Below are 144,179 nucleotides of genomic sequence, written 5' to 3'. Positions count from 1 at the left end.
TGGGTATCTTTTCATCATGTGAAATGTTGATGTTTGCGTAAAAAGGAGATGAGAAGTCATTAGTGAAGATGCCCAGCAGGTGGGTTTTTTTAAGTTAAAGGAGTTGGCTTTTGAAAAAAAATCTTTTAAAATATCAAAAAGGCAAAGCTTATGTCAGACTAAGAGCTTGCAGTTTCAGAGCTTGAAAAAGGTCATTGTTAAAAAAGCAAGACTTTTCTTAGCGAAAAAGTCATGGGAAAAAACACCCTCCCTTCCTGAGTCATTGACAAACTGTTTTTCATCACTTTTATGTTTAAAAAGTGGCAACCAATTCAAGTTATTTTTGGTAAGAAATTTTTTTAAAAATCTGGAACGAGAACTAATTCAGCAAAAACTTGGTCCAGAGGCACTCGTTGTGCTTTACAAATTGTCCGTCCCCCCCAAAATATAAGATGAACTAGGAATTTAAGACAAGGCCTCAGGTTTCAACGGGACCCCAATTATGATGTCTGAATGACAGAGCATTTGGCTTCCCGCCCACCCCGGAAATACTTTTTGTGTTAATTTAACGCACCTGAAAGATGCTAGAGTAACAGATGGCCTTAGAAAATGAAGGCCAAAGGTGGTGAGTGGGCCTATGGCTGGGGGATGCAAACTCCTAGCCCAGCCCCTTATGCCCAAGTTCCCACCCCTGCAGCATAGGACCCCATGGGAACCAAACACTCTCCACTGTAGGGGTAGGCCATCTCTCCCCCAGAGGGCGACACACAGCCTCAGCCTTCTTTTCCTAGCCCAGCAGTATGGGGGGGACCTGAGTGGCTCCAGCCTTCTTTTGCCCCATCACAGGAGTTCTACGGGGAAAAGTGGGTGGCTAGTGGCTCCAGTGTTTCTCAGCCCTGGTGGGAGTATGGGGGAGAGAGAGGGAGGGTGGTGCTCAGGTCCAGTCTTTGGCAGAGCATAGGAAGGGCAGGCCCCCAACTCCAGATGTGTGTGGCTCCCTTAGCCTGGGGGGGGAGGGGGACGCATGGCACTCAAGGGCACCATTTCAGGTGGAGAGGAGGAGGCAGCAGCTGTGCGCTCCAGGATGTGGCTTGATTTTCTAAGGAAGTGAGGGGAAAATGCTTGCATTCTGTGCATGCCTTTCACACCTGCTTGGTGAGCTCCCTTCACCAGCCAGGTGTGAGAGGCATGCATGGACTGTTAGCACTTTTCCCTCACTCCCTGAATGTCCAGAGAACAGAATGAAAAGGAAGCCATGTCCTGGAGTGCACGGCTGCTGCCCACTCCCTCCCGAAATGGCACCCTTGGTGGCATTCCTGACCAAGAAGCATGGGTGGCCTTGTGTCTGCCCTCCCCAGTCCCAGGAGGGCTGGGGGCATGACTCCAGCTGCTGTAGAGTTGAAGCCCAGAGAGCCCTGGGAGACTGTGGGAAACACACTGAAGAGGGGAAGGGAGTGGATAGGGCTGGGCTGGGCTGGGCTGGGCTGGCGGTTTAGGAAGGCATTGCTTTCCTCTGCTTCTTATACCTGCCACTCATGAGGAATGCCTCTGTTTATCCACAAAACAGAGAAGAAGCAGCAGCTGTGTAAGCTTCCTGAGACAGCCGTGGCCTAGTTGGAGGGAAAATTTCTAAGTATGAAGAGAGGGGCTATTGTGTTTTTTGCCTTCTATGCAGCAGTAATATGACAAAACCATGTGGGCATGGTAGGATCCAAAGAACCATATTTACTAAATACCAAAAATATACAAAACCTCACTAGATTGACATACTGAAGTTTTGGCTGGTGTATAAAACTTAAACTATTTATCCGGTACCATGGAACTATTTAAAGGAGTATTACCCAATTCTTATACATTACAATAATTCAGTCTTTGACCTGACTGGATTATTTACACTCATCCAGTCTTTGATTCGTCTATTGATAGTGAACTAAAGATGTCCTCCAGTATCAAAATGAGTTGTTTTCTTAGATGTTCACAGAGGAAATCCACTCAATTTACGCAACGACAACAACAACAACGAAAGAGAGAGAATTATTAAGGGAACTGCAACCGCTTACTTGGACTAGAGCTATTGTTGTCTATTGCTATCACTTAAAGTATAAATACAAGGTTAGATGCACCATCACACTCCAGATGCTTTGGCAACAGAAACCAACCACAAAGCCAGCCAATTATGTCAGGTGAGTTCTGCATTACATTACTGGAGAGCAAAAAAAAAGTCAGAATGTACTGGTGAATCTGGCCCACAGTTTTAGGTCCCAATTCATAAGCAAGAGAGTAATTCTATTGTCTCTGAGCCTAACCAGCTGAGTGTTGTATCACCAAACCAGCAGGAGTGCACTGGTAAATCTGGTTGTCAAGACAACTACTGCCATGTTCAAATAACCTGGTGATTCAGGCCAGAGTTCTCTCTTCATGCCTAATTCACAATTTCAATGGAAACTATCAGTAGCCAGAAGGTATTTTATTGCTCCACTGAAACCCTCTGGATACATTATAAAACATGAACACCACTTTTTGTGCAATTTTGTAAACAAGACTAAGACAAAATTAATGGGCATCACTGGAATTACTGTAGATTTTCAGCAACATATGCTTCAGGGGATATTGACATTTGCCAACTAGCAATTAATCACCCTGAAATATCTCATTTTGGACATATGGGAAGGTGATAGCAGCATGCGAGCTGCACAAACTGCTATAGAAATCTGTTATTATAGATGTCAGTCTGAATTATAGTGAGTTGGCAGTGAGGAGTTACCTAGAACCAGTTGCCACTAGGTTTTGTTAAATGGATCACATTTGCCACCCCACCTATATTGAAAGGGTCATTGAGACCTTCCCTTCACCAGCCTATTGTGTAATCAATAAACTTGTGTCTATTTTGGCTTCTCTGGACTATATTGCTGTAACTCTTGATGACTGACAGAACATTAAATGAATTTCCATAAATTCAAGGTGGCTGCATTCTGCCACTATTAGAAAACCTCAGCAAGCAGGAAAGGAAAAAAAAGAGAGATGAGCATATTTTAAATAAAACATAATAGCTGACATGAGAGGTAGGGTTAAATAATGGAATTTTTTTTGCTGGATTTCTAGCTCTCAAATCAGCTACAAGGGAATTTTTCTTTCTTTCTTTCTTTCTTTCTTTCTTTCTTTCTTTCTTTCTTTCTTTCTTTCTTTCTTTCTTTCTTTCTTTCTTTCTTTCTTTCTTTCTTCAGTATCATGGTATGTTGTTCACTTGTATTGAGCATATTATACCTCAGCACTTGTGATAGGTTTCCTTCCTTCTTCTAAAGACAATGAAGATTAAGTTTCTGTAGAACTAGGTCAACATTTTCAAATTTGGCTATGAATCCATAGATATGCATCTACATAAATCTGGCCTGGTTTCACAGCTTCTGAGTACCTACAGCTCCCATTTATTTCAGAGGGATATATGGGTTTTCAGCACTTCTGAAAAATCCACCTCTATGCAGGACAGCCCATAAGTACATGATTAACTTTAAATATGCACTTAAGCCTCATTGACTTGGATGGGACTTAAGCACATCTTTGACATGAAGCATGTGTTTAAGTGCTGCCCTGAACAGAGACAATTTCCAAAATAATTACCTATGAATGAATTTAGACACATAAGTTTGAATATCTAGACCATTTGAAGTCAACATTTCCTATTTGCCACCAAAGTCAGTGGAACTAATTATGTGCTCAGGGTTAAGCATGTTTGGGGGGTTTGATGGATCAAAGCCTTAGTAATATTCGTTCTGGTCAAACTTCATGATAGGTGAGATAATATGTTTTATTGGAGCAATTTCTGTTGGTGAGAGAGACATGCTTTTGAGCCACACGGGGCTCTTCTCAACCTGCAACACATCACAAAAACAAACTGTGTCATTTGCATAGTGCAATGCCAAATGGCTTATGCATGGCCAATAATGTTTTTTATTAAGTTTTTATGGTACCATTTGTTTTTTTTCCCTTTCAAAAGTAATCTGTCATTTGGAAGCATCATTGGAATAATAAAACAGGAGAGAGGTGAAAAACCTAAAAGCAAAGCCCAGTGCGTTGTAAAAGTTCCATTTCTCCCAAGGACTTTTGGATAAAAACGAATAGCAGGTCATTGCCGGTTTGAAAAGGAAAGAATCAGTTTTTTTTATAGTTTGCATAAAGAGGATAAGCTCATAATTTCAGAGGGATGGGTCTGGCAATATGTTATATGATATCAATTATCTAACACAAAGATTTTGGGCTGGAGTCACCACTCTGTAACATTAGTTTTATGCAGGTGTGATTCCATTGATTTTAGTGGGTGGATATTGTTCTAGGTTTAAGTCCTGATTCACTGCTCTATTACGGCAGCTTTATGCCAGAGTAACAGAGTTGTGAATCAGACCCTAAATCTGAAACATCTACTGTCACTTCATTTTATTGTACATCACATGGTGACTGAAAGCATAGTTGCTATTATATTGTACTTTGCAGGTGCTGGTAACTTAATTTCAGAAGATACAAATAATCCTGTACATGTTTGGTAATTACTATGTTAATAACAGAGTAATTGCCCCCTTATTTCTTGTTCACAAATTGCACTTGGAATTAGCATAAAAAGGAAAAACTTCTTCAGTAGATGCCAGTGAATGATTGCTTTATAATTACAATATAATCACTTGCTTATTGGTGTCTGGCAAGAGAAAGTATTGCATAAATTTTATATACTGTATTGTATTGTCACAATAGCCAAAAGTCCTAGGATGTCATTGTCTTGAACAATATCCCGGGAGATACCCCAGAAAATATTCTCATTAAAGGGTAAAAAAAATTGGATGTCTCTGGGAGGCGGCCCTGCTCATTGAACAAGCAATTTGAATTGACAATAAAATATTTTTCTGCTAAAACTAGCCTACTGTGATTGTAGGCGGACTATTCTGCCTCTTCTGTATTGAGGAGGAAGAGATGGATCAAGAGGAATAAATGAGTCTACCGTGGTGTGAGGATCCAAGAAAATCTCTCATATTAGAGGCTTCCAGCACTAAGTTCCCTGAGAAAGTCCCACCATGCTCCCCACCCACAATGATGTCTTCTTATTTAATGATGTAGCCTATGCACCTGTGCCATAATCTGTCTGGCAAGCAGTTGCACCTTAGTGGATCTTTACAAGTAATACTTGCCATGAGTTGCCAGGCTTCTGCCAGAAATCTGTGTCTTAGGCTACAGTGCTTATAGTAATAATCACAGATAGGGGGTTCAAAGTGCATTAAAAATTCGGAATCAGTTTATATCTTAGTGATGTCACCTGCTAGGGAACGTTAACATGTTGGGGTATGTCTACACTAGCTCGGTAGTTCGAGCAAGGTAGGCAAATGAGGGCAAATGGAGTTGCAAATGAAGCCCAGGATTTAAATATCCTGGGCTTCATTTGCATCTTCCCGGGTGTCGCCATTTTTAAATCCCCCTTAGTCTATACTCCGTGCCCGCAGCTACACGCGGCATGGAGTAGGTAGTTCGAATTAGGACCTCTAATTCGAACTACCTTTACTCCTTGTTGAACTACCGAGCTAGTGTAGACATACCCTTGGGGACATTCCTGTTGCTTATATGGCTGGGCAACAACATAAGTAACACTGGTTCCAATAATCATCAAGGTTTTAATAATCTGAGTTCTGCAGAATGCTGGACTAGGAACTTTAAAACAATGGATGGCATTTCTCAACTGGTCAGGACAGCACACTATGTATGCACTATGTATGCACATAATATATGCAAATACTTCCTATGATTCTTCATAGAAAAAGCAGGAGCATTGGAGGATTTCTGACTTTGTTTTGACTTTTAAAAGTCAAAACTTGTATGCTAGTTTGGCCTTTGCCCTACGGGTTATGCATATATAACGTCATTGTCAATAATGGTCTGATAGGGAAAAAAATGGCAAAAACATTTTCCACTGGTGTCATCCTGAATCTGATATTTCATACAGAGAGATGGTGGAATGATTGAATGTAACAGCAGCAGAAATGGTTAGATTCATAATGGAACTTAGGCATCAACATGCTTAAGTTGCCTGCCCTTGTAGAAAATCACTGGAGTTCGCAAAGCCTGAGGTTGGTGCTTAGACTGTTTACACAATGAATGGGAAGAGATTAGAGCTTCACAAGGGGATTTATGAAAGTGAACACCCTACATGAATCCTTACTTAAACTGGCCAATTGGGGATGCTAAGGTAAAGGGCATGTGATAAGCCACACCCCTCTTTTTGGAGCTAGATGGCTTTCTTTTGCCTGGGATTCTCAGCAGTAAATCCCACTAGGTTTTAGATAACTAGGCCCTTCCTTGAAACTTTCAGCCAAGTGGATAGGGTGCTTACCTGCAACATGGGGGACTGCCCCCCTTAATTCAAGTCCCCTCTCTGACTCTAACCATTATTGCCTCTTCTGGAGAGGGAGATGGAATTTAAACTGAGATCTACCACCTCTCAAGTCAGTGTTGTGAGATATTCTGATATCTGGAGCTTTCTCAATTTCTCCAGCTCAAGCTGGATCACTGTGAATTAATAATTTAAAAACAAAGAGTGGACTAGTCAGAGTCAGAACCAGAGCGAGTGAGCGAGCATGTGCACGTACGAGAATGACTGTATATCTTGGGGTCGGAGCACTCCCTGAGAGTTAGGAGACCTAGGATCCAGTCCTCCCCTTCCAATTTAATTTTGTAATTGTTTATTCACAATGGAACAGCTTCAACAGGAGAGATCGGGAGTGCCCCCAGCAGCGTATTCCACAGCCCAGAAGTTAAGGCACTGCCTGTGTAACAAAGCCCTGTTCAAATTTTTTCTCCCCCTGAAGTGGAGCGGGGACTTGAACCTGGTCTCACATCTGAGCACATTAACTGCATGGCTAAAAGTTATGAGGTGGGTTGTTATCATTCCCTCCCAAGGCTATTTTGTATAAATTGGCCTGCTGTGGTAAACACAATCTGAGCATGTGTTCTGGATCAGGCCCTGCATGTGAGTTAAATGGAAGAACATCTATATCTTTCCTCAGCTTGTGAGTTGCAAAGGGGCTTCAAGTTCTGGATGCCTGGTGTTGGACTGCAATGGGCATGTTGAGATGAAGAAACATAGGTTGCTAGAGAACTTCTACTGCAAAAATGCAGGTGTTGAGTTTAGGTCCCTAGAGAGTCCAAAGGCAGCAGAACAGGGTTTTGTGAATCCCAGTGAGGCTTGATTCTAGGTGAAAATTGGAAGAGAGATAGCTAGTATGGAAATCTAAGGGATATTGAAGGCAAATATATACTTTTTCATAAAGTCTTTCTAGATGTCCGCTTTGCTCCCTTTCCTCTCAAGAACAGTGTATGTCTTGTTCTTTCTCTTTCCTGGTTCTCTGAACTTCAGCTGGAAAAGTTGAGATTCATGCAGAATCAGGAGAAAGGATATAAATGCTAGTATCACCATAGCCTGCTTTTCTTTTCACCCACTGCTTTTGAATTCAGTTTGTTTCAAACTAATTTTGAAGAGCTGCCAAAGCACGCAGTAGCCTAAAAGTAATAGATTTCTCTGTGCTTAATTAATAATGCATTTTGTTTGAGATAAGTACTTTAAAAATGTTTTAGTGAATATGACAGATGGGTTCTTTTTATTTCCTAGTACTTCTGTCTTTCCTTAGAATATTGCAGTTTATTTTTTTAACCTACTTGTTGTGGTGGAGAACAAACTGTAGTCCGCTTCAAAGTATTGCAAATGATTCAAAGGGAAATAGAGCATTTGGATGGAATACCATTTACTAAAACATATTTGCTAGCTAGCAGACAGAAACAGAGGCACAACTACTGCCTTGTGTGGCTGCTATGGCCGTGCTTTTCAAATTTTTTCATGATCCAGTGTAAGAAAATGGTTGATGCCTGTGACTCAACATAATTATATCTTTTGATTAAAGTGTGGGGTGGGGCTGGGAATGAAGGGGTTGGATGAAGGAGGAGGGCTCAGGACTGGGACAGGAAATTGGGGGACCAGATTGGGCATGGGTTTACCTCCAGCGACTCACATTCAGCAGAGCAGCGGCGATTGTAAGGCCGGCTTCCCATCTGTCCTGGGACCTCAGACAACATTGTGCCCTGGAAGCAGCCAGTAGCTTGTCTGAGTCCTAGGCAGAGGTCTGCAAGTGGCTCCGAGTGCTGCTGTCACACACAGACACCATTCTCCCCAGCCCCCATTGGCCAGGAATGGTGCTCAGGAAGAGGGCAGTGTATGGAGCCCTGTGGCCCCCCATTTAGGATCTGGACTTGCTGCTGACCACTTCTGGGATGCGTTGTGGTCCATGGTGTCAGGATAGGCAGGAAGCCTGTCTTTAGCAACCCGACCTATAGCAAAGCGACCCAGTGCCTGCCATTCCACAACCCACTAATGGGTCACAACCCCCACTTTGAAAACAGCTGATCTACAGCATGATGAAGAGTGGAACAAATCCACTTTGGAAGCTAGAAATAAAGAACTTCTACAAAAATTATAATAGGATTTGAATATTGAAGTAAACTGGACTTTTGCAAAATATTCTTAGAAGGCAACATCAGTGCGGTAAAACAATAGTTTCTTCATGATCCTTAGGATTTCCTGCATGATTTCAATGAAATGTGTCCAGGCTAATTGTAGTTATGCCAAACTGGAAGTTTGCAGTAACATTTCTCTTTCAATTTTTTTGAAAAATCCTTTTTTCATCTTATGTTCCACCCAGTTGCTAAGCTAAGATAAATTCCCTTTTGAGATTATAAAATGTTTGAAGGGTTAACTGGAATCTTTGACTGTAGTAGCACAAAGAGGACAGTTACCAACTTTAGATTTAGATCACTAGTTGAAGGATGAATGTTCTAATGGACCAGGTTCTTGTAATGAACCACTTCTTCACCTTCAAGGCTTCTTGCTGAAGTGGCAATTTTCTATCAAGAGCATCCAAGCGGCGGGGTGTTACATGGAATAGCAAGATGCAGCTATTGAGCTGGAAAAAGGCTTGTTTCAACTTGATGCACTTTTACTAAAAAATCAAGTAAACCCTTTGTCCTACATGGTTCTGATCCATGCTCCATTACTTGAATAGTTTAACTTAAAGAAGTTTCACAGGTCAAAGAAAACACAAGATTTGAGATGCTGGTGGATAAACCAAGGAAAGGTGACTTTGTGGTTGAGGCAATGGGATGGGACTCTAGGTCTTTATTCTGCTCCGTAAAATAGGAATAATATTGTTTCATTTCTCCCACCCATTTTTTGTCTCTTCTCTGAGTGTAAGATCTTTGGAAAAGGATTATCTACTATCTCTATAAACGTCACTCAGCACGATGGGATCCTGATTTTGATTGGGGCCTCTGAATGCTACATATCTTACTATATATTTTAGAAATGGGCATCTGTTTGTCTGTCCATCTATGAGTCTGTTTGTTCAAGAACACCTCCTAAGCAATATGAGCTAGGACCACTAAATTTAGTATGCAGCTTCTGCTTATCATAACTTAAAGCAAGGTCAGAGTTTGGCTGTGACAGGATAATGGGATGTGCCTGGAATATTATTGTTTCTCATGAAATGGAAAGGGAGGAGTCTGGCAGGAGAGTGTTATATTGCAGAATGACCACAAGGGGCAGCAAGGGATGAGAGATGGGAACTGGGACCACTGTTATACCATTAGGCCAGTAGGTAGAGAAAGGGTAGAGAAAGGGACAGCTATCTACTATACATTTCAGAGAGTTTGCTTGTTTGTCCATCTATCACCCAGCCAGGGAACATGCATCTCTCCCCTGGCTGTGCCCACTGGAGCTGCAGAAGCCATGAACAGGTACATCTCACCTTGACCCAACCTGCTGCAGTGAGAGAAGACTGCAGGTGTACTCTTCCCGTGGTGCAGCGCCACCCAGAACAATGATTTAAATGAAAACAACAACAACAAAAAAATCTAAAACTTATGTGAGTTAGGACCCAAGCAGCTCTGGATAAATCTAGTAAATAATACATAAGGGATGCTTTTTATGGATCTTTCATATCATGCCCTGAATTCATGATAGAAATTGGTGACCCAATCTAAATGGAATCAGGAATCTAATGTTTGAATCCCTCCTTTCTACAGAACTTTGTAGATATAAAACAGCTAATGAGGCTAATTTTTAGTATGTTATTAAAAGACTCCTTTTAGATTAGACTTTTTTTTTAAATTTGGTCCCCTTGTAGTTTTCTGTATAACTGCAAACGTAGGATAGGACCAACATCATTATGCACAGAGGGCCTGATCCTCCACAGTCTTGCTTCTTATGTAGTGACTGCAGGGGAGCTGACAGCCTTGCCAGGCCCCTGGACAAGGTGAGTAGGGACCCCGACTCTGCACTCCTGGAAGGGGTGGGATTTCAGGTGAAAGGGTTGGGGCCAGAGGCAGCCAGCCCACAGCACTGCCTGGATGACAGAATGTCCTGTCCAGACCTCAGCAATGCTTGGAGCATGCTGTGCAGTGCTCCAGCAGTAATATAAAAGACTTGGGGATCTGGGTGTGGCTTCTGATGCAGTAGTGGCAGCCAGGAGCCCAGTCCCTTTTAAATCACAGGACCTTACGGCACTTGCCACTTTTGTCCCCCTTCCCAAATATTGGGCTGAGTTACTGGCATCCCATGCAGAGGGAACGTAAAACATTCTGGTGTGATTTGTTTGCACCTTAGCTCATTTGTAAGTAGAGCTCGTTAGGAATTTAGCAACAAAACATTTATCAAAATATGCTGCTCTGTTAAAACTTCTCATGGGAAAAGGTTGACTCCAGTGAATTTCTTTAAAACTTTTTTGGGAAAAAAGTTTTGAGATTGTTAAAATGTCTTATGATGATATTTTCTAAATGAAAACTCCAGTTTCCCATATGAAATAGCATTTTTTTGTTTTGAAATGTAAGCTAGCTGCAATTTACAAAAAATAAAGCAAACATTTTGATTAACCAATTTTCATTTTTGACTTTCCATGCATGAACATTTTAGAACCTGATATTTAATCCCAAGCTGAGATAGGAACTTCTTTTTTAAACCTTGAAAACTTTTTCTGGAGAAAATTGTTTCTCATCTAGCTCTATTTGGCTGTGGCAGTAAAAAATATCAACTATCAGTACATCCGTTCAGTCTCCTATTGTTATGTGAGTCTCTTCTGACTACTGATTTTGGACCCTCTGTCACGACGGCTGTGTCTAGACTACACCTCTCTGTCGACAGAGAGATGTAGATTAGGCACATCAAAATTACTAATGAAGCAGGAATTTAAATATCCCGTGCTTCATTAGCATAAACATGGCCACCACGTTTTTCGAACCGGAGGTTTTTTTTGAAAAAAATGGCAGTCTAGATGTGGATCTGGTGAAAATAAACCCTTTTTTGGCAGATCCTGTATTCCTCAAAAAATTAGGTTTACAGGATCTGTCAAAAAGGGTTTATTTTCGACAGATCCGCATCTAGACTGCCTTTTTTTTTTTCAAAAAAGCTCTGTTTCGGAAAAAAAGTGGTGGCCATGTTTATGCTAATGAAGCACAGGATATTTAAATCCCTACTTAATTAGCAATTTTGATGTGCCTAATCTACCTCTCTCTGTTGACAGAGAGGTGTAGTCTAGACATAGCCTTACAGTGATTTTACCTTGGGGTAGCACCACTGATTTCAGTGGAGTTACTCCTTATTTACCCCTGTGCGAGAGATGAGTCAGGCTCCTGGAAAACAGAGATCCAGAGACTTGAAAGATTTCCAGACTTATCTCATTTGAATTCTGGGGTAATATTTAAGTATTTTGGACTTTTTTAAGGGAGATCTCTTTACCCTGTGGATTTGATTCACAACTATTCATGATTTTCATTTTATAGCAATAGAATGAGTCATAAGTGTGGAGTTTAGTGAAGCTAATGTTTATAATGACACACATGGAGGCTTTTGTTTTGCTGGTCTGGAAAAATGTTTTCTTAGTCAAAAAAGTTCACCCAACTCTAAAGAAAGGTACATATAGAAGAGCAACATATGTAAAATAAATAATAACAGATACAAGCTGCATATATCACAACTCTTAGGTTAGTACTCATTTGAAAATAATAAGAATTCCTTGTAAATCACATTGTACCATCCAATCAGTGCATGTGTATTACAATAATTATTCATTCGTATTATTATTTTGTAGAATATGTACAGAACAAGGAGATTTAGTACAGGTCCATGCCATAATAAAAAAATGACATTATATAATGCAAGGACAGATGACACTGGACAATGAGGAAGAAGAAAAAAGCAAAGTCTACACAAAATAAGGGTGCTTGTATATGGGTTGCATTCATGGATGCCAGGGGTTTTGTGCAAAGGACTGAAGGTTGAGAGTGGAACTGGAGATTAGACATTTTCTAATGGAACATTTTTACATTGGAAAATGAAGACTTGTTGAAAGGGAAATGTATTGAGCAAATACATTACCTTCCCTGAAAATCCATTTTGAAAGAAAAATTAAAAACACGTGAGGTTGAAATATTCCAGTTTGACCAGAAAAGAACAGTTCAATATTCCATTTCAAAATTATTTTTAATTTCAAACCATGGCTCTCTCTACACTGGGCAGGTTTAGTGACAAAATGCTGTGGACATACTAAAGTTGCCAAAAGTAAAAACAGGTCAAACCAGTTTTTCTGCCTCCTATTGTTAGCATTTTATGGCCAGGTTGCTAGCTCTCTGTCCACAGATAGAGAAAAACAATGTGGCTTCATCTACACTGCCAGTTTTGCAGGCAGTGCGTATGCAAATGAGGTGTGGATAATTGCATAATTTATGCACACCATTTTTGCTCAAAGGGTTTTTGCAGAAAAAAGAAGTGTAAATGGGTTTTTTTGCACAAAACCCCCGTTTTCTGCAAGAGCCTTATGCCTCTTGTGGAAAATGGGGGTTTTGCACAAAACATCCACACTACTTTTTTTTCTGCACAAAACCTGTGTGCAAAAATAGTGTGCATAAATTAAGCAAATGAGGCATGATGATATGCTAATCCATGCCTCATTTGCATACTAATTGCTGGCAAAACCAGCAGTGTAGACAAAGCCTGTTGGTAAGCATTAAAGGCTGTGTCTAGACTACATCCCTCTTTTGACAGGGATGTAAATTAGACACTTGGAAATTGCAAATGAAATGGGGATTTAAATATCCTGCACTTCAGTTGCATAATCGCGTCATGGCGCTTTTTCAAAAAAGGGCCATTTCGAAAGTAAAACCGCGGTCTAGATGCAGTTCTTTTGAAAATGGCAGGCTTTTTCAAAAGATCCTGAAAACCTCATTTTTTGAGGAGTACAGGATCTTTCAAAAAAGCCTGCTATTTTAGACAGAACTGCGTCTAGACCATGGTTTTACTTTAGAAATGGCACTTTTTCAAAAGAGCGCCATGACATGATTATGCACATGAAGCATGGGATGTTTAAATCCCCACTTCATTTGCAATTTCGAAGTGTCTAATTTACATCCCTCTATCAAAACACAGCCAAACAGTGCAGTGTTGTTGTGGGAAGGCAGAGTTGATCTCTGTGCTTCTTGGGATTGCCTTGCAGCTCTGTGAGATCTCTGTGCTAAGTAATGTCAAAGCACTACACCAACCTCTCCAGCTCTCCCACTGCAGCAGCGGTCTGCCTGCTGCTGTGTTCCTAGCAGGGCAGAACAGGAAGGAGCATGCCAATGATTTCCTCTTTATTCCCCAAATGGAGCGGTGCCCTCAGATGTCAGACACTTCCCAGTGCTTTGAGAGGGGAGGGGGTGAATGCCCGCAGGGTGGCAGAGATCACAAAACACTGAGCACAGTCATCAGGGCAGGCAGTGTGGGATGGGGTGGAAGCCAGTTCTCTCAACAAAACAAACAACAAAAAATCCACACTGGCTCTTTGTCGACAATAAAGGGAGGGAAAAGACAAAGTCTATTATGGGTTGGAAGTGTTTTGTTGCCAAAACAGGGTGTTTTCCCCAACAAAAGTCACATTGTAGTGTAAACACTCTCACTGTTTTGTCACCAAAAGGCTGGTTTTAGCAATAAAATACACCAGTGTAGACAAGGCCTTACATTTTATACCATATTATATGAAAGAAAAACAAATCAAAGTCAGAACAAAATGTATCAACTGTTTTGAAGTGAATATTTGGAGTAATCCAAAGGATTTTTTATTTTATTTTATTTTATTTTATTTTATTTTATTTTATTTTATTTTTTTACTTTTGATTTATAGGGAACTTTGAAATGTTTAAGGTTTTATTATATACTAGAATGGAAGGCATTTTGTGAAAAACCCCCACAGTTCCTCATAGTTCTGTTGGAATGGAGGAGTGGAACAACAGGAGAGAAACAGAACACTGGTATGGATAAGCCTACAAAGGGCTAGAGAATTAGCATATTACACTGGTCTACAATTTTTTAGAAGTCGTCTGCTTCAGAGATAAAATGTGCTATTTATTATGTATTTTGATGTGCTGAATTTAAATATGACAATTAAAACAACTGATTGGCTACTGTTTCCAAGATATTTAAGTTTTTACATTTTACGTCTATGTATATTGTGTAGATAGCAGAGTTTTAATCATAAATTGTAAACCTAGGTCTTTTCATGTGTTTATGGTTGCTTTACATGATAATATTTCACCTGTCCTGTTTATGTAACACTTTAAAAATCAGCATAAGGGTTATATAAATAAAATGTATTATGAAACAAAAGGCAAAAAACTATTATGTACATAGTTTAGTCCTATTCAGTGTCTACTCGGCGCTTCTTGGCTTGTCTCTTGTCTTCATTAAATGGAGCATCTCTTGTCACTGTCCAGCATTAGTCTGCAAGCATTGATGGGCTTCATTTGCCCTGATAGCATTTCTCCATTGTTGCAATGTCCTGTGAAATTGCTCATCATGCTCGTTGCTCACTGCTCCGCAGTTCGGTGGAAAAAAATATAGATGAGAGTGCAAAAAATGTATCTTTAGTGACATGTTGCAACCAAGGCTTTGGTATGCCTTGAGGAGGTTTTCCACCAACAACTTGTAGTTGTCTGCCTTGTTGTTTCCGAGAAAATTTATTGCCACTAACTGGAAGGCTTTCCATGCCGTCTTTTCCTTGCCACGCAGTGCATGGTCAAATGCATCATCTCGAAGAAGTTCACGAATCTGAGGACCAACAACTTCCTTTATCTTAGCTTCACTTAACCTTGGAAATTTTCCACGGAGGTACTTGAAAGCTGCTTGTGTTTTATCCATGGCCTTCACAAAGTTCTTCATCAGACCCAGCTTGATGTGTAAGGGTGGTAACAAAATCTTCCTTGATTCAACAAGTGGTAGATGATGAACACTTTTCCTCACAGGCTCCAATGACTGTCAGAGTGGCCAATCTATCTTGATGTAGTGGGAATCTCTTGCACGACTATCCCATTTGCAGAGAAAACAGCAGTACTTTGTGTATCCAGTCTGCAGACCAAGCAAGAGAGCAACAACCTTCAAATCGCCACAAAGCTGCCACTGATGTTGGTCATAGTTTATGCACCTCAAAAGTTGTTTCATGTTGTCATAGGTTTTCTTCATATGGACTGCATGACCAAACTCGAATTGATGGCAAAACATTGCCATTATGCAGCAAAACAGCTTTAAAACTCGTCTTCGATGAATCAATGAACAGTTTCCACTCATCTGGATCATGAATGATGTTGAGGGCTGCCATCACACCATCGATGTTGTTGCAGGCTACAAGATCACCTTCCATGAAGAAGAATGGGACAAGACCCTTTTGACGGTCACGGAACATGGAAACCCTAACATCACCTGCCAGGAGAGTCCACTGCTGTAGTCTGGAGCCCAACAGCTCTGCCTTACTCTTGGGTAGTTCCAAATCCCTGACAAGGTCATTCAGTTCACCTTGTGTTATGAGGTGTGGTTCAGAGGAGGAGGATGGGAGAAAATGTGGGTCCTGTGACATTGATGGTTCAGGACCAGAAGTTTCATCCTCTTCCTCTTTCTCGTCTCACTCAAGTGAGAATGATTCTGGTGCATCAGGAACCGGCAGTCCTTCTCCGTGGGGTACTGGGCGTATAGCTGATGGAATGTTTGGATAATGCACAGTCCACTTTTTCTTCTTTGACACACCTTTCCCAACTGGAGGCACCATGCAGAAGTAACAATTGCTGGTATAATCTGTTGGCTCTCTCCAAATCATTGGCACTGCAAAAGGCATAGTTTTCCTTTTCCTGTTCAACCACTGGCAAAGATTTGTTGCACAAGTGTTGCAGCATATGTGTGGGGCCCACCTCTTGTCTTGATCTCCAATTTTTCAGCCAAAATAAAGGCTTTCTTAACAATAGTGGTTATACTTCGCTTTTGTGAGGCAAAAGTCACTTCACCACAAACATAGCAGAAGTTATCTGCACTGTTCACACAAGTATGAGGCATCTCTGCTCACTTTGGCTAAACAGAAATGTGTCCCTTTGCAAAATCAAACACTGACAAATAAGAGAGCACGACACTGTATGATTTCTAGAGCTGATATAGGGCAATTTGTTCAGCAGAGTGATGTAAGCTTCGTTATGATTGCATCATCCATGACTTCTAGGAATAACATGATGCAATTCATATCATATATGATGCAATACCAGCTTCAGATTGCATCATTCATTGTTTTGCCTAAAAAGCAAGTACTGTCCAAACCCAGCCATAGATTTATTCATAGATCCAATCAAAGATGTATTTTAGTCATTTCTGGTTTAAATTGAGATCCCTTCCCTTTATAACTCACTTATCCTCCGCCATTTGCAAGTCACAGGTCGTATATACTGACCCAATAGCATATCTTGAAAACTAGAGCCAATCAACAATTTTAAGCATCATTTTCATTCTCAGTGACCCAGAATTAGTAAAGTTTGACTACATTTATTTCAGAAGCATTTTGGCTATAGAGCAGTGTTATCAGATGTGAGTGGACATGAAAAAGGGGGAAATTTGGAAGTGAGAATGTGGAGTTTTAATTCGGTGGAGTTTCAGGGAAGAGATAATAGAAGGAAATACACTAGCAACAATTTACTTTTAGTGTAATGCATGTTCTACTTGGGCTTTTATAGAATGAAACTACATTGAATGAATGTAGAAAAACTAGTTGATAAATTGCACAGTGCCCTGTTGGCTTGTCTACATGCAGTAAACTCACTGGATAGTGTTTGGTGATGTTGTGCATTAAGGACACAATAGTAAAAATGATATATTGCACATATGAATTCTGCAGTAAATACAAAATTGCAAACTACTCTGCAACATGCCTAGCAAAGAGGACTGCATTATACAGATAAAATAACTTGGGGGCAGACAACACTGCTTTTATTTTATTTTAATGTGATACTATATTGTGCTAGAACATATTATGTTAAAAGTTAATATTTATTTTTGAATAGGTGGACCTAGGTAGGCATAAGAAAAATCTGGTCTTCGCTAGCAAATCACTTTTATATTAGCCAAAGCACAACCTTCACCATGAATGTATGTAAATCACTGACTTTCAGTGCACCAAAGGGAATGTACTTCACACTATAACTTAAATACTAATGAAATCAACTGAAAATGATAGTCATTAGTCAGCTGGACCTTGATAGGGTTCCCTGTGGACTGATATAAATTCACCATTAGAAATATATTCCCTTATCGTCCATAGTGAGCATTTAATCCTTCAGCAAAGAAGATTTACATTTGATATTTAATGTGTGGTTTTATAATTTCAGGTCTCTTATTTTTCCATATTTGGAGCTTGTTTTTAATTTTTTTAAAGTTACCCTAGTTTTTTATCTGCATTCCTTCCATTTTATGTGCACATTATTGGCCTGTGCTAGACATATAGCCATGAGTATTAATGTCAGTGACAGTGAACTAATTAGCAAATATTCAGAATAATGACTCCTCTAGCAAGTCAAATGACCCACTTTGAAAGCTTTCAATTCATGAAAGGGACATATTTGGAGATACAGATTTGTGTGTGGTGCTTAACGTTTAAAGTCAAGAGGGCAGCAGCGTTAATTCCTCACTATATATGGAACACTAACGAATGGCTCTAACTATTTTTCAGTGTCTGAGTTTGACAGATTATGGGCTAGTAAATCATTGGCTACTCACCTCTGTAATATATGTAACCTTTGGAACCCCGAGTCAGGTCATGTGACTGGACCAGAAAATAAAAGTCAGACTCTTGCTGGCATTCTGTGTGTCAGATCCATGTTTGCTGTGTTAGGAATAAGCTTAACTTTTCCTAAATATGGATCGGCTCATGGCTACTGAATCCTTCAGTATGGAAAGAAATCTGTGTCAGAGCCTTAATTACAAATATCACTCTGGAATGCAACCAAACCCTGAAATTCTTACTTAGTTGTAACACAATCTTCATTCAGGCAAAGCTCCCACTGAAATTAATTCTTTTCCATTCAGGAATAACCCAAATAAAGGAATGTAAACCTCATGGAACTGTTCTGTAAACTTCAGGTGGTGGGGGGTTTGCACAATCCCCTGGAGTGTCAGACAATTGCCAAAAAGGGAAGAAGATGGAGCATGATGACAGTTTTCTGAATATTATCTGCTTTGGTCTGAAGAGCAATGAAAATGTGGTCAAGGTGTCCATAAATTCTGTGCTGAGCTCCGCGGTCAAATTCAGCTCATATCTTCTTAATAATCTCTAAGAGCAGATTTCTTTCACAGTTTTATAGAAATTATGTCAAGAAAAGATCATTAGTCATCTAGTCTGCCATCCTGTACCAGTGTCACAGTTACTGTGACCGAAGATCTGGGTTAGACGATAGTATTTTAGTCCAAGTCTGGTAACTAACTATTGTGTGCCCCTGGCAGAGAACAGGTGAGACTTTGGTGCCATCAATATCCAAACTCCAAGAATGGTCCTCTTGGTCACTGGATGTTGTTGTGGATTTCCATTCACTATCATGGCTGTATAAGTGACATACAGCAACACAAAATTTGTTATCCACCCCATCCAAATTCAGGAGGACACAAACCTGTTTCTATCATCTACATAGGGGGAGCTGAAAGGATCACCGGGCCCCTAAGTAAGGTGGGGAGGGGTCCGAATCCACAGTTCTAGAAGGAGTGGGGCCTCGGTGATAGGGGTTTTGCTGGGGCACCCTGCACCCACCACTGGGTGGATGGCATGGTGCCCCTCCGCCAGCCCTCGGAGAGGCATGGAATGCATGGTGCGGTGCTCCGGTGGCAATTCTAAATTGTTCCCTTTGCCCTCCCCATCAGCAGGCCTGTATTTACATACCAGTTCCTATGGGGAGACTTTGTGCTGCCTTGCAACCCTTTGTTAATGCTCCAAACCCAATGAGTGCTGATGATGCTGGTCTTTGTCAAGTGTCACCATGTATCTGGCTAGCAAATGCTTCTCTTTGATTGACCTATCATTGTGATCAGATGGCTGCTAGAGGTGGCACTAATCCAGGCACACAGACTACATTAGATATTTCACACAAATCATATGAGTCTTGCTGAGTAGGGAAGTGTGCTAAAAGCAACTTTGCACATGGTGACAAGTGCCTTTTGCAAAACTTGGAGGGCTTTCGAATAGCATACGATTCTCTATAGATCAAGGATTCTGCAGATATCAAAAAGAACTGCTGGGGGCTCATTACTTTTTAAAATCAAGATCTTTAATTAGCACCATGTACTTAGTTGTAAACTGCCATAACTATTGACATCAGTGGAAATATATAGATGCATTTCAACTAAGATACTGGCTGTAGGTGTCTAAGACCTGATCTGCACAGGTTTTATACCAATATCAGACTTTATCTACACTTGCAACTGATGGTCAAAATTTTCTCATTCCCTCCTCTCTCCCCCCACCAAGGCTATGTCTAGACTGCAGGCTTCTTTCGAAAGAGGCTCTTTCGAAAGCATCTTTCGAAAGAGCCTCTTTCGAAAGATTGCGTCTAGACTGCAGGCGGATCTTTCAAAAGAGCAATCCGCTTTTTCGAAAGAGAGCACCCAGCGAGTCTGGATGCTCTCTTTCGAGGAAGCTCTATTTACATTGAAGAATGCCTTCTTTCAAAAGAGGAACTTTCTAAAGAAGGCGTTCTTCCTCGTGAAACGAGGTTTACCGCCATCGAAAGAAAAGCCGCGTTCTTTCGAAATTATTTCGAAAGAACGCGGCTTGAGTCTGGACGCAGGGGAAGTTTTTTCGGGAAAAGGCTACTTTTCCCGAAAAACCCCCTGAGTCTGGACACAGCCCAAATGACAAAAGTTTTGCCATAGCAAGTGCAAGTGTGAATGGGCTCCTGATGACAAAACAAAAGCCACTAATTGGGGCTGGAAGTATTTTGTCAGCAAAAGTGCTCACAAACAGCATTCACACACACCAACTTTTAATGACAGACACAGCCTTGTCACTAAAAGCTGTGTAGCATAAACATTGTCTAACTGTTTGATCGGGGTTGTAGGGTTTTTAAATTAAATATTTATAACAGTACGATCCAAGTATAGTGTATGTATCACAATATCCCTATCATGGATGCAGTAATTTTAGTATAAAAGTGTTTATTCCTTCATGCTCAACTTTATAACTACTATAGCCGTATCCACATTAAAGGGATTGTAGCACTTTAACTGTACCAGTACACCAATATAGTCAAAGCTGTGCAGGCAGCAACAAAAGGAAGTTTTTCTTCACACAGCGCACAGTCAACCAATGGAACTCCTTGCCAACGGATGTTGTGAACACTGGGGCTATGTCTACACTTGGCAGATTCTTGCGCAAGCAAATGTCCACACTGGCCAGAACTGCATCATGAGAACGCTGAGCTCTTGCGCAAGAAAGTGTCCACACTGCCAGGAAGCTCTTGCACAAGGACGTGTCTCTGGAAGAAATTCGGCCATGTCAAGAGGTCACCAGCAGTGTCTGTGGGCATGCGCCGGACCCCCACTGGGAAATGTACTTAAAGGGACTCCTGGATGGCCGTTTCCCTGTGGCTGCATGTTCAGGCACCCTTTTTGAGAGACCAAGAGCCACAACAGCGCCTGTCACCTCTGTTCCTGGCAAGTGCCCCAGGCACCCTCGTAGCCACCTTCACAGACATGGAGCCAGAAGAGGACCCCAGCCACAAACGTCCCCTCATGGCCATTATAGAGGCTGTGGAGCTCCTCCACCAGAGAGCCACATTGCTCCAGCAGGAGCTGAAGACTGGGCAGCATGTACAGGAGCTCGCCACGGCTGCAGCTGGGCTCAGGCACCCGCACCCCATCACTGACAGGCGCCTCTGGAGCTATGACACCAGTGGGGACTGGTGGGAGCGCCTGGTGCTGGGACAATGGGGCGACCAACAATGGGTGCAGAACATCTGGATGCGCAGGGGGACATTCCATGAGCTCTGCATCTGGCTCACCCCTGCGCTCCGAAGGCAGGACACCCGCCTGTGCCCCGCCATCCCCGTGGAGAAGAGGGTCGCAATTGCCGTATGCAAACTGGCCACCCCAGACAGCTACTGCTCCATGGGGAACCAGTTCGGGGTGGGCAGGTCCACCGATGGTGCAGTCGTCTGGCAGGTAAGGCCCTCTGTGGACCACGGGCTTGTCCTGGGGGAGGGAAGGGACCAGACCGGGCAGGGGAAGGCTGTAGGGGCAGGGGGAAGCCCTGCACCCAGGGGGTCATGCTGTCCTTCCTGCACACAGCCCCACTGGTGGGAGGGCAGGAAATCTCGGGGGACCGAGGGCCCTGGCCTGCGGAGGGGAAGGGGCCATCAAAGGAAGGGTGAGCACACCCCAGGGGCCCATGTATGCACTGTGTCTCATTCCATGCATCCCCTGTGTTTCCACGTGCCCCTCTGCAGGTCGTCCATGCCATCAATGAAGTGCTGCTCCAGAGGGTGATCCGCCTCCGTGACGTGAACACCACCATTGCCGGTTTCGCCAGCCTCGGGTTCCTGAACTCTGGGGGAGCCGTAGGCGGGACCCACATCCCCATCCAGGCGCCAGAGCACCGAGCAGCCCGGTTCATAAACCAGAAGGGCTACTGCTCCGTGGTGCTCCAGGCGCTAGTTGGACACCAGAGCCAGTTCCAACATTCATCTAATAAATCATCTTGCTAGTCTTTAAAGTGCTATATAGTCCTGTATTTTGTTTCAGCTACACCAGACTAACACGGCTACATTTCTATTACTGTTCTAACATTAGTCATTCATATTTGAGAATCTTGGCTTCAGATCTGTGTAAAAAGTACAAACTTCTCACCAGTTGAAATTGCTACCCAAAATAGTAGTTCCCACAATTGGATCCACAATTCAGGTGTGAGAGAGAGAGATGGATGAAGAGAAAAGCAATTATTCTTATGAAAAACAAAACCTTATAGGAATAGGTTTGCACAAGGCCAAGAAAGAGGCTGCTGAAAGGGCAGTTTTCCCTCCTACTCTAACATATGTCCCTCTTGTCCAGTTGTGGCGTCTATTATCTCATTTCCCTAGGGGTCCATCTCCATTGTGCTTGCTTTCTAATCATACTTTCTGTTAGCTAGCTGGCCTCTGCCCTGAGAAGCGCTGTAAGCTGAGAAAGCCACGAGTAAAGTCAGAAATGCAGTTACAGCAAAGAGCGCCACAGCAATGAGATCAATGTGCCACTTCTGTTCAATTTAGAAATAAGTAATGTTGATGCTGAGAATGTTTTTTTTTTCTGACACTTTTTATTTTCCACAGACTTGATGAAGGGTCAAGTAAATCAATGACAAATGCTTTAAAAAAACTTGTGATTGTTACCCTCTGTAATGGATTTGGTACTCTTCAGTAATAATTTATTACCACTGTGTGTTGTATGAATACTGAGTGCCAGCCTGGTTATTGTGATTGTTGTATGACTCCACTTGTCGGACTCAACAGACCTCTGTCTGGGGAAGTAGTCAGGATGGATAGACTGGCTCAAGGCTGGCCACCCTGAGTAAATACTTCACAGAATTATTATGAGCCATCACTCTGAAGACTCTGATCTCCTGCTGAGCCTACAGAACTGGTCTGGACACCAGAAAGGTAAAAAACCTAGGAACACAGAAGAAGAAAAGGACTTTGGGAGCACTGAAAGGGACCCTCTCTAAGGAGAAAACCAGGAGTAATTTGTAGGAAGCAGAATAAGACACAGTGCCCCTGAGGATGCCTGAAGAGGTTAGGCCTGACTAGATTAGGGCATGAGAGGACTAAGTCAGAGGGATGAGTATATCTTGTTTTAAAATCTTTTTTCCCCGATATGCTTCATTCCTACTGGTAAAATAAACAATACGTTAGATTTAAGAAGGCTGACTGGGTATTATATACGTCACTGATCACAGACTCCTAAGGGAAGAACTGCTGGTGCCTGAACTCACTTGGGCCTGCAAGGTAAGGAAGGTCAATACACAGAACGCAATAGCCCTGAGTCCTGCCTAGCAGTGAAAAATTTATGGAATCTGCCTTCCTGAGGCTGATGCCTGAGGGAGTGCTCTCTGAGACCAGAACAGGGACAGAGGTATGGGGGGTGGCCATAATTGTGATACTCTCTGTGGGCACATTCAATTTTTGGCCCAAACTTTCACTGAGCTTAATGGGTGTAACAATAGTTCATTAACCATTTCAGAAATCTAATTCTGATTGGCTTTAAAATAACAGACACATGTCTTCTGGCAGCGTGTAACAGTCAGAGTAGATCAAATGTCCTATCAGCTGGCTGGCTTATTTGCATTTGAAGTATGATCAGAGTCATAACAGGGATTGTGGCAATGACATCCTTTACTAATTATCTCAGTTGGGACATACTCTTTTTAACAACCAGGTTCATTGTAGTGTCTGGAACATAAAGCTGGCTTCTTTGTGCTTTATGCACCAATAATCAAGAGGCCCAATAAAGAGGAGAATTGGAAGGAAGCAGAGGAGATACAGAAGGGTGAATATCGGTTCCCAAGATTGTTTTTTTTTTCATTTCCTACACCTCAGGGAAACATCTGTATAGGTACTTTGGGGATGTAGAGATGATGAGTTTGGGAGTGATGGGTCAGAGCTGAGAATCAGCCATTCTCTACAGTCTGTTCCAGGGCAAAGAGGCACAACCCCAGAGACTGAATCTCCATAGTGACTCTTATGTACTGACATACTTCTCCTATGTGACCAACCCTAAAGGGATCTCTCTTGGGCCAGCAATTGTTATTGGAGCCCAAGCAACCTGATATCTTGGGGTATGTCTAGACTACATGGCTCCGTCGACAGAGCCATGTAAAATAGTTTACTCCGCATAGTCAAAGAAGCGGGGATTTAAATAATCGCGCCAGTCTAGATGCTTTTTTTCCGGCTTTTCCCCAAGCCAGAAAAAAAGCGGCGGACATGTTTATTTAAATCCACGGGGGATATTTAAATCCCCCACGGATTTCCCTATCCTGACTTACCTGATTTGCATCTCTTTTCCGGAAATTGTGGCCAGTGTAGACATAGCCTTGGTGTCTGCAGGAGCTGTGCTGCAGGAAATTATGGAGGCTAGGGGTCTCCACGTAGATGTCTCCTGCCTCTAGTAGATCTGCTAAAATAAAACCAGATGGCAGGCAACCAAGGAGATGAATCGTTGGCATTTTTCATGGCTTGGCCAATCCCAACTCCTGCTCTGATGCAATAATAATGAGAGAAACAGTGCAAGCTAAAACTTTTAGGACTATTCTGCAGAGGAAAGTGTATCTCTCCAAAGAGCGAAATTAAAATGTGTGGTCATTTTGTTGATGATTCAAGAGGCAGAATAATATGCAACCTGCTCTTCAACCAATGTAATGACTTGGCAGCAATGACAGTGGCGAAAACATGCATTTAGAATGATGCTTTCTCCATGTCTAGCAATCTAGACAATTGCAGAGCGCTTCACAAAAATTAATGCCTACAGTTCTGCCAGGTTGTTAGGTATTATTAAGCCTGATCTACTAAACAGAAAGACTCCTACAGACTTCAGAGGGCTCTATGGAGCTCCCCTCTGATTTTTTTTTTCTGATGGGGAAACTGTAGCACAGTGCTGTTAAGTGACTCACACAAGGTCACACTTGAAGTTTGTCACAGCCAACAATGGAGACCAGAAATCCTCATTCCCACACCCCCGCTTTAGTCATGTTTCCTCTGCATACTGAGGAGATATTTCTCAGAAGACTCGCGAACCAGATGATTTTGCCTAAACTGCCTCTTCTCTGACAATAACAACATTTTAATATTGAGATTATTTTAACAGCACAGATGCAGGTGTGGGAGCCACTTGATTTCCCCTTGCTTCTGTTATATTTATTTGAGACATTTTTCAGTGTGCTTTAGTTTTAAATTTTATTTTAAGTACAGCTGCTGGTATCCTTCTCAGCAGCACAGCAGCTGTTAATTCTGGCTGCCCTGTTTTTCTGTTTTCTTTTTCCTTTAACAATTTTTTTTCATTGGCTTTCATCAGCACAGCCAAGGCCTGTGAACCTGGCAAGTTTAAAAGAAATGTGTGGGGCTTGCTCATTAGGCATGTTTTACCTAAATAGGGTGCAAATGCTCTGATGTGAAGCCAGGAAATTCAGTGCAAGGGAGCAACATCGCTACCAAGGAAGAGAGAGAGACTGGGGGTTTGTCAGGTTCTATCTGTACTATCTACACACATGCATATGCTGTTTAACTGCATTACTTACACAAGGGATGAGACTGAAACATTTAAGCCCCATCATGTTAACTTGTGCTATACATAGCTAACATTAAAACAGGGAACATTTAGTTAGGACTTCACCTGAGCTCAATACTTTGATGTTCATAAATTGACAATCTGCTTTTCACTGTGTAATTTTCTTATGTAATTTAAATCATAAGAAAGCATGTTGGTTTAGCCATATGTGTGTGTATATAGATGTGTATTGTGCATGTAAGTGTACATAAATATGCTCCTATACAATATGTATACACAAATATCCATACTATCTAGGAGCTTCAGGGGACAGCTGAGTTAGCCTGTTACAAAAAAAAAAAAAAGTCTGGTAGCACTTTATAGACTAACAAAACATGTAGATGGTATCATGAGCTTTGTGGGCACAGCCCACTTCTTCAGATGACCCGAGTTATGAGTAGGGGATATGAAAACTTGAAATAAATATGAGAGGAGAAGCGGGGTGGGGGGGGGAGGGGAGGGCAGGGAGAAAAAAAGGAAAAAGGAAGGGGGCTATAAAACAGGGCATCATTAAGTATCTGGAGATTAGGTACTTAAACCTAAACAAATCAATGTAAATAGATAGATGCTAAGACAGGAAGGATAACACTTACGGAGCTGTTAGCACCTTCAGTGGTTATGAAGTAGGTAGTATTCAGCCAGCCCATATCTCGATTGAGTCCATTAGCATCTGAATTGAATTGAATTTGTGGATGAAGTGAGATTCCAGTCCTTCCCTATGTATTTGGCTTGTGAAGATGGTCTATCTAGACTGTTCTTCTGTAACAAATTGCACTGAAATACAAGGGGCTTGCACATCACATTTTTTTTATTAAGGAAGAGGGAAGAAAAGATAAATATGGTATATTTCTTTCTTTGTGCCATGAAAAGCATGGTTGCTACCACTGATGAAGTATTCTGCACAAATTTACTCTCTAATAAAGCATCTCATTAGGTTACCCCATCCTACTTTCCTCCTTCACCTAATTGTTTGCTTCAACTGCTGTTATATCTTGAGTTTTAGACTGTAAGCTCTTTGGTGTACAGACTGTCATTTACTTTCTGTCTCAACAATGGTTAGGATAGTGGATCTGTGACCCAGACAAAATCTCTGGGTGCTATTGTAATATACTACAATAATTCATTTTGCTGTTTTGTTTTTAAAAGTTGATAACTACAGATTTTGTTCACATTGCAAAATTTCCATAAATATTGGGGAAAGGAATATTAAACCTATGTGCTTGGATCAATTACACTTAAAATTCTCTTAATTGCTTCTCTTTTTACATTAGATCTGCTTAAAATTCTATTCAAACAATAATGTCATCATTAAGGGTCTTTCAGTGTGGCAGAAGTGACAATAGTTATTTCCAATATGTAATTAGGACATGTAAAAATCTTCACTATAAACAGAATTTTAATATCACAGACATCATCATAAGAGAGATTTTATTTTATGGATTGCTTTTATCCTATTTTGAGCCTCAAGCATGAGTTGGTAGCTTTGTTAATGTAAAATGAAGCAATGACACAATCACGTCTTGGCGTCAAAAGTTGTTTTATATCAGCCTTTTTCAGAGAGTTCTTCAGCATTAAGGAAGTTTAGGGGCAGATCTGATGCAATATACAATAAACTCATGTAAAGCAATATTCCATGCTTAGACAGACATGCTCAATAATTTTATTTCCATTAGCGCTGATTTAATTTTATCAATAAGATAATGATAGAGGAAACTTTAATATTTTTTGGAATGTTGGCATATTAGAAGTGGTTGTCCTGTCTGATTTAGATAGTCTTCATTTTCATTTGCATTGTGTGTATGTGAAAAATACACAATCTCTCTCCTCCTCATCCGCATGTTTGCTGTGCACACTAGAGCAGAGGGATGTCAAATACCATCAGGTACTAAATTAGCAAGGATATTTTCAGTGAAATCGATTTCTTGAGCCTTTGGAATCCTTGAAATCACTCAAAGTCCTTGTTGCTTTTCAGGTACCCCATTAATCTTTATAGGGTTCTATTGACATTGTTGGCTGCGGCTTTCCTTCTCTGCTTTCAGGGCAGTTGGGAACAGGCCACAAAGGGGCAGGGATTCAGTTCTAATTCAGCAGAATAGGTCTCTCAGCTGCACAGAAAATGATATTGAATGTATTTGTAAAGACAGGAGTGTAAATTACAACAAAGGTGTAACTACTCCCTGATAAAGAAGCTGCCAGCAACGATCTCATTGCTGAATTACCTTTGGTTGCCTGTAACTGTGGTTTGAAATCTAATAAAGATCTGGTTGAGAGCTGAGTTAACCAGTCTCATTGAAATTCTGCATCTTTTGATAATGAATAGTTGGGAAAAAAAGCAGTGAGTAAGGATTTTGGTTGGAGGGAAGGAAGGAGGTGGATTGAAATGGTAGGGCTCCATTTACAGGGAGACAAACAGCAATCAATGTAATAGCGGTATAAAGCAGTCAAAAAAGGACAAAGGCTACAGCTTGACATCTTTTATTCCTGAGCCCAGGTGGAGCTATAATTGGCAGTCCCCACTTGGAGATGAATACAGTGCAAAAGAGCTCTTCCCTGGGAATGGCAGACAAAGAAGTGCCTTGGGTGTCTAGAAGAACTAGCAAAGAATATCTATAATTCTTTAGAAAAAAAAACCAGCCAATGTAGTAGTCATGGGGAAAAAAGTTGGCATGTTATGAAACCTGTGACTAGAATTTGTGATGGCCATATTCTCTACTCTCCCATTTAGCTCCCTTCTCCCCAGTTCTTATAAAGCAAAAACATTGCCCAAAGTGTTGCTGGTCATAAATTCCAAATCGTGTGCCGTTATTCACAATTAGCAAGCATGACAGAAAATGTAGGAAGGTTCTGTTTGATCAGTGATATTTGAATGTAGCTGAAGATAGCGATAACTCTTTTGCTAAACAAGAAAGAGTAATTTACTATCAGTACTTTGCTTCCTCCTCTCCCCGCTTGCATTTTCAATCCTGAAAAAAGTTTTTGGATTAAGTTCTTTAAGAATCTCTAAGGTTCAGATCAAAAAGTATACCTAAATGCCCATAATAAGTATTTAGTTTCATTTCTGGAAACAAAAACAGAAGCTCTCAAAAAAACGATCTGAAAATACATAAAATAAACTAACAAGGAGGGATCAGTATTTACAACATTTTTGAATAATCTAATTTCTTAGGGAATAACTGCATTAAAATTAGGCAGACATCTACTCTTCCAATTATCCAACACAATATGCTCATTTTCTTCTCAGAAAGCATTTTCAAGTTTGATTAGCTATCACTTTCCTCTGGAGACCATAAGAACATAAAAATGATTTTACTGGTCCGACTGAAGATCCATCTAGCCCAGTATCATATCTTCCAACAGTGGCCAATGCCAGGTGTCCTAGAGGGAATTAATAGAACAGGCAATCATTAAGTGATCCATTCCTGTAGCCTATTCCCAGTTTCTGGCAAATAGGCATAAATAAGATAGACTGACATAGATAAGTAGATAATATGAATGAGTTGGCTTATCATGGTGTTATAATCAAGAATAAATCAGTAATATAGACTCTCATGATGCTAATGTGAATTATAACACGTGACCATAGACCTTACTTGCATTTCAATTTTCAGTTTGAAAAGTTTTGATGAAAAAGTTTAAAATCTCTAGAAACGGAAACTGTCAGTTACGATTTCCCACCAGAACATCTGTATAGATCTGACTCATGTACCGTACTCTTTGGCAATGGGCCCCCTTGTCAGTGTACGATGGTACAGGGATTTTCATTTTCAGCACTCCCTGCAGGCTGTCTCGGTGCACCAGTCAGTCCTCCAGCTGAGAAGCAGATAGTCCAAATTCCTCCCAGGTAGGGTGGAAAGTTACAAAGAATCAACGACTCTTCTGGATCTGGTGCTCAGTCCCTTTCTTGGGGTTCCACTTCTGCTCCCCAACTCTGGTATCAAGCACTCCTGGCTCCGCTGAAGTCTTCCTGGGGCTTCTAGAGTCTAAGAGACTCTGGCACGTCCACCCTTTACAGGACTAGCCTTCCTTGTTATTCCCTGTGGATTCTTCGTTGAGACTGAACTTTTATAGGCCTTAGGTGTTCATTCAATTATCACACAATGTCACCCCTATGGTTGCAAAGCAATTAATTAGGCACTTCTACTGCACCTATGTCATAACTATTAACCTATTTCCAGATCATGATGTATTTCACCCCATCACATCAACCAGAGGACCTCTTAGAAATCCCCTTTTGTTTGTGTATAAATTAAAATTCTCCAAAAAACTAAATGGCTTTGGAGCCCAAGATCCACCGACTTTCCAGCTTAGACTTGTTTCTCTTTGGAGGCATTATGGTTAAGGGACAGAGATTAAAAATATTTAGGAGCCTAAACACTCGTTAATTTCATTCTATTCTATTTTCACCTCTTTGTGTAAACCTAGAGAACCCATTTAGCTATTCCATGCCCCAGTCACTCTACGTAAAATTTGATGATGATGTTTAATACACAATGGCTTTATTAATTAAGTCCTGATTTGAAATACCTTAGCAGATGCACACGTCCACTACCTGAGATGCAGGTACAAAATCTGAACATGACATACAAACACAAAATATTATGATTCAGTAACAATCTTTCTTATTAGTTAATGAATATTGTGTTGAATCAATATATGGATTTAATTAATATTTGAAATGTTTATTGCATATGTATTAGTATTTACTTAGTATGTTAGGTAGGCACAGCATCTTGCAACCATGTAACAAGGCAAGGCATGACTTACAAACACAACAATGAAAAGATCAAGCGCGAAGTTCGGCATCTAGGCAAGTGAAAGCATATGCAGGAGAAACATAAATACTAACTTAGGCATGTTGTTAACTGTGACGTCTGCTTTTACGGGAGATTCTGGCTTTTTACATTGTTCCTTCACCTTCACAACTCACCTCCATATTGTTCATCAGTTTTTTTCAGTGCTTGTATGCTGTTTGTCACACAAGACTGTGACTCCTGGGGGGCAGGGACTGTTTTGTTTGTTACATGTCTATACAGTGCCCAGTATAATGGATCATTTATCAGGTTCTCTGGCTCTACCATAATGAAAATTAACAACAGCAACCGGGGTGTGTGGGAGTGTTTTTGGCTGTGTAAAAAAGGAGGAAGAAGTGAAATCACAGTGTAAATTAAAGCCCTAGTTATAGAGATAGTGGACAAGGTCATAGACCCAGAAGGATTATGGCACCCAAGGGGTTAATAGTGAAACTTCCTTTTGATTCGGAAGAGTGGATTGGCATCTGCCCATCTTGTTTAATTTATTCACACAGCTGGGATTAACCTTTGTACCTGTGAATCAGGACTCAGCTGGAACTAAACACAACTGACAAAACCCAGAAAACTATTTTATTTGTAATGTAATTTTACCAGAAGACAGCCTCTCACATTCAGCCTCTCTGTTTTATTTTCATTACTTTAAAATATATCTTGTGATTTTGCTGAGAGTTTCAAGAAATGAAGCCCACTCCTTTCCAGAGCACACATGACCAGGGTAACTGCCAGCCAATGATCTAACCTGTATCATTACCTCAAGGAGTATCAAACTGGAGGAGTAATAGGCTGACCTTGTCCTGTTTGCTGAGGAAGCCAAAATAGATTGCAGTTGTGGCCTGAGATAATGGTAATATGTTGTTTGTTTGTTTGTTTGTGAATGGGACACTTATCCAGTAAGTTATGGGTTTAGATGTCTCAATCATGGGAAGTTGTATATACCCCCAAACAGAAGAGTTGTGAGGAGTTTGTTGTTTTATTTTATTTATTTGCTAATTTTTAAAATACTCTTATCACAATTGTCTTTGTGGTCTCGATGTAATATGGAATAAGGAAGCAACTGGCAGCTAAAAAAGGCTCTGGTTATCATAAATACACCTTCCTTCAGCCAAAGCCTAGGTAAATAGATAAACTAGTCCATCCTTCAGGGTTAATGCATTCAGGCTCTACCAGAGAAAATTGGAAAGAGTTGAAGGCCCGCCACTGAAAAAGATCTGGTCTCAGTCCCCAGATGTTTCAACTACAAGGCTACGTCTACACTGGCATGATTTTGAACAAATACTTTTAACGCAAGAGTTTTTGCATTAAAGTATTTGCATAAGAGAGCATCTACACTGGCATGTGCCTTTGCGCAAGAGATGTGCTTTTGTGCAAAAGCATCCGTGCCAGTGTAGACGCTCTCTTGCGCAAGAAAGCTCCAATGGCCATTTTAGCCATCGGGCTTTCTTGCCCAAGAAATTAATGTTGCCTGTCTACACTGGCCTCTTGCGCAAGACTAGTTGCGCAAGAGGGCTTATCCTGAAAGGGAGTATCAGAGTATTTGTGCAAGAAGCACTGATTTCCTATATTAGAACGTCAGCATTCTTGCGCAAGTACTCACGGCCAGTGTAGACAGGTGGCAAGATTTTGCGCAAAAGTGGCTGCTTTTGTGCAAAATCTTGCCAATGTAGACACATCCCAACAGTTAGCAAGAACCTAGCTATCATATTACTGAATGGGGAGGAGGGGAGGGAGATTTGGCTTCTTGGATACACGGGATCCAGTTCACTAAGGGCTTTAAAGATCAGTCACATGAATCAAACGTGTAAACAGGATCCTGTTTTGGATCACTGGTATAACAAATTCCTGGTGGCTTATTCTGCTGATCAAGTTGACTAGTTCCTTGTTTTCTCTTGGAGTTGAAAATGACTCTGGTGGCCAGAAGTGCCTTTTTCATCTGTGATCTGTGATCAGGAGCGGCCCTAGACGAGCTGCCAGCAACTGGCGCCCTAGGCGAAATGCGCGATCGGCGCACTATCGGCGCCCCCACCTCCAAACCCCTCAACGGTCCTAGGCAACAGCCTAGTTCGTGCCTGTGGACAGTCTTCTGTAGACAGAAGACTTGCCTAGTGCAGAATGTGATCACAGACAGTGGTGTCTGTGATCACATTCTGCACAAGGCAAGACTTCTTTGTCAATGGTCAATTTAAGCAGAACAGATTATAATGGTCCATCCTATAGGTTAATGTAATAGATAACTGTGGCAAGGCCCATATCTGAGGAAACTCAATGCAGCTTTAATACTGATCACAGATGAAAAAGGCACTTCTGGCCACCAGAGTCACTTTCAAATCCAAATGTAACCAAGGATCTGGTTGTGTCCCTGTAATATTTGAGATGAGGTCTTATCAGTGCCTTCTATAATGGTAATAACAACTTTCTGTCTCTATTAGAAATATCTCACCTGATGCAGCGTAGGATTGCATTTGCCTTATTCATCGCTTCATTACATTGACTGTTAATAGTCATCCTGTGATTGACCATCATAACCTAAGTCTTTCTCCCCCTCTGTTGCTTCAAATTGGTATTTGATAGAAGAAAAGTCCCAAAGTGCACGAACTTACATTTAGTACTATTAAACTTCTTCCCGTTTCTACTGAGAACTTTAGTTTTTAAAGGAATACACATCTTCTACGACTGCCAAAATATTCCAGCTTTAAATCATCTGCATATTTAATTATTACACTTTCATTTTTTTTGCCAAGTTCATTAATGAGAATGTTAAATAAATTGGGCCCAAGACCAATCCCTGAGGAACTTTACTAGTAACCTACCTCCAGCTAGAAGTTCACTTTTCAGCATCACTCACTGTAGTCTCCCCTTTCCCCGGTTCGTTACCTACCTTCCAATTTTCATATTAACCTCCATCTTCCCCAATTTAACTAATAATTCCCAGTGTGGAATGGTATCAAATTGAGGTAGACATTTAGGACTTGTGGTTCATTATGAAGAGTATTTAAGAGACCAAGTAACTTGGCAAGTTATTGATTAAAAATCAATATTGGTATAGTATAGTAAAGAAAGTGTTAATATGAACCAATCTCTTGGGGAAACAGTTTGTCACAGTGCTGTTCTATTCACCTTACTCAGAAGTTGTGCTCCCACCAAACACTCCCCTGCCTGTTTATAAGTTTAAAACACTCACCCAAGATTGTGATTCACTGATCAATTATTTTTACCTTGTTTTTCTGGTAACAGGATATATTCCTTATCTCTTGTTTTTGAGCATAGCATTCCAAAACAGTTGGGCCATGAAGACCCTACCTTGTACCAGGGTAAAACTCACATATGTCTTGATTTTGACAGGATTTATATTTGCTAGTGCCAAGTGCTGCATTTAGCCTTGTAGGATATTATGATAGCCAAATAAGGTATTGTGGAATATCTATTTCCTAAAGAGTGAAATTAACACTATTTAGCATAGATTTGTGCTAACATTCATATATTATATAATGTCTATAACAATGTAACATATATAGTCATATAGCATCTAATACATACAGTCTGCGTCTAGACTGGCAAGTTTTTCTGCAAAAGCACCTGCTTTTGCGGAAAAACTTGCCAGCTGTCTACACGGCCGCTTGAATTTCCGCAAGAACACTGACGATCTTATGTAAGATTGTCAGTGTTCTTGCGGAAATACTATGCTGCTCCCGTTCGGGCAAAAGCCCTCTTGTGCAAATGATTTTGTGCAAGAGGGCCAGTGTAGACAACGCGGTATTGTTTTGCACAAAAAAGCCCCGATCGCGAAAATGGCGATCGAAGCTTTCTTGCACAAAACCGCATCTAGATTGGCATGGACGCTTTTCCGCAAATGCTTCTAACGGAAAAACTTTCCCATTAAAAGCATTTCTGGAAAATCATGCCAGTCTAGACGTAGCCACAATGTATATGTTGGCTAACAATAGTTTTGACAAGGAAGAAATGAATCTTAGTGGTTTTGACTGAGCTGTATTTTTTCAGGGTGGGTTCACAAAGGAAGTCCAAATTGTGGACACTCATACACATACTCAAAATGAAATCTGTTCACTTTGCTCTCTGCAAAATGAAATTGTGTTGTTTCACACAGTCCTAAAACAAGACATTGGATGGAAAAGATGTTTCCTGCTGGTGATCCAAAAGTGAGAGGTTGAATAGCTTAACATCAGGCTCCTGAGTCATCCATTTCCTACTTTGTCATTTCCAAATCATTGCATTACATTTCAAAGTGAAAATTTTAATAAGTCTTCTATGACTCTCTGCGACTGTTTCAGACAGCTTCTATGACTTTCCCACTTCACCCTGTAACATTCCTGAACTTGCTCTGTTGGTCCCAGCAGTAGATGTGTTGTGTATCATATGTTATCATCAGGGAATACAAATCCTGAGGCAACACAGCAAGGGGAAGTGGGAAGTCTTGTAAACAGGCATTCTGGATTGTATGAGTTTTTTCCCTGAGACATACTGTAGGGACTGGAGAACCTTCTGTGGATTGAAGTTTGGCAGACTTCACAAACTGCTTTGTATGGGGTCACAACATCAGTCTTAGCCCACAAACATTTTTTCTTGTAATTTAAGTCAATTTCTCCTTCAGGGTCATGATTCAACTAAATCAAAAGTATTTCTAGCTAATGGGAATTTTGTGCTATGTGAAGGCAGGCTATATATTTATTAACTATTTTTAATTGGTATTTTCTCTGCCCTCCTCTGTTTCTTATCTCTCTCTCACAGTTATTCACAGGTCTCAGCATTTGTTTTTCACTCTGCTCACTCTCTGATCTTTTTTTTTGTTTAGATAAAAATATCAAAAGTATCTAAGTCACTCAGGAACTTAAGATCATCACAAGCAAATGGGGTTGATGCTCCTAAACAATCAAGAGACTGAGATTTAGCCTTTTAAGTCACTTAGGTGGTTTTGAAAATTTTACTGCCTCTGCTCATGAGGAAGATGATTATGTTGATTTATTTGTATTGCGGTAGCATCTAGACGGAGGCCTCAGTCATGGAACAGGGCTCCATTGTGCTAGGAGTTAAACAAGCATATAGCCACATGCCAGACCATAACCCAAAGAGCTTCAGGTTTTCTCTGTTTACTCTCTGCTTCCTTCTTCACTCTCTCCTAACCCCATCACAAACCCAATAATGTTCAAGTTTAAGTCTATAATGTGTGAATGTATTCAGAAATAGGGAAAACTGAGTTCACCCATCTCTAAGCCATAGAAGTCTGCAAAAGCTGAAATCTATAAGCAAACTGAAACCATCCCAGCATATAAATAAATGAAAAATGTGGGACCCACTTAGCAAATGTTAGGATTTAAAAAACACAAATCTAAAGACAATATTGTCTGATCAATATTTAATATATAATACAGGTTGGACATCTCTTACCCGACACACTCGGGACATGACTGGCCCTGAACCAGGGAATTTGCTGGACTAGAGAAGGTTCCCTGCCACAGCCTCCAGTTGCTGACTCTGCCAGCTCCAGGTGGGGGAGAGGAGAAGTGGGAGGATTACCTCCAGCTCCTGCTGGGCTTCCTGATGGATTGCTGGCCCTACTGCCTCTGACCTGGCCAGATTGCCTGCTGTGCCCTAGTAGCCCGCACTGCCATAGGCTGTCTGTCAGAGGCCCTGCCCCACACTGGCCTGGGCTGCTGGGCCTGGCTCTGGCCCTATAGGGTTGCCAGGGGCTGCCGAAGTCCTGGGCTCCGGTCCTAGCCCAATGGTCACCTGCGGGCTCTGGCCTTGCTTCTTTGGGCTGTCCGGTGCGCTGGCCACATGTTGCTCTGGGCTGCCAAGGGCTTGGGCTCCTGCTCCATGGCAGCCTAGAGGCTCTGGCCTCACTTCTGTGGGCTGCCCAAGGCTCTGGCCTCAGCTAGTGCTGCCATGGGCTATCGCTGGCTCGATCCTGTGCTACTAGGGGCTGCCCTGACCTGGTCCCAGTGCCGTAGGCAGTTGGGGACTGGTAGGGGCTGATGTTGGCTCCAGCCCCTGTGCCCTCTCCCACTGCTTCAGCCTGGCCTCTCCTGGATTGGAGGCTATCAGGGCTCTTTGATCCAGGAACATCCGGGGACCTGCCAGGCCACAGATGTTGCTGGACTAGAGAATTCTGGTTTTGGGAAGTGCAACCTGTGTAGTTACTTGACAAATATGAGTTGATAGCAGTAGGATTTTCCAGGTGTCTATACTTTGTCTAAAATAGTTATTAGTATAGATTGTATATTTCTTGGGATGGAATGTGATCCAAAGATACAATGAATGTTGTTTGTGAGTCAAATACATCCAAGCTTCTTTGATTCCGAATCAATGGACTCGTTTCCATTTTTCTTTTAGTTAGTTCTCACAGAGGATTCCCCAGGCTTTTGCTTTTTACCTTTTGCTTTGAGCAAGGAGTAAAGGGAGAGGGTTTTCTTATGTGAGCATTTCTGAAAGCACTGTTCACTGGTTGAATTTACATTAACAACTCAATGCAAAACTAAACTATTTAGATTTCCCAGCTCCTGGTAAAATCATTCCGCTATTTCCCAATTAAATACCCTGCTGGATGATGCTAAAAGAGTCACAGAAAAGAATGGGAGTGATTTGTTTGTTGAGAAAGAAGAAATAGGAAAGATTTTTACTTTACTCTGTATTTCTCACCATCAGAAATGTCAAGTGATGGGATTACAATTTGTTCTTCAGGTTGTTCATAGAATCACAGAATTCTAGAACTGGAAGGGAGCTCTAGAGGTCATCGAGTCCAGTCCCCTTCCCTCAAGGCTGGACCAAGCACTGTCTAAATCATCCCTGACAGAGGCTAACCTGCTCTTAAATGTCTCTAGTTATGGACATTCCACAACCTCCCTGGGCAATTTATTCCAGAGTTCAACCACCCTGACAGTTAGGAACTTTTTCCTAATGTCCAACCTACATGTCCCTTGCTGCAGTTTAAGCCCATTGCTTCTTGTTTTATCCTCAGAGGCTAAGGAGAATAATTTTTCTCCCTCCTCCTTATAACACCCTTTTAGATACTTGAATACTGCTACCGTGTCTTCTCTCAGTCTTCTCTTTTCCAAACTAAACAAACCCATTGACAACTAAGTATTTCAGTCATTTTGATTCTGCTACAGTGCAAGGGCAATAAGACCTAACTATACATTCATTCATTATTAAAACATCCAGTCTGTGGGATAAAATGACGGGATAGATCCACAGCTTGTGTAAATCAGCATCACTACACTGCAGTCATACAGTTAAAGAGTTTGGGGTTTTAAGGCCTGAAGGGACCATGATATGATCCAGTCCTGGAACTGTGGGTATTTCACAACAGCTCAGGCTCTGTCACACAGCATTTTCATTTATTGTCCTGTTTTATTTACAGTACATACCATTACTATGTAAAAAGTGAATGTGTTTCAGATTTTGCTTGCTCTACTGAGATGTGTGCAGCAGTGGGCAGACGGTCAGAATCTTCTACTTTCCTTTGCACAGCCAGCATAAAATCCAGGAAGAATTTTAGTCCCTTATGGCAAAAAACATTTCTTTCATGTCCTTGTGCAGGGGCTTTCTTCCATATTTGCTCTTTTGTGTGTACAAAAATTCTATTAACCTCAGTGGGACTTTTGCATATGTGCGTAGGGCGCCTGTGAGTTAAAATCTGTGAGCCCTGGGGAAGGAGAAGAATGACCGTCTTTAAGCGTGACCCCCTTCCTGTGTTCGTAATAGAATCTCTACTTATGCTCTGCAAAAGAGGAGACAAGGAACATGTATGAATGGGCAGATGATGTCATCATGGCATTTTGTATCTGCAACCTGGATTCATTCCTTTGGGATGCTCCTTCTAAGTATGCTTCTGGGTAAGCAGGAAATCAGGTTTTCCTACCTCATTTTGCACCTTTTCCAACTGAATTCAGACATTTGTACTGAAATACAGATATTGTGATAGAGAGAGGTAGTACTTATTCTAAACCTCTTTTGGGGCTACTGCCTATCAATTCATCTGACTGTCCAGACAAACATAAATACAAAGCTTCAAGAGTCTGAGTCTAAGGCCCGAAGGCACCCTCTGGTAATCTTTTCTCACCTCCTGCATATCACCAGCATGCACCCACATCCATAGTGTAGTCACAGGTAAGCCTGAGTGGGCTGTGCCCCATCCACTTATTATCCAGGCCCACCCACCCCCATCTCAGCTTTGCCCTTGCTCCGCTCTGTCTACCTGGCACCCTTGCTAAAGTCTGAGGTCAGGGCATGGGGCCTTCCCCACTCTTCCCTTCCGGTGTTCCAACCATGGAGTCAAGTCGGGGACGTGTCTTGCTCCCCTTGTACAGCATGCTTGCTAGAGGGTGGCATTGGTGCATGGGACTTGTAAACCCCCAATTCTGTGCTCCTCAGCAGCAACACTGGGCAGGTAGAGTGGGACAAGCCACCACGGACCAACCCCATGCTCCGCAGCAGTGGCACTAGGCTGGCACAGTGGGGCAAACACCCGAACACCACTCCAGGGACTCCCTTCCATCCCACCGTCTCCAAAGCTAGTTGGTGGGAGGCCCTCCAGTCTCTTCTCTCTCCTACTCCTGCCTCCCATCATTATTCACCCATCTGAAGCTGGGGCCCACTCAAGTGTCCCCTTCTGACTATGCCACTGCCACACACTAAACCCAACAAACAAAATTAGACCAAAGCATTACAGCCCATAGGAGACTAAACTAGTATGTGCCACAAGCAAAGGACAGGATAGACTGTGGTGCTTGAGATTCCCACAGTGACAGGGAATTAATTGAGACATACCCAGATAATTCCAGAAAATGACCTACACTCCATGCTGCAAAAGTATGAGCGGGGACAAGTAAATGGAAATGCATCTAGAAACTATAATTTTTCCAACCTTTACCTTTATGACTTGGCATTTCCTTTTTTCTTTTTCTTTCCTTTTGATGTTTTGATGTACTGAAGTAATAACCCTCCTCCTCTTATGAAATCTGGGGTTTCAGCTTTTAAGTGGTAGAACTCAATCATATAGCCAGTAGTTTCTGTGAGACTTGCTTTCCCAAAGCACTCGTGGGCCATTTCTGGTACACAGCTCTGAGACAGATAATGCTGCTCGGGCTGAGCCAGGCACAGAGAAACCTTGTAATCAATATAAAACATTTGTATTTATGATTAATAAAAGTGTCCTGAAAATCAATGTGCACTGGAGACTGGAGGAGGTACTGATTTTACTCCCATTTTGAGACTTTCAAGACCAGCTTTAAAGACAGCTACCGATGTCATCTCCACACTGACACTTAAAGCAATTTCATTGGACAGGGATCAGTTAAATGCTTTAGGGTTAAAAATTAAAACATATTAAACAAGACTCTTTTTGCTGAAAACTCATAGACTCATAGACTTTAAGGTCAGAAGGGACCATTATGATCATCTAGTCTGACCCCCTGAACAGTACAGGCAACAGAATCTCACCCACCCCTCCTAGAATAATCCTCTCACCTATATCTCAGATATTGAAGCCTTCAAATACTTTTAAGACCACAAGATGCAGAGAATCCTCCAGCTGTGATCTGTACCCCATGCTACAGAGAAAGGCGAAAAACCTCCAGGGCCTCTGCCAATCTACCCTGGAGGAAAATTCCTTCCCGACCCCAAATATGGCGATCAGCTAAACCCTGAGCATGTGGGCAAGACTCACCAGCCAGGCACCCAGAAAGTTCTCTAGTAATTCCTATTATCCCTCCATTGACCTATTTCCCACTGATAATGAATGGTCAATTAGTTACCAACATCATGTTATTTCATCAAACCATCCCCATTGAACTCATTGAACTCCTGATGAAATGTCCCATCAGAAAGGCATATTCAAAACACTGCCCCTCCGCTCCACACACAATGGGCTTGATCAATGCAGCTCTGATCAATGCAGGAGAAGGAGAGGGATGGGATGGGCAGTAAGGATCCATTATAGCTCCCGGAGTCTGAGGGCCTGCCATGACCCTGTCAATGCTTAGAACCACTGTAGGACTGCTCTAAACTAGGCCACCCGCCGTTAGTGAATCTTTTCTGTTCTAGTTTTCCATGTGGATGACAGTGAGGCCTTGCAGAAAAGTCAGAGACACACACACAAAGAACTGCCACAGACTGGAACCTGTATTCCAGGTGAGGGCCCTAACCACAAACTATTAGCTATAGCTTGCTGTTGCTTTCTCTAGTTTTGAGCCTTTCTTGGTCTTTGTAAAAAGCCTTCCTCACAAATTTGCATTTTCTGACAAACATTTTAGCTGAAATATTCTCTATTCAATGCAGCTGGAAGTAACTGATGTAAGTGGGTTAGATAAATTCACATCTGTAAATATGCAGACATAACAAATTATAGGTGATCAAACATCATGTTGCAGGGCATCATGTGATTTTTCTGTAGGGATCAATAAGAAATCCCTGCTACTATACAACCATAAACAATTTGTTAGATGCAAATATGGGGTTTGGGTTGTTCTCCCCCCTAGCTCTCACGCACATTTTTTCACAATAGCTGGCACTAAATGGCATTCTTTATGACTGTCTCAGTACAGTTCCTGGGCTAAAGGAGCGAGAAGAGTGAATCAATTTTTCACGACTAGTGATGGTCACTCCAGATCAGAGTTGAGGAACATCAGTGAGGATTCCTGTAAAAAAAATAATATTTCTTCCATCTTCCTGGATTAAGTGAGTTACCTCTATACAGAAGGCCCAGCACAAATCCAAAGAACTATCAGTCTCAATTTAGCCTTCAGAGCTGATCTTAAATGGTGCACTAACTTAGTGTAATTTCTTCTTCTGTGAATAAACATAGAGTTTGGGATGGAATTTTCAAAAATTCGGACATTTTAGTCACTTATAAGACTTTGACTTTGATAGGAACAGAGTTAATTGAAAAATGAGTTATTCTAAAAAGCCCAGCCCTAGTTTCTAGATCATCATTCCAGCATTTGTGAAGAGGGGAAAGGATTTCAAATGCAGAAGGAAGAGGATATAAGAATAAACATCAACGAAAATCACTATATTCCAAAAGAGAGGCAGAGTTCAATCCTATAAATATTTCCATTACGCTAAAACTATTACTACCACTACTTTACATTAGTATTCCAGGTACTATCTGTGAATAACAAATGAATGGATTTACAAGCCACACTCAACTTTGGATGTATGTAAGCATGTAATGTAAGGGCAAAAAAAAAAAAATCTTAAGGATGTGGAATGGTTGCCATATGAGGAGAGATTAAGAAGACTGGCACTTTTCAGTTTAAAAAAGAAAAGATTAAGGGGGTTATGGTAGAGGTCTATAAAATCATGACTGGTGTAGAGAAAAATCATGTACTTGTTCCCATAACACAAGAACTCGGGGTCACTAGATGAAATTAATAGTTATCAGGTTTAAAACAAACAAAAGAAAGTATTTCTTCACATAGCACATAGACAACCTGTGGAACTCCTTGCTAGAGTATATCATGAAGACCAGGACTTTAACAGGGTTAAAAAAAGAGCTAGATAAATTCATGGAGGATAGGTCCCTCAACGACTATTAGCCAGGATGGCCAGGGATAGTGTCCCTAGCCTCTGTCAGAAGCTGGGAATGGTCAAAAGAGGGTGGATTGACTGTTCTGTTCATTCCTTCTGGGGTACCTGGTATTGGTCACTGTTGGAAGACACAAAACTGTGGTAGATAGACCTTTGGCCTAACCCAGTATGGCCACTTTTAAGTTCTTATGTTCTTACTATCCACATATTACAAATCAAAAAAATAAGGCAATGAACAGTGAAATGTCTTACTGAAAAATCATTCAGCAAGGCAGTGGGGGAATTGAACAGAGACCCCAGACATTCCTGGTATGTCTACACTGCATTCCTCTTTCGAGAGAGGAATGCAGATTCAGACGAGCAAAATTGCAAATGAAGAGCGGATATGAATTTTCCGTGCTTCATTTGCATAATCGCATCTGGCTGCTATTTCGAAATACCTTATTTTGAGATAAAAAACGCCGTGTAGATGCAGTTCTTTTGAAAGAAACCCCTTCTTTTGAAATAACCCTTACTCCTTAAAAAATGAGGTTGAATGGTTATTTCGAAAGAAGGGGTTTCTTTCAAAATAACTGCATCTACATGGCGTATTTTATCTCGAAATAGGGTATTTCGAAATAGTGGCCGGATGCAATTATGCAAATGAAGCGTGGAAAATTCTGTGCTTTTATCTACCTACATTTTAACATACTTTCATTTTTTTCTTAACAAAGACATTTGAAATACTAATGTTAACAGTTGAAGAACTTTCCTGACAATTTAATTTTTCCCCATTAGATCGTTTCACTGAGAGGTTTTGGTCACTTTAGCATTGTTAAAGTTTGGAAATTTATTCATTTTCTTAAAGAAGCTTCAGTTAGCATTTAAACTTTTTTACTGTATTTAAGTTTTCTGGCCAATTTAATGAATTATTAATGATGAATAAGAATAACAGCATAATAAATGTTAAGAAAGGATCTTTAATTTTTACAGGCCATCCCCCATTCCCAGCATCTGACAAGCCGAGGGTTAGGACACCATCCCTGACAAACCTGGCTACTAGCCATTGATGGACCTATCTTCCAGGAATTTATACTACTCAGTTTTGCTGGGTGCCTTGGGGAAAGAGCAAAAAGCAAAACAGCTTCCTAATTGATAGCAAAGAGAGCCTCTGAGTTGCTCAAAGATTTTAAAGGTGGATTAACCATAACAATTGTCCACAAACATAAGACAGCAGTAACTATATCTCAAGAGGTTGGTTGGATCTTTACTTTGTAAATGTTGTTTTTGTGCCCTACAGGTAGGATTAAGAAAAATCGGAATTTTGGCTTTTTACTGACTCCAAATCTTGATCTTGCTGAGAGAGAAAATAAATCCTGGGTCTGACGAAATACATATAACACACACAAAATTGCTTCAGATGGTCTTGTGTCATGAGAAAGCCATTTTACTATTTCCCCAGGCCTATTGGATCATTCCCACTAGCTAGGATAGCGTTGTATGTCATCTACTATTCTGTTCACATTGAAACTGGATTTTCTAAACTGACCTTCAATTTTCGCTCTCACGGTTTTACATTCACAATGGTTTGCATCCAGAAAAATGAGTGTTTGGTTTCATCTGAACTAAAAAGGTGACGGTAACCTTCAGTACGTCAGTACGTCAGATAAAGCGCCCAGCTGCAGCGGAATTGTGATCCCTTTCTCAAAGGATGGCAGGGGCAGTACCAGTCTCTTGCTGGTGGCAGGGGGCTGAGGAGGACTAGACAGAAAATTGGGGGACCTATTTCCCCCTCACCATAAAGTCCCACCTCTTTCTTCTCCTCAGGTTAATGGCAGTTCTGCCTCCTCGTCTCTCCCGTGAGGGTTCAATCCTGGCCAGGTCAGATGCCGGAAGACAGATCTGGACACTGAAGTGGCTGATGCCATGGTGCATGTGGCTGGAGTGCTCTCCAGTCTCCCACTCCTGCTGCTGCTGGTGCCCTGGGTCCCAGGCTGCAGCTGCTCCTCAGCTCCCTGGTGTTCTTTGACTGCTCACAATCACTAACAACTGCCTGGGTGAGTGAATCCAGCCAAGGAGCTGGTAGATCCCTTGGGGAGCCTGGTCTGGACTGGATCAGTCTGGGCCTCTGCTGGGAGCCCCGGATCCTTCACTTCCCTGGGTGTTGGGTGACCATGCATCCCTAATTGGACTGTACATTTCGAGTCCTGGTCACAAGTGGAATGACACCCTGTTCTGCCTCTGCCTGGGGCTCAGAGGTTTTAACAGTTTTTTTCACAATGGAGGGAGCTGAGGTGGCCTTTAGGCCTCCTTACCATGAGGCCTTGCCCACTGATCCTCCTCTTCCTCCCAAGGCCCTGCTCCTAGACCAAGCCAGAAGCTGCAGCTGGGCCATAACAAGAGCCAGCCAAAGAGCTCAGGCTACTGTGAGGATTCCTGGACACTGCACCTGCTCTGGATGGTGTGGCCCCCGCTGCGGGGCCAGTGGCTACTCTTGGGCATCCTGGCACCTAGTCTTGGGAGGTGGATGGTTGGGGTCTCCCCAGTGACTTGGGCTCCCTAGACAGTTTTGCCACTGCCTGGCTCTCCAGCTTGACCCAGGGACAGGACTTCAGGGGGAAGAGGGGCAGGAGGGTCTGGGGACATGGAAGGGAGTGGGGATTCTGTACATGTCCCATTTTTGCATGTTGAAAAGGTGGTAACCCTATCTGGGTGACATGCCCCAACAAGCAGGGCTATAGGCCAGGGAATTCTGCCAGACTCTGTGTCTCTCCACCAGGCTTCTGACTGTGCTGCTGGTGGTGGTCCACTGCCTTCAGAATAGGGCACCTGGCCAGCAGCCACCACATTCTTCACCCTGTCTTCAGAGCTGGGCAGCCAGAGAGTGGTGGCAGCTACCATGTGGCATTTAGAGAGAGGGGATAAGGCAAATTTATGGGGTAAGTCCTCACCTGTGCCATCTCTGAAGGATGGGCTTATTTGTCAAAACCAAAATTAACCAAAATCAAAATAGATAAACCAGATCCCATCAGCCAATTCCTGGTCTCAGACACATTATATCTGATGGAGCTAATTACAGCAGTCACAGGTGGGGGCTGACTCCACTTCCCTTGAAGGGCTATTCCACTCCAGTCCCTGTAGAACGACCACTATGATATAAACTACAAGGGACTTTAGGGCAGTATACATTTCTTTAAAAGTCCATGTGTTTTTTTTCAGGTCTATAGATAATTGATGCCTATAAAGCTTTGTGCGTAGTCTTCTCAGTGCATTATGTTTGCTAAGTAGCTTTCACTGTTGTGAAAATTTTAGGTACTCAGTACATTTAATTCATTGAGGATAATTTGAATTCTAAATGCACAAAGTATATCTGAAGTTAACTCTGAGCCCTTTATTTAGTTTCAGCCGTACAAATTAGCTTTGGGATTATAGTGCCACAGAAGTTTTCAGCCTGCGTGGGAGTTGTTATTTTTAAAATGAATTTTGAAATTGATTGGCTTAACGGCTTTTAATTGATAAGATTAAGCAGCTCATTTAAAACACTAAACTACAAAAGCTTGACTCTAAAGGAGCCTGTAAAATGTAGTGTAAAATAAACAGTTAAATAAACATGCAATAAATACATAAAACAGTTCCAGTGATATCATAATGAACCAGAAAAATCTTGGAATCTGATATAAGAGATAAAATCTACTTTTTTTTCTTTAGAATGTAGCGAAGAAAATAAAAAACATGAGTGATCAAAACAGAAATGCAATAAAACACACAACCCCAGCCTTGGCTCAAATGAGGTCTAAAACCTAAGGTCACCTCAGGCTTGTTTAACATGGACTAGATTGTGGAACATCCCCCTTTTAATGTGGAAGTACTAGCCATGGAAATTAAAGGGCCCAGCATGCCATTCTCTTTCTGTATCCAAATGGCTGATCAGTTTAGTGTTGGCGGTTGTGTTGGGAGTACCAGCTGTCTGGCAGTGATTAGAGGAGACATTGCTGTATTTGCAGCAGAACAGCATTATTTTAAGGATGCTGACAGCCACCAGACAGCACTGCAGGTGATTGGATATGCTGGGAGTTTATTGAAACGGGGAAAAATACTAGTTCCAGTTAAATTGGGAGCAGGGGGATCAGACTGTCTGTCCAAATGAGGACTATGTAGCAAATACGACTAACCAATCACTTGGATAACCCCCAGACCCAGCATTTAGGTAGTACAGATATTGTTGTGCTATAGCGGGGGGGGGGAGACACGACTGACAGCCCATGGGCTGGATCCAGTTTGTGGCTTCCTCTGATCCAGCTGGCAAGACTTGGGGCTCCACCCCTCCCCTGCAGGTGCATGAACTGGCACTAGTGCTCCAGCCTCATGGGGAGCACCATGGCTGGAGCACCAGTGGGTGGGGGGGGGGGGAAAGGAGGAGGGTCCCAAGCCTCACAGGCCCACTCCAGGCATGCCAAAGCCAGATTCTGCCTGCAGGCTCTGCCTGGCAGGGGGCAAGTAGATTTGCATGCTACACAGAAGCCCCCCCGTCTGATGTGACTGAGCTAAAGGGAACGACTGGTGTAGTGCCCTGCAGTGCACAGAGCCATGTGAAGCCACATGATCCCACCTGAGTTGCACCAGGTTGTCGCCCACACCCAGCCAGCTCCTGCACCCTCCCTCTCTTCTAGACCCCTCTCCTGCACCCTACATCCTGCTCGGACCTCAAATCCTCACTCTTCACCTGCTCCTGCAGCCTGCCTGCTGCCCAGCCCCACATCCACAGCCCACTCCACAGCAGCCACCTTCCCATACTCTGAACCCCTCTTTTTTGGCAGAATCTACTAGCGTGGTCCCCCTAAACTGTTGGGGTGGAGCTTGAGGGTAGTGAGGTGAATATCTTTTATTTTGCTTCTCACTTGCGTGTGGCCTCCAACTAGGGTGAGACAAATTTATCTCGCTTTTCCACCACAAGGGGAAATAGCCTTCCAAGGGAAGTAGTGGGGGCAAAAGACCTATCTGGCTTCAAGATAAAGCTAGATGGATTTATGAAGGGGATGGTTTGATGAGATAACATGATCTTCACAATTAATTGACCTTTCACTATCAGTGGTGTCATGGGTCAGGCCGCCCCTCAGGCTTACAGCCCTGTCATCATCGGGGCATGCCTGCCCGCCCCTTCCCTTCACCCGTGTCCTTTTACCCCAAATCCCCACTGTCCTGTGTCACTAAACAAGGTCCAGAGCTTGTTCAGGGGCTCCTATAGTCTCGGTCTCCCGGGACGCTGTGGAACGCCCGTAAGGAAGGAGGGGGACCTGGGCCCACCCTCACTCCAGGTCCCGACCCAGGCCCCTAAAGGCAGCGGCGCTCGGTCACTGCCCGGTTGGTGGGGACTCCCCCGTAACTCACCAACCGCCCAGGTAGGGTCGAGGCGCTGACGCCGCTTGCCGTCCCCGTCCTGGGTCACTTCCTCCTTCTCGCTGTCTGATCCGCCTTGGTGAAGGTCTCCCCTGGGCCAGCGGAACCCGCTCCTCACTCCCTCCGCATCTGGTTTCCCTCTCTCCCGGCTGGAGTGTCCTCCCCCCCATGTTTCCTCTCCCCAGGCATCTTTTAAAATGCCCGCCTCCGTTAGCTCCGCCCGCCTCGTCCAGGCGCGGAGTGATGACATCACCCGGGGAGGGGAATCTCCTCCGGGTGCCGACTGCGTCCCTGGCTATCCCCGTACAGACGGGGCACGTGAGCCGGGGTGCCATCCATGAGCGTCCGTGCTCGCAGTTTCCGGGGCGACCAGACGCCGCAGGTGGTGCTCCCGCAGCCTCGCCAGCCTCCCCTTTGCCCCCTGCGGGCTCAGGAGTGCGGGGTGCCGTCGGTTCCGGCACGGCTGGGATCGGCGCCCCATCACTAGTGGTAAATAGGCCAATGGTAGGAAGATAGGAGTTACTATAGAGAACTTTTTTCTGGGTGTCTGGTTGGTGAGTCTTGCTCACATGCTCAGGGTTCAGCTGATTGCCATATTTGGGGTCGGAAAAGAATTTTCCTCCAGGGTAGATTGGCAGAGGCCCTGGAGGTTTTTCACCTTCCTCTGTAGCATGGTGCACGGGTCACTTGCGGGAGGATTCTCTGCATCTTGGGGTCTTTCAACCATTGTTTGAGGACTTCAATATCTGAGATATAGGTGAGTAGTGAGTGGGTGAGATTCTGTGGCCAGCATTGTTCAGGGGTCAGACTAGATGATCATAATGGTCCCTTCTGACCTTAAAGTCTATGAGTCTATGAGTAAGTCTTACAGAGACACAGTTTCTTCTTAGAGCTCTTTTTGGGGCATTGTAGCTATGCACTATACAACAGTAAATGCTGAGCCTAAAGGCCCAATTTAGTCCTTAGTGTGAATTTCAGCCTTGTGCATAGCCAGCAAAAGGTCCCTACTTTGCTTAAATTAATAACATCTGCATTGCTTCATGGTAATATTTACATCTGCAAAATAAGGCTTAAATGGGACTTAAGTGGTGCATTGACCTTGTGGAGGAACAAATTTCACCCTTAAATCCTCTCTGTCTCATTTTCCTCGCCTATAAACTAAGGATAATGTAACATTTACTTACCTTGCACAGAGTTTGTAAGGACACATTTGTTAATGTTTCTATTACATTTTGGAAATGCAATTTGCATATCTTTTTCTGACTTTTCTTTGCAGTCTAGACACAGCCCTGGTGACCCCTAGTTCCCGTGTTAATCATATTTATTATCATGATCTCCCCATCCAGTTTGCATCCACAGACATTTGAGGTTCAGAAACAAACATGTTCAAAATTATGCACTTGTAAAGGTAGGCACGTGATTTTGATTGTATAAAATTAGAAGATGGAATACATCTATTTGAAAATATGACCTTCACATTTAGTATGAATATTTAGTATATTAAAAGTTCTTTGTTTTCCCCACCTCTTCTGTACCAATTGTGTTACAATTGTTTCTGTAGAAACAGCATGATATATCTTAGACATATAAATTCCCTAAACAGAAACACACAAATAAAAAATAAGCCGGATTGTGAGGGAAAAAGCTCTTCAAACAAGCACTACCATCTTTAATAAAAGCAGGGGGAATAAAGAACATTGCTACTCAAATAAATTGCTTTTTTATATAAATATGTTGTCGGTTTTTTTGTTCCAGTGCTTGGTTTTCAAAATTTGCTCAGGGTTCTTTTTTAAAGGAATGCTAAAGAATTTTTCTGGGGCTCTTTAGTTTTTATAGAATTCTCTTTGCTCGGTTTTTCTTCCTGTGGAAATTTTAAAGTCACAGAGAGAAGGGCACAACTATTTTGGCCATTCACCATTAATATCCTGTGACTGGGTTAATGCAGAACTATCATCAGGCATAGCTATTGAGAGGAATAATATACTTTTCACCCTCAACTTTGTTGACCCAATTCCACAGCTTTTATGCAGATACGATGCCTATCAAATGAACCCTAGAACAATCAGTAGAACTGGATGAACTGTTTAGAGCAAAAACAAACGAACAAAAAAATCATGATTTTTTCTTCTTTCTATGCATGTTGATTGTCCATGAACAGAGTCTGTTTGTTTATTTAATCTGTGCATTTTAAAATATTTGGAACACATGTTGCCTGCTCAAACTGCTCACATTAACTATTTATTACTATTCAATAATTATATTACGATGGCACTTAGAAGCCTCAGCCAGGATTGAGGCCCTTTGAACGAGGCATTACACAATCTCATATGTATGTGCCCCAAATAGCTACAATTTACTTCAGCTGGGTTGTGTGCAGATGCTGCTATTGGCCCATGTACTGTCAATAGCAGGACTGAAGCTTAGAGTCTAAGTGAAGGGAGAAAGATATAGCTAATTCATACCCATAAACATTTGCTATTTTTTGCTTTGTTACTCTATTTATAATGTGTACCAGAGTGCCCCATCTGTCCCTCAATTTAGTCATCATCAAACTAGTTGGTTTCTTATAGGCATCACAACAAAGGTATGTCTTCAAGAGAGCTTTAAAGAATTGAAGGGACAGTGCAGAAAAAGGTACAGAAAAGAAAAGTTGACAAGTAAGCATACACGGTAATATTCTTTCTAATCTTTTCCATCCATGTGCACTTTTTTCCATTGGGTGTGGAATAATTTGTATGTGCACCGAGGTATGTGCACATGTGCACCAATAGTAGAAACAAACAAAAAATCCCTAGCTGTCTGTGTTCTGCTAATCAGCTGGCTGGCATTTGAATCTGTCCTAAATGGCGACACAAGCACACAGGGGACTGCTTGCAATCTCATTTGAAACAAGAGTGAATACCTAGGGAGGACTAGACTTGTGAAGAACTTTCAAGTGGAGTTTGATACTGGAAAGAAAATATTATTGTGTGAACTAAAGATATTGGTTTGATAGTCTAAGGTCATGGGCATACAGGTTATCACTATATTCTTAATAGTTGCATCCATTAGGATATCAGAATATGAAATATTCTCCTGAGGAAGATGGTGGACATCCTAGTGTTTGAGTCATTTAAAATTAGAATAAACCAAAAACTTAAGACAACAATGTAGGGAATAATGCTAAAATTCCTAAAATGTGAATGTTGTATAAAAAAATGTAAGTTATATTTTATTAGAAATATTCAATTGACTCAGAAACAGCAGAAATCAATATGAAATTGGCTCCATTAATATATTAAGTTACAACCCATTTATATGGATTTTCTGTAACTTGGTCTTCAATTAAAGTTTTGAGGACTTCAGATAACTCAGTCACAGGTTATGGACCTCTTACAGGGGTGGGGAAATGAGGTTCTGTGGTCGGTGATGTGCAAGAGGTCAAACTAGATAAACTTTATGGCCCCTTGCAGCCCTTAAACCCTAGGGCTGTGTCTACACTGGCGCGATCTTGCGCCAAAGCAGCTGCTCTTGCACAAAAACTTGCTGCCTGTCTACACAGGGACTATGTCTACATTGACACCCTTTTCCGTAAAAGGGATGCTAATGAGACACTTCAGAATTGCAAATGCCGTGGGGGATTTAAATATCCCCTGTGGCATTTGCATGAACATGGCTGCCGCTTTTTTCCGGCTTGGGGTTTTGCCGGAGAAAAGCGCCAGTCTAGACGGGATCTTGCGGAAAATAAGCCCTTTTCCGGAAGATCCCTTGAAAGTAGGAATAAGGGATCTTCCGGAAAAGGGCTTATTTTCCGCAAGATCCCGTCTAGACTGGCGCTTTTCTCTGGCAAAACCCCGAGCCGGAAAAAAGCGGCAGCCATGTTCATGCAAATGCCGCGGGGGATATTTAAATCCCCCGTGGTATTTGCAATTCCGAAGTGTCTCATTAGCATTCCTTTTACGGAAAAGGGTGCCAGTGTAGACACAGCCTGGCCGTGTGTTCTTGTGCAAGTAAACTGATGTTCTACTGTATAAAATCAGGGCTTCTTGCGCAAGAACTATGATGCTCCTGCTCAGGAATAAGCCCTCTTGTGCAACTGTTCGTGCGCAAGAGGCCAGTGTAGACAGGCAACATGAATTTCTTGCACAAGAAAGCCCTATGGTTAAAATGTCCATCAGAGCTTTCTTGCACAAGAGAGCGTCTACACTGGCATGGATGCTCTTGCGCAAAAGCATATGCCAGTGTAGATGCTCTCTTCTGGAAGAGATTTTGCACAAGAACTCTTCCGCAAAAGAATTCTTGCGCAAGAAGCTGCCAGTGTAGACGTAGCCCTTAGGAGTCAATGTTGAGTAACCAAGGATTAGGTAAGCATGTATGTACAGGTCCTGGATTCTGGTAATATTTTCCTCTCTGCATTTGTAAGTTACATTTAAGACATCCATCTTTTAAAATCATTTTTTTTAAAAAGGAGACTGGCATTTCTCAGCCATACTTCCAGCACTTCTGAAGTTTCACTTCAAACACTTAATTAAAAAGAAAAACCCACCATTTACTGGACAGTCATTTCTTCATGGGAGCACAATAAATAACTGACCAAACTAGTCTCACTTTAGTGTGAAAATGGATTGCTAATACCTTTCCAGTTAACCTGATCTGTCTCACCTTCTACCCTACTGTATTAGTGATAGGGAAAGAATGCATTTGGGTACATTTCTAACTCACTTGAACAGAATAGGTTTGAAACCTAGTCTTACAATGGAGCTTTAGAAAAGGCTCCATGCTCTGTGAACATGGCTCCTTTCCAAAGCTTGTTTGTCATTTCTGTACACAAGCCCACCAAGAAAAAAAGAAAGAAAAAGAAATGGGTCTCTAAAATAGATCCTTCCACAGAACACCTTTGAAAATCACTGAAGCATACTTGTAGGGGGAGGGAATGAAGGAAATTACCAGCCCAAAGAGCCTACTCCAACTCTGTCTCATACAGCTACAATTAGGAGCATAAGGGAGTGGCTAGAGAGTGCACAGGCACACAGCACAGCCAAATAGACAACACAAGAGTTAGAATTCTATGGTTAATATTTGAACTGAGCAAATAGCTAGTAAAAAAATCTCTGTTTAATTACCCTTCCTTGTGTGAAACATTAGAAAATCGATTGCAAACCATCTGAATCTATTTGTGCATTAGCTCCAGGATCAGTATGTCTGTAGAAAACTTGGACAGAAACCCCAAATTATATGGGGAAGAAAATCCTCTGCTATTTCAGGTCTGTTTTAAAGAGATGTTATGAAACTAAAGCAACAAAATAAACCCAAACCTAATGGCTACGTCTACACTGGCCCCTTCTTTGGAAGGGGCATGCTAATTTTGAACTTGGGAATAGGGAAATCCGCGGGAGATTTAAATATCCCCCACGGGGTTTAAATAAACATGTCCGCCGCTTTTTTTCCGGATTAGGGAAAAGCCGGAAAAAAGCATCTAGAGTGGCATGATCCTCCGGAATAAAGCCCTTTTCCGGAGGATCTTTTATTCCTACTTTCAGGTAGGGTTTCCCTATTCCCAAGTTCAAAATTAGCATGCGTAGACATAGCTAATATGTGCTGGCCATGCTCTCTTCATTTCTTTCAAACAGTTATGCTTCAATCCTGAAAACACTAATTTCAGTCGAACTAGTGATAGGTAAATTTAACACACTCATATGGTGTTTTCAGGATAAAGGTCTTAAATACTAAGAAAGAAAGAAAGAAAGAAAGAAAGAAAGAAAGAAAGACAGAGCAGTATAAGACAGCAGCTTGTCTTCCTCTCCTGTGCTATAGTCCTCAATCTACCCCTTCCCCAAAAAATAATACTGCAGAGTCTTTTAAGGCTCTGAACACAACTGTGAGTTCTTCTGTGAGAGGACTATGAAAAGCTCTGATAGGATAAAAGTCAAAAGCCCAGGGCCATGTCTTAGTTTGTGAGGCATGTCATGGCTGCATCATCCATTCAGGGGATCCTGAAGAACCTCAGTGATCCAACACCTACTTTTATTGTTTAACTAATTTTGACCTGCCCTCTCGCAGGTCTGGACTACACTTAGGCTTAGTCTACACTGAAGAGCTTTTGCGCAAGAACCTCAAAGCGCATTGCAAAAGCGATGTGCTTTTGTGCAAGAGAGCGACCACACTGCATGGACATTCTTGCACAAGAAATCTCTGATTGCCCTTCACAGAATGGCCATCAGAACATCTGTGCTTTTGCCGATAGGGGTTTCTTGCTCAAAACCCTGTCCAGAGTGTCCATACCTGCCTTTTTGCACAAGAGCTGTAGCGCAAAAAGGAATTATTCCTCATGAGAGAGGAATAACTCTACCGGCAAAAGCCCTCTGTTCTGCCAATTTACTTACGCAAAAACACGCTTGAGGTGTGGACGCTCCACTGGTTTTTGCGCAAAAATGGCGGGTTTTGCACAAAAACCTTGTAGTGTAGACATAGCCTTAGGATATATCTACATCATGGGATAAGGCCAAATCGAGATACAAAACTTCAGCTACATTAGTTGCATAGCTGGAGTCTAAGTACCTTCACTCGACTTTTAGCGCTGTTGAAGGGAGAAAACAGTCCCTTTGACTTTTCTTACTCCTCATGGAAGTGGGACTACCTGTATCAACCAGAGTTCCCCTTTCTGTTTGAATTAGCATGTCTTCATTAGACCCGCAAATTTGAACCCTGGAAGATGGACGGCAGCAGCTTCAATCTTTTCTCTAGTGTAGACATACCCTTAGAAATATTGCAAGCATAGCTGTGCTGGTGAGGGATGTGTGTCAATGGTCCCTCTTAAGGGACATAGCATTGCAGAAAGACCTTATTCCCTCTGGGAGGGGGCGCGGCTAAGCTACACTGGCAAAAGAGTCCTGTAGCTTTTGCTAGTTTAATCATAATGCCTTTGTCGTGTAGACAAGATCTCAGACTCAATCTCCCCTCACCTGGTACTAGACATAATTTATACTTAAGTTAGCTACTTTTAGTGAACCTGGCCCATTTATCTAAAATGGAGCTTAATGCAATAGCCCGATATCAATTTCATCCTTTTGTCCTGTCTGTATTGATTTCTGAGTACTTCTGGAAAAGCAAGAATAGTGCCAATTACCTACAAGAACTTGTGAGACTCTGATTCATACTCTGTGAGTCAGGAGAGCATGTTTATGTTCATTTTCTTTGGGAGTGAAAATCAAGCAAAGACTGACACTGCCCCCCCCCCCTCACTTTTTAAAAAAAACTGAGACATAAGTATACCTCATACTTTACTATTTTTCATGTTAATAATAAAAAAACATGTTTCAAACCACAGTGTTTTTCCCACCTTGACAGGACCAGCTGTGTGAAAAAATTCATAACGAAACTCCAAATCAAATAAAATTTTCTGGTTTGTGGTTTTGTTACTACTTTCCAGTCCTGACTGTTTGGGACAGATTTATGAAATTGCATGAAAATATTCATGGTTTCTCCCCAGACTAATGGGGAGAAAGACAATGAGGATGAGAAAACATAAAACATATGGTCACAATGAGAACCAGGGCAGTCATTCATAGCTGTCAGAGCAAGGGTTGGACTGAGTCAGCTAACAAGAGGTTTGAGCCAGGACAGAAGTCAGTCTCAGGTTCAGACATCGGGAGGCAGGTAGGTTCAGGTTACTTAGGGTCTGAGACAGGACATAGGGCAAACCAAGAATCAGTCATCAGAAATCAGGCAGTGTTAGGTCACCAGGAGCCCAGGATCAGGCCCGGGTTACAGATAACAATCAAAGAACAAAATCAAGGACAAACCAATATTGGAAGCCAGAGTATAGGGTCTGTTATGAGTAGGGTCTGGCGCAAAGATGGACAGATAGTCTCTATTGTAACTTAGGCAGTTCCTTATCCCAGCTTTTATTTATGTACTAGTACTGGCCAATCAGCGGTCTGTGAGGGACTGCCACTCAGATCTTGCTGAGTAGTACTTCCTGAGGTGCTGGGTCACAGACCCTTCCCATGGGAGCTCCAGCATGTGCCTGCAGAGGCAATTTAGAGGTATTAGCAACCCAGAACTCCCATAGTTCCAGCCCTGCAAGTTCTTACACATACAATCAGAGCAATCAGGCTGAGAAAAGTCACATGTATTGCATGGGCTATATTTCCTGTGTGGTTGTTCTATTTATTATTTTTTTATGCATAAATTATCCCTGGGGATATGTCTACACCACAGAGCGTAACTCGAAATAAGATACGCAAATTGAGCTACCTCAATTGCGTAGCTTATTTCAAAATAGCTTATTTCGAAATAGGGAGCGTCTACACAGCACTTATTTTGAAATAGAGCACTCGTCCTCCAACTTCCCTTATTCCTTGCACAATTAGGGTTACAGGAGTTGGAGTAAGAAGTCCTCCAGCTTGACAGTATTTTAACACTATTTCAAAATAACTGCCTGCTGTGTAGATGCAGACTAAGTTATTTCAGAATAATGCTCGTTATTTCGAAATAGTGTTGCAGTGTAGACATACCTAGGTGAGCTCCTTAATTTGTGATTCCAAACTGGCTGCTTTCTTGCAGGCATTCTGTCACAAGTAGGACTTGAGGAGGGATTTGAATTATGAGAAGAAATAAAGAGTGGGCCTCACTAGTGTAAAATTTCCACACATCAACTCACCAGCAGTGCATTGGGAATATAATATAAATGTGATTCTTTCCGGTCTTTTATTCAAGATCACCAAATTCCAAACCTGAAAAAGGGCTTTGAATATAGGTAACTACTCCATGTCCTCCTCCCTCGCTCTTTGTTTCTCAGATACCTGTTGGAACTGAGTTAAGATATAAAAGACTTACAAGAACCTGTCCTATGGGGCAGGAGTTAAGGATAGTGATTTTCTGCTGCATCTATAGTCATTTGCCCCTGTACAAAGTGGGCGCAAACTGCTACCATGTCAGGAAGGTAACACTTTACACCCACACTCAACTCCTCTAAGGGTATGTCTACACTACAAAGTTAATTCGAACTAACGGATGTTAGTTCGAATTAACTTTGATAGGCGCTACACTAGCGCTCTGCTAGTTCGAACTTAATTCGAACTAGTGGAGCGCTTAGTTCGAACTAGGTAAACCTCATTCCACGAGGACTAAGCCTAGTTCGAACTTACTAGTTCGAATTAAGGGGTGTGTAGCCCCTTAATTCGAACTAGTGGGAGGCTAGCCCTCCCCAGCTTGCCATGGTGGCCACTCTGGCCAACAACAGGGAAACTCTATTGCCCCCCTCCCGGCCCCGGACCCCTTAAAGGGGCACGGGCTGGCTACGGTGCCCGTGCCAGGTGCAAGCCTGCCAGCACCCAGCTAGCAGACCCTGCACCTGGCACAGCATGAACCAGCCACCCGATGCCCCCCAGCCCTCCCCCTCTTCCTGGAACAAGGCTGGCGGCTCCCGGGAGCTTGTCCGGGACCGCAAGAGGCAGGCACCCGCCTGGGCTAGTGCAGACATCGTGGACCTCGTCCACGACCTCTGCACTAGGCACAGGAAAGCGGCCGTCTAGGGCAGGAGAGCTGCCAGCCTGGCCACCCAGGAGCAGGTGTGCATGAAAATCAAGGTGGTCCACTGAAACCCCAGACCCTGAGCCCTGAACTTACAATGGCCGTACTGGGTCAGACCAAAGGTCCATCTAGCCCAGTAGCCTGTCTGCCGACAGCGGCCAACCCTAGGGACCCTGGAGGGAATGGACCGAAGACAGTGACCAAGCATTGTCTCATGCCATCCCTCTCCAGCCTTCCACAAACTTTGGGCAGGGACACCACTCCTACCCCCTGGCTAATACCACTCCATCACTTTATCTCACTTCACTTTAAACTCTGTTCTAGTTCTAGCCTTCACAGCCTCCTGCAGCAAGGAGTTCCACAGGTTGACTCTTTGCTTTGTGAAGAACAACTTTCTGTTACTAGTTTGAAGCCTGCTACCCATTCCTTCCCTTTGGTGTCCTCTAGTCCTTCTATTATAGGAACTAATGAAGAACTTTTCGGTATGCACCCTCTCCACCCCACTCATGCTTTTATAGACCTCTATCATATCCCCCCTCAGTCTCCTCTTTTCTAAACTGAAAAGTCACAGTCTCTTTAGCCTCTCTTCATATGGGACCTGTTCCAAACCCCTCATCATGGTAGTTGCCCTCCCCTCTCCCACCCTCTCTCTTCCCCTCTCCCACCTCCTTTTCCCAGTCTCCCCCAGTTTTGTTCAATAAAGAGAGATTCTATTTTTGAACACAATTTTCCTTTATTTTGTACATCAGGAAGGGGGGCTAGGGAGGGGTAAGTGGAAGGAGGTGAGGGAGGAATGGGGTACGAGCCCCCGATGGAGAGGACTGGGCTGGCTCTATGGGCTTCTGGGGGTGGAAGCTCTCCTGCAGCCCCCCAATTGTCCCCTCTCCTCAAATGGCAGCCTGCAGCAAGTGCAGCCGGTCTGATGGCCGAGTGCTGTGATGTGCCCAGTGTGGGTACTCCGGGCAATCCAAGCCAGGACTGGTTTTCAAGCGGGGAATCCCTGAGAACTGTCTGTCCAGGGTTGGGGTCAGGTCCCTTTAAGCACAGCCCTCAGCTAGCCTGAGACAGAAGCTCCACACTCCAAGTCCTAATCTGATGCCCTGCCGGCACTGCTTCCGGCCACCCTTAACCCTGGTTCAGGGTCCACTCTGTGTGGACATGCTAGTTCGAAATAGCAAAACGCTAATTCGAACTAGTTTTTTAGTCTGGATGCGTTTGTTCGAATTAGCTTAGTACGAATTAACTAATTCGAACTAAGTTAGTTCGAATTAGTGATGTAGTGTAGACATACCCTAAGTGAATGCACAAGGTGAAAGACAGCAAAGAATCAGGACCATAATCTCTTTATCTAAGTCAATTTATGAAGTGCATTGGACAAATTGCCAAGCCACAACCCACTCCTGCTGTTCCTGAAGAGAACTGAGCCATATTGTGAATGGAACATATGGCCCTTCTAACAGCACTTACATTGTAATCAAGTCTCAGCATGACAGAAAGATGTGTCTTAGATGCATTATATATAGACATTCGTTCAATCGTTCCCATTTGTTACTTGCTCGGTTATATACCGGGAAGGATTTTCACTTTAATAAGGACGATGCAAATCCTATGAATTGTGATTTGAAAAATGTCACATATTTTACATTCATAGCTAAGCTCTGCAGACTTGAAAAACAAGTTTCAATGCATTAGATGCCTCTTCAATGTGCTGTAAACGCTGCTGTGCATAATAAGGGCCATGTAACAAGTTGCCTTGTCCCTGAAAGACCAGAGCCATGTGGTCAGCCAAGATGGCTTACTATGGCCAGGTCTACACTACACAAGAAATATGACTTAAAATACACAACTTCAGCTATGAGAAATGTGTAGCTGGAGTTGACGTACCTTGCACCAAATTTGTGGGGTGGCCCCACTGAGGGAGGTTGATGGAAAGAACGCTCCCGTCAACTTCCCTTACTCCTTGCAACTCTGAGGAATATCGGGGTCAATGGTGATACCCCGAGCAGTCAATCTAGCAGGTTCTGACTAGATCTGCTAAATCGAACCCGGAAGATTGACTTCAGGAGCATTGATATTCCCATAAGCATAGACATGGCCTAAGAAGAAGAGAGAGATCAGGTGCTTTCCCTGTTACTCATGGCAGCATTTGAGAGGAAGGGATTGGGTGATGCTAAGGGATCAGCGACTGCTAGTAGTGAGCAGGTGCCAGCCATGAGCTCTGGGAGTTGGGATTGAGAATCTTGACACTGGCCTTCCAAAACAGGAAAGGTCACCACAGGAAGGCCTGTGTGTGTGAAAAGGAACTTTTCTTTTCTGTGCCTTTTTCTTGGACCTGGAGTTAATTTTTATCTTAATAAACCCAGAACCAAGGAGGGATGTTTGTGGCCACACAATGGTGTATGGAGTTCCTCAAGCAATGCAATAGGGGCAACTGAGTTGAATGGCCATTAGTATTGCTACCCTGAGGCCACCAAGGAATGTGCAGAGGTGGCCACTCACTGGTAGGCCAGATTCTGTCAAATTTCTTGATGCTGATCCTTTCCCCTTTACATTGGCTCGAATTGGCAGAATGAGATAGACAGTAAGTTATTGTGACTATGCTCAGGGCCAGATTAAAGCAGGGGCTTTTGGCGCTGCAGCCTGGATAAGCCCTGCTGTACCGCCATGTGGGAGCCGTCTGTGGTAAGCATCTCCTGGCCTGAGCCTGCACCTCCTACACACCAACCTCTTGCCCCAAGTCAGAATCCCTTCCTGCAACAAACTCCCCCTCAGAACTTGCACTCCTAACCCTCTCCTGCACCCCATCATTCTTCCCTAGCCAGGAGCCCCCTCCTGCACCCAAACCCCCTCCCCTGAAAGAAACTAATATAACAGCTGTTCTAAGGTAAAAAATGGGCTATTCTGAATGGACTTAGCTATATTTTATGTATTTTAAGAAGGAAATGTAACAATAGAACAGTTTTATGTTTATTAAAAGGCAAGTTTAGTAAAACATTAATAGCCTCGATGCACTAATTTTGATCCTTTTGAATTAGAAAATTAGAAAAAAAAATACTTGTATACAGGGACCTCACAAAATCTAATAGCCCTGGACTTACAGGAGAGTTAATTAGGTCCTGTCCATGCTAAATAAAGAGACAACAAAGCAGCCTACAATTAGTGAGAGGGAGAAAAAGCTAAAAAGGCTGTCTGCAGATTATCAGAACTAGACTGTGATCCCTCCTACAATGATCACGTAGTGGAGAGGAGCCAGCTTCCTAGCATACCCAGCATCAGGATTGGCCAGATTTATAGCCTTGGCTCATGAAATGTTACTAAGATGGTCCTTCTCTGGGAGCAATTCACCTGAAAGGGATGGGATGGGCAGAGAGCCATTTGTTCCACCCAAGAGATGAATTGGCCATTGTACCTTGATCTCTGTAAAGGGAGTGACATATTGTACTTCTGAGCATGACAAGCTAGCTCAGGAAAATTCAGCCTCTCTGATCCAGGATGTCTCCAGTTTTCCTGGGCTAGTTCAGGTTTGTGTGGCCCCTTGAGCCACAATGTAGTTCCCCACTGACAACTTCCTTTTTTCTTACAATGCCTACAGTTGCATGCCAATTGTGATATGATTTGTACAGGCCAGTGTGGAATTAATTATCCAAGTAACTAGAGTCTTTTTCCAGGGTGCCCTTGACTGGAGGAGAGCATGGGTAGCTGAAAGATGAAACAATGCTCATCAAGAAATAATAATGATGGCAATAATGATAACATACTGTAGATAGGACTGTCAATTTGATCTAACAAGTTATTCAATATGAAACGTTTTTCTCTGGCAATCAATCTTTACAAGTCAATCCAAATGGGTAGCAAAATATTTGGCAGGTTGTTTGTGATAAAAATAAATGCGGCACAGGGAAAAAATCTGCAGGGCATAAAGAAAAACAACAGCAACAACGGAGACTTAAAGGACAATAAAACAGGGAGGCGGGAGAAGAGGGGGAGAGACGATGACATATTATCAGTGACCTGTGCACTATATCCCTTATACACAAACAGAACATTATGCTGCATACAATATAATTGAACTTCCAAATAGAATTTCATAACATGTTAAAATGAGGATACATTAGGCATGGCTGTCCCTGTAACATCATTATGATTCATCAAATTCAGCCGTGTGGTGAAAGTTTCAAAGGTACCTTGCAGATAGAATAAAATAAGTTAAATGAAGATCACACCAAATGTTTGCATTCCTTTGTCATAAACAAGAGCCAATAAATCCATCACTCGACTTTCCCTCTGGGATCTGGAATATTCATTCCTAAAAATACCATGAGAAAACACAATATTTAGTTATTATCTATAGGTTGTGATATGTTCAAAGTTCTGTGCAAATGTTGTTAAATAAATCCCCATGAACATTCTATTAGGAACACAAGTGTCATTATCTCTGCTTTATAGATTCAAGAGTGGTGAGATGACAACACAAGACTCTGCGTGAGTGTGGTGCCAGAACTTGGATTGGAGCTTTTGATTTCCTGACGCTCAATGAGGTGCTTTTCCCTCCATTCCATGCTGCCTCCCCATTTGTTTTGACAGATTTACAGTTTTCTATAGCTCTTATCTGAAGCCAATATCACTGGTGCATTTCATTGGTTTAGTTGTATGAGCTCTGATGCTGGATTTCATAATCCATTCACTGCTCTATTGCATATTACTGGACATGAATTAAGCAGCTCTCCCCATATTAAATACCATAGGAGGTTCTGCGAGTTTCATGAATTATAGATTTTAAGGCCAGAAGAGACTTTATGATTATCTATCCTCCTGCATGCCTACCATGTCATCAATTGATTTCTGCATCACGTTCGTAACTACTAGCTTAACTAGCTTAACTAGAGCAAATCATTTAGAAAGACATTGAATCTTGATTTAAAGACTAAGTGACAGAGAAATCTGCCACATCCTCAGGTACATTATTTCAAATGTTAATTATCCTCACTGTTAAACAATTTGTTCCACATTTCTTGTCTGAATGTGTCTGGTTTCTGCTTCCAGTGGTGGAATTAGTTACACCTTGCTCTGCAAGATTAAAAAAGCCCTTCACTATCAGAAATCTCCCTATGTAGATGTAGACTGTAATCAAATCACCTCTTAACAGTTTCTTAGATAAACTAAATAGATGGTGCATCTTTAGTTGGTCATAGTTAGAACAATAGTTAGAGTTTCCAGAGCAGAGCGAACAGGGGAGCAAAGCAGACAGGAGAGTTGAGCAGAGGGAGTGACTGATGGTGATGAAGACCCGAAGCGCTTGTGCCAGTACTTCTCCTGTCTCCTTCACCTGTGCCTGTATCCAGACAGAGAACCTGAGCATGGATGCCTCTACCCAGGTCCTGGTGTGGTGTTGCAGTATTTGTGGCTTGCTTCCCACTGACTGATATCCAGGCTGGGGGAGGCAACCATTGTGAAAGGTGCCTGCTGGTGGACTCTCTCAGGCAGTACGTGGGAGAGCTACAGGAGGAGGTGGCCAGGCTGAGGAGCATTCAAGGCCATAAGGAATTTCTGGACAGTATTCCTGTGGAGTCCACTGAGGTCACTGTCGTAGGATGTGGGACTGCTGACCCGCCACTTATGGAGGAGGAGGTGGTGCAGGGAGAGCACTGGCAGCTGGTTACTTCTGGCAGCAGGCAGTGTTCCACCCCTGCTCCTAACCCTCCCACTGTGTTGTTAAATAACCGTTACACTATACTTTCTGCAGGAGACAAGGAGTCACCCCCCACAGTGGAGGAGACCAGGCCTTGCACCACTAAGGTTGAGCAGTCTCCTGCCACCACTGCGAGAAAGAAACGTAGGGTAGTGGTGGTTGGAGACTCTCTTCTGAGGGGAATGGAGGCGCCCATCTGTCACCCTGACAGTTCATCTCGAGAGGTATGCTGTCTGCCAGGGGCCCGTATCCGAGATGTTACGGAGGCATTGTCGAGGATTATCCGGCCCTCTGACTACTACCCCATGCTACTCATCCATGTGGGCACAAATGATACTTCCAGGTGTGACACTGAGCGGATCAAGCGTGACTACAGGGCTTTGGGAGTAAAGGTGAGGGAGTTTGGGGCGCAGGTGGTATTCTCTTCGATCCTTCCTGTCAAAGGTAGGGGCCCGGGCAGAGAGAGGTGCATCCTGGAGGTGAATGCCTGGCTGCGAAGATGGTGTCGCCAGGAGGGCTTCGGCTTCCTTGACCACGGGGTGTCTTCCAGGAAGGACTGCTTGGCAGAGATGGAGTTCACCTTTCCAGGAGCGGGAAGGCCTTGTTTGGACACAGACTGGCTAACCTTGTGAGGAGGGCTTTAAACTAGGTTAGACGGGGACAGGTGAGCAAAGCCCACAGGTAAGTGCTGAATGTGCGGGACTGGGAGATGGGTTGGAAATGGGGGGGGAATACGGCCTATAATGGCAAGGAGAAAGGAGGGTCAGGGCACAACAGGGAGGCAAGATCAAATCAGTATCTTTAGGTATGTCTATACTACCCCGCTAGTTCGAACTAGCGGGGTAATGTAGGCATACCGTACTTGCAAATGAAGCCCAGGATTTGAATTTCCCGGGCTTCATTTGCATAAGTGGGGAGCCGCCATTTTTAAAACCCCGCTGGTTCAAACCCCGTGCAGCGCGGCTACACGGGGCACGAACTAGGTAGTTCGAACTAGGCTTCCTAGTGAAATGAGGAGTAACGGTAGTTCGAACTAGGAAGCCTAGTTCAAAATACCTAGTTCGTGCCCCGTGTAGCCGCGCTGCACGGGGTTTGAACCAGCGGGGTTTTAAAAATGGCGGCTCCCCGCTTATGCAAATGAAGCCTGGGAAATTCAAATCCTGGGCTTCATTTGCAAGTGCGGTATGCCTACATTACCCTCCTATTTCGAACTAGGGGGGTAGTGTAGACATACCCTTAGATGCCTATATACAAATGCGAGAAGTATGGGTAATAAGCAGGAAGAACTGCAATTGCTAACAAATAAATACAACTATGATATCATCGGTAATACAGAAACCTGGTGGGATGGGACGCATGATTGGAATGTTCGTATGGAAGGGTACAGCTTGCTCAGGAAGGACAGACAGGGAAAAAAGGGAGGAGGGGTTGCCTTGTATATTAAAAATGTACACACTTGGACTGAAGTGGATATGAACGTAGGAGATAGCTGTGTAGAGAGTCTCTGGGTTAAGCTAAAAGAGGTAAAAAATGAGGGTGATGTCATGCTAGGAGTCTACTACAGGCCACCTGGCTAGGTGGAAGAGGTGGATGAGGCCTTTTTTAAACAATTAACAGAACTATCCAAAGCCCAAGATTTGGTGGTGATGGGGGACTTCAACTATCCAGACATATGTTGGGAAACTAACACAGTGGGCACAGGCTATCCAATAAGTTTCTGGACTGCATTGGAGACAACTTTCTGTTTCAGAAGGTTGAAAAAGCTACCAGAGGAGAAGCTGTTCTGGATTTGATTTTAACAAATAGGGAGGAACTAGTTGAGAACTTGAAAGTGGAAGACAGTATGGGGGACAGTGATCATGAAATAATAGAGTTCATGATCTTAAGGAAAGGTAGAAGGGAGACCAGCACAATTGAGGTAATGGATTTCAGGAAGGCAGATTTTGATAAGCTCAGAGAACTTGTAGGTAAGGTCCCATGGGAAGCAAGACTGAAGGGAAAAACAACTGAGGAGAGTTGGAAGTATTTCAAAGGGACGTTGTGAAGGGCCCAAAAGCAAACAATTCTGCTGTGTAGGAAAAATAGAAAATATGGCAAAAGACCAGCTTGGCTTAACAAGGAGATCTTGCATGATCTCAAAATAAAAAAGGAATCATATAAAAAATGGAAACTAGGACAAATAACAAAGGATGAATATAGGCAAGCAACACGGGAATGCAGGGGCAAGATTAGAAAGGCAAAGGCACAAAATGAGATCAAACTAGCTACAGGAATAAAGGGAAACAAGAAGACCTTTTATAAATACATTAAAAGCAAGAGGAAGACCAAGGACAGGGTAGGCCCACTGCTCAGTGAGGAGGGAGAAGCAGTAACAGGAAACCTGGAAATGGCGGAGATGCTCAATAACTTCTTTCTTTCGGTCTTCACCGAGAAGTCTGGAGGTGTGCCTAACGTAGTGAATACAAGCAGAGAGAGGGTAAGTTTAGAAATAGAATACACAAAGAACAAGTTAAAAATCACTTAGGAAAGTTAGATGTCAGCAAGTCACCAGGTCCTGATGAAATGCATCCCAGGATACTCAAGGAGCTGATAGAGGAGGTATCTGAGCCTTTAGCTATGATCTTTGAAAAATCATGGAGGACAGGGGAGATTCCAGAAGACTGGAAAAGGGCAAATATTGTGCCCATCTATAAAAAGGAGAATAAGAACATCCCAGGAAACTACAGACCGGTCAGTTTAACGTCTGTCCCAGGGAAGATAATGGAGCAGGTAATTAAGGAAATCATATGCAAACACTTGGAAGGTAATAAAGTGATAGGGAATAGCCAGCATGGGTTTGTGAAGAACAAGTCATGCCAAACTAATCTGATAGCTTTCTTTGATAGGATAACGAGCCTTGTGGATAAGGGAGAAGCGGTGGATGTCATATACCTAGACTTTAGTAAGGCATTTGATACGGTCTCGCATGATATTCTTATTGATAAATGAGGCAAATATAACTTAGATAGGGCCACGATAAGGTGGGTGCATAATTGGCTGGATAACCGTAGTCAGAGAGTTGTTGTTAACAGTGCTAAATCCTGCTGGAAAGGGATAACAAGTGGAGTTCCTCAAGGGTCTGTTTTGGGACCCGTACTGTTCAATATCTTCATCAATGATGTAGATATTGGGATAGAGAGTACGCTTATTAAGTTTGCAGATGATACCAAACTGGGTGGGGTTGCAACTTCTTTGGAGGATATGGACATAATTCAAAATGACCTTAGCAATTTAGAGAAATGGTCAGAGGTAAACAGGATGAAGTTTAATAAAGAGAAATGAAAAGTGCTCCACTTAGGAAGGAACAATCAGTTCCATACATACAAGATGGGAAGCGACTGTCTAGGAAGGAGCATGGCGGAAAGGAATCTAGGGGTCATAGTGGACCACAAGTTGAATATGAGTCAACAGTGTGATGCTGTTGCAAAAAAAGCAAATATGATTCTAGGTTGTATCAACAGGTGTGTTGTAAGCAAAACTCGTGAAGTCATTCTGCCACTCTACTCTGCACTAGTTAGGCCTCAGCTGGAGTACTGTGTCCAGTTCTGGGCGCCACATTTCAAGAAAGATGTGGAGAAATTGGAAAGGGTACAGAGAAGAGCGACAAGAATGATTAAAGGTCTAGAGAACATGACCTATGAAGCCAGGCTTCATGAACTGGGCTTGTTTAGTTTGGAAAAAAGAAGATTAAGGGGGGACATGATAGCGGTTTTCAAATATCTAAAAGGGTGTCACAAGGAGGAAGGAGAAAATTTGTTCCACTTGGTTTCTGAGGACAGGACAAGGAGTAATGGGCTTAAAGTGCAGCAAGGGAGGTTTAGATTGGACATTAGGAAAAAATTCCTAACTGTTAGGGTGGTCAAATATTGGAATAAATTGCCAAGGGAGGTGGTGGAATCTCCCTCTCTGGAGATATTTAAGAACAGGTTAGATAGACATCTGTCAGGGATGGTGTAGACGGAGCTTGGTCCTGCCTTGAGGGCGGGGGGGCTGGACTCGATGACCTTTTGAGGCCCTTTCCAGTCCTATGATTGTGTGACTCTATGATTCTATGATTTGAAATTTAAGACAAAATAGAGGTGCCATGCTGCTGATGCTATAAATCTGATCATTCATTAAATTTCCTATCTGCATCAAATGGGTTATTGCTCAATAGCCATGAAGGTAAACTATCTAGGGCTACATCTACAGGCTACATCTACACTGGCAGCTTCTTGCGGAAGAACAGCCGTTCTTCCTCAAAAACTTGCCGGCTGTCTACACTGCACAAGCATCTTCCAGAAGTAAATTTACAGTACAGCATTGTAAAACAGGGCTTCTTCTGGAAGAGTTATTCCTCTCCCCACGAGGAATAAGCCCTCTTGAGCAAGAGCTCTTCCAGAAGAGGGCAGTGTATACAGGCAACATGAATTTTTTGTGCAAGAAGCCCCTATGGTTAAAATGGCCATCAGAGCTTTCTTGCGCAAGAGAGCGTCTACACTGCCATGGATGCTCTTGTGCAAAAGCACATCTCTTGCGCAAAAGCACATGGTAGTGTAGATGCTCTCTTGTGGAAGAGTGTTTGCACAAGAACTCTTCCACAAAAGAGTTTTTGCGCAAGAAGCTTCCAGCGTAGACATAGCCTATGAGTTTTCTTTTGAGCAAAACCCCCTTTTTCTGCAAGATCCTTATGCCTCAAGGTATACCAATTTTGTGGAAAAAGGGGTTTCGCACAAAAAGAAAACATTCACACTCCTTGTTTTTGCGTAAAAACTCCTAGAGGAAAAATGGATTGGCAGAAAATATGCAAATGAGATCATGACTCATGCAAATGAGACCCTCATTAGCATATTTTTTGCCAAGAAAACTCGTAGTGTAGACATATCCTAGAAGAGCATTCAATAACAAATAGCATACAAACAGATTCTGCTTTTAGGTTGTTCTGGCCTCAGGTTTGTATATGAAGCAGGATTGATGGGTAATTTATTTGTCTGGAAAAAAATTGTGAGTTTATTTTTAAAGTCCCCAATCCAAAATAGGACATAAATTATAACCTCAAAAATTTTCTTAAACCAAAAATCAAAATCAGTTGAGGCCGATGAAAATATTTCATTTTGATAATTTCAAAAAGTTTAGTTTAATATTTGACCTTTTTTTTTAAAAAAAAAAAAAGCCTGTACATTAATTTAAATTTTGAAATAGAAATGCTTTTTAAAACAAAAATTAAAATGTTGGGCTTCCAAAATGTTAAAATGGGACGTTTTGAAAATTTCAGAACTTTTATTTTTAAATCAGAAACTTGCCAAAGCTGACATTTTCTGACAAAAAATGTTCACGTCAATATCAAAAACAAAAAGTTACTGAAAAAATTCCCAAGCAGCTGTGCATGGTGCCTACAAATAGACAATAGGAACAATGGTCTTGATGTGTTAGTTTCCTTATTGATAGCCCCACAAACACTTTACAATTCTTTAAAGGTTAAAATCTGCCATGAAGTATACTTGCTTTTTCTCCAGAACTGGTCCTTGCTGTACCATCTGTAACTCAAGTTAAAAAATGCTTGCTTAGGAACATCAGCCTTTATGCATCATTTAAAAGCTGTCATTCCACATTGTCTGACAGCACCATCTGGTTCAGAATGTGATATTTTAGCTCTGGCCATTTCTGGAGATAGTAGTGGCTCCACCATATTTAACTCAAGTGCTTCTACTTCTGCTGCATCTGCTCAAAGTGTCATGCTGAAACTGCCTCTCCAAATGGTCCAAAAGCCAGATTGTTTAAATAGAAGCATTGAATAATTCAATGAGAGAAAGGAAAGAAAAGGAAATAGGCTAGATTCTTAGCCACACTAAGGCTGTGACTGCTGCAGCTGAAGAAAAAGGGAGGCACCCTTCATCAACTGGCCAAAGACTGAATGGTTTTTCTTTTTCACAGTAGCTGAAAATCACTGGGATTAAGGGGAGCCCTTTGGCCTGAGCCCTTCCCCAAAATTCCAACCCGTGACCCTGGAAAAGGGAAAGTGTACCTTGGGTTGGTTCTACACCATCAGAAGTACCTTCCATACAGGTGCCTGGAAATCAAATCCAGGGTTTTAGGGCAAAGCTGCAGATACAGACAAGATTGGTGCCCCTAGAAGCTAAACTCTTTATTTAGCAATGGATCTAGAATTATAATAGTAACTCTTCCTTTTTTGGAAGAGAATCTTTACGCAAGGAAAGATATGGATAGATTTATGAGTATGCTCAAGCTGTATTCCTCCGCTCTGGTGAGAAAAATCAGCTCTGATGCTGATTTAAGATCCTGGTTAAACTGGATTTATAGCCGCTTTGCATCACAGGGCTGGTGCAAGGCAATGTTTTTTTTTCTGGCTATCTGTCTGAAAAATTATTAAGTCTTATGGGTACCCTCAAAGGAAGAGACAAGAGGCTAGAAAAAGGGAGAAGGATGCACATCCATCTACTGATGTATGAACTAGGAGTCAGGTATTAGATCCCTATTCACTGGTTTGTTTTACCTTCATCCTGTCATAACACACAAGTACAAAATGGAACAATAAAACAAAACCAAAAGCTCAGAGAGATCTCAGGTTGCCAGGGAAAGTAAGAATACCAATTTAAAAAGTGACACAATTGGGTGAATAATTGTGTACACAATGGACTTGTGGTGGCACTAATGTTTCAGGAGTAGTTGAAGACAGTTGGTCATTTCCTCAGTCTTTGTACAGGCCTTTTGCACCACTGTGGGAGTGCCAAAAAACCGTCATAGAAAGACAGTGCTGAGAGGCCACTTAGTTTAGAACCATTTGGAGAGACAGCAGCTCTGTGCTGAGGTGGGACACGGTACACTTAGACAATTGCTAACAAGTATTTTTTCAATACACCCTTAGAAATATTCAATGATGGGGATTCTACAACCTCTCTTGGGAGCCTATTCCCATGCTTAATTATCCTTAGAAATTAGTTTAGAAATTAGGAAAAACTTCCAAACAAAATATCCCTTGTGCAGATACCTTTTACTTCTTTTCCCACCTTCAGGGTATATCTAGACTATGTTCTATTTTCGAAAGAAGATATCATTTCTCTGGCTCTCCTCAGGACTCTCTCCAGTTTGCCCACATACTTCTTTCAGAAATGGACAGAAAACTCCAGCTGGGGCCTGACTAGTTCTGAACAGTCAGGACAATTACCCGCCTTGTCTTACACTGGACACTTCTACTAATGCAAACTGTAATGATATTAATCTTTTTTGCAATTGAATCCCACAGTTAACTCATTTTCAACTTATGATCTATTATAACTCCTAGCTCCTTTGAACCAGTACTATCGTCTGAACAGTTATTCCCCATTTTGCATTTGCTTTTTTTCCTTCCTAAAAGGATTTTGCACGTCTCTTTCTTGAATTACATCTTGTTGATTTCTGAACAGTTCTGCACAGCAGGCAGTTATTTCAGAATAGTGTCAAAATACTGTCAAGCTGGAGGACTTCTTACTCCAACACCTGTAACCCTCATTGTGTGAGGAATAAGGGAAGTTGGAGGAAGAGTGCTCTATTTCAAAATAAGTACTGTGTATACACTTCCTATTTCAAAATAAGCTATTTTGAAATAAACTACGCAATTGAGGTAGATCAATTTGCGTAGCTTATTTCGAGTTAAGGCCTGCAGTATAGATGCACCCATGGTGAACTATACTCTTTGAGTATGGTCATACAATCAATTTTGCAAAGAGGTCACAAAGTTGACCTAACTAAGCAAAGGATTCACCCAACATAGGGGAATCACCATCTGGCAAAGTGCTGGTGTAGAGAGCTCTACACTACCTCCTACTGGCCACTGTGACACAGAGGTATGTTCAGGGGCAAGGGGCATGGTGGGATCACTGCTGTTTTCTAGTGATCCCCTCTCATAATAACCTCTTGGAGGCTGTCACTAGCCAACATAGATCAGAACATCTTAAGAACACTCTTACTTATGTGGTGGTTGAAGTTCTCTGGTCTTGCTGCCATTCCCTGGTAATGGCTCTGACATTCATTTTGTTTACAGGAGCAATAAGAACAAGCATGCATTACCACCCATCATAAAGCTAATATACAGTCCTTTAATACAGATATTTTAAAAAAACTATTAACATATAAACACAATACAGTATATGAAAAGGGACGATCAACTAGGTCTAGAGAGAAAGTCTAAGAGGATGATTAATTCCAGATATTAAGTCTTTACAGCACTCTGGACTCCTCAGTTTGAAATCTCCTGACTTCCTCCACTAGCCACAGAATAACACAATCATTCTGGAAGTTCACACTCACCTACAGGCAAGAACTTGCCCCATCAGAGCAGGACTAAAGCTAGCACAGCAGAACGGTCAGTACCAGGCAAGGCAATAGGAGTTTTCATCCGAAGAAAATGCTCTTACTTGAGAGTTTAAACTTGGACATGTTATCTTTATAAATGTCTTTCGCAAGCTGTTTCTGTGCCAGACTAGATGTATAATGAATATAATCAGTTCCAGCAAATGGTGTGGCTTATCTCAAGAGCACCTTCTCATAGTTACTGAAACTTTATAAGCATACCTGAGAATAAAGAAATGAAGCTGAACAGACTTTTCTCAACTTAACATTTAATTACTTAAATAGCTATCCCAACAAATATATCCTCTAAATGAACATACTGCATGACAGGAAAGAGATAATTACAGATGCAAGGAATCGTGACTCCCCACCTATGCCCCAAAAGAACCTCCCCCCCTTTGTTTTTCAAAGACAAGTGTACTAATCTACGTAAAGATACTTTAATGGGTCAGAGAATGAGTGACTACTATTAAATATATCAGCACCGTTAAACCTTTTGTTAAAACACCTTTATGTAATGAGAAACCATTGTCTACCTAGACCATAGTCACGAAAACAAATTTGTTGCCAGATTATATTTATGCTGTTGGCATCTAGCTGGCACATGAATTGGGCACTTCACAGTTTAGATATGTAGACAGACAGACAGACTGACAGATTTATGTTGGATGTTTGGGTTGGATAATTCTGAACCACTAGTGTAGTCAAGGGTAAAGAGAGGAATGGAGAAAATTGAGTTTACTTTAAGTTAATTTGTCCTTTTCTTTTTTTTCCTACCACAATAGCACTGCAGTGAAATATACGATTTTGTGTAGACTTCTCCTTATAAACTGCAATCTAATATACTATTTTGAACCCCATTTCTAACAAGAAGAGGAATAAAGCAAAGTGTGTTATAAAGAAATACAAGATACCTTTATGGTTTTTAAATTTAAGGAATATTAAGTATAAATTCTTTTGTGTCTATAACTTCAATGATTCAGTAATGGTCTTTGAGACAGGAGAGATGGATGAAAAGAATTGAGAATGGAGGAGAGATGGGAATGCAAGGAATCCACAGGTAGTCAGTGGAGGTGAGGGAGTGGAGCTAACATGGCGGTTGCAGTTTTAACCCAGGTACGTGTAGGTATGTTTGGGGGTGCCCAAAGCCCAATGGAATTTCTGGTGTATTATTAAATTATTCAAATGGTCATCAATACTCATGTCTAATATTTCCAGAAAAAATATTTTCAATTTATATTATTTGACTAATAGACAGTCAAGATCATTAGATATGCGCCTACAACAATTGAATCACTGATGCATCTCATGACATTCAGTTATTCCCTGCTTAACTTGTGAGACCAACTAAGAGCACAGCACAACTTGGTATAGTTGTAGTCTCATCTCTAACTATGTTAACTGGACAAAGTTGGATAATAGAATTGAACAAAAGAAATAGTTAAAGCTTAGAAAGGTTCATGTCTGTGACTAAGGGTCAGATTCTCAAATAGTTTAAAATGAAAATATTTTTTTCTGGACCTATTAGACATGAGTACTGATGGCTATTTGAATTATTTTCACTTGTTCTTCTACACGTTTTGAACATTCTCTTTAACTTCAATAGCATAACAAATATGTCACATAACACACTGCATATTTACTCTGTTAATTGTCAAGAGCTGTGTTACTTACCAGTATTTTATTTTAAAGATGACATTAAAATTCACAGCTGTTTCAAATGAAACATAAAATCCACCAAAAAGCCAGATTTGCAGAATTTTGTAGAACATTGCAAACATTCAGCTGTCATCATATCATCCATTATAATGAGTATAAATAACCTCCATTTAATATGTGAGGGTTTTTTTTTAAGATGTTTGCATTGAAAGAGAACTCCAGGTGCTTTTACAGTTATTTGGGACATTTTCCAGTCAACAATATGGAAATACTGTCACTTAAGCAAGGGAGCTTGTTGCTATGGGGACACAATAGCAGCAGCTTTTGATAACTTGGCAGTTGTTACACTGGCAAAGAGAGAAACTCAGCAACGGGGACTGCTGAATAATTTCAGGTGGATGTGCACTAGGGATAGATGAAGAGGTTCAGAAAATAAAAAGAAAAGAAAAAAGAAAAGAAAAATAGTATTTTTTCCAACTCAAATGCTCTTTTGCATATGGTCTATTTGATCCAATATACCTACTTAGAAGCATTAGCCCTTAAGAAACTTGTAGGAGAGACAGCCTAATCCATACATATAATAATAGATTCACAAATGCGTTTTAAGAGGGATATGCATTAGACAGAACATTATAGCTGATCTGGCAATGAGATATGGCACTGAAAAAGCCAATGTAAGCTTTGGTTGCTCCCTTTTTCCTCTTAACATATGCACAATGTATCTCAAGTAGCATGGGACCAGGATTCATCACTAAATTTGATCTGCTGGTAGACTTACTAGCTTTTCTGGCTCAGGCCAGGTACTGATGATCAGACATGAACCTCCTGTCCCACCCCCCATAGGTGTCTTATGATAAAGAAAGGAGGTAATAGTCTCTTTCTAAATGGCTCTGTTCATATTGTAACTCGAATATTATATCCACTGAATCACGCTAACATCTTTATGGCTGACTTAGAATGTTTCCTCAGATCCCGTCCCCTTTTACCCTTCTCTACTTATGCTACAGCGATGACACCTTTATGATCTGGACCCATGGCCAAGAAACAATGGATGCATTCCACAGAGACTTTAACAACCTATACCCCACCATCAATCGCAGCTTGGACCATTCTACACGAGAGATCCATTTTCTGGACACCACAGTACAAATCACCAATGGTAAATTAGATACCACTCTCTACAGAAAAACCACTGACTCATACAGTTACCTACATGCCTCCAGCTCCCATCCAGAACATACCATACGATCCATCGTCTATAGCCAAGACCTTCGATACTACTGCATCTGCTCTAATTTCACTGACAGAGACCAGAAACTTCAGGATCTCTATCAAGCATTTATAAACCTCAATTACCCACCCAGAGAAATAAAAGAACAAATTGAAAGGGCCAGATGAATACCCAGAAACCATCTACTTCAAGACAGACCCAAGAAAACCAACAATAGAACACCACTTGTCATCACCTATTGCCCCCAACTTAAACCCGTCCAACACATTATCAATAAACTACAACCTATATTGGAACAGGATACTAAACTCCGAGAGGCTCTGGAAGACAGACCCATAGTCTCCTATAGACAACCACCTAACCTCAGGATGATTCTTACCAACAACCACCGGACATACCACACTAATACCAACCCTGGAACTTTTCTTTGCAACAAACCCTGGTGCCAGCTTTGTCCACGTATTTACTCTGCTGACACCATCATTGCACCTAATCATTTCAGTTATAAGATCAAGAACACATATTCCTGTTCATCCAGAAATATAATTTATGCCGTCATGTGCTAACAGTGTCCGTCTGCTATGTATATTGGACGAACTTCTCAGATACTTCGCCGAAGAATCAATGCACACAAAACAGACATCAGACAGTTTCACAAAGAAAAAACAGTTTCTTGCCATTTCAGCCATCCTGGGCATTGTCTCAACGACCTGACTACCTACATCCTGCTTCCAAGAGATTTTAACACAAGACTTCAAAGAGAAGCCTCTGAACTGTCATTCATGCTTAAATTTTACACTTTACAAATGAGCCTTAACAAAGATGCTAATTATCTAACCCATTACAAATATAGCTTCCCCAATTATCACCTCCAATATCATTATCTCATAGACATTAACCTCCCCCCTCATCCCCTCTGTTCTAAAATCTGATTTGTCTATTTTATATGTGTTCTCTTTTTTTATTGTATCCCTATATAGGCATTCCAATTTTCTTCCACAATTTGATCTGCGGAAGTGGGTCTGGCCCACGAAAGCTCATCACCTAATAAACCATCTTGTTAGTCTTTAAAGTGCTGCATAGTCCTATCTTTTGTTTCAGCTATACCTAGAAAGTTAGGGATAAACTGTAGGGAATTCAAAGGAGAGTGATAAAGACCATCAACACCTGGAGGGATTGATTTATAATGAAAGATTAAAAACTAAATTGGAACACATTGTTTGAATGGTTACTAAAAAGAGGTATAACAACTGTCTAGAAATATTTGAAGAGTATGAACTTGAGAATTTGGAATGACATTTTAGGATAGTCAAAGGGATCCATAGGAGGAATTGGGATTAAAAGAAAGAAAGAAAAATGTAAGTTAAAAACATCTCTTATAATGAAACCTATTAGACTGTAGAATTCTCATTGTCATCTAAGGGGAAGGGTGAATGCCTCACTGAATCATTATAAATGGAACTGGACAATGCATAGTAAAAAATATCCTTTAGGAGATAATCATGCACTATCAGTAGATTAACACTAGATCATACAATAGGTCCTTGTATCTCTACTTGAAAGGACAAATCCTGTTGACCTTACTGGAGCAAAATTCCAAATAATGTTTCTAAGGACAGCCAGATTTGACTTATGATTTTAAGATTAAGCACAAAGCACCAGCACTCCCATGACAGTTCAATACTGGTAGTGCAGGGAACACTATGGAACAGTGATCTTGGATTTTGCTCTTTCTTCCAATGTTATGAATTTCATGTAAAGTAATTACATATCAAACCATTAGAAATATTTCCATTATGATCACCATAGTCTTAAAATTTTTTTTCCAACAAGTGAACTTTCCTGTTCTCTTTTCTGGTTTCTGCTTCCATGATGTACTCTTAAAATTATCCATTAGTTTGTAAAGTGCTTGAATTTGTTCTTCCTCTTAATGTCAACACATAATCAAATATATAATGCACACATGGCTAGATTTTCAGAGATCCTGTGAATTCATAAATCCACTGGAAGTCAAGGACAGCTGTAGCGCACGATATTTCTTAAAATCAGCCCATATGTAAATTAATACAGAAAAGCATATGGATGTTGTACATGGCATCCCATAGGAAAAATATCTTTAAAGATCTTGAACTAATGCAGCTACATGCTTTATGCTGCACTCCAACTTGCAAATCACTAGTCTATCTCACCACAGGGAACAAACAGGTATGGTGGATTATTGAACATTGCCAATTTTCATCGTTAAGTTATTTAGCACAGATATTTCCATAATTGTGACACACTGGGAAAGCCCACGTGCTCAATAGCCCTTAAACTCATGCTTCCATCTGTGCTCTGTGATGGTCCACAGTCCCTGCAACATGGTTGCATATAAAAAATACAGGAATACTGTTTGGCACAAGTTCTCCTGGAAGATTTTTCCTAATACCATCTGTGCTTTTTTATTTACTTGTATTCCTGTGTTTTTGTATTTATGTGTAACACAAATTATAAGCAGGCAATATAGATTTTATGTGCTGGTGAAAATAAGAGTGTATAAAGAACCATATAAAAGTTGGTAGTGGAATGACAACGCTCTCACCAAGGATAACAATTAATGGAGGGGGATTCAATAGTGGCCTCTCTAGCAGTTTTCCTATTGCATCATTGACTCAGTTTTGATCTGCAGTGGTAGTGTCTGAAAGTTGTTATATAGCCAAGCCAAAGATTATACCTGGACTAAAGTTGTAGGCTAAGGATTCAGTTGAGAATTTGATGAGAAACACTGGAGATGTTCTTGTGTGATTTGGCCTAGTATGGCGGAAATCTTATGAATTCAAGTGATCTTGAAAGATTTCTGCCATCAGGCAGTTGAGATCAGACATTCTTATTAGCTTTCATCCATGTTCAAATTGGTCCTTACAGTTTAACAGTTAATCTAGAACCACAGCAACAGGGATGGGTTCAGATGAAGGGATTTAATTAGGAGGCTTTTCATTCCCATTACATTTATAGTGGCTTCTTTTATTATTACTATCCATTGATTGCTCAATGGCACATTAGAAGTTGGTAGACTCAAGTCAGTTTGTGATGGTATGATGGGGTATACCAACCCCACACTGGGCCTGGAAGAGTTAACCAGAGCTACCTGGCTGCCAGACCCCCCCACCCCCACAGACCTGCTGGGCATGCTACAGCTAGAGGACAGGTATAAAGGACAGTGGATCAGCTCAGTCAGGGATGACGGCTGCAGAGGAAGGAGCTGCTGCCTCAGCTCTGCAGGAAGAGCTATGGGCAGACCGAGCCATGGAGGCCAGTCAGCTGGGAACGGATGGAGAAACCCTCAGCCAGAAGGAAACCGGAGAAGAAGCTGACTGACATGAGTCTGGTAGGAAGTAGCCCAGGGCAGGGAGTTGTATCCCCTAGAGCTCAGTGTGTTTTGGGTGGATTCCCTACTCAGCTAATGATGGAACACACCCACCACTGACAGGACCCAGGTCTGGGACTGGTGGAGGAGGGAGGGACAGATCCCTCTACCCCAGCCCCATTAACCTCCAAGGGAGGTGCTACAGCTGTGATTACAGATTCTGGCCACTAGATCTCACTGCCCAAAGGAAGGGAGTGATTGCTAACTCTGGCTGCTAGGCCTTATTGCCCTGAGAACAGGGAGTGTGGTTTCTGGCTCTGGCTGCTAGGCCTCACTGCCCTACGGGAAATGAGTGATAATTGATGCAAGCCATTAGGCATTACTGTCCTGAGGGAAGGGAGAACAAACAGACTGTAGCCACGAGGTCCCATTACACTACAGGAAGGGAATGGAATGGAGTCTGGCTGCTGGGCTTCACTACCCTTTAAGAAAGGGGTGTTTTATTGATGGTGGCCACTAGGCCAGACTGTCTCAGTGGAGGCAAGGTGTAGTCATAGGTCCTGAGCCATAGCGACAGGGACACATGGGGTGGAACACTCTTTGAGGGGCCTTAAAAGGCCATGGTCCTGCTTCTGAAGGGACTGGGCAACCCCGCCCATGACAGATGGCCAGTTGCACACATCACAAAAAACTTTACAGTGATTAGACTCAGCAGAGAAGCCAAGATCTGAAAAGCCCAGATAATAAATTGTTCTTTCCCCACTATATGTAGTCCCTAAAAGTTAGGGCTGAGAGACATTAGAGGGGAAGTCAGAGGAAGCTGGCCATGTCACTGGTCACTCGGTTGGTTAAAGGATTTCAATTTTTAGTGCTATCAATTTAGCTATAAACTTTATAAAAATGTATCTTACAGGAAAGATACCAGACCATTAATCTGGATTTTCTTATACTTTATCCACATGAAATGGCATATACATACAGCACAATCAGTTAGTAGTTATTAGGTCTCACTCATTGCTATTACCGGTGTTTTATTCAATTCATTTGAAAACGTCTCATATTTTTGCAAGCAGTTTGCTAGACAGGTAATGTTATGGAACTGGATAGGAGGGCTAAACATAGAGGATGACATACATTTGTAGTTCTTTGGTCAAAAATTTGATTGCAACATAAATATCACTAGTAACAGCTGAATTTTGAATTGTTTGTCTACACTACAGAGTTTTGTCAGAAAAACAGCTGTTTTTCCAACAAAACTTGAGGAACGTCCACACTGAAATTGCGTTCTTCTGCAAGAAAATCAAAAGATCGGGGGATAGGGGTGACGGGGGGTTGGGGGAGTTCCGGCATTGGTAATCCTCATTCTACGGGGAAGAAGCCTTTTTGAGAAAGAGCTCTTTCAGAAAAAGGCATGTGTGGATGGGGAAGCAGGAGTTCTTTTGGAAGAAAAGGAAAGAGGAAAAAGCACAGGTGTCCTGGTGGCCATTCTGTCCATAGCAACCGCAGCTTACATGTGAGAGAGCATCCATTCAGTCTGGATGCTCTTTCAAAAAAGCAGATCATTTTTTCAGTGCACTTTTGCAGTGTGGATACTATCTTTCAAAAGAAGTTTTTTCAGAAGATCTTGTCTGAAAAAAGCTTCTTTCGAAAGAACCCTGTAGTCTAGATGTAGCCTCAGTGTCCATTTGACAGCTGGTATCAAACAGAATGCCCCGCTCAGTCCTGGGACCAGTTTTATTCAACATCTTTGTTAAAGATCTGGATGATGGGATGGATTGCACCCTCAACAAGTTCATAGATGATACTAAGCCTGGGAAGGAAGGGAGAGGTAAATATGCTGTAGAGTAGGGGGAACTGGAATGACCAAGACAAATTGAAGGATTTGGCCAAAAGAAATCTGATGAGGTTCAAGAAGGACAAGTGCAGAGGGTACTTAGAACAGAAGAATCCCATGTACTGCTATTGTCTGGGGGCTAAATGGCTAAGCAGCAGTTCTGAAGAAAATGACCTTGGAATGACAATGGACAAGAAGTTGGATATGAGTCAACAGTGGGCCCTTATTGCCAATAAGGCTTACAGCTTATTGGGCTGCAGTTGTGGGAACAATGCCAGCAGATCCAGGAAAGTGATTATTCTCATCTATTTGGCACTGATGTGGTCGCATCCTATTTAAGGCCCCCCATGACTGAAAGGAAGTGGACACATGAGAGAGTGTCCAACAGAAGGCAACAAAAATGATTAGGGTTTGGGGCACATGACTTATGAAGAGAGGGAAATGGACTTATTTAGTTTTCAGAAGAGAAGAGTGATGGGGATTTGATAACAGCCTTCAGCTACCTGAAGGGTTCCAAAGATAATGGAGTTAGGCAGTTCTCAGTGGTGACAGATGACAGAAAAAGGACCAATGGCTGAAATGTGGAAGGTCTAGATTGGATATTAGAAAAAACTATTTCATTATAAGGCTGGTGAAGCATTGGAATGAGTTACCTGAAAAAATGGTGGAATCCCTATCTTTGGGGTCTTTTAAGGTCCGGTTTGACAAAGCACTGGCTGGGATGATTTAGTTGGTATTGGTCCTGTTTGAGCAAGGGACTGAACTTGATGACCTTTTGACCTTTTCATACCCCAATTTTCTATGCTTCTGTACTTTTATGCTTGGAAGGAGAGAAGAATTGTACGAAACGCACAAAAAAAGTAAATAGTCTATTGTGCTTTTTCTATAATTCGTTTCTACCACCAAATATATTTTTGTTGCACCCTCTCAAAAACAGCATTGAAAGCCCCATTGACACAACTTTGTTACATTAAATATAGAGGGAATCTGATTTTTTTGCTGAATTTCACTCTATTCTTATTCTTGTTTGTGGCCAAATATTAAGTGTGCCCACTATATATTTGGGAATTAATGATTCCTTTAAGACAAAGCAAGAGGTGCTGCACAAGTTGCACCACTGTAGGAAAGATTGGGCCTTAGACATAACCATTTCTGGTACAAGTCCCTCCCTGCTTACCCTTGTTCTAGGGGAGAGGTAGTGATGCTTTTCTGTACCAGCAACAAATGACGATACCATCTATTCTGCTGGTTCCTTAGGTGGTGGAGCTAAAGTTACACCAGTCCTACCCTCTCTAGCCACATATTATAGAGGGCAGAAGCAGATAAACGTCAGTCTCTGATTCCTTTGTGTCCAGATGCAAGTTTTGTGTAGCCTACGCGGATGTGTAGGGGTATATGTGTGCATTTGTGCATGTGTTCTTACGCCTCCTTACTGCCTTCCATGAGTATGAAGTATGACTCACATTCTAGCCATTATTTTTAAAACTGCTAAATTCAGGCTACATATATTTGGATCAATATACTATCCATAGTCCTATTTACTCCATAATGAAGTCAGTGAGAATTCCAGTACCCAAAGACATATTTCTAGTAGGAAGGAATGCTGTATCCAGTTATTGGATAAGACAGTAATTCTGGTGGTAGTTCAGACTCACAAAGGTGGTTGCAAATAACAGCTAAGGCAGCAAATGTGTGGGGGAGAGCATCAGAGAATTTGATGGAAGGGAGGTGGACACAGTGATTAGTAATAAAACCTTTAATCGCTGTCTCTGGCAAAATGAAGTAACAAAACAGAAAGCATACCAAGAAGTTCAAAAGGAGAAGGCTAACTTTAAAGTCATCCAAAGAGTCCAGAAAATTTGAATCAGAATTATTTTCAGTCACTCTCCCTAAGCAGCCACTGATTCCAGAAACGCCAAGATAAAGAAATCAGCCGTGTGACAGTTTTACAGCTCAAAGCAGTAAATCCTTGGTGAGGCATTGTACAAACTGCCCTGAAATTATCAGTCAAGGGAGCAAAAGGGTGGACACCTAAGGAAAACCATGCTGGTGTGCCATTTAGAAAGGAAAATTTCGGCTCAGGAGGGCCATAAAAACAAGAGCCCCGGTGGTCATGAGAATGTAAGTATGAAATAGGTGCTACCAGTCAGAAAATAGATGTGCTTCTTTCTTGTAGATGAAAATAAACACATATCTGCTCACACCAGAAGTTACACTGATAACAGTGTTCTCATGTGAGCAAGGGGACCAGAGTTTGGCCTATGACTATGAAACTACACTATCTGGAGTATCATTAATAGACAACATAACTCTTAGGGTATGTCTAGATTACATGGCTCTTTCGCCAGAGCCATGTAGTTTAGTTTACTAGACATACCCAAATGAAGTGGTGATTTAAAGAATCGCTGCTTCATTTAAATTAAAATGGCTGCCGTGCTGAGCTGATCAGCTGTTTGTCAGCTCAGAGCGCTAGTCTGGAAGCTCCACGGTCGACATCAAAAGCATTTGTCGACTGCCCCTCATCTCACAAGGCATAACGGGGCGGTTGACAAATGCCTTCGATGTCGACCGGGGAGTGTCCCGACTAGCGCGCTGAGCCGACAAACAGCTGATCAGCTCAGCTCAGCAGCCATTTTAATTTAAATGAAGCGGTGATTATTTAAATCGCCGCTTCATTTGGGTATGTCTAGTAAACTAATCTACATGGCTCTGGCGACAGAGCCATGTAGTCTAGACATACCCTTAAATGTGAACTATTTCAACAAGTGAAATATTTCAGAAAGCGATCATGTGGTGGTAAGTGAGTTGGTGGGAAGAGACCAAAGCAGTTTTAATCTGTTAACAAAGTCCTCTGTTCATTCACAGGCTGTATGTATAGACTGCATGTTACTCTGGTGGTGACTAAAATCATGTGAAAGCTCTACCATGTGAGCTAAATCGGAGTTGTCCTTTGATATCTGCATAAAGTTTCTGTTAGCTGGAAACCTCTTTATCTAACACTTTATTGCCATCCTGTCTATAGGCAAATTTCCGAAAGCAATGTGCAACTCTCAACATTATCTATTTACCCTTGGAACTCATAAGAGGAGGCAGATAAGTGGCAGAGTGAAGAGGGTTAATGGACTACATCTATGACTAATTCACTGTAGGTGAAAAAAGTCTCCACTGTCTGAGATAAATAATACAATTCAAACATCTGTGTGCCAGTCATATGTTTATTTTGGCTGCTCAAGTGAAGTTACATTCCATTTAGGGTCTCACTTAGGGTTAAGCAGGAGGATAGATCCATAAAAGAGAAAAAATTAAATCCACAGCTCACCATGTTTATTTTCTTTTGTTTCCTTTGAAGAATTCTTCCCTAGAGTCACCACCATATACCTGGTTTTTAATGTGACCAGTTGGAGATGAATATGAATATGACTAGATACCTAATGGAATGATTACTATGCACAGTGCAGCTATCTATGAAGAGTGGATATTTTGATTCTGGCTTGTCTCTAACCTTGCCCTCTGTGTGTCAAGATAATATTCCATAAAGATTTAATAAGACATAACGAGTAAGTGAAATTTATGAAGCATGCTTGTGGGATATTTTTCTTACACTGAGATTTTAATCCCTGCAGGTCTAGGATGTTAAATAAATGGAGATTCATTTTACAATGTCAAAGGTAACTAACTGTGAATCGTTTATTTGAATATCTCTACTCACTTTGCACGTGTGCAAAACAATGCTGTTTGGTATTTAGTATTTATGAGTCCTTGGGAACATTAATTATGTGAATTTGCCACATCACCATGCTGTAGCTCTCAAAAGGGAAGGAAGAAAAACCTATTCCTACTAACTGATTATAGTAATAATTTAAAGGAATCTGGAGCAGCTGAACAAGAGAACGATATATGCTAACCATTACATCTCCAAGTGCATGGTGGGTATGAATAGTTTGGGAAGTAGGTAGGAAGTCATGTGGAAAGATACAAGCAGAGAACTTTTGGGCTCTAGTCTGGATTCTGCCATCGATCTACTGTGTGATTATGATGCAAATCATTAACTTCTCTATTGGTAAAATAATTATAGGACATAGAGAAATATATGAAGCAAACTAATTAGGGCCAGATTCTGCCTGTACTTTGGTGTACAGAATTATAAAGTAACATGGATCACTTCAAAATCTGAACATCAATATTGCTGCTCCCCTTTACTACTCTAGGGACACAGGCCACCCCAAAAACAGAATGAGGGGCTAAGCATGGCTCTGTCTACTCTTTGTAAAGGCCACTCTTCTGTCTCCTCAGGAGCACTGGGGTTTCTGCCTCTTCATTCTCTTACTAATGTTTTGAATAAAAACTTCTCTTTTACTCTCAGCAATGAGTTATGTTTCCATGGCACTTTGTGATCTTTGGATGAATGATGTTGCACAAGGGCAAAACTTCACTTTGATATATAAAGTGTTATTTTAAAATATGTAAGAATGGTTGTATCTTCAGGCTTTCACATAATGCTCTATGTCATTATAATTTTCCAATAAAGTTCTTTGTAAAAATCTCAACAAGAAGATGAAGGAGGCAATCTTTTACTTATCACCTGTTGAATTTACATTTTAGTTTATTTTCCTAATAACCAGACACTAACACTATCTGACCAAGCAGGAGTTGCCTGAATCTATGAAGTGTTGTAGCTATATCAATACCAGATTACTAGAGAGACAAGATGAGTGAGGCAGTGTCTTTTATTGGACCAACTTCTGTTGGTAAGAGAAATAATAAAATATATGATCTCACCCAGATTACCTGAATGTGCCCACCTAATTCAAATGTGCCTAGAGAGACCTACATTCTACCTTGCAGACAACCAGGCTACGTCTAGACTGGCATGATATTCTGCAAATGCTAGTAATGGAAAAGTTTTCCGTTAAAAGCATTTGCAGAAAAGAACGTATAGATTGGCATGGACGCTTTTCTGCAAAAGCACTTTTTGCGGAAAAGCGTCCATGCCAATCTAGACGCGCTTTTGCGCAAAAAAGCCCCGATCGCCATTTTTGCAATCCGGGCTTTTTTGCGCAAAACAAATCTGAGCTTTCTACACTGGCCCTTTTGTGCAAAAGCTTTGCGCAAAAGGACTTTTGCCTGAACGGAAGCAGCATAGTATTTCTGCAAGAAGCACTGATTTCAGACAGTAGGAAGTCAGTGTTCTTGCAGAAATTGAAACGGCCAGTATAGACAGCTGGCAAGTTTTTCTGCAAAAGCAGCTGCTTGCCAGTCTAAACGCAGCCCCACTGTGTAAACCCAAACACTAAAATATGACAAACCTGGAGAAAGAAGCATTCAACAGTGCTCTCTTCCTGAGTGAAAAAGAGACCTTCATCAATGAGGATAAGAGTCCTATATGACACGCCCTCCTCCCATCCCTCTTTTGTTTTTGAGAGAGTGGGTGAAAATTATATACTTTTAAAAACAAATGTATAAATATGAGCCTGATCCGAATATAATTTAACGGTGAATAGTCATGGAAAGTAAATTTTTAACTTTAAACTATAAATTTTTGTCCAAATCATATTTTGAGTTGGGATTTGCAACTAATGTTGATCTGTTCAGTTATATAAATCACCAACTTGGGAATAAAAATAAAGCAGTGTGATTTATGCAGCTAACCAACAGAATGATTTGCAACACAATGGGTGTGATTCATTTGCAGACCCTGAATTATACACCTGTAATTAGAAGGATTTACTGCCGAGGTGTCGTCTCCTCTGGCTCTGTCGATGATGATAACCAGAAGGCTACTTGCATGTGTGCTCAGTGATGTGTGCTCAGTGATATGGGCCCAATGACCACAGGAGACCCCAAGAGGGCCATAAAGACCACAAACCAGATAAGGATAGAAGGTGATTTATTGTTTAATCGAAGTACAGTAACAGTTGTCATTAGACTCCACTGAACCACTATCCATATGTACTTGCTACAATGGAATGACTCAATCAGTGGGAAATTTCCACTGCCTCCTAGATCATCCAAAGATTGTCCCCTCCAAAACACCACCTTCTATACAGGTACAAACAAATCTCACCTCACTACTGATGTGTGAGGTTGCCACCCTCTGACGCTACTTAGATACCACCCATCACCCTGTACCTCATGGTTTGATTAGATATCTGTATCCATCATGCTGTCATTTTAGATATTTTCCTGAACCTAGGGCTGTATCTGTGGAGAGTGTATACCAAGGTCTTTTTCAGTGAGCTGATGGTACCATGAGATTTCAACTTATGACCAGTACCAATTATTGTTCTGTGGTCGGTACCTAGCACCAATTAGTATTTTGCACTCTCAGCCCTGTTCATGCCAGGTACTGTGAGCAGAGGCCTGCCTCTTGCTCACTGCTTAGCACTGCTTTATGTTAGCCATGTTTTGTCCATTGTTACCTAGGCCTCAGAGTCCTGTGCTGCATTGGCTTATGTTTTAGGCCTTTATCTTACTACAACACCAAAGAGATTTTAAACTCTTTTGGAAAATAAGTAAATCTGAGGATTTTGTAAGCTTGTTAACAATCTGCAAACAGAATTAATGATGAAAGCCATTGATTTAATTAGTTATTAATGGTGATGTATTCAGAAAGCTCTAACAATCACAGGCAGCATTTGATAGTTGACTTTATGACATTACTGAGCAGCTCCAAGATAGAAAAAAGAAAAGAATACGTATTAAAATTCCCCTGTGTCTGGGTATTTGCAGAAAAATCTAAGGATTTTGCTAACCGGTTGTCAACAATCTGCAAACAGAAATAATAATGAAAGCCATAGATTTAATCAGTTATTAGTGGTGATATATAGAAAGGTCTAAAAATAACAATCATTACCATTTGGAACTGACTTTATGTATGTGGTATATTATTTGATAGATAATCTGTTAATTTGGGGAGAGAGGTTGTTCTTAATTTCCTTGTTTTTTAATTGGCTATCCTAACTGGAATTTTTAAAGAAACAAATGGAAAAATGAATTTGTGTGATTTTAAACAGAGTACAAGGAAAAGATTAGCTAAGAATCCATATTCTTTTTAAAAAATCATTAATTCTTATTGGGCACCACTATTGTAGTTTTTCAAATACCAAAAAGAAGGGGAATTTTAATATCTGTTATTATCTGTTTCTATCTTGGTGGAGCCCAGTAATGTCACCATTACCACTGACATGCTGCACGGTAAGATTCTGCTGTATTGGCCCACGGTTAAATATGCTGCACCCACTCTAAATCAACACAGGAAGTAAAAATCTATTCCTCACCACCTACCCATATTTGCTGCCGGGGTACCCGTGCAAAATTCACCTAACAAGAATAATTTAATACAACTGAACCGAATGGAAATGAAAACATTTTAATAAAACTTCTGAGTATTCCTAATCTCTCTATTGTCTGTATCTCTTTGTGTAGTATTCTCCTAAAATAAAGGAAGAAATATGGCATGGCTACTTTTCCTGATTTGTGCAAGTTATGCTTTTATGAATGGCTGATAAACATTGTGTTCTGGTGATAGTCATTGGTAGTATAAGTGTCATAGAATGATAGAATCATAGAATACTAAGACTGGAAGGGACCTCGAGAGGTCATCCAGTCCAGTCCCCTGCCCTCATGGCAGGACCAAATACTGTCTAGACCATCCCTGATAGACATTTATCTAACCTACTCTTAAATATCTCCACTGATGGAGATTCCACAACCTCCCTGGGCAATTTATTCCAGTGTTTGATTACCCTGACAGGAACTTTTTCCTAATGTCTAACCTAAACCTCCCTTGCTACAGTTTAAGCCCATTGCTTCTTGTTCTATTCCCAGAGGCCAACATTAACAAGTTTTCTCCCTCCTCCTTATGACACCCTTTTAGATATCTGAAGACTGCTATCATGTCCCTCTTCAATCTTCTCTTTTCTAAACTGAACAAACCTAATTCCTTCAGCCTTCCCTCATAGATCATGTTCTCTAGACCTTTAATCATTCTCGTTGCTCTTCTCTGGACCCTCTCCAATTTCTCCACATCTTTCTTGAAATGCGGTGCCCAGGACTGGACACAATACTCCAATTGAGGCCTAACCAGCGCAGAGTAAAGCGGAAGAATGACTTCTCGTGTCTTGCTCACAACACACCTGTTAATGCATCCCAGAGTCATGTTTTCTTTTTTTGCAACAGCATCACACTCTTGACTCATATTCAACTTGTGGTCCACTATACCCCCTGTATCCCTTTCTGACGTACTCCTTCCCAGACAGTCGCTTCCCATTCTGTATGTATGAAACTGATTGTTCCTTCCTAAGTGGAGCACTTTACATTTGTCTTTATTAAACTTCATCCTATTTACCTCAGACCATTTCTCCAATTTGTCCAGGTCATTTTGAATTATGACCCTATCCTCCAGATTAGTCGCAACACCTCCCAGCTTGGTATCATCTGCAAACTTAATAAGCGTACTTTCCATACTAATATCTAAATCATTGATGAAGATATTGAACAGAGCCGGTCCCAAAATGAACTCCTGCAGATGCCCACTTGTTATGCCTTTGCAGCAGGATTGTGAACCATTAATAACTACTCTCTGAGTACGGTTATCCAGCCAATTATGCACCCACCTTATAGTAGCCCCATGTAAGCTGAATTTACCTAGTTTATTGATAAGAATATCATGTGAGACCATATCAAACGCCTTACTAAAGTCTAGGTATACCACATCCACCAATTCTCTCTTATCCACAAGACTTGTTATCCTATTAAAGAAAGCTATCAGATTGGTTTGACATGATTTGTTCTTTACAAATCCATGCTGGCTGTTCCCTATCACCTTGCCACTTTCCAAGTGTTTACAGATGATTTTCTTAATTATTTGCTCCATTATCTTCCCTGGCACAGAAGTTAAACTAACTGGTCTGTAGTTTGTTGGGTTGTTCTTATTTCCCTTTTTATAGATGGGCACTATATTTGCCCTTTTCCAGTCCTCTGGAATCTCTCCTGTCTCCCATGATTTTCCAAAGATGATAGCTAGCGGTTCAGATACCTCCTCTATCTTGAATATTCTAGGATGCATTTCATCAGGCCCTCGTGACTTGCAGGCATCTAACTTTTCTAGGTGATTTTTAACTTGTTCTGGTTTTATTTTACCTTCTAAAACTACCCCCTTCCCTCTAGCATTCATTATGTTAGGCATTTCTACAGACTTCTCAGTGAAGATCGAACCAAGAAGTCATTGAGCATCTCTGTCATTTCCAAGTTTCCTGTTACTGTTTCTCCCTCCTCACTGACCAGTGGGCTTACCTTCTCCTTGGTCTTCCTCTTGCTTCTAATGTATTTATAAAAAGTCATCTTGTTTCCCTTTATTCCCGTAGCTAGTTTGAGCTCATTCTGTGCCTTTGCCCTTCTAATTTCGCTGTTTGTCTATATTCATCCTTTGTAATTTGTCCTACTTTCCATTTTTATATGACTCCTTTTTATTTTTAGATCATGCAAGATCTCATGGTTAAGCCAATGCGGTCTTTTGTCAGATTTTCTATCTTTCTGACACATCAGAATAGCTTACTTTTGGGCCCTTAACAATGTCCCTTTGAAAAACTGACAACTCTCCTCAGTTGTTTTTCCCCTCAGTCTTGATTCCCATGGGACCTTACCTATCAGCTCTCTGAGCTTACCAAAATCTGCCTACCTGAAATCCATTGTCTCTATTTTACTGTTCTCCCTTCTAGCCTTCCTTAGAATTGTGAACTCTATGATTTCATGATCACTTTCAGCCAAGCTGCCTTCCACTTTCAAATTCTCAACCAGTTCCTCCCTATTTGTTAGGATCAAATCTAGAACAGCTTCCCCCAAGTAGCTTTTTCAAACTTCTGAAATAAAAAGTTGTCTCCAATGCCGTCCAAGATCTTATTGGATAGTCTGTGCCCACTGTGTTATTTTCCCAACATATATCTGGATAGCTGAAGTCCCCCATCATCACCAGATCTTAGGCTTTGGATGATTTTGGATGATTGTCAAAGCACCTGCTGTAACTACAAGCTGGTATAAGAAGCTGTAGCCATTTCAGTCCTAGGATATTAGTGAGAAAAGGTCGGTATGAAAATCTCTTTCACACACCTGAAGAAGAGCTCTGTGTAGCTTGAAAGCTTCTCTTTTTCACCAGCAATAAATGATATTAACTCACACAACTTGCCTGTAAGTTACTAGGCAGTTCCAGCACTCCCATATGGACATCTGATCCAATCCATTCTGGGATGTATGCCACTAGTCTAGGATATATGCCACTAGTCCAATTTATCTTTCACACAGATGACAAAATACTGGGCCAAATTCAGTGATATGCTCTGGTTGTTTTGGCCAAATGACAAAACACATCCATAATAACCATAGCTTAATCAGCTAATTAAACTTAGACTTTCTGGCTGCTTTGCATCACTGAAGAGGCACAAAGCCGCCACAGTGTTTTGGTGAATCTGGTCTGAAATTTCCATGTCAAAACAGCAAAGATACAAGTCTGGATGATCTATATTTATCTAGCTTACTTTTTTCTGGTTGCTCTTTGTGCAGACTCAGAGATAACAAGAAGGTAGCTAGATTGTTTCAGTAACTGTAAAATACTCAGTTCCCAGGAGTAAAAGTAAGTTGAGCAATGGTAACAACTGCAGCTAGTTGAAAAATGCTTGATTGAAGAGGGATTTTTTTTTCTCCCTATCAGGAAATGCAGTTTCATCATAACTGAAACATTTGTGATAACATAAATTTTAATGAAATTGTTAATGGGAAAATGTCTAAATGAGTCTTTTTATTTTTCTCATTACAATTCGACAATGTCAAAATATTTTATTTTCATAATTAAAAATGTTTCCTTTCCACTTTATTGCTTCAATTCATTTTATTAATGTTTCAACATTATCAAAACAAAACATTTTTACTAAAGCTGGTCAGAAAACTTGAACAGAGTAATTTTTCATAGAAAATGGTATTCTAGCCAACACAGAATCCTTTGCAAAATAATGTTTATTTCATTGAAATTTATTTCAGAGAAAGAAGAGAAAAAATAAGTTAGTACTATGTCCAAATTGCCATTTAAATATTCCTTTCAACTGAGTTCTTTTTAATTTTTAATATTTTGTATTATATATTAATATTATAACATTTTAAAAAGGAAAATTCAAAAGTAAATTATTTTGTCAAAATTAAATATTTTGATTATACCAAAACAATATTATTTTGACTTTTCTTACAGAGAGAATTTTGAAAATTTTGCATTCTGAAGCAACATGAAAACAAATTGTGAAATCTCATATTCTTGAGATTTGACGATAGAAGTGAAATATTCCAATAATTTCAAATAGTGTTTTTTCCCTGAATTCTCCTCATAAGGAAAATTTCAATTTTTTATTTTTTTCATTTTGATTCAAAAATACCAATTTATCACAGAATAGAAACTCGATTTTCCAGCCGGTTCTAATAGTAACCTCAAATACATTGGTTAACAAAATGAGCACTCAAAATTAAAAATGTTCTCCAGTCAATTGTTTGTGACAGGTTATATCTGTCTCAAATGGGCATCTTAAAAGTCCTGTGATCAGTGGTTGCCTCTAGCTGATGGTTTGCAGGTCATCCATGACAGACTGCACAGAGAGAGCTCTGCAGGCCTTCTCTTGTTAAGAATCCCACAGTAGCTGCACAATGCTTATTGAATGAAACAGAATGAGCAATCTTTTCTGGGTAACTTCAAGCTTTATTCTCCGGCTTTCTTTTCTACAGAGAAACTCATGTCTCCTAAGATACACAGCCCAGCACAAGAAACAAAAACAAACTCACTGGCAACTTAGTAACATCAGCTTCCTAATGGTAACATTTCAAATCTGAATTAGATAGATTCTCGTGCACACTCCATGAAAACAAAATTTCTGTGTTCCATAATCTGGGTCACGTGAATATCCTGGGTTGCTTGACCTTCAGAATGCATTTGTATAATTGCCCATTCAATTAGAGCAACTCACTCTGACCTAGTCCTGGACTCATTCTGGAAAAAGCAAACCATTCAGAGGAAAAAGCTAGTCTAGTTAGTCCTCGTTTCTATGAAACCTTTGGTGGTAATTCTTATTGACAGCAGTGAGTTGTGACATTTATCAGTGAGGTGAAGCTGAGCAGAGTTCCTGACTGATTAACTCACTCAACAAGCTGCTCATGATTCCAGCCAAGTATTGACTTAGTAGTCCCCTTCCCTGCAAAGAGGGAGGCATCCTTTTGCACCATATTTTTATTTTTAACCTGCCTATTCAAGATGGAAAAGAGGAGCATAAACAAAATCTTTTTTTTAAACATTTTTTCCTAATATGGAGGTGTGAAAAATATGTATCAAGGGAAGAAATACAAAGCTAAATTTAAACTGATTGAAATACATAAAATAAATGGTCAGGTTTTACCTTGCATTACCAGGATCATTTATTTCAATAGCAATGAGCTTTGGTCTTGTAAACAACTGTCTATGCTATCAAATGGCTTCTCGGAAGAAAAATAAGATCACATTTAGTTCTTTTTTTCATTCTCAGGTCCTCAAGTGCAAACTGTGCATCACAATATGAGGTGCTTTTATCCTGGTGTGTGTGTGTGTGTTTTTTAACTAAGAAACTAGAGTCAAGGACAGTGAATTCTTGAATGTTGCTTTATTTTTCCTTTGTTAAAGTGAGCAATGCTGTTTTAGGTCAAGGATGGCCATGAATAGTTTCTAATTTTCAATAGCAGTACATTCTGAGTCTTCCAGTCCAGAAACTGGTTGTGTTGCTGTGGTGTTGAAACAGTTCATGAAACAGTGCATGAAAAAAGACCTCATCTGGAGATATATATCTGCTATTCCAACAATGCTTCCATGCAGGAAACAAAGAAACATTATGTATTTAAACAAGGTTATTCACACCAAGTTCTCTCCCCCTATTGGCATCTCCACCCTAAAGGAGGAATAAGGAACAATGAAGTATTGCAGCCTGGTTGTCAAACTGGGAGAAGTGCATTAATGTCATTTATGTAAGTTTAGTTCACGGAATGTTAAATTCATATATCACTGAGTGTAGCATAAGGTTCACAGTGAATTCTTCTGCAGTGAGATAGTTAAAACTTCACAATTACACTTTTGATATTACATAATGGGGCTGTTTTTCCTCTTACCCCAATTTAAATCAGGAGTGACTCCAGTGTAAAACTATTATTCATCAGAGCAGAATCAGGTCCAGTGTATTCAGTGTCTGTTATAGGTGCTAATTTCTGATTATCATGTCAAATGTAGCATGCATGAGTAAGAGTTCTGTTATCTCCTGAAGCCTTTCTACAAAACTATGCATAGCCCATCAGTTATATACCATTTCCTGAAGAATAATTAGGTTAGAGTCCTAATTAACAAAATTGAGTTTACTGATCAACTCAGACTCTTTTGGACTGAGACAATGGAAGTTAGATGGAAAAGCAATTTTTGTTCTATGAGACATATGGATAATAAAGAGTGCACACTATGGATTTTTGCCTATTTGAGCCCTTCATTTCTGGAATAACATGAACAACAACCCCTTCACTCCCCCCCGCAAGCTTTAGAAAAGAAGAGTAAGTATTTCTAGAACTGACATTTTCAAGCACCAGTGAATTAGTGAATCACCCGTTGTTGGCACTGATGTGTTATTTTCCTAATTGCTATGTTTGAGCGGATGATATTTCTAGAAATGGCAATTCAGCATGGCAAAGGACATGACATTATTGGGACATTAAGTCAGAGGTGACAAAGTCAAAAAACAAGTGGGTGGATAATCTGGATACCTTACATTCAACATCACAGAGCTGCAAGATCAGTGTGCGCCTTTGGTGCTCTCTCTGGTAGGGGCTATACTACAGGTTGCACCTACCAGAACCAGAATTCTCAGGCCTGGAAACATAGATGCTCCTGGATCAGAGAACCCTGGAAGCCTAGTGGCAAGAGGGCAATCCAGGAGGGGCCAGGTGGAAGCAATGGAACGGGGCAGGGGCTGGGGTTGGCAGCAGCCCCCGGCACCCTGCAGCAGTGGAGCTGGAGCTGGCAGCAGCCCACAACTGCCTGTGGCACTGGGACAGGGTTGGGGAAGCCCCTGGTAGTGCAGGATCGGGCTGGTGACAGCCCATGGCAGCCCCAGCTGGGGTCACAGCAGCAGTACGGGGGCTGGGGCTAGTGGCAGACTCAGCAGCACATGGCAGCATGGGGCCGGAGCCCCGGACAGCCCATGAAAGCGGGGCCAGAGCCCACAGGCTGCCGTGGGGCTGAGACTGGAGTCAGAGCCCTCAACATCACCTAGCAGCCCGACCATGTCCAGAGTCATCCCCGGCAGCCCACTGCAGCTTGGGGCTGGAGCCTGTAGCAGGAACATGGCAGGCAGCCTGGCCAGGGCAGTGGCAGTGGGGCCAGATACCCGGAAGGCAGCCCTGCAGGGGCTCGAGGTAGTCCCCCCACTTCCCCTCTCCCCCACCTGGAGCTGGCAGAGTCGGCAGCTGGGGTCTATGGCAGGGAACCTTCTCTAGTCCAGCAAATTCCCTGGAGCCGGTCCAAGGATTGCAGATAAGAGATGTCCAACCGGTAACTTCTTCTTTTTGTATGTTAAGTATTGGTCAGGATTAACACAAAGGCCATAAGTGAGACCTTTAAAACTCCTGGAGCAGAGCCCAAGCTAAAGATGAGGACAGCATAAGAGGCTGGTAAGGGAATGAGTGAGCTAGTGGAGGGGGGGACGACACAAAGGTGTTTGGGTATCAGTCAAACAGAAGATGGTTTCTGAGAGGGTACAAAAAAGGCTTGTGGGATAAGGAGTGTGCTTACTGGCTCATAGCTCTTCTCCAATGTAAACCAAGTAAGTTGCAGGAACTTGAATCCATTTGAATCAGGACGCTGTCAAACTATATACTTAAAGTGAACACTGTATAGCTATTGAATGTATGTGTGCGTGTCTAGATAAAGATACTATATATATATATGTAAAACATATGTATATACATATAACCATCTTTTTTCTTGTATAAACATCTTACCGTGTCCATATGCGCAATGCAGGAATGCTAAGGAACATTTGGACCTCCAGACTCAGGAGGAGAGTGGATTTTCCATCTGTTTTATAGCAGGTCCTTTAAGAAAAATAAATAAATTAAAACTGCACATTCCAAGTGTTGTGGTTTCTTTAAACATATCTGAGAAAAATGCCATTTTTTAATTTCATTTCTCTTCAGTGCATTATGTTGTGACAAGGCAGTCATGTTACATAGTGTAACAGGATGTGACGGATACCAAATGGCATGTAAACATATACTATAAAGATGCTACAATATATGGCTGGGCTAGGGGTGGGGGTGGTTTGTCCCTCTTTCTCAACAGGAGTGAACAAAAGATGCTTGGTTTGATAGTCCTTTAACAGAACTGTGTTTAGAAGCATTGCAAATTCCTCGTTGAGACCCTCTAATTCAAAAAGTAGCTTCACCTATGAAATATGCATATACGCATATGAGTCATATTTCATTCCACCCACTCACTGAAAACAGATCTCTATGAGGGTCTATAAAATAGGATTTTAGGCCCCTCATCATGTAATCCTACACTACTAACTGCACCACATGGCTGGATATAACCCACACTGTCACTGACACACCAGCTTGACCCAGTTTGTTTTCAGTGTTGAGAAATGAAAGGGGAGGAGGAGAAAGGCGGACAAACTGGGGGAGGGGCGGGATGGAAAGAAATTTATTTTCACTCACCCTTCATTCCTTAGAAAGGATAACATTTTGCAATCCCTGAAGAGAGCTACCTTGTCTCATGACAGAGGCAGAGGCACTACATTCACCATAAATGCATCCACCAAGATTTATCTCTGGCGTACATATACTGAATTTAGTGAAGTTACACCAGAGGTACGTTGGACCTATCAACGTTAATTGGACTGGGTAAATTAGCTCTGAGCAGACAGGTTAATTGGAGGCTCAGATCCTTACAAGGGCCTCTGCAAAAATATAAGCACTTTTACAGTAAAGTGGACTATTATTACTTAACTGTAATAAAACAAATAATAAAAACCAAAATAGACTTTGGGAGATTTTATTGGTGGTTTCTACAAGACAACTTTGACATTCAAAGATCAGCACAACAAATTCAAATACACCTCAGAGCACTAAGTGGGAAGAAGGAAGACAGTGTTTACACAGAGAAGAGAAGGGGCAAAGTCAGGAAAAACAGTGGGAGTTGCATGTCTATGAGACACAAATTAAAACAAACATTACTCATTTAGGGAACAAGAATGTACAATTAAGTCATAATATTTGCAAAATACTAACTCTAATTTAAACAAGCCTAGATCCAAACAGGGACAATAACTTTGTGTATATTTCAGCACGATCAATTGCATGCACTTCCAGTGAGAATTAATACACAGCTCTCCAAAAGGGAGGAAATAGTGAATACGTGCTTTTTCAACGCTTTTAAATACAACCTCTTTGAAGAACAGGAAGTATACCTATGTGTTCAGGCTAATATAGCCAATATGTCAAATTAATATTTTAATAGATCAGTTCTAGGAGCCAGGACTTCAGATGGACATATTTACAAATCCTTATGTTTATTGTCATGCTTACAAAATTCTGGAAAGGGTGCTAGAAAATCTTGTCTTTCCTTCAGTGAGCTGGACTCCAAGAAGCAATTAAAAATCCCCCATAGTCAAAACTATGTAGTTTGAGTGAATGTGATATATTATAACTGACCTACACAATGCATCCTACTGCTTCAGGAGGAAGGGAGTTACTAAACTGAAACAATGAATGGTCCCACTATAACTGTATCTATCTCTGTTCCAACCTAGAGCTGATGTTCCAGAGGAAGGTAAATGCAACTATAACCCACATTCCAAAACACAATCAATTCAGCAGGTGAGTAGTGACAACTTCACTACTACTTTACAGAGTATCTACTTTACAGGGCATCCCTGCTATACATTCAAGATATGTTTAAAAAAAAATGTTGACTTACAGCAAAAGGACATAAAGCAGGGAATTGTTTTTCCCCATGTCTGACTTCCATTTGTGCAAATCGGTCTCTTTTTTTGCGCGATGGAAGAATGGGGAATGGGGGGACCTAAAACAGAATAATTCCCACAAGTGTCAATGACGCTAGTGTGGAACCTGCATATACTGGGGGAACTTATAGCAGGTGTGATGGGGTGTGGTTACAGAAGACCCCTTGCGGGTGCCTTCCAGAGGGCTGACATGGCCCCTGACAGTAGCTTTTCTGCTCTCTGGAACTTCTCATCGCTCGGTCCTGCTGGGCAAGTTCCGCAGGTCTCCTCCATCCAAGACACCAAGCTGAGATCAATGCCTCCTTGAAAAGCAATACAGACACAGAATCTCTTTAGGTCCATGGAAAGTGCAGTTTAGGGCCCAGGTTCCCAGGATACCACTCATCAAATGGAATCAGAACCCCAAAAAGAATTATTTAGGTAAGCTCCCTTTAATAATGAAAGGGGGAATGTACATACTGATTGCTCCCCTATGTAATCATTATTTACACTGGTCTTGATAGAAAATAAAAGTGATTTTATTAAGTACAAGCAGTAAGATTTAAGTGGTAATAAGTGAGAACAGACAGAGCAAAATAAATTACAAACTCAAAATAACAGAAAACCTTTAGCTAACTCTAACACTGAAACATCAGTACACAAACTTACTACATACTCACCCTAAAAATTGCATCTGACGAACTGGGTCTTTGCCCATGAAAGCTTATGCACCTACACTTCAGTTAGTCTATAAGGTGCCACAGGACTCCTCGCCGCTTTTGCAGATTCAGACTAAGACGGCTACCCTTCTGATACTTGTCACCCTAAAACTGTTTCTTTTACAGCAAGGTCTTCCAAAGCAGGGCTGTTCCACTCCCTGAGGTCTTTGGTTTCATCCCTTGGATGTGCCAGCCAAAGACAAAACATTCCTACTTTCCTATTGTTTTTAAAGACTCCCTTTTTGCACAGGAAGTCACCTGGCCAGTCCCTACCAACCACTGCTAAGAAAAAGGACAAAAGGCTATTTGCATATGATTGCCGGGACATTGAGGCCTCCCAGCAATGGAATCACCCTTGATGGCTTTCCATTTAAAAACCATAAACTATTCCATACTCCATATGTCTAATTTTAGACACAAGAGGAATACATACACCTAAATAAGATAAATACATCCAGCGGATTATGATATGACGATTGATAGGTTTCATGAGATAATTTGCCCAAAGCATATTTGAGTTATGTATATTTGTTTTCATAAGTCTATTTTATAAAGTATGGGGGAAGGGGCCCATGACAGTGGAGACACCCTGTAATACATTATGTGTAGCCCTGGCCTAAATTACAAAATGATGTTGGTATAACTACCTCACCCAGAGCCATGGAAAATACACATCCCAAGCGATGTAATTATACCAACCTAAACTCTTGGTTATATTGATGACAGGGCTTCTCTCCTGTCCATGTAGCTACTGCCTCTGAGGGAAGTAGACTATTGCCACCAGATGCTCTTCCTGTGGTATAAGTAATGTCTTCGCTAAGAGCTACAGTGGTGCATCTACACAGTGTTGTAAGTGTGGACAAACCCATGCTCTCTTTTCTATGAATTTGTTCTATGAGAGTGTTTCATTTTGGACAATGGCAAGTGGATGGCTATTGGAAAGCAGCTTTTATGAGGAACAAAGCTATAAACTTTCTTTACGTTTTTGTACATTCCAATGCATACCAGAGTTCAACAGCCTTGAGGATTTTTTTTCCACTTTTTGGGTTAAAAATTATCTAAAGACCCATTGTGCACCTATTTGGTAGCTGTGTATTTATTTGGAACATTAACTGAACCTTAAACCAGGAATAATAGAGGACTTCTTCATTCAAAGATAATAAAGCTTAGCTGTTCAATAGTCAAACCACTTTACTAAAGCAGAATTATATAGTAGGGCCTTGGCAGATGGGAAAACATACAACGTGAACGCAAATAACATTATCAAAATAAGACTCTAACACTAGATTTCTGAAGAAGACTATTAAGTTAGTATATAAATACTGAAAAAGAAAGAAAAGATTACATTGCAGCTTTTCCCAGATGTTGTAATTGGGAAGCAGTTCAATTCCCAAAAAGGGCACCCAAGGGCACTCAAGCCATGGAAACTGGTTTCACATCTGGATGACTGGCTCAGCAAGAAATCAGTAGATGCAAAGAACCCAAAAGTTGCTGTGCCCCCTAGGAAGTGGAAAGCATACAGATTAAGAATTTGCAAAAATAAGAACCTGTTAGACATGGGCAGAGGGTAAAGGTAGGACTGGGGGAAGCAAGCTTCTAGCCCCACCCCCACTCTTTCTGCCAAGGCCTTGCCCCTCCCCCACAGAAGCGAAGCTGCCAAGTCCCTCCCGCACCATGGGGGAGGGGCGAGTTAGGGTTAGGAGGTGCACCCTGCCTCTCCTGTGCATGGGGAGGGAGTAGAATGTTTGGCCTCAGCCTCCCCGGCCTCAGAGCATGGGTATGTGTGTGTGTGTGGTGCGTGACCCCAGCCTCCCCAGACCAGAGCACGGAGGGAGGAGAGGGCAGGCGCTCAGGGGCAGCAACATTACACCTAAACTAGGCAGCTCTCAGTACACCTACACTAGGCTTTCTGGGGGCTGTGTGGGGCCAGGGCCAGGTTGGTGGTTTGGGAAGGCAATGCCTTCCCCCACCTTGCATACCAGTTGCCCATGCTGTCTGACCTTTCATTTGTTCCTCAGATCCTGCTTGAACCAACTTCAGAGTCAGACTTATTTGTGTAAGGCACTGCTACTGCTGGAGGTCCCTCTCTTTCTCCCTGTGATGGTTCAGCTGGCCCCCTTTCTTTCTTCTAACATGTAACCTCCCTCAGGCCCAGCCTCTGTTTTCTGAATTTCTTTAGTAGAACTTGGCTTCTTTCCTTCCAGGAGGCCTGTCTCTAAACAGCAGAAACAATCAACCCTCTGCCCCCCCCCCAAAACAAACAAAACCTTACCAACTGCATGATTTCTCATATAATTTTCACTCAACTTCCCAAACTCTTTGTCGATCAATAGTTTCATACCCTCTGGGGCTATTCTTTCCTTTTATTCATTTCTTTTTGTTATTTCCTATGCAAAGTCCCTCCGGCCCCTGCTGACTGACCATTTGTAAATACACACACTAGAGATTTGCCTCTCTCAGGGTACGTCTAGACTGCAAGGCTATTTTGGGATACCTCTGGTATCCCGAAATAACTACCCAGCGTCCAGGGATTGAGCCTGCTATTTCAAAATAATTTTCAAAATAACGGATGTGCTATTTCGGCATCTCTGTAAACTTCATTCCACGAGAAAACACTAAATCAAGAATCCCTTATTTATTTCAAAATAAAATTGAAATAAGATATGCAATTTGCATAGCGTAAATTGTGTATCTTATTTCGATTTTAGAGTGCAGTCTAGATGTACCCTCAGACTTACAAACTTGAACACAAAGTTTCATGGGCAATGTGGGGAATGACAAGTTTTGGAGGTATCTGTATTAGTCTGTTTCAGCAAAAACAACAAGCCTGGTGACACCTTAAAGACTAACAATGTTGTTATGACATAAGCTTTTGTGAGTTGCAACTCACTTCAACAGATGTCTACACTGCAGGGTTTTTGTGCAAGAAGCTTTTTATGGATGTGGAAGCAGGGAAAGGAAAAAGAGGATTTGTGTGCAGCCATCTTAGGGTGTGTCTAGACTACATGGCTCCTTCGACAGAGCCATGTAGATGAATATACCCGGCAAAGGGAATCAAAATGGCCACCGCGCTGTGCCGATCAGCTGATTGTCGGCACAGCGCGGTAGTCTAGGCGGAGATCAGCTGACCCCAGATCCCTTTGTTGACAGATCCTTTATGCCTCATGAAACGAGTCTTACAGGATCTGACGACAAAGGGTTCTGGGGTTGGCTGATCCCCGTCTAGACTACCGCGCTGTGCTGACAATCAGCTGATCGGCACAGCACGGCAGCCATTTTGATGTAAATGAAGTGGCGATTATTTAAATTGCCGCTTCATTTCCCTTTGCCGAGTACATTCATCTACATGGCTCTGTCGAAGGAGCCATGTAGTCTAGACACACCCTTAAGGTTGTTAGAAATAGAGCAAGAGACAGGCTAACCCTGAGGCCTAACAATGTGAGAGCGAGAATTGTAAGAGACGCTGTCTTCGTTATGCTCTAAAAGGTAAGGATGGAATGCAGACTCCAGCAGGAACTTTGAGATAAGGTAGCATCTGAAGGGAATTGTGTGGGCAGGGAGATAACTGTTAGTTGTCGATGTAAGTAACAGGAAAGTATCTATACTAGCCTTTTAATTGCTTGTATTTGAAGATCTGTCTAGGAAAGGGGGGGCAGGGGGCACCCCCCATCCGACTGCAGTCTTCCCTGCAATTGCTTGAAATAAACTGCCTCTGACGTGTTGCTTACCAAACACAGAGTGAGGATTTGTTTTCTTCCAAAAGGAAGAGGTCTTCCTCAAAAACTCTTGTGTGAAAAGGAATTATTCCTCATGGGGAGAGGAATAACTCTACTGGCAAAAGCCCTCTGTCCTGTCGATTTACTGTATTTTTTTTTTTTTGCAGAAAAATGTGCTCAAGGTGTGGACACACCGCTGTTTTTTGAGCAAAAACAGGAGTTTTTGCGCAAAAACCTTGTAGTGTAGACATAGCCCCAGAGTGGATGTGAGTATGAAGGTCAGAATACTTAAGATGGAAAATTACTTATGATCAATGAGAGAGCCATTCTCAGTCCCTATTCAGACCCATTCTGATGGTGTCAAATTTGCATACGAACTTCAGCTGATTTTTGCTTGAGGATCATACCTTTCAAGTCTATGACTGTGTGTCCAACTAAGTTAAAATTTTCTTTTACTGGTGTTTATATGTTACCATACTTTATATTAGATTTGTGTCCATTTATTCTTTTATATAGAAAGGGTTTAATTTGTCCAATGTACATGGCAGAGGGGCATTGCTGGCACATGATGGCACATATCATGTTAGTAGATGTGCAGGTCAATGAGCCCTTGATGGTATGGCTGATGTGGTTAGATCCTGTGATGGTGTCATTAGGGTATATATGTGGACAGAGTTGGCAACAGGGTTTGTTGCAGAGGTTGGTTCCTGGCTAAGTGTTTCTGTGTGGGGTGTATGATTGGTGGTGAGTATGTGTTACAGGGTGGGTGCTGTTGGCAGGTCACTCCTTTCTTTTCCAGCCAGCTCTACTAAGCTAAGCTATTCCATCCAGTCCACAGAATCATGTTCAAAATACTAAGGACCTCAGTCTGTGTTCACTGACGCTACTGTAAATTTGGAGTAAACTCTATCAGGACTGGAGTAAAACTAGGGTTAAGGGAAGAATCAGGTTCTTAAACTTCTTGGTTTTATAGGTTCAAATGTCAGCAAGCTATGTTTAAGCATTGAATCTTCTGAGTTGGGTAATACATGGAGTTTCACATAGCTTGCTGCAGTTTGTTCTTTCAGATATGAGCTCAATGTGTAGGCCCTGTTGTCAGTTCTGGGTGGATATTAAAAATTCCATTGCACTTTTCATAAGACTAAGGTTTACCCTGATGCTTGCCTTCTCTTCCCATTTTGTTGTACTACAGTTGTGCCGTCCTCCTGCCCTTAAGGTGTCTGCATTTCAATAGTGAGCATACAATTGGTGCTTTGAGATCCTCTGAGATGGAGACTATCTAACAACTGCAAAATATTATTGTGACATGTATGCATACAAAAATCTGTCAAAAATGTTAACTGAAGGAAAGAGGGCATTTTTACATGATTGTGTGAATGAATGAATATTTGTTAACATGGCTACAGGAGAGATGTTAAATGTTTTTCACCTTACTGGTAGGATGTCACAAGCTGTGTTACTCAGTTGCCCACATTTCTCTCACCGTTGAATCCGGTGTGAGTCAGATTGCCATTTATGATGTTTAGTATGTTTCCTGTAAACATGCAGGAAATATTTGTTTGAAGTTCTGAAGAAAACAGCATTGATGTTCACAGAGATATGACAAACTACTTGATGAAAGAAATAATTTTCAAGAAAGAGTCCAATGGGAGAAAGAGAGCCTGTTTATTTACACAAAGATCAAAGCTACTCTTTTATAAACTGATGCCAAAAGCTTAGTTCTTGACTAACTAGTAGTAGTGATTCTAGGCTGCTTAAAAAGGAGACAAATCATTAAGGATAAGTATTTTGGGCCCTTCATTAATGAGGCTTGAGATTTTTATTTGTATTATTTGCATTACCATGGTTTCTATGGTCTCAACTGATCATGGCCCCATAATAGTAGTTGCTGCACAAACCCTTAATAAAGAGACAGTTCCTGTCCGAAAGAGTTTGTAATGTAGATATACAATAGGTGAGAGGGAAAACATATATAAATTAGATTAGCATGAATTTTCCTTGTAATTTCCAGGAACCATTCTGGACTAAATTTCAGTGCAATAATTACATGCTACATGTACATGTATATCAGGAACATCAGATATGAATAACAATCCTCCAATGAATATCAAATTTAATGATGATAGTACCTATTTAAAAATGCAAACTTAACCCAATTTACTACAGAATTTTGTCCCCCTCTTTACTCAAAATAGGCAGAAGTTCTGTCCCTCCTATCCAGTGGAATTTTGTCCTTTAGCAGGAGACCAGACCCACCTACGTGGCAACTTGTCACCAGGGAAGGAGAAGATGAGGCAAGAAGGGGAATAGTGTACATTCCTCAATGCCCACCCTCTCCCACCCCATCCCTAGCCACTGCTTCTTGTCAATGATTCTCCAACACTGAGTAAAAACCATACTTCTCCTATTCACAAAAACTCTGTTTTCCCATGTTCTCTGTTTTCTATAGGTCCCATACCACTCTCTTCACTGTAGTATCTGAGCATGTTTAGCAAGCGTGTTTATCATTGGTCACACATTGTCCATTCTTTTGCTCACTTGCACTACTTTCCTCAAGAGCAAGATACAAAGAGTAGGGGTGAGCAGAGAGTGGTTAGCAGGAACTTAATAAGCTGAAAGGTGTATTTTTGCTCAAAATGAACCACATGCCTCTATGAAACGGATGCCATTTGCATTTTAAACTGTTACATACTCACACATTTTGAAATTCAGGCTATTTCTGGAAGACACACTCAGCATACTTGCTCGTTTTACACTGTTTTTCAAAGAAAATGTGGTTTTCTTAAAGCTACCATTTATAATGAAAACTAAGAATTAGGCTTTTATACTGTGAGGATTAATGTCGCTTGGTATGAGTTGATACCATGTAGATTACATTAGTAAAATATAATATCTGAAATGAAACAAAACATCATCAGCTTTTTAGATCCACAAAACATGGGGAAATCAACAAGAGAGAGACAAAGGGAAAAATAGGTCTATTTGATTTTGTAGTCATCTCCTTACCAGTGCAAGATTATTTCCTACTGTTAAAATTTTGTGAGGTTTAATTTCAAAAGTCCCAAGCAATGGGGATTCCATCTCTTCCCTTGGGAGCTCAGCCCAGAGCCAAACTGATCTTACTGTCAGAACTTCTGATATCCACCCAAGTTTTTCCCGTCTTAATTTTATTTAATGTAGTCTAGATATTATTATACGGTCTGGTAATAGGCCTGAAGCTTATCGAAATAGACTTCTTAGAGTTGATCAGAACATTTGTAGATTAAAAGATTTTTGTTCATTTCATAAAATGTTTTGCAGAATAACAGGGACATGAACATTTTCTACTGAAAGGTTACTGAAGTCCTCAGTGGACTCTCATCAATTGCAGAATGAAAAACTCGAAACCTGACCTTACAGTGCAGCCATGCTCAACAATATGTAGGAAATGTTTAAGCCAAACCTTGCAAATTTCAGCAAAATGTTGCAAATTCTATTATACTTTGGGATACAAATGAATGTATAAGAATCCAGTCAGAGAAGGACTTTCTGTAGAGAAACATCTCTGTTTGAGGGGTTATCTACACTATCACTTCTGTCAGTAAAACTTTTGTTTGTTTGTGTGTATGACTTCCATACTTCTGACCAACAACAGTTTCACTGGCATAAGTGCCAGTGCAGACAGATCTGTCAGCAACTGATGCTCTCTCATTGATTTAACTATTGCTGCTCTTTGAGGTAGTTTAATAATGCTAGTGAGAAAGCGTGCACAGGAGAACTTATAGCAGTGCAGCTTCAGTGATACAAATGTGCGGCTGTAAAGTCTACAGAGAGAGCCTGAGAGTGTATTCTTGTCCTCTTTGCTTAGCAGTGTTAAAGAGCATGTCTTTCCAAATAGATGGTTTCTTCTTTGATCCCTCAAGCTAATCCTCCAAGGACTTGGGGTTTGAAGGTGAGAAAGTACAATTAGATATGGGCCCGGTGAGTGGTTCGATATTCCAACTGGAGTTACACAAGAGTGTATAAACTTAAAAAAACAACAAGTAGTCTCTCAACACTTTAGAGACTAAGAAAAAATGTACATGGTATCACGAGCTTTCACGGGCACAACCCACTTCTTCAGATGAATGGAGTTAAGGAGTCCTGGGGAAAAAATAGCTAGCAATCAGTGGAGGAAATGGCTTTCCTGATGTATGAGCAGCATAAGAGGAACTTTGGTCTAAAGTGAGGATCATGGTAAGTCCTGTGAAAAATACTAACAGCAAACATCGTTAAGATTTTCATAGTGCTTTTTGCAAATCTCAGAACCCTACAGAATTGCAAACAAAAGTGTTCCCTAAACCTCTTAACTCCAATCATCTGAAAAAGTGGGTGGTGCCCACGAAAGCTCATGATATCACCTACATTTTTGTTAGTCTCTAAGGCTATGTCTAGACTGCAAGCCTCTTTCAAAAGAGGCTTTTTCGAAAGATACTTTCAAAAAAGCCTCTTTCGAAAAAGAGCATCTTGACTACAACCAGTACTTTTGAAAAAGCAAGCCACTTTTTTGAAAGAGAGCACCCAGACAGTCTGGATGCTCTCTTTCGAAAAAGCACAGTTTGCATTACATAGCACCTTTTTTCGAAAGAGCACTTTCGAAAAAAGGCGTTCTTCCTCATAAAACAATGTTTTCCACGATCGAAAAAACTGCCGCATTCTTTCAATTTACTTTTGAAAGAATGCGGCAGCAATCTAGACACGGGAAGTTTTTTTTAAAAAAAGGCCACTTTTTTTTCGAAAAAACCCTGTAGTCTAGACATACCTTAAGGTGCTGCAAGACTATTTGTTGTTTTTTAAGTTTCTTCAGTTACAGATTAACATAGCTACTCCTCTGAAACAAGAGTGTATGTGATCTTCAATCCTCTTTGCATTAGCAGTGGATTGAATGATGAAGCAGGCAACAAAAAGCACTGTGGACAGTGTAAATTGGCTGCAATAAAATGTGCAAATAAGGTTAGGAAAAGCAAACACCACTTCTGGGATCATGAAAAATATCTTGTGAAATAGAAGTTCCCACATCAAACTAAAGGTTAAATGATAGCATGTGATTATACTGACTAGGATACTGGATGAAGTAGAGATTAAGCCAATGCAGAGAGATTAGAAGCTTCCCAACATATATGGCTGAGGAAGATACAACACATTTCAATGGAAAGACAAAACAACAAATGTGAGAATAAGAGAGCTGAAAGAACAGGACCTGTTAGAAAAAGATAATCAAAGAATGAAGTCTCAGGTAAATGGGACATGTGCACCATATAGTGGGAGACATACTAAGCAAGCATTTAACTGGGCATATGAGGGAGGTAACAGAAATTAAGGAAAACCAAATACAAACTGACAGAAGGAAGAGAATATTAAATGTGCTGGCATCACCTAAAAAGAAGTACCAAAACTAGATAGCAATCAGTGGAGGAAATGATGTATGAGTGGCATAGGAGAAACTCTGGTCTAAAGTAAGGATCCCGGTAAGTACTGTGAAAAATAGTAACAGCAAACACTGTTATAGATTTCCATAGTGCTTTTTGCAAATCTCAGAACTCTACAAAATTGCAAACTACGTATATGTAAAGACAAATGTCACTTCACCCACCACTTAAGTGCATTTATTACTTGGGTTTAGAAATCATGACTGTGCCATCCAGGGCCAGAACGAGCCATTCCGGTGCCCTGGGCAGACAGTCGAATTGCACCCTGGGTTGGGGGAGGGCGCACGCGTGGCCTCACCCCCACGCCGGTGCTTGGGGGAGGGCGTGTGGAGCTGGCAGCGGCAGGACGCATGTACCCGGCCCGGCTCAGCCCAGCTACCGCTGCTGACATGCAGCCTGGGGCCGCCCAGGGTGGGCCAAGCCTGGTCGTGCAGAGCCCCGTGGCTGAGGGGGGAAGGGTGCTGCTGGCTGGCACTGTGGGAGTTAACGCGGCCCTCACCCCGGGCGGCCACTGCAGGTTGGCTGCTGGGAGCTGCTGCAGCCCACGATCTGGGAGCTGGGTTCATGGCACCTGATGACAGCTGTAATGCCCCCATAGGTTGGCACCCTGGGCAGCTGACCATCTAGCCCATACCTTAATCCGGCCCTGGTGCCATGCATAAGACAGGGAAGTTATGAGGACTAGAGAAAATATGAAACAGTTAAAGTAACAGTGAAAATTAAGTTAAGCAGAATGCAATGCTATAATGTTGGTTGGACTCCCAGGTCCACGAGATCACTAATGGTAATTTGATATTCAATCAAAAAGATATCATAATCTTGACGATTTCCCAGCTGAACCAGCTTGATGGTATATGAAAGACCTTGAGTAGCCTGTGTGATATGAAATTTACCTCCTGTATAAATGTTCATTATTTTAATGCAAAGACCCCGATTTGCAGATGGGCCTCAATTCAGGCCTGAAAATTTAAGTGCTGTATAAGATGCCAGTAAAATTCAGCCACAGTTATTTCCAAGTATAAAATCAGAAAGCTGTGAACTCTTCAGAACAGGGACATTCTTTTCTTTAGGTATGTGTCTTAATAAATATATCTTTATAGCTTTCTGAAATGTCCTTATATATTGTTTAGAGTTGTTTACAGTTACCCCTAGAAAAGAATGAGTTAATTGACAACCGTCTACAAATGTTGAGAAGCTGTTGAATAAATGACCAAGAATACATTTACAGACACTTTAAAAAACTGCTTTTGGACGTTAAAGTGAAGGGAAGAGTGGAAAGAACCAGCAATGATGGTAAATTTAAAGGAAAAGGAAATTATGATCTTGGCTGGTTCTGGGGTTGGGGAGTGTGTGGCACCCTGTCTATTAATACATAAAAGGGGAGAAGGATGATTAAGAAATAGTGGGTGATGCATCAAAACTAATACACAGTGAGACATCTCCAAACATAACATTTTTACTTTGCAAACTGATTTTCCACTCAGCAGGACTCTTCAATGTTTGTGGTTTTAATAGACTTTTACAGGATGTCATATTATCTATTTCTGTATTGCTGCCACGGAAATATTCTTTCATTTAAGATAACCTGAACTAAGTCTAGGAACTGTAAGTATGAACAATCACTGATAAAGGCTTCAGACAAAGGAAACGGTACTGATGGGTAGTAGCTTCAGGAATGTCCCTTTGAATATCAGATCTGGAAAATGCTAGGAGGAGGTTGCCATCTTCCTCCCCAAAAAGTTCCAAAGAAGAGCATGAGTGAAAAGAAATGACCTTAATAGTATTGGCCACAATAACACCATGACAAACTTCTTCCTCACTCATCCCACTTTCTAATGTATTTAATCTCAAGACCTATGTTTTTCTCACTATGTAGAGGTGTGACAAGAAAAAAATAATCTTGACTTGTCTATAGTTAACAGGTGCAGGTGAAATAAACTTGAAAATATGTGAGATTTTGTAAATGGGAAACAATTTCCCCAGCACAGAAAAATGTTAATAGCCACCAGAAACCTTGTGACTTGATAAATAGAACAGCAGACCAGATAACAAGAACAAGAAAAGAGTTTCCATTTAGGAAAAAAAATCTTATCAACCACCCACCATGTGCTATAATTTAAAAGCTTTTGAGCAGAGAGTATTTCTTTACTGCTAACAGGTTTAAAACGTTGCAGCATAGAGACCAAAACCCCATGATTAGCTGTGGCAGATGAGTCAGCAGAGAAACAGTGTGCAATGCATTGCAACTCTTACATTGATATATTTGTACAGTGATCCCTAATGTCATCCTGAAAAGGGGGGGAAAAAAGGTTTAGCTAAAGTATTGGAGGCATGGAAAAAAGAAAAGGGAAGTTTAATGTCATGAGTGTAACCTTGGAAATATCACAGGGAAATATCATGTGAAAATGAAGAACATGGCCTTCTTCATTTGTATTGAATTTGTAGAGGCTTTTGATTCGGTATGTCAAATTTAGCCATTTCAGTGGCAGGGGATTTCTCAAGACATTTATGTAGTGGATTCTGTCGATGCACTTCAGTTAGAAAGTGATAGTTACAGCTGGAGAAGAGCTCATGCCTTAGTATTACACATGTATAACATTTCCCCCCATTTTTGAAAGGGAGACAATCGAAGCACTAACACAAAAGAGGATTGTGTAAAGGACCCACAGTGCAGATACCAGCAGCCATATCATCTTGGGCTGTGACCCTATTAGATAATGTTCAGCAAAGCTTTGGTTAGTGAGTAGTTCAATATATGGCCACAACAGCCCTCAGAAATGTCCAGATTCTTCAGGAAGAAATTTATATCCAAATCGTCCATTTGAATAAGTACAAAATGGAAGATACAGACTGATGTGGTACCTATAATGTAAGATGCAAAACAGAGGTCTTGCCTCCTGACAATCATTAAAAATCCATGGCAAATGTGGGAACATTCACCTGAATGTCCACATTCTAAATGGAGTAGTTAACTTTGAGATGTTTTGTGGTTAGAACACTAATCCAGCACTCAGCAGACCTGGGTTAAAGTCTCTGTTCTTGTGCAGTTTTCCAGTGTAATCTAGGGAAAGTCATGTCTTCATTCTTTTGCTTCAGTTCTCCATCTGTAAACAGGATAACAATACTTCCCTACCTTCCTGGCCTGCTCTGAGGAGAAATGCATTAAAGATTATGAGCTGCTCTGATAGCAGGACACAGGCAGCCACTGGAAGTGGAGGAAAGCACGGGCTGAACCTGAGAATTGGGCCAAGATTCATTCTGGTGTTGGCAGGACAACAGCAGTAGCAGCATGCGGGAAACAGGAGGGCAGCAGTTTGAAGGCAGTAAGATGGCATAGAGGGGAACACTGAGACTCTGTTATCTTTAGATTGTCCATAGGTCTGAATTAGGAACTCTTGGCTTATCTTTTTTTTTTTTTACCAAGGGTTGAATTGGAGGGAACCCTTGCTATACTATCCATACCAGCTAGACTCTTTCTCTCCCTTATTAGACAAGCTAAGATTCTAGACAAGAAGGCATATTGTAACTTCAGACATATTGTTTGTTGTACGGGCATGTATGAATTGCTTGAATCTCTTAAAGCCCCTGTGCATAGGATATTTACATTTGTTTACATTCCAGTAAAGGAATTCTGAGTTACTCTAGCTGTAAGCTTATTGGGGAATCCACAGAGGTTTTAATTCTGAAAAGCCTAGTGCTTGGTATACATTTCCCAAGCTCAGGATATGCCCAGCATGATACCAAACATCAGATGGAATGGGTGTCCCTCAACCTTCACAGTTGTTGACACCTTTCAGCAGGGTCAATTGCAATAGTATACATGAATTTAAAATTCCCTTGAAATCACATGTATGACATGCATAGAAAATACAATGATTATGTATTACATCAGGAATGTTTTGTGACCTTCTGTTGAATACCCAGTGCCTTTCACCATCCAGGAAAAATAGCATGCCACTGTGGCCATGAGATTGTGACTGTCTATAGAGTGGGGTACATTAGGCAGTTCATCTGCTACAACCATTCTATGCTGAAGAGTTTATTTCATGACAAAATGTACAACTCATAGGAAAAAATAGACCTCAAAACTCATTAAAAATGTTATATCAAACCCCACTACTTGCTTAACTCTAGAAAACCCTGCTATCGGTAGGGTTGCCAGACCAGATGGTTTAACCAAAAATACCGAACCCCTCCCCCCCAAAAAGGGGGAAAAATTCTTTTGAGGGAAAAGAAAAGGGAGAGACCAAAGTTGTTGAGCAAAAACAAAAACAAAAACAGCATGGCCCCTTTAAGAAAGGCCGTTGAGGCTTTTTGCAAGTGGCCATCTTGTTTCCCTGCTCCGAGCCAGAAGACAGCTCCCCTGAGGAACCAAGTTAGCAGGGAGAGGGGGAAGGGCCCAAGGGGCTGGGCCCAGTTGTTGGGTGTGTGTAGGGATACCAGGTGTCCTGTATTTTCACCTCCTGGAAGGGAAAAAAATCAGAAAATACTGGACATTTTAGGTGTCCAGTATTTTCTGAATTTTTTTACCAGACAGGAGGTGAAAATTCCAGACTGTCCAGGTCAATACCAGACACCTGGCAACCCTAGCTGTCACTAGGAAAACATCCTGGTCCCCAAATTGCTTTTATTCTTTTTTCAAATCTCCCAAAGGGAAGCTTTAATAAAAGTGAGTTCAAACAGCCCACAGATGAACTGAACAAAGCCATCTTATTGCCCCACTCTGATTAGGTCCAAAAAGATTTCTTATAAAACTAAACTGAGTGGTTCTCTTGGTCTCTCTGCTTCGTTAGTGCTTGCTGAGCCAGCCTGCATGTATGGAAGGTCTATATTAGAATATGCTAGGGATTTTTATTTTGAGTTCCTCATTTTCTGTTTCTGTCAGTTCTCTCGATTTGACTATTCATTTTGGCTACGTCTAGACTACATCCCTTTTTCATAAAAGAGGGATAAGGGGTCTTTCGGAAAAGGCTTTATTTTCCGCAAGATCAGTGTCTAGACTGGCGCTTTTTTCCAGCAAAGCTCCATGTGGAAAAAAAGCGGCAGCCATTTTTATGCTAATGAAGTGGAGGAGATTTAAATCCCCGCTTCATTAGGAATTGCGATACGTCTAATTTACATCCCTTTTATGAAAAAGGGATGTAGTCTAGACATAGTCTTTTAGAATTTCATAAAGAAAAGATGTGCTATCCGTAGTTTGAGAGAGAAATTGCAGTGATTATGTTAAATGCTAGTGTGGCCGGATCTCCCTGGCAGCAAGGTGGTTTAGCGGTTAGACTCTGGGATTAGCTGGTGAGGAAAAGATGCAAACCATTGCCGTGGGTGCCCTGGGCCTAGGAACTCCGGCCCACTATGTTAGTCTAGGCCTTAAATTTGTGGCGTGGCCTCAAGAGTTCAGATTTCTCCCCTCAGTGAGGGTATGTCTACACTACCACCCTAGTTCGAACTAGGGTGGTAATGTAGGCATACCGCACTTGCAAATGAAGCCCGGGATTTGAATTTCCCGGACTTCATTTGCATAAGCCGGCCGGCGCCATTTTTAAATGCCGGCTTGTTCGAACCCCGTGCCGCGCAGCTACACGCGGCACGGGCTAGATAGTTCGAACTAGCAAGCCATTCCGCACTATCTGTACACCTCGTTCCTCATTCCACGAGGCATACAGATAGTGCGGAATGGCTTGCTAGTTCGAACTATCTAGCCCGTGCCGCGTGTAGCTGCGCGGCACGGGGTTCGAACAAGCCGGCATTTAAAAATGGCGCCGGCCGGCTTATGCAAATGAAGCCCGGGAAATTCAAATCCCGGGCTTCATTTGCAAGTGCGGTATGCCTACATTACCCCGCTAGTTCGAACTAGCGGGGTAGTGTAGACATACCCTGAGGGTTTTCCCCTCCCTTTTGTCCCAAGGAGAGGCGGGGTTGGAGGCATACTGTCTCCTGTGGCTGTCCAAGCAGACAGGCTTTGGTGCAGGTCCTACTGGCTGCAGAACCAAGCTCCTGTCTCCTTGCTGGTCAGCCACTAACGACCCAGGATCCCTTCTTTTATTCTCCCTGCAGGCCTGGCATTGGCTGTAAGTAAACAGGGCGGGGCTAGCTGGGAAGAAAGGCTTTCTTTAGCCCCTGTACTGCCAGGCCCTTCTCTCACTCTCTCACACATCCCCCTCCATTGACCCTATTGAAGTCGGCTCCCCCTACAACTGTACTACACCCTCCCTAGAGAAAAAATCTGCATTTACAAGGGGCCTCATAGTCCAAAGTTGGATTTGGAAGGACAAGGGTTGGAGGGAGAGGTACCACCACATGATTCTGGGGTTTGTGTCTTTCATTGCATGTAACCAGCAAAGAGGGGCATGGTCTGTGATGAGGATAAAGTGTCTGCCTAATAGTGGAATGAATCCACTTCCCTTTTCACTGCTAGTGCCACCTTTTCAATTATAGAGCGGGACTTCTCCCTGGGAAATAGCTTCCTACTAAAGTAGAGGATTGGGCGTTCGTCGCTTCATATAACCTGGGAGAGAACGGCTCCTAGGCCCACGTCGGAGGCATCGGTTTGTAACAAGAGCTCCTTTGAAGAGTCAGGACTGTACAAGACAGATTGTCGACAGAGCTGGGCCTTTAGGGTTCGGAAAGCATCTTCATAGGCTTTGGTCCTTTGGATCTAGTTTGGACTCTCATTCATGAGGGGATCGGTAAGAGGGGCTGTGATGGAGGAGAAGCCCGGGATGAAGCAGCAATAGTACCCAGCCAACCCTAAAAACTGGTGTTCACACCCCCATGAATGCATTGAAGTCTAATGATGCCCTGAGGAGGGCCTAGGTTAGGCATGAGTGTGCGCAGTACCAGGCTCTGAGCAAAACCAGAGTCAATTAGCCTGCTTGCTTTCATCCCATTTACCCGCAGTGGGACAGTCAGGTTTGTGGGGTCCTGATGGTATGCTCGTGTTTGTGGGGTCCAGAGCTTGCTGAAGTTACATTCCATGTACGGGCAGTCCCTGGACCATTGCCCAAAGCCACCCCCCACAAAACACCTGTCCTGATCTGGGGTGGCCTTAGTGTTGTTTCCCCTGGGTGCTCAGGAGAACGGGTCTTTGTTGGCTTCCCCAGTCCTGGGGTTCAGGAGGGGCCCCAGCTTTGGGTCTGGGGGACACATGGTCTCCCAAACATGGAGCTTGGGGGGGGGGGGTTGGTCAGTTGGGATATGTCAGTATCCCACAAGCCCTTCAGGTCCCAGGGAGGGGAAGAGGATGCCGAGGTTCTTCCTGGCCCTAAGGCCCCTGGTTAGTTCCATCTGTCAGGGTCGAGATGCTCTTGGTCACTCTAGGGCCCGAAGAGGGTGTCATCCCTGGGGATATGGCCACCAGATAGTTCTCCATCAGTTGGATGGTGGTGGCCACACTATCTGGGTGGTTCTGTATAACCCATTTCTTCTCCCCGGAGGGTAGGATCTGGGTGAACTGTTCAAGGACGATCTGTTCAGCAACTTGCACTCCTGTCTTTGTCTCCAGCTTCAGCCATCTCCAGCAGGCATCGTGCAGCTTTTGGGTGACAAGGTGGGATTGGATTCCTGGTAGGTATTGTTCCCCCCAGAAGTGTTGTCAGAACATCTCCTCTGAGATGTCCACGGTGTCGGGGATTGCTGCCATGACTTGGGCATAGTCCTGAGCTGCAACAGGGTCTAGGCTGCAATATGCCATTTGGGCTACTCCCTGTGGGTGCAGGAATAAAGGGGGTCTCAGAGCTGGATCTGGCCTATAGGGAGCTGAAGGCAGGATCCAGGCATAAGAGCCTGCCTTCATAATTCTCTGCAGAAACCCAGCTTGGAAGCAAGACGACCCTCAGCTGCATGGGGGCCCCCTGTGTAACAGGAAAAAGGGGTAATACAAGGATTGCCTCAGGAGTAGCGTCCTCTCGTAAATTAAGCCACAAAGTTCCCTAATTTGGGGCCTTACTGTAAATTAGGCCATCCAGTTACCCAATCTGCTGCCAGTAAAATAAGGCTTCAAAATGCACCATATAAGGAATCAATAGGAAGGGCCTGGGGAAAGGAAGCCTCTCCATATTAGAAAGCAAAGAGGTTGGGTCCGGGAAGGGGTAATCCTCACCATATTAGGAAACAAAAGGATGATTTGGAAAGAAAGGGATAGGGCAGGTACCAAGAGAAGGGTAGGGATAAAAGATGCTGTACCCGTAACTCAGAGATCACTTCACTGGTCATTAGGCGGAGGGGAACGAGCGGTCTGGATGCTGTAACTGAATAAATCGCCTCTTACCGCTCCACTCGGCTTCGTCCATCATTCGGCCCTGCAACACTCCCGTCAGGTATGGGGTCAGCCTGGCCACCCATTGTGCTTGGGGAAATGCCTTGAGATCATTGTCCAGCCCTATCTTGGCAAGCTTGATAGATGCCAGCACAGATGCACGTGCTGCCAGCTCATTTGGGATCATTTGAGTTGTAGCAGAAAAGTCACCTGTTGAATCAGCCACTGTTCTTTGTCTATGCTCTGTTTCCCAGGTCTCACAGGGAGTCACAGGAAGCAACATGTAAGTTAGAGCTATCCAGAGGTTTCACTAATTGATGCTCATGGCTTGGAAGGACTGTGGCTACCCCAGAATACAGGAAGTAGAAAAATGGCTTTATGTCATCTGACTCAAATGCAGGAATAAAGGATGTGACATGGCCCTTGTCTCTGATATTTGGCTTTTCCTACATGTGCAGAAGTCCCCTGATGCAGGTGACTTATTTGTATGTAGAGAGAGCAGAACTTCCAAATCAGTTTCCCAGGAATTTTCCCCAGGCAGGAAAACAGGCAAGTTTAAATTTAGTGTGAAGAATATTTACATGCTTTACTGAACAAATATGTTGAAACTATTAAAATACCCTGTTTTGTTTCTGTAGTTTAATTAAGAATTTTATAGGAAAGCCTGAATTGAAATGCAATAAAGAGCAAGGTGCTGCTATATGTGAGATTTCATATCTGGGTAGCAAGATTAATGTACGCGCCTGCGGCTCATGTATTACTCTCCCCGGCTAGCCAGAAATGAAACGTCATGTGCAGCAACTTATACTTTATTGCTTTTAATTTGTAACCTATCTTTGGAGAGGACACAGAATCAATGGCATTCTATTAGGCTCTACCTTTTGTTTTATGAGTGTGATCCCTGACCAGTCTAGTCTTTGATGAAACACTTCATGGTAATAGTTAACAGATGAGTACAATTGTCTGCAGAGTCTAAGGGATTAATGCCATAGAGAGAGTAATTAAAGGTTATAGATAGATTTTAAACCCATACAGAGAAGAAAATATTGCAGTGCTAGTATTTTCAATAACGAATAAAACATAAAATCAAATAAAAGAGAGCCTCCTCTTCAACTAAATCTGCAATTATTGGTTGGCCAGAGATCTTAAATGTGGTGAACCAACCCTTTCTACACCCATGGCTTTTTGTTTGTTTTACTGGTAGGGTGGGGAAGAATGGGAAAAAGTACATAGAGCAAGCTGCTAGAGAGAGAGAAATCAAAGTCTTCTAAGCACGGGAGCTGGCAAGGCTGCTAAGATCACAGGGCAGTAATCTGTACATGATTGCCATGTTATGATTAAAGCTGGATTATTTTTTCAGTGTGTGCACTGAGGTAGGGGGTAGTCTATAAGAAGGGTTGGGGCATCAGTGACTGAAGTGGGAGGATTAGGATGCAACTCTAAGAAGACACTTGTTAAGGTTTTTTTTATTCCCCATGAGTGGCAGAGATGCCAAAGGGAAGAAAACAGAAAGAGAGGGCACGGAGGGGAACAAAATGAAAAATGAAATGCAGGGCAAGCCAGAGTGGGACTGTTAGAGGCTTTTTCTATCTTTCCTTGAGCATAAAGAAGAACAAAATGATATTCTCCCTGGGTGTGTCTAGAATGGCAAGATTTTGCGCAAAAGCATGTGCTTTTGCGCAAAAACTTGCCAGCTGTCTACACTGCCCGCTTGAATTTGCACAAGAGCACTGACTTTGTAATGTACAAAATCAGTGCTTCTTGTGCAAATACGTTCACGCTCCCGCTTGGGAAAAAGCCCTCTTGCGCAAGAATACTTGCTCAAGAGGGCCAGTGTAGAAAGGGAAGAACTGTTTTGCGCAAAAAAGCCCTGATGGCTAAAATAGCGATCGGGGCTTTCTTGCACAAAATCGCATCTAGACTGGCCATGGATGCTTTTGCACAAAAGCACTTTTTATGCAAAAGCATCCGTGCCAATCTAGACGCGTTTTTGCGGAAATACTTTTAACGGAAAAACTTTTCCGTTAAAAGTATTTCCGCAAAATCATGCCAGTCTAGACGCAGCCCTAATGTTTATGAGCTTGGCAAACTTTTTTTTTTTTTGTAAGAGCAGGCTTGCTTGCCAGACAGATTTTACCAATCTTTCACTGCTCTCTTCTAGACTACTCTGGGCAATGGAAAATCATAAATTAAACCAACGTAATAATGATATAAATCACAAATTAGACTCAAACTGTAGACTCTTTGCAGAAAGAATTGTGATGCAGATAAATAATGGGGTTTCTGTTTTCATGTTTGCACCATTAATTTGCAATAAAGCATGAGTTAGGAACAGTTTTCTAAGTATACCCTCCCCTCTCTTTGCAATGCGAGACTTATTAGGAAATGTAATCTGTCAATTGCTTTTAAAAGCTGCTGTTCCTGGCTTGCATCAGAAATAAGGATAATTTGCAGGGAACAGATGTGTGTTGTTTTTCTGTATACTGAACTCCTTCTTATTGGCCTATTCTATTAGTGATTTAATGCAATCCAAGTGGACTGTGTTTTTTTTAATTTATACAATAAAGGAGTGATTAGAACAGATGTAAAAGAATAGACAATTGTTAGGTGAGCAGAGGTCAGTATCGTAAGAGATCTGACCATGTTGCTTTGATCACAAGACAAAAGAAGGTGTTCTGCTAGTGGCATGTGGGCAGTAGAACAAAAAACCAGAACTCAATTGCATTACCCAACATGAGTAACATAAAACCATGACTTCAGACTGCCAATCAGCAGAAACTGGAACCACAGGTATTTGCTCAAATCACTGTATTCGTGTTTTGATAATATTATTGAAAATGCCATTCATATTGTCCAAGGTGAACCTGCCAAAGTCATCTTTACTTATGGTTTTCCCCTTCCTTCTTATGATACTACATCATTAACCTTTTTCCCAAGCCTTCCTGGAGGGAAGTAAGTGACATCAGGCAGTGTATTTGGCACTTCTTCTGTAAAGAACTCATCACTGTTAAGAACCTTACCACGACCAACTTTTGATTAAAAAATTCTTGAAATAAGCACCTATTCTGAGCCTCCATAAAAAACCAGGAAGATTTGTCCACTAGGAGTAGAACCACAGTGAAGGAACTTGCAGCTACAGATGGAAAGCACCAGTGTGAAAAAAAATCAGAAAAGAGCAGGTTTTATTAATGCTTTGTGGTAAAAAAGAATGGCCCCTGTGACAGTTGTTAATACAGAAAAAAGAATGGAATGATGCTGCCTGCATATCCAATTGCATTACTTGTATTGTCCCTAAGTAGATACTCCTAATAAAATAAACTCAAATAAAACCTCTTTCTGGGTTAGTCAGTTAAAAAAGACTGATTAACTGAAGCATTAAAAAGGTGGAAGACAGAGAGTAAAAGCCTTTTAAAAGAAGGCGATAGATAAAGATGCCTTGTTTGTGTTGAGAAGGTAACAGAGCAATGATTTTGAATGTGCTTCATCTGGAACAGCATTTATTCAGAAAAGTAAAGTTTTTAATTGTAATTCAGGCTCTAAGAAAGAACTGAAATATTTAAGAGGCGCATGTCCACATTAGCAGGCAAACTAAAGAAGGACATTCGAAGACAAGGATTTCAAGGGAAGAAAACAATCAGTTGTGTATTCAGGTGACTCTATCCTATACGAAAGTTGAGATCTATATTCAATTTTTTCCCTTTACATTCACTACACTGAGTGTTTCATTTTCCTTAGCTTCTGTGGCTAAGTACAACTCATGGATGGGTGTATTTGCTTAACAGAAACTGTGGGGCACATTCTGCTCTCATTTGCAGAGGTTTCACACTCATGCAATCCAAGTTACTTCGACGGAGTTATGACTGAACAGTTGTCTCTAAAAATAGATCCTAAAATGGATTCTCCCTCAGTTATACCGATTCAAGATTGTTCTACTTTATGTTAGCACTTAAAGAGTTATTTTTTCCAGAGAAAAACAGTGAGAGTATTGAAATAGTTTCTTATAGAAATTATTCCCAAAAAATGAGATCTATTGTAAAATGTAAGGATTAATTTATTAATCAGAGCTTTCTGAAGTCTCACATTAAGCAGCTTTGTTATGCTAATTCCCTTATAAATGAATAATGGACTTATTCTCCCATTATTGCCTATCATTTTAAAAGCTCCATTTAGAAAATGAAGATGTCCTTTTCGCTTTCAAATTATGGTGTGTTTTAGGGCAGAAATTTGTTTTAAACTGAATTGTTGGTTCCCTCCCCCACTATCCATACTCATCATTTATTGTTCCAAGCAGATTCTTACAGCCCCAACCATTTACAATATAGGAAGAAAACTCTGAGAAGAAAACACAACTGAGTCAAATAGGTAGACCTTGAGAACTTAATTTGTATGAATAATTTAGGCCAAAGTCTGCCTTGAAATGCGAGGTAAAAGGAGAAGAAATTGAGAGGCTGCATTTGCTTCATAGACAAAGTCATCACTTGGTTTTATGCTAATATAGGCAAATAGAGATGTTTGTCTCTGAACTGGGAATCAGAAGATTCTTGGTTCTGTCACAGACTTTTTGTATGACTATGTGATCATCATTAAAGTTGTTAATGCCTCAGTCCCCTACCTGTTATATGGGGTTAACAATATTTTATTACTCCCATCTCTTGTCTGTCTTTTCTGTTGGGACTTTAAGCTCTGCAGTTTGAGGATGTTGCCAACTATGTTTATGTTGAGCCGTTGGCATAATAGAGCCCAGTTATTATAAAAAACCCAGAAAATAATTTATGTAAAGAACACTCTGCTATCCGACTGATTTTTTTTAGTTTCACCTCTGGCTGCATATGCTAGGAAATGGTTCCTTAAGAGTTCTCTCAGCATGAAGAGCCAGGTTCTTAAAGGTACACATACTGTCAAAACACAGTACCATTGATATGACACTGCCATTTTTGGCAATATCTTTTTGTTCACATTGTTTTCCATCCTCTTGATGAACAATCATTGTCATCATGATCCTCTCTCTAGTGATCCTAGTACCCATAGACTCCCATCATCCTTCTCTCCACTCTCTGCCATTACCCCATTTGTTCTTCGCTTTCACTGGTGGACAGAGTGGATCATAACAAGGCCATTCTGACACAAGTGGAAGCAAGGAGGCACTGCAAGGTGATTTGGGGTTCTACTGAAACTGGAACAAACCCATAACAGGTCAACACACAAAAACTGTCCTTTCAAACTGGGACAATATGGTAAATGAGGTCATCTGAGCACAGTTCCCTTTTATTTCGCTCTCTCTCTCTTTCTCTCTCTCTCTCCCACACACACACAGAGTTAACTTTTACACAGAGGGGAAGGAAAAATGAGAAATAAAAGCTATTGCCAAAATCCTTCAATGATAACAAGACGTGAAATGAACTACTTCAGTTTCACTTAAGAGAGCTCAAAAATATAATCCCCAAAGTGATAAATTACACACATTACCAAAATAATGTAGTGCTCTCATAATGGATAACTGATCATTGGGCATTGTCCATGTGTTCTTACTGGAAATAAGTAGGGCCAATATGGAATTTTTACGCTAATTCTAAAACTGGGTGGCTTTAAAAAAATGAGAACACACGCTGCTGCAATGTCATGGTAAAAGAAAAGACTGTCTATTTATTGGCTAATTTAGAGCCAAGCTGTATATTTCGCTAGTTTCTTATGTGGTGGTTATCTCTGTGGCATCTGGGCACCTGTGAAAAATCTCCCAGTTTGGGGTGCAGAGGAAAACTTTTTGAAGGCAATTTCACCAGTCAAAGAAGAGGGATCCAATACTCTTCAATGGGTAGCCTTGGTAGGGAAGTTACTCCTTAAACTTGAATGCCTTCAAACCTGCTGCAGACTAAGACCACTATATGTAAGCTCTATCCCTTTGATACAGTTCCAAGACTCCTTACCTAAGCAAAGAAAGGGTTAAAATGAATTATGACATTGTGGAACAAATTAAACCCTAGTGTAAGTGGAGACAATGTCCACTGGAGCTGTGTACCTTTATGACATAGCTGAAATTAGCTCAATATATGTTAGATACTCCCCCTCCCCCAAACCAATGCATTTCTAGTGCTAGATCCCACCCTATGAAACGTCTTGCAGGACAAGACTATAATGAACCATAATATTCATAATGCTCATATTCAGGGTCTTTTGAAATCCACATTTTGTCTGAAGATCGTCCAAAAATGCACCCGCACCTGTAATGCTATTACATGTGCTGAATTCCTGCTGCCTCTCTGTCAACACAATGCCACATATCTCCTAGCCATTCCGCTTGGCTGTTGCCACGACTGTGCCCTATATGCCCACTGAAGGGTACAAATAAGAAAACATTGTTGTTCTCCCTCCTCTTGTCATGCTGCTTGAAGCATCATGCATTTTCCTGTCCCTATTCATATTTTACCTCTATTACTGCCATGGTACTTTTACCTGAATACAAATGAAACATTCTCAGATACTTTCAAGAACCTCTGAATTACAAGATTCCCTGGTATTCCTGCTATTATAGGCCTTTTTTTACAAATACCTTAAAAATAGGTAAAAGGAAAGCCTTTTCTGACCGATCCCTTATGCCTCGTGCAATGAGGTTTACAGGATCAGTCGGAAAAAGCTTTCCTTGTCGACCGATCCCCGTCTAGACTGCCGCTTGTTGCCGGCAAAGTGCCGTGTCAGCAAAAAGCGGCGGCCATTCCTATTCAAATGAAGCACAGGATATTTAAATCCCCGCATCATTTGCAATAGCGATGTGCCTAATCTACATCCTTCTGTTGGCAGAGCGGTGTAGTTTAGATACACCCTATTATATGTTTTTAGCGAAACCAAATAAAGGTTTCTTTAGCAAAACATAGCAATTGCAGTAACAGCAATTAGAAGTATTAGAAGCACATAAAATAAAATCATCAAACACATTCTAGAACCTAGACTTGCTTAACTAAAGACTTTTATGCCTTATAGGCTGTGACGGCATCACTGGCTCTTTAAGCGTTAAAACCCAGCTTTGGGAGAAGGCTGAGAGAGTGCAGCTGATAGCTGATGCAGAGACAGCCCCCAGCAGGGACAGTATAAATAAGGGCTGCTGGAGGGAAGGAGAACAAGCAGTCTTGCCCTAGCCAGGGAGCAGGAGGGACCTGGCTGCCAGGGAAGTTGGAGGTTACCTGACACAGAGCAGTGCTAGGAAAAGGCAGGTAGAGCTGGGGAGCTCTGGCCTGACCTCACTCTCAGGCTACAGGGCCTGAGCCGAGGCCTGAGTGTACTAGGGCTGCAGGGAAACAGCCAGGATAGAAAAAGGCAGCAGGTCCACTTGCCAATGATGAGTGGTCATTTCAGATTGTAGCTTGCCCTGGAGGTAAGGGGCTAGATGATGACTGGCAGTAGGTCACTGAGGCAACATGGGTATAGGGAAATTGGGGGTTCCCTGGGAGTGGAGGATCCCACAGCGTGAGGGCACTAACCTAGGACAGACTGAGAAGGAAAGGGCACTGTGGCCAGGAAGAGACATAGAGCTGAACTAGCAGAAGACCTGCCCCAGAGGCTGAGACACTGATTAGCAGAGGCAGGAGTGCTGATTCCCCGAGTGACCCATGGAGATGCCATGGAGGTGAGCGCCTGCCCCGTGACATAGGCCAATGCTCACTCAAAGTCTTTCAAACTTTTAATATAAGAACGACCATGCAGACCACAGGTCCATCCAGGTCCAGTTTCCTGTCTTCCGACAGTGGCCAATGCCAGGTGTTTCAAAGGGAATGAACAGAACAGGGAGTCATCAAATGATCCCTCCCCTTTCACCCATTCCCAGCAGCTTTCTTCCTTCATGAAATGTCCAGCATATCTGCTTGTACTCCCAAATATACCAGAACAATACATTAACCTTTTTCATAAGCAAAATGCCCTGTGATGGTTGTTTTCCCCCAATATTTTATTTTATGTCGATTTTGCAATCTTTTGATCAACATCTGGTTCAGGATGCAAATAGGCAGGGCTCGACAAATAATACTATCTACTCACCTATGGTGAGTAGATTGTAACCCAGAAGAGCCGGGTTCGGGTGATCTGCGCATGCGCAGAACGATCTGCGCATGCGCAGATCGCCGGACAGCGCGGCTGGTGAGCAGGGATCGCCACGGTTCGGTGAGCCCTGCAAATAGGCATACATTAGTGAAGCACGCAATGAGCAGACAGTGTGATAAGCTTGTTACCCCCCTGTCTGAAAAGAACCTGATCAAGACATGTTACTTCCTGGTTACCTGCTTTAAGAACATAGTTTTCAATATAGACACATAACCTCCTAAATATTACCTGTACATATATTTCACAATGATTATAATGACTATTGGATCTCTGCAAAGACCTCACATGCCACTCTTTAGTGAATTAATATGCATATTTCTGGCACAGATCACTTTAAACTTTGTGCACACCCTGTACCCTCTGCAGTATTGATCCACAGGGTACTTTTTTGTCTCATTTCCAAAATCTAGATGTAACAAGTAATAGGCATAGTTCTGGCAGCAATTATCTTCAGCCTATTTTTCCCCTGATATTCAGTCTTTATTTTTTCCTTCTCATATGTGAATTTATTTAAAGACTGCTCAGCAGACAGCAAGAAACACAGGATCCCTATGCACTGGTTGATTTCACACCATTACATTTTTTTTATCAAAAATATGTGTGTCTCCCATCTGTGTTTTTCCATTTCATTGTACAATATTTTCACCTGCAGGGCACAGAGCATTGCCAGCCAGCATTTCAGAATCTGACCTTCCTGATGCAGCAGGTAGGTTGTTGAAGCTAGTAAAACAAAAAACAAAAACAAAACAAAATTACATTTCAGGATTTATTTTGGAGAACACACATTTAACTGATATCTTAGTCCGGCTGGAGAGGTAGGTTTTAACAAATGAATCTACAACAACTGTAGTTTAAAAGTTCCTATTCACAAAAGCATGAAGCAAAAACAAAATGTTTTTAAACTGCCAGTGTTATCACTAATTATTAAAAATCATTGTTTTTGTTTTACTTTAATTTTTCTTCACATAATTCATCTCTTTTTTATTCCTTTTCCTGCAATGAAATAAAATGATTTATTTTACCATTGACAGCAATATAATCAGGATGAACTCACTATTTGTAGAGAGACAGAAGAAAAACTGAGATCAAGAAAGAGTGAGACAGAATTGCTTTTCACATTAGTGCTCTCAGCAATTAACGTCTAGTCCTCATGAATGCATTTATAACTGCATCACAATACTATATGTGCACATTGTGATGTTGTAAAAGGTTTCCCCAGAGTTTGAAAGGTGCTCTTTAAATAAATGTATTCATTTAAACTTCTTTTGAGATTGTAAATTGGTTATGCTATTAAATTTTACTTATTACCTGTTGAGAAGCATCAAATAAAAATAAATTCTCTCTGCCATTCTGCACTTTTTCCCACAGTATATATTTTTATTATAAACAAATGAGACTATATAACCCCTCTTCAGATTTTAGACTGAGGATTCATCATGCCAACAAGGGTACTCAAATACACATAGCATTGCATAAGTTGACTTCAGGTTGAAATTGTTTCAGTCTTTTATCCTGAAAAGAGGCAGTACAAAATGAACTTAGTCCATTAATTCAGTGTTTCCTGATGCTTTATACAGTAGAACTGTATGATTTTTTGTTTGTTTTTTGTTTTTAAATTTCCATTAGGTAACACCGTAATGAGAAACTGGCCCAATATTTGAAAAAAAATGACCCTGGATATCACAACAATAATAAATGTATTCTTATAATCTGCATTGCATGTGTCAAGGTAATTGTATGTTTAGATACCTATTTGTGTGTTTTTGAATGAGTTTCAATCACTTATCTCTCATCCATGCTCCAATCTCTCCTAAACATAAGTCTAGACTTTCAGCAGCACCAGTCAGATCTGTGACACAGAGAAATAGACTGGGGTGTCATCAGCAAACTGAAACACTGCAGCTTGTGCCTCCTTACCAACTCATCTACAGGTCCCATATATGCACAGAATAGGAGAGGAGACAAAATGGAACCCAACGGAACACAGCGTGACAACACCGTTAGGGTAGAAAAACTAAGGGATGTCCCACGCGGATTGACCAGCAAAAAATGAATGCAAACCATGCACTCCAGTTGGGTTTAACAGGTGAAGCAAGGGCTTGTCTACACAGAGCTAGTATATAGAATGCTGAAGTATGAATTTACCATGCCCTAACTTCCTTGTGTGAACGTTCTTGCTATATACTAAAAGTAACTTAGTTTAGCTTCAAAGTGTATTAAGTATACAAAGGAATGTTTAGTGCACAGTAAAGGTATCCACGTGGGTCATGTATTCTCACCCCCCTCATTAGGACCACACTATCTTCCCATGTAGAGAAGCCCAAACAAATAGCACCTCATGATCAAACTCTCAAAGCAAGACACTATATCCAACAGTCCAATCCAGGCATGCGGGATAAAATCCTGGCACTCATTAATCTACAGTATGCCAAAATTAGTTTTGATTTCAATGAAGCTAGGATTGCACCCCATTGTACACCCATTGCCATAAGAAAAACATTTACCAATGCGCTCTGTGAGCCATAGCCAGGTCTGTAGCCAAGATGACAAACACTAAGGAGATACTTAGTTTCCTTAGTTTATGAGAAAAATTTCATTATCTAGCCAACATGAATAAGGGAGCTTGCCATTGGCTTCAGTGGATACAGGATCAGACCCAGGACCCATGGAGGATCAGGCATAGTTTGGGACTTGGGTAGTTTCATTGAATTCTCTCCTCCATATGAACTTTTCATTTTCATCCTCCAGCTGTTGTTTCATTTTGTTCTAAACATTTCTTCCTAAATGAGTAGTGTAAATTAAGCAACACAATATAAATCATAGGCAAACCGCATGATATATTTACAGGTAATTATAGGTCATGTAATTGCTGATTGTTGTTTTTAATTGAAGCACTAGTCAAAGCATTGGCCGTAACGGGCAATGGAATAAATAATAAAGATACTTTGCACAGATACAGTGCTTTACATCTGCAAAATGCTAATCAAACTAGCTAATTAATGGAACAATGCTTTTAATTCCAGTTCTGTGCTAAAGTTCACAATGATGAAAGTCTATGTCAAAATACAGGTTATAGTCACCATAGTTACCAGGTTTTGGTATCGGTTATTGTATCAGAAAATAATACAAAGGAAAATAAGCAGAAAATCGCTATAACCATAAACTCTGTTTTCAGATAACAAAAATGTCTGAGGAAACTAGTATTCATTAAGCTAGAGCACTGAGCTGCAGCAATTTTGATGGAAGACTTGAGGAAAACAACCGGAGGATACATCACTAGTTTGTTAATCATTTAAAATGCTCTTAATCTATTTGTACACATGCTTCCCAGAAACCTTCCTAGTTTTAGTTGGGTCCAAACCTTTACCCCTCCCCCCATTTAAATTAAAAGAGTAAGATTAAGATTGTGCTTGTTATTTTTGTCTCAGAACCTTCTGTTAACTCATCTCCTTTTATGATATTTAATATAGAGATATATTTCCTTCCCTAAAGCTAAGCAAAGCTATAATTATTAAGAAGATAGTGCCACAGTAGTAAAGGGACTGCTGTGTCATCACTAAATTATAAGTAATAAAATAATGTGAGTTATTCTATAACTAAGGGCTATATACCACAATTGCTCCTCACACAGAACTCCTGTAGAAGACAATGGGCATCTGGGGTACAAACTGACCGCCAGATGTGAGACTGTTTAATTAACTCATTATCATTATACTAATACAGACAATAATAGCAAAACTAAGGGTCTAATTTACCAGTACACTCCAGCTGCTTTCCTCTGCTCTGGACACACAAAGCAACCATTACGCTGACTTAACTAGAAGCCAAGGTTATGAATAGATTTATAGATTCTAAGGTCAGAAAAGACCACTATAATCATCTAGTCTAACCTCAGGCAAATACAGGTCATAGAATTTCACCAACTGATTTCTGCTATAATTTCCATTCTGGTTGTTTTGCATCCATGCACCAGTTGTCTATATGGGAATCAACATGTCACCCCTTCTCCTCAGATTTTATTTACTCAAGTGGTATACAGCTGTACCTTGCCAGAAATTGCAAGTTCTTGTAATGTAGGCGACTCCATCCAACTTCAACGGCAGCTTAAAAGAGTGATGCCAACATGAGAAGTTGTTTTATATAACAAATGGCATTTTGCAATTCCATGGCACTCAGTGATTGGAAAATACAATGCACAGAGTATATAGGTACCATTATCCCTGTATTATATATGGGGAAACTGGGGCACACAACAGTGGCAGAATTTGCCTAGTGACAAATGGTGACACTGGTAGATTTCGTGCTTGATTTTCAGATCCATCTTCAATCCACCCATCCATAAATGCATATGCTTTGCCAACAGAAAACCAGGCAGGGTTTGTATTCAATATCTCCCACTTAGTAAAGATTGGGAATTGAGTAAGAAAAATATGTTTTGGTTTTTGTCTAGTTTTATGTTTTTATTAAAGACTATTGAAAAATAATTAACACATGCTAGAGGCTTATTAGATAAAAACTAACAGGATTTATTTAAAAATTAAAACAATCCCCCAAAAGTCTAGCAATTTTTTTTTTGTATGGTACAACAGAACATTCAAAAATTGCAAGTAAAAGTATAAGATATATGGCAATTGAAAATTGAGCTGGTATTTCTTGCTGACCAAATTCTTCACAATTCTTGAGAGTGATATTTAGTGTTTTTAATTTATGCAATGGTTGTCTAGTGGTTACCTACTGGGCTTCCACCAAATTTACTTCAGAAAACCTCATCTAAAATTTAACATTAGTTTTGATTTCAGCTCATTTTATCTAGTAACTCAGCTGGAATAAAGATGTGAAGGAGTGAAGTGAATAATCCATGCTTAAAGTATTTGTAGCAATAAGATATTTAGGGCTGCAGTGTTTTATTAGTTATATAGTACAGATATAAATTTGGGCAAACTCTTTTGATAATAATAATATTACACAAAATTTCAATAGTATAAGTGAGGGCAACATTTGGCCCTTAAAGCTTAACTAGTTAGAAATACACTTGAAATATCTAAAATTAGATGGTAACTAGGACTCTCTTTGTCCTCGATATTTTATTCTATTACTTCTAAATCTAAAGTTCATTGAAACCAATGGGAATACTCCACTGACTTCCATGGACTTTGGATCATGCCCTTCGATCTCACAGTAAAGACATTAGCTCAATGGATTGTCTTGATACCAACTCTAGAAGACACTTGTTCAATGTCTTTGTGACTTTAATTGTATTATCACTTTTTAATGATGGCATAACAGGCCCTTTCAGGCACAGGACTTCATTTGAACAATATTGCTTTCATCACACAGCACAGCCACTGACAGAGTATTTATTTCTAAATGGTGGAATGTGGTTTATTTGCTTTGAGAAATAGTGAATAGTTAATTCTGATGTTCACATTATTACATGCTAAATCTCTTGTAGAAAATATTGGTATATGTAAGGAGATCAAACATATATCCAAACATGAATTTGTTATAAAAATGTTCATTGAAGGGAACAAAGACACAAGTAAAAAAAGCATAAGAATTCATCACATGAGCAGTAAAAATGGCATTTTGAGAGTGTTCTATATCTTCAGTAAATGTAATGCAAGGTGATTGTGCGTGCGTCTTTTAGTATTTTATTAGCAATATGAAAATATTTTAAAAGATTGAAGGAGAAGAGTTAAAAAGGGGCTATGAGCTGACATGGGAAACTTAGAGTGAGATTCACTTCTGCTCAAGGTGAAGGACAATAGGGCTGTGTCTACATTACATGCCTCTGTCGGCAGAGGCATGTAGATTTGGGTTGTAGGCAAAGGTAAATGAAGCCGCGATTTAAATGATCGCGGCTTCATTTACATTTACATGGCTGCCGCGCTGAGCCGACAAACAGCTGATCAGCTGTTTGTCGGCTCGCCGCTAGTCTGGACGTTCCCCCTGTCAACATCAAAGCCCTTTGTCGGCAGCCCCATTATTCCTCGTGGAATGAGGTTTACTGGGGCTGCCGACAAAGGGCTTTGATGTCGACAGGGGGAACGTCCAGTCTAGCGGCGAGCCGACAAACAGCTGATTAGCTGTTTGTCGGCTCAGCACGGCAGCCATGTAAATGTAAATGAAGCCGCGATCATTTAAATCGCGGCTTCATTTACCTTTGCTGAACAAACAAATCTACATGCCTCTGCCGACAGAGGCATGTAGTGTAGACGTACCCTAGGTGTGTCTGCACAGCACCTTTACCTCGAAATAAGCTTTGCAATTATTTCAAGGTTATTTTGGAATAATTTCCAGGTTAAATAATTTGAAAATTATTTCAAGGTTATTTTGAAATAGCTTATTTCAAAATTTGGCGCTGTTTACACAGCGCCAAATTTCAAAATAAAGCGCTATTCCAACAAATCCTTTAACCCTCATGGAACAAGAGTTATAGGGATGCCAGAATAGCCGCATTTATTATTTTAAAATATATTTTGAAATAATGGGTAAGTTTAAAGACACGGAATTGCTATTTCAGGATACTTCCGGTATCCCAAAAGAACCCCACTATCTAGACATAGCGGAGCTATTGAAAAAGAGTAGGAATATTTTGGCAGATTGAAGAGACAATCTATATCAACCCGACACATCTACCATTCAACTTTTTTTTTTATGTGATGTGATTCCACAAAATGGAGACATTTGTTAGAGGTTAAAATTAAACAAGGACCAGGGTCTAAGACAGCCAGGAAGCAGAATCAGAGGATTTATCATTGAGACTTAATTACAAGGGAGCACCTTTTCTCCCTAAAGACTTTCTCTTCCCTGTCTCAGAGTTTCACTTTTGGCTTTCAAGCATCTACACTGTCCTCATAATCACTTCTGTAGAACAGGATTTTCCTACACACGTTGTCTAACAATAAATATGATGCTTAGCTTTATAGACTGATCCATAAATGATTAGATGAAAATTATATTCCACAGATTAAAGCCTTCATCCAAAACCCACAGAAGCTGATGGAAGTATTTTTGTGGACTTCAGTGGACTTTGAATCAGGTCCAGAGAAACAAAATGGACTTTTTTTTTTCAATGTTTAGCGTGCTACTACTATATCTGGCCTTCCTACTATCTGACTCAAAAGAGAAGAGAATTTCATTTCAGGTCAAGAATCACTTCTACAGGCTGCAGTCTCTGAAAATACAGATCTTTTTTCTTTAATCCACAAATGTTTTAAATCTAAATATACAATTCCAGTGCATCTAATGTAAATCTACAGAAAAAGATGCCCAGAGTCTCAACAATTGTTTTCCAAGTGCTTTAAATAAACCAAAAAGAATAGCACAACAAACATTTCTTTGACCTGTGCTATGAACACAAACAGCTGAAGTCTGTAAGGTATGTTAATAGAATATTCCTTGTAGCTTTCAAGTAGAAAAAGCTCTTTTCTGACCTCAGGATTTTTACATTTTCCCCATTATGTAGATTGACTGTTGTGATAGGCTAGGGTGACTGATGATAACTGGGTCTCAAGGTGGGAATGAATCTGATTGTCTGTGAATTGGTAGAGAAATGAATACTCTGAGCAATTGTCAGATACATTATTGGCATTACATTAGCTGCAAATCAAATAAAGCTTTGAAGCAGCTAATAATTTTCAGAATGGCCATTGAATGACAACATTGGCAAAGCTGAAATGATAAAGAGACAAAAAAGAGTGAGATAGAAAAATAAAAAAGGGTCTGGATATTGTCTTCCTGATTACTATCATATTCATTGTCTAGTTTTAAGAAAAGATTAAATGATTTCTGTGGGAGAGAAAAAAATTGATACACAGCTGCAAACTGAAATAGAGAGGCTCCATTTCCCTAAGGACCTCAGATCTCTTAGGAATTGCATTGTAATTATACCTGTTTTTAAGGTACTACATTTAAGGTACTACATTTCATAGGCAAATTTTCAGTGGCAAATTTTAGTGTGTTATAGGCGGCCAATGGGATGTAGGTACCAACTTGTTCGCATTCCTTTGAAAAATTGGATGTCAGTTCCCAGATCAGTTAGGAATGCCACACATAGAGCACTTAAATATCCAGGCTTACTTAACTTGCTTAGGTAACCAGGAACAGAACCTAGGTCCCTTAAATAGCACTCTAGGGACTTAAGCATAGGACTGTATAGCATGTAATTACCATGCGTACAAAGAATGATCAAAGAAACATTGTCAGTAATTCCTCTGCACTGTCCCAGGAAGTGAGAGAATCCAGGATCATGCCATGCCTTGCGTCTGCACTTCTGTAATTATCTCTGGGTGTGGAAGGGTTCCCTCTGACCGTGATTCTCTGAGAGGAATTCTGGGAGGAATGCAACTGCTTCTTTGGGTGGTATCTTTAGCCAAATGATTTTTGTTTGTTTGTTTGTTTGTTTGTTTTTCTTTCTTTCTTTCTTACAGAGACACAGAATCATAGAATCATAGAATACTAGGACTGGAAGGGACCTCGAGAGGGCATCGAGTCCAGTCCCCTGCCCCCATGGCAAGAGCAAATACTGTCTAGTCCATCCCTGATAGACATTTATCTAACCTACTCTTAAATATCTCCACAGATGGGGATTCCACAGTCTCCCTGGGCAATTTATTCCAGGGTTTAACTACCCTGACAGTTAGGAACTTTTTCCTAATGTCCAACCTAAACCTCCCTTGATGCAGTTTAAGCCCATTTCCTTGTTCTGTCCTCAGAGGCCAAGATGAACAAGTTTTCTCCCTCCTCCTTATGACACCCTTTTAGATACCTGAAAACAGCTATCATGTCCCCCCTCAGTCTTCTCTTTTCTAAACTAAACAAACCCAATTCTTTCAGCCTTCCTTCATTGGTCATGTTCTCTAGACCTTTAATCATTCTCGTTGCTCTTCTCTGGACCCTCTCCAATTTCTCCACATAGAATTGTGACCCCTTCTGGTTTTGCTGGGAGTCTCCTGGAGTCAGGCTGAATCTCCCAGATGCTATTGCAGCCAATCTGGGGCGGTTTCAATTGCTCAACGTCTGGCAATGCAGTGTGGTGAATGCAGAATCCGTGCCTGCCCTGGCCTGAGCTGTTCCCAGAAGAGGCTGGCACATCCCTGTGACCCCTAGGAGGGGAGGCAGGTGCTCAGCATGCTGCCCTGATCCCGAGTGCCAACTTCATAGCTCCCATTGGGCAGAAAAGGGGAGCTGGAGACCACTGGCTTGCAGAGAGGGGCAGCTTGGGGTACCCCACCCCCTAGCTAGTCATTTCTGGGAGTGGTGCATCATCAGAGCAGACAGAGTGCTTGCATTAGCCCCACTGTACCACCGTGAGCCACCTGAGGTAAGTGGTGCCTGGCCGCACCCCAGTCAGCTGATCTAGACTCATCCCAAAGCCCCCTCCCACACATGAGTGGCATGTGAAGTAAGGACTTGGGGAGGCAAATCCTAGATGGCCTGTCCCTCCCTCCTGGAATCTCCCCTTATCTCCCTAATGGAGCCCAGATGGTCCCCCGTCATCCCTGTACTAACTGAGCACTTGCCTCCCCTACCCCAGAGCACCTGGTGGGCAGCAGCCTGAGCCCCAGAGCAACAAGCAGACAGACAGATGAGTGTGGGTCCCAGAATGGAGGGCAGGTGGGCAGACAGTATAGTATTAAGCCTGTGAGCACCAAGTGGGTAGGAAGTGTGAGCACCAGCTCCAGATACTGGGAGTCTCTGGCTGCAGGCCGGCCCCACAAAGGGCAAGGGTGCCAGAGCCCTCCCAAGAATGTGAGGGGGAGCTGGGTCCCCCACCTGAGGTAGAGGCAAAGGCAGGCAAGCCTCCTGTCAGTGTCCCGGGACCCCTGCCACAGGCTCCCCACGGCTTCCGACGTAGGTTTCTCTGACCGAGCTCTGACCAGCAGGAGGGGAGTGGTGGAACTGCAGCCTGGAAATGAACCAGATGGGAAGCTCTGGCAAGCCTTTGAGGACACTCCAGCTTTGCGGGCTCCAGGGGGGCTGAGAGAAGACCCTAGCCTGTGTCTCTGCCCCCAAGCTTCCCACCCACTCACTCAGGAGAGGAAGATCTGTGACTTTCCAGGTCCTCACAGCTGCCCACTTGTGGCTTTTACTGTGGCTGCACTGTGGTTTGAAGGCCCCCCCTGCCAAAGCCAGGTCAGGGATAGCCATGTGGGAAGCTGCTGTAAGCTGGTGTGGAGTTGCGGATCCTCCTTTGCCCTAAACAGTCAGGGAGCCCATAGAAATGGAGACATTGGGTGGGGGCAGGTTGGAGGGTCTGCTGAGACTCCCTACAGCTGCCTAAGCTCCCTAACTGGGCTCCACACTGGCCTGGCCAGTGCTGGGGTCTTGAGAGAAAGAGGAGAAGGGGGCAGAGGCTGCCCCCACCGATAAGTGGACAGGACAGGCCCATCCACTTTTAAAAAGGAGGAGAGCTATAGACTCTTGGATTCTCCACTCCCAAATTCTGGCACCACTTTCCCAATGACCGGACAGCAGAGCATGGTAGGAACCAGGAGGGGGCCTGAGCATGGAGTGTGGATAGGGCCATTCAGGCAGTTTGGGTAGACTACTTAGTTTTCCCCCGCCTTTAGTACCCTCAGCCTGAGCCTGGTGAAGGTGAGTGAGGATAGCGGACAGTGAACGATGGAGGGATGGAGTAAGTAGGGCAGGGCCTCGAGAAAGCAGCGGGGTAGGGGACAGGGCAAGGGTATTTGGTCATGTATGATTAGACAATTGTCAACCCTATTGAGAAATACATAGAAGTAAGGCATGGACTTGGTAGACAGTTTCATCTTTTGACTCAAGATTATGCAGCAACACAATCAATAGATGACTATTGGAGCATTAGTCCATAAGTCCATTGGAGCATTAGTGCTTCTCATTCCCACCAAACCTTTTAAACAAGAAACCTACCTATTTTTTTCTGGCTTTGTCCTGTATTTCACCTAATGGCAACTTTTAATGGAAAGCCCAGTATTAAAAGGCAATTTAAAGAACTTTATGGTACTAGGTAAATTAATGAATGCAAAAATATTTTTTAAAATTTACGAAATGAAAACAGAAGCTTTTTAAATTATTTTCTTCCATCTACTATAGAAATGCAAACAGGGCACTGAGAACCAGTGTCTCCAAAGTGTCACTATTTCCACTCTGAAATAGCCCTCCCACTTTCTCTTGGGTGAGTTAGTAAAATTGAAGCCAAATGTGTATTAGAAATAAAGTTCTTGATTTAAAAGAGCAATGGGCTACTATAATTTCAGCTGAAAGCTTGTGTTATTTTAAGATGAATCCATTCAGTAGGGCAGAATTTTTGCTGGTGAAAATTGCTAAAACCACTGACAAATCTCCTGAATAGGGTACAATGTTTACCACTAGAATGTGCAATTTAATGGTAATAAAAGCAATAAATTACTGTGCACTAGAATATCTTCCAACTCTTGTATCTTTCATCACACACCTTTTTGTGCTCAGTAATCCCTAAACTTACATAATGCAGAGAAAATGGCATTCAAAGTGATCTTTATGAACGTTTTTTGTGTTTCATAGCTTGAAGATAAGAGCTTCTGTCTGCTGTGGAAAATCTCTGTCAACAGAATCTGCTTGATCAAAGCATCCTTTGTCAGTTATTAGTAGGAGAAAAAATCCACTAAATTGTGATTCTCTGTTATCTGTAGCATTTCCAGCTTGCAGCTTTTGCAATTTTCATGCTTTCCAAATTGTAACAGAAGTTTAACATTTCAAATATGTTTTTGGCATGCATCTGGAGGAGCATCCAGAAAAATGTTTATTTTGTTTCTTTTCTTTAGAGAATAATTGAGGATTTTTCTCCTGAGGTATATTTTTGCCCTGGCTTGTACTCCATCATTCCTGGACTCTTAACGTATACTTTTATGAGACATTAACCATTACAGTTGAATGAGTCCCACCTTAGCCTCTCTGGTGAACTAAGTCTCTGTCATATGCTGGATAATGGCCAATCTGTGGTAAGGAAATACAAAGTAAATCACTCTTTCATTGTATAAGGAAATAGGTCCCGCAGGTGTAAACTGGAAGATACAAGAATAAGATCTGAGGCAACCCTGAATTCTCCTTCTGTCTACTTAATCCAATATAAATTGAGTTTCTAGTATATTTTCTCTTATCTTCCCTGAACTATCAATTTTTCATAGTTTTTAAAATCCAAATATATTATTTTTCCCCCTTGCTGATTCTAATATTTTAAAACAATTGAATCATTCGAATGACTGACTTCCAGCACTATGCCTCATTAGGTAATTGAGTTAAATTGATTCAGAATAAAGTGACACACTTTATTTCACAATGACTGGTGTGGATCAACATGTGCTTTTTTTCTTTCCCTTCACTCTCAGGCTTTTTCTATTTTCTGTTCACAAAGTTCTTTCATTGTCTTCAGCAAGGTGGGCAACAAAGACAAGTGTTAAACTATAGCTTTATAGAACATGGTGTCAAAACTTCCTTGAGCAAAATTTATTTTCCGATATAATACAATTAGAGCTGTTAAAATGCCAATTCTTTTTCAAGAGAAATGTTTTTAAAATTCTATTAAAAAGCTTTTCCCACTGAAATTCAGCGGTTTTTTTAATGAACAGGGGGGAAAAAACCTCTCCAAAGAACAGTCAAGCAAAAAAACCCAACCTTAAAAAGATTACAGTTGAATTTTGGTGACATATCTTAGGTTCTGAAAATCAAAATCCCATTTTTTTGTAATACAGAAATTTAGTTTTTACTTTCCAGCTTCCCATCAAAGAACTGGAAAATATTAACCAAAACTTAAAAAATATGAAAATATGTATTTTGATTGAAAAGTTTTTTTCTGTGAAAAATGTTTTGATAACAATCTTTGAACCACCTCATCTAAAATATCTTCCCTGTACTTTAGCATCCCTAAATTCCACCATTAATGATGGGGACACTAGAGCCAAAAGGAATAAGTTTCATAAGATGACATCAATAAGGACAGAGCAAAGGCTCCATGGTTGAACTCAGACTACAGTGGCTGTGTTGTTAGGTCATGCTATGTCTCCACTATTAGGTTATTTTGAAATAAGTTATTTTGAAATAATAACTCCTGAAATAATGATTTTGAAATAAGCTTATTCCTCTTCACAAGCAGGAATGATTATTTCAAAATAATGAGCCCATTATGTCGAAATAACAGGCTTGACAGTGTGGACTCTTGTCTTGTTATTTCGAAATAAGGGGAGTTATTTTGAAATAACTCCCCAGTGTAGACATGCCCAGATATGTTGCCCTAACCTAAAATTCCATGAAATATTACTCCTGTCAAAATAAACAAAAGCTAGTCCTGATATAGATTCTCAACAGCTACAAAACTATAGAACTTTTCATTTTGACCATTGTTAGCAACAGCAAATTCCTTTACTAATAGGTTGAGGTGTATTCATTCAATATCTGTGATTGCTATAACCTTTTTTCAACTTAGTTTCCTTATTGAAGCAGTAAAGTAAAATAAAATGGGCTTGAATTGAGCTTGCCTCCCTCCTTTGGCCTGCACCAATTCTTTCAGCATTAGAACATGTTATAGCACATAAAATTTCTGCCTAATCTGCTAAATAGTCTAATGTCTTTCCCTGGAGAATGGATATTGGTTCATACAATGGAATAAGGCTAAGCCTCCCTTTCAATACTGGCTTTTGTTGGAAATGTGATGTTTATAATTTATTTTAAATATGAATATTTATGTCATGATTAATGCAAATTTCAAAAGACTTGAAAAAAATCAAATAACCTCAGATGCTTTTAAAGAGGTCTCCTGTCTCTTTAAAATGCTTCCTGAGTTCCTGTCCTGTGAATGAATACCACTGACTGTAAATGATTTGCTATAAAAAATAGGGCAGGAGACATTTTAAAGGGCTAGCACTCTATATGTTAATATTAAACGTTACAGACAAAAAGCAATTATAATCAATTGTGCAGTGTGCCACCACTCAGGTGATCTTGCAACCTCAACATTTTGATTATTTCACAAAATTTGGAGAGGCTGGGAAATAATTTAATTGGTACACATGAAGAACCAAAAAAAAAAACAAAAACCCAAAAACCTTTTATTTGAAAATGTGTCCATGCATAGATTTTAACCTAAAGTACAAGGAATCTGAGCTTCATTCTGCCCTGAATTACACCTGTGTAAACCAGCACTAACTCCATTGAAGATGCTCTAATATAAAACTTGTGTAAGGGACTTCAGAATCAGGTCCAGGGTGTGTTTTGTGAGTGTGTTTTGTTCCTACCTCTGCCATTAGACGGCCTTTATAACATTTTCCCTTACATAGACACTTTATAAATAAAGATAAAAACCCCCAACAAGGTAAATAAAAAAGCAAATTGAAAGAGCCAGACGAATACCTAGAAACCATCTACTTCAAGACAGACCCAAGAAAACCAACAATAGAACACCACTTGTTATCACCTACAACCCCCAACTTAAACCTGTCCAACACATTATCAATAAACTACAGCCTATATTGGAACAGGATACCATACTCAAAGAGGCTCTGGGAGACAGACCCATAGTCTCCTATAGACAACCACCTAACCTCAAGATGATTCTTACCAACCACCACAGGACATACCACACTAATACCAACCCTGGTACCTTCCCTTGCAACAAACCCCGTTGCCAGCTTTGTCCACATATTCATTCTGCTGATACCATTATTGGACGTAACCAAGTGAGTTATAAGATCAAGAACACATATTCCTGCGCATCCAGAAATATAATCTATGCTATCATGTGCCGAAAGTGTCCGTCTGCTATGTACATTGGACAAACATCTCAGACACTTCGCCAAAGGATTAATACCCACAAAACAGATATCAGACAAGATCACAAAGAGAAAACAGTTTCTTGCCATTTTAACCAGAAAGGACACTCTCTCAATGACTTAACCACCTGCATTCTGCTACAAAGACCTTTTACATCTGCACTTGAAAGGGAATCCTCTGAACTGTCATTCATGTTAAAATTCGACACTTGCCAACAAGGACTTAACAAACATTTGAACTATCTCACCCATTACCGAGACAGTTTCCCCAATTATCACCTCTAATACCATTAACTCACAAACATCCCACTCTCCCTACCTCTAATATCATCAATTCACAGACACTTACCTTCCTTCCTCCCTCCCCTCCCCCCCGCATCCCCCTCCTGTTCTGCAATGTGATTTGTCCTTTTCATATTTGTTCATTTTTTTAAATTGTATCCTTTGGTATATATGGTTGTGACTACTTTCTTCCACTATTTGATCTGAGGAAGTGGGTCTGGCCCACGAAAGCTCATCATCTAATAAACCATCTTGTTAGTTTTTAAAGTGCTACATTGTCCTGCATTTTGCCCCAACAATGTAGGCTTACTCCATTTTAAATCACTCTTTACATAAACAAAGTCTCATTGATCTCAGTGAGAAACATTTCTTTGAGTAAGGATTTCAGGATCTGAGTAGGTATATATTTATATCTTACAACACATCTACAACATAGGTGGAAAATAATAGAATTACTTTGAAAACAGACTTTGTATGTCTTCTCAAGTATCTAGTCCTAGAAGATTTACCCACCATTGCTTGGGTCCTTAACTCAAATAAGTTTTGTTTTTCTTCATTTAAGTCATTGTTCTAAGGTGGGGCTGGGGATGAAGGGCTGCCTAAGGCAGAGAGAACTGCCCTAGCCCTCTCTCAGAGCAGCTGCTTGGGGCCAGGTGAGAAGCATATCTCCATGGCCACTGCAGCTGGGACAGCTTGGTGAGGGGTACGTTTCTTCTATCTGAGAGAGAGACAGATAAAAAGACAAATGCAAACAGACAAACTCTCTGAGGGTACGTCTACACTACAACGTTAATTCGAACTAACTTAGTTCGAATTAGTTAATTCGAACTAAGCTAATATGAACTAACGGATCTAGACTAAAAAACTAGTTCGAATTAGCGTTTTGCTAATTCGAACTAGCATGTCCACATTAAGTGGCCCCTGAACCAGGCTTAAGGATGGACGGAAGCAGTGCCGGCAGGGCAACAGAGGAGGACTTACAGCGTGGAGCTGCTGTCTCAGGCTAGCCGAGGGCTGCGCTTAAAGGGTCCCGACCCCCACCCCGGACAGACAGTTCTCAGGGGTGTCCCGCTTGCAAAGCAGTCCTGGCTTGGAGTGCCGGTAGTGCCCACACTGGGCACATCACAGCACTCGGCCATCAGCCCGGCTGCACTTGCCGCAGGCTGCCATCTGGGGAGAGGGGGCAATCGGGGGGCTGCAGGAGAGGTTCCACTACAAAAGCCCACAGAGCCAGCCCAGTCCTCCCCATCGGGGGCTCGTGCCCCATTCCTCCCTCACCTCCTTCCATTTACCCTTCCCTAGCCCCTCTTCTTGATGTACAAAATAAAGAAAACATGTGGTCAAAAATAGAATCTGTCTTTATTGAACAAAACTCGGGGAGACTGGGAAAAGGAGGTGGGAGAGGGGAAGAGAGAGGGTGGGAGATGGGAGGGCAACTACAATGATCAGAGGTTTGGAACATGTCCCATATGAAGAGAGGCTAAAGAGACTGGGACTTTTCAGTTTAGAAAGGAGGAGACTGAGGGGGGATATGATAGAGGTCTATAAAAGCATGAGTGGGGTGGAGAGGGTGCATCAAGGAAAGTTATTCGTTAGTTCCCATAATAGAAGGACTAGAGGACACCAAAGGAAAGGAATGGGTAGCAGGCTTCAAACTAGTAACAGAAAGTTGTTCTTCACAAAGCAGAGTCAACCTGTGGAACTGCTTGCTGAAGGAGGCTGTGAAGGCTCGAACTAGAACAGAGTTTAAAGAGAAGTGAGATAAAGTGATGGAGGTTGCGTCCATGGAGTGGTATTAGCCATGTAGGAGTGGTGTCCCTGCCCAAGGTTTGCGGAAGGCTGGAGAGGGATGGCACGAGACAAATGGCTTGGTCACTGTCTTCGGTCCATCCCCTCCAGTGTCCCTAGGGTTGGCCGCTGTCGGCAGACAGGCTACTGGGCTAGATGAACCTTTGGTCTGACCCAGGACGGCCATTGTAAGCTCAGGGCTCAGGGTCGGGGGTCTCAGTGGACCCCCTTGATTTTCATGCACACCTGCTCCTGGGTGGCCAGGCTGGCAGCTCTCCTGCCCTAGCCGGCCACTTTCCTGTGCCTAGTGCGGAGATCGTGAATGAGGTCCATGATGTCCGCACTAGCCCAGGCGGGTGCCCGCCTCTTGCGGTCCTGGGAAAGCTCCCGGGAACCGCCAGCCTGGACCCGGGAAGAGGGGGAAGGCTGGGGGGCATCAGGTGGCTGGCTCGAGCCGTGCCAGGTGCAGGGTCTGCTAGCTGGGTGCTGGCAGGCACGAGCACGTAGCCAGCCCTTGTCCGTGCAGAGCAGCACCCAGTTGATGATCTTGACCACCTGCAGAGAGACACAGCAAACCGCGAATCACTGGGGCCTCCAGGTGGCTGGGAGTATGCGCTCCCTGGCACTTCCCTGCGCCCCACTCCCAGAAGCAACCCCCGCGGGCGGCGTATAGTACGGCCGGGACAGACTGATCCCTCCGGTGCGGGGCACTTTCTCCTCCTCCCCCCCGCATTTTCCCTGGGGCGGCCCATCCCCTCCTTGCATCCCCTCTCCCCCCCAGCCCAGTGGCCGGTGGGTGCCGTACCTGCATGAGCACTGTTCCGACGGTGGATCTATCCACGCCGAACTGATTCCCGACGGATCGGTAGCTATCCAGCGTGGAGAACTTCCACAGGGCGATGGCTATACGCTTCTGGAGGGGGATGGCGGGCCTCATGCGAGTGTCCCGTCACTGCAGAGCAGGGGCAAGCCACTCGCAGAGCTACAGGAAGGTGTTCTTCTTCATCCTGAAGTTCTGGGTCCACTGTTGGTCTCCCCAGTGTTCCAGGACGATGCGGTCCCACCAGTCGCTGTTGGTGTCCAGACACCAGATGCGGCGGGGCACGCTGGTGTCCGGGCACGGCTGCAGCTCCTCCTCGACCCCCAGGCAGGCTAGGGGGAGAAGCAGGGGGTGACGTGCACCAGATAGTGCAAGGCAGCTTCCACCCATTGATGGCAGGCTTGCAGCAGCAAGTCCAAAAACTGGAACAGCATGCCCAGGGTGAGCTTTGGCTCCATGGTGCCAACTGCACCGTCGACGGAGGCATGTAGATTAGACAGATTGGCAGAGGGAAATGAAGCCGCGATTAAAATAATCGCGGCTTCATTTAAATTTAAATGGCTGTCCCGCTCTGCCGATCAGCTGTTTGTCGGCAGATCGGGGCAGTCTGGATGCGACGCGCCGACAAAGAAGCCTTTCTTGATCGGCACAGGTAAACCTGGTTTCACGAGGCATACCTGTGCCGATCAAGAAAGGCTTCTTTGTCGGCGCGGCGCATCCAGACTGCCCCGATCTGCCGACAAACAGCTGATTGGCAGAGCGGGGCAGCCATTTAAATTTAAATGAAGCTGCGATTATTTTAATCGCGGCTTCATTTCCCTCTGCCGATCTGTCTAATCTACATGCCTCCATCGACGGAGGCATGTAGTTTAGACGTACCCTAAGTGGCAGCCTGGCACAGGGAAGGGGTAGCATGCTCTTCAAGAATACCAAGAAATTGTAGTTGATCAGTAGGAGACAGCTACAGCACATCACTGTGCATTGTTGGCTCCTGTGTCTTGAATATGATGTCCTTGCAACTGATGGTGCTGGCAGATAAAATGAATGCCTGTGGGGTGGATGGTGACATCCTGTGACCCCACTGTTAGGCTAGTTTCTGCCACTGTAAACTTTTCTTGTACTTCCTGTAGCAACTTCTCCCTTCCACTCAGGACACATCTAATATATACACACAAAATGTACTTTGGGCATTGATAATATAATCTGGAAGCTCAATCATTGCTCCTTCTTGGCCACTACATTGTGGTTGGTTCTTTCATTCATGTTACACATCCTCTGGGCTAACAGGTCACATGGCTTCATTCTAGTATATAACAGGTATGCTTTTTCCAAGTGAATCCTCTTCTACTGATTCTGTCACTGTTACCTCATCATTATCAGAATCAGATTCTCTGGGGACAACATGCTAACCCTCGTCTGACCTTAGAAAGTGCTCCTGTCTGCTTCTTCCTGTCAAATTAGCCATAGCTGTCTCTGGAATAGCAATCTGTGGTCTGCTGCAGGCAAAGTTGCTGGGTTGAAAGGTGCCCAGCAAAGATGAAGCCATGCTGCTGCTGGAAGCCTGTGCCTTCATGTTTGGCTTTGGCCCCTTTTATATCCGTGCCTATTCTGAAGTCATGTCTCTCTCTTTTGCAAATGTCTTGTGACCACTGCTATTACTGCTGCTGCTCCTGTCCTCATCCTCCATTGTGTACAGACGCTTCATTTGAAGAGAGCGGACTTCAGAGGGCAGTTTCCCTTAGGACACGATATGCTGGATGTAATGCAAGGAGGAGAAATATGAAATACAAAACCAATGGTGACAAAATAAATTCCTGTCAGATCAAAGTTAGAGGGACAATTGCCCTTAGGACAAGGACACACACTTACAAAATGGTGTACTTTACCAACGTGATGTAAAAGTTAAAAAAAAAAAGTGTGCAGTAAATAACTGCCAGAGCCAGTGAAATCCAGTCTGTAGTTCGATCAAAGGGAAAAAAGAGAGTCTGGTCAGATCCCTTTTTTATCAAGATGAATTAAAACCTTATAAATCATTATAATTAAACATTTACAGCACACATAGGGTATTTTACATTTTTGGAAGTGTTTTACAAGCATTAACTGTTTACTCCTGGAAGGTAGCAACGCTTATATCACAATAAGTGAAGTCAAATGAATGGCTCCACAAAAAGGAGGCCACAAGGAGGTGGCTGCATTCAGGAACACAGTCATACACCTGGATAGTATATTTTGTTATGGGCAGAGAACTAATAATAAATGGAGTAGCAAATAGGTTTGAAAGGTTGATGCAAAATGGCCTCTATTTATATTACTTTGAGTTTGGCCTCGCGTGGGCGAGAACAACATGCCTGTAATGATGGTACAGAAAGAAGTGTGCATATAGACAATATGCCAAGTAGATGTAGAGCAATGATATAGTCCCTGTGACTAGGTCAGCACTGTTCTGAAACACAGTTCGCACACAGAGTCTAAATGCACCCACTTCCTGTTGTTTGACGTTATTAATGAACAAATGAACAGTAATACAAATTCATTGCTAGCATATTTCCTGGAGTCCTTCCTCAAGGTTATGGAATCTACACCTCTCTGCCTCAGACCCACCCTCTCTTGGGCAAGGCAGCCAGCTCTGAAGTCCGCTGCCATCCATTTTATTCCTTCCAGCTGCAGGGAAGAACTTGGTGTTGATGACAGGTATAGTCAGCTGCAGCTAGCTTCCACCCAATTTTCAGGTCAGTTCATGAAGCCCTTCCTGACCTGTTTCAGTGTGTCCTACTACAAGTTATAAATGCCCCTGGCATTTATCTGACTATGGAGAGAAGAGCAAATGATTTACTAATGCTTGCTTTGAAGAATACAATTCATACTTGAGTATTTTATGTTCATCTGATTTTTCATGCCACATAATCAAGTAGCATCGGGGGGAGGTGAAAGAATGCGAATAGAGAAGAGAATTTTTTTTCTGGCAACAAACCTGTGAGTTTTGAACTCAAAAGCAGGTAGTTAAAAGCCTGTACAGATCTAATATTTTTAAAAATTGTCTTTTATTCCATACAGCATATAGCCACAAAAAAGATTTAATCTCAGTTAATATAGAAAAGTGTCCATTTCAATGTTTTCTGTAAGCTGAAAACCACATGAAGAGAAATGGCTGCATTATATCAGAATGGCATTTGTGTAAGAAAACCTTGTGTCTTTATAAAGAGGGAAAATGCTGACAATCTTATTATCAACCTAAAAGTATTTTTCAAGAGATATGAAGTATAATTTTCATCTATTCAGTCTGATCACTGCAGAATCTTATTGGACAGTCAATATACATGAATTTCTCCACAAACAATCCTGCAAGCTTTACTCCTGAGATGAGTCCTGTGAAAGTCAGCAAGTTTATTTGCATAAACATTTCTTATGTGGAATAAAGGTTAAAGATTGGATCCCTTTGTCTCCTCCTAAGACCCCTCTTCCCCTCTTATCCCTGAGACCCAAACTGCCCCTGCCCCAGAGCAAATGTCTATCACCTCTGTTTCTGAAGCCACAGTTCTCCCCTATGTGAGGTGGTAACATATGGCCAAATGTGCTAAAGAAACACAAACTGCTGCCAGAAGAACGACACTCTGTGACACCAAGGAGTAAAACGGGTCATAAGACAATGATGGGCAGCTTAAGGGAGGCATTACCAGATACAATTTATGCCACACTCTTTTTGCTGCTACACGTTTCTAGCAACCAAACTCATGTCTTTGGAAAAGCCAGTCTGAGTGCATGTTCCAGACCAAGCCATCCTACCGCAGCCCTCTTGAGAGGCACAAATACAATCAGTTTGTGCCCCATTTGACTCTCTTTTGAAAACAACTTAGAAGGTGCAAGCATCATTTGTGCCTGTTGTTACAGATGTAAAAGCCCATTTGGTGCTGCATATGCTTTGAAAATGTAGCCCTAGTGGTTTGTTAGCCCACATTAAAATCCTTCCAGAATTGCATATTCGAGTATAGGCAGCTTAATTCTCCAAATCAATATGCAAGGGGGAAAAATCAGCTGGTGTTTGACAACAAGATAATACAAGTTGTATGATTTCTTCCAGCCTGCTCAATTATTACAAAGGCTAGGGATTATTTAACACACTTAAGAGTTGTTAATTTTCATAGCAGTAGCTTGCAGACAACCTAAATTAAAACAGACTGCCGCTGTGCTGTTACTTTGGATA

General features: G+C 41.7%; 3 long non-coding RNA genes across 4 annotated transcripts in view; 2 read left to right on the top strand and 1 right to left on the bottom strand.

Moving 5' to 3' along the window:
- Positions 1-31,035: 31,035 nt before the first annotated feature.
- On the top strand, positions 31,036-75,608 carry LOC142827094 (uncharacterized). Of its 2 annotated transcripts, XR_012901503.1 has the most exons (5): positions 31,036-31,321; positions 43,825-44,054; positions 61,354-61,445; positions 63,147-63,277; positions 73,592-75,608. It is a non-coding gene; the product is annotated as an uncharacterized LOC142827094 (long non-coding RNA). The 2 variants fall into 2 exon arrangements; XR_012901504.1 differs by lacking the exons at positions 63,147-63,277; positions 73,592-75,608 and adding an exon at positions 62,651-62,895.
- Positions 75,609-122,885: 47,277 nt separating this feature from the next.
- The window catches only part of LOC112546437 (uncharacterized), a 31,225-nt gene continuing 9,931 nt past the window's right edge, over positions 122,886-144,179 (bottom strand). The window contains exon 3 of the long non-coding RNA XR_003090130.2: positions 122,886-123,019. This is a non-coding gene — a long non-coding RNA (uncharacterized LOC112546437). The remainder of the gene's footprint in view (positions 123,020-144,179) is intronic.
- On the top strand, positions 122,891-129,783 carry LOC142826730 (uncharacterized). The gene is made up of 3 exons (XR_012900944.1): positions 122,891-123,005; positions 123,926-124,028; positions 129,269-129,783. It is a non-coding gene; the product is annotated as an uncharacterized LOC142826730 (long non-coding RNA).

The sequence above is a fragment of the Pelodiscus sinensis genome, chromosome 2 (genome assembly GCF_049634645.1).
Source record: "Pelodiscus sinensis isolate JC-2024 chromosome 2, ASM4963464v1, whole genome shotgun sequence".
NCBI lineage: Eukaryota > Metazoa > Chordata > Testudines > Trionychidae > Pelodiscus > Pelodiscus sinensis.
This window is presented reverse-complemented; position numbering and strand designations above follow the sequence as displayed.